At 45.0% G+C, this 144,179-nt stretch overlaps 1 protein-coding gene across 1 annotated transcript; it reads right to left on the reverse strand.

Moving 5' to 3' along the window:
• Positions 1–14,574: 14,574 nt before the first annotated feature.
• Positions 14,575–64,625, reverse strand: GRHL2 (grainyhead like transcription factor 2). The gene is given in 17 exon segments (XM_088533588.1): positions 14,575–15,110; positions 16,392–16,456; positions 21,631–21,716; positions 27,230–27,324; positions 28,276–28,307; positions 30,435–30,571; positions 30,660–30,747; positions 36,476–36,634; positions 45,369–45,463; positions 51,593–51,704; positions 54,048–54,201; positions 56,718–56,770; positions 60,145–60,529; positions 61,739–61,806; positions 64,364–64,524; positions 64,527–64,608; positions 64,611–64,625. Coding segments are annotated over 17 exon segments (1,896 nt in total). The 5' UTR covers positions 64,620–64,625; the 3' UTR covers positions 14,575–14,995.
• Positions 64,626–144,179: the final 79,554 nt, after the last annotated feature.

Genomic DNA, 144,179 nt, shown 5'->3' on the forward strand with positions numbered 1-144,179 from the left:
ATGACTTCTCCTGTATAAAATAACACGGCAAGTTAAACATTTTCAAGAGATCTATTAGAAATGCTCCTGCACACGAAAGACGGCAGGAGGTACGTGCTGTTTCCCATCATCTGTCAATGCTGTAGATCCAGTAAGACTTGCATATGCAAGAGGTAACCTTGATTCATGTGTTATCCAAATACAAAACAAAATAGTACGTCCATCATGTAGACTTAAATTGGTAGAAATGACGCCCCATTTACCCAGTATTCCCAGTAAACCTGCCAGGCTGATCTAGATTCTGGGCCGGATGATGTGAAGTGAGGCCTATGGTTGTGTTATCTTCAGCAGCCTGCGGGGCTGGTTTTACTGGAAACTGGGAATACAACTGCTGCAAAACCAGCATGTATGAGCTTTTATGAACACGTAGGGTTTGAGAGGGACTGAAGAAAGATGGATACCTCAACATTATTGAAACCCTGTGTGTTCACAGTAGTGAGCGTTCCTGAGATGATAAAATCGTGCTCTTCCTCTCACTCTACATAGGCATTTGTGGTATTTTAACCTAACTGCTAAAACCTTCATCCTTCACTGTCCTCTGTTACGTGATCTCCACCTTTTCTAGATACTGCTGCTTAAAACAACAAGCTGTAGGAGCATAACCTCTATAGCTGGAAGAGATCTAAATGCAGAAGCAGTTTGGAGTGCACAAGTGTTCACACCAAGTTGCCGCAGCTTCGTAAATCTTCCCCACCAAGAAATTTTCTGTATATCTTCCTTTAACTCATGGCAGGCATAAAGTAACATGGCTTAGCTTAATTTCCTTTCACCCTAGACTAGGCTAAGTCGCATTACCTTGCATTTAGTGTGGGCTGAAAGCACGCACGGGGACGGATACCACAGCTCAGCTGACTCATGGAAACTTGGTGAACTGTGGTAACTTGATCTCGAGGCCTAATCCGCACACTAAGCTGAGCTGGGAACGTCGCCGTGGCTGTAGGTCTCTGTGTGCATGTGGACAGGGGAACACGGTGACGGTGGCAGGCTCGCTGGGAGCACACGGCTGTGGGGAGGGAACCCCGATGTCAGAACTAGTGCCCCAAGCTGTAAGCAGTCTCCTCTTTGGTTCAGAAGTCCTGTTTTTAATAGCGCTGATGAAGATACAACATCATAGCAATGTAGCATGGGCAGGATGAAGGAGGCATCCTTGATGGTCCTAAGTGTTCCCCTTTTGAGGCCTGCTGTGCTAATGTAGAAGAGGAGGGTCAGGCCAAGACCTCTCACAGAATCTCACCATATCAGCACCTCCTGTTTTCTTTCTAGCGGTGCTTATTTGGTTTTCTGTGGTGAGATGGTCTTGGGCTCAGGAGTTAGGTATCAGGCAACAGGTGCAAGACCAGGTGAGAAGAATGTTTTACAAGTATTTGGGTGCATTCTTTGCTCTGTATCTTACTCAATATGGTCTCATGTAGCAGTCTGAAAGTGGGAGAAGCCAGTTTCCTTGGCATCATGGGGAGGAAATGTGCTTAGAAGCACAAAGAAACTTGGCAAGCATCAGAGAGTCAGGCCAGGCTCAGAGCTGAGCAGCAGTTTTCCATTGACTGAGCACCAGAGAGAGAAGATCAGCAGCAGTGATAAATCAGACCCATGGTGAGACAGAACTATAATAAAAATGGCACCTTTGAAGCAAGCAGCTCTGTGTTCTGTGCATCCAGGGTCAGGCAAAATACGCTTTAAATCCTCACTTTTAGCATGAGTGTGCTGCTAGAAAAGGGCCATATCTTTATCCCTTTTTATGCATAAGCAACAGGGTTGTTCAGTGTGTCCCAGTCAAACAAGTGGGTGCCAGGAGGACCAGATGGCATTTCCAAGGCATAACTTAGGGAAAAATTTTGCCATTAGGGACTTTCCTCCTGGTCATGGTAGACAAGAAGGAAAAATTCTGTAGGACTCTCAAAGCCTCAATGCCTTTTTCATCTGCAAATTGAAAATGTCTGATGTCAAATGAGTATGAGCCACTGGCTACACAGAACTGTATGTTCACTGTTTTACAGCAACCTTTTAAAATAATGGTAGGATGTTAGGTTTGGGAGAAGAGCTGTGCTTCATGCACATGAAGAAAAAAAAAAAAAGCAGCGTTTGTAAGTTGGCATGAAAAGCAGCCATACTGGAGACTGGCACCATTGCAGGGGAGGTCTGGATGTAGTTAGATCACTCTGCCATTCAGAACAGTAGGTGATCTGCAAAGTGAATATTCTGGTCCCTTCCAGAAACCATCTCTGGCTACTTCAGTGTCTCAGTTGGCAGCATCCCTTATTCCAGCTTGACTTTTGCTTCTGCTGGTTCCAAATTATCCATAGTGAAATAGAAGTTGTTCTGGGCCTGGGAATTTTCATAGTATAAGATGTACAAACTTTTCAGATATATTGTGCATGTCTTGAGAAGTGATAGCCAGAAAGAGCAGATGTGAAGGATTTGCGGGGCAAGGGGAGATGCACAGATTTAATTTCCTCTTTGCTCCCACAGGTCACAGTGTTACTCTAACCTGTATAGTCAAGATTAATATATCACTTGTAAAATGCTGACTAATGCACAATAAACAAGGCAAAATTAAAAAGAACTTGGGTTGTAGTGAACAATATGAAAAGGCTAGAGAAATTAAAAACTGGAAGTCACATCACTGCCTTTAGGCAGGTCTGAATTCACAAGGTGAAGGTCTTCTTTATCAATAGTCAGCACAGAGTAGCTCCATGGCACCACTTCCAAATGACCAAATGTCCAAGTGACTTCCTGGGCTGCTTTGCCCACAAGTGTCACCCCAGCAAAGTCACCGTGGGCTATGGCTGGGAACTCTGTGTCCTTCCACAAAGCTTGTTGTTTGATCTCTCTTTAGTCCGCTGAGCTGTTCCCCCTTCCTCAAGCACGCGATGGCCTCCTCTCTGCCGTGTTCACTTGTTGTGTGGTTCAGACGTGTCTTAGATCTTGCCCCCTTGCCCTGATATTATACCAAAGAGGCTCTCACTTTCATGGGGCAGGCACTCAGGGTGTCAACATCAGAGGCTTTGCTACCATCTGCCAGCAGCCACCCCTATGAACGAACAACCAACCCGAGCCCTTGACGTCTGGAGGAGCCAGGCTTGATGCTCTTGTGCGGACCAGCTTCTAACTTGGTTCCCAGCCCTTGCCTCCTGGTGTGTGCCTTGCCAGCCACACTATTTACTATTATTAAGTAATGGTAGTATTAAACATTCCAAGAACATATTAAACCTCTGGAGCAATGTGGTTTTCATTATCATACATGCATTTGTTGATCTACCGCAGCCTGAACCCGACCAGTGTTTGTTTTCCACTCCCGTGGTTTATTCCATGGAGAGCTGATTTCTTCCAGGCAGGAACAGTGTCTTCCTATGCGGCAACATTCAGTGTGCGATGCCCTGGTGCTGCCTGGAGCGTCCAGCTGCTGTGGCCAAGGAGACACCCTGGTGCAGCCGTGCAGGGCTGATGCTCATCCAACCTTTTCCCTAGGAGCACGTGTGAAGGGGTGTCCTGCTTTCCCCTGAGCACGAGGGGTTCAGCAGTGTGCAGGGTTAGCCTCACGTTCCCCCACTGAACTGCCTGGCAATGATTAGCGAACCCACCTGAGAAAATCCTCTTAAAATCTAGGCTTTGTTTCTTCTGTTAATTGACAGCACACAGAGGGAAGATTAATGGATCCTGCACACTTATCGGAGAGAGAACTCGGAGTTCCCTGACACGACAACATTTTTATCTCCTGTCATTAGCTTATTCCTGTTTCCAGGGCAGCCAAACAGTTTTTATTAGTATCTGGAATGAGAAAAAAAAAAAAAAAAAAAAAGAAAGAAAGTTTCAGTCTGATAAAGATCTAAGGAAGCCTACTAAAGACATGATGCTTTGTATTAGTCATCCGAATGCTTTAGAAGATCATGTTTCATTGTTTTTTTTCATTTTTTTTTCTTTCTTTCTTTTCTCCTTGTTCACATTTTGATTGTGTTTCATTTTTGGTTTTGACTCTTCTTAGACTCAGTCCAGGTGGTCTTTTAGCTTATATGCTAGTGAAGTCCCAATGATCCTAAGAATGGATTTGCCTACGCAACTGCTCCAGAGGTGGCCTCACTGTGCCTAGGAAAAATGAAGTGCTTCATTAAGATGGGTATCATATCTGTCTGCACATTTCTTGCAAGGGGAAACTTGCATGACATTTCAATGGGATTATTTCTTCCCTTTGCTCACTTCAACTTCATCCAAGAGGTCTTACATTTGACATTTGTACATTCAGTTCTATTTTGTTCTTGAACTAGAGGTGACTAATATTTGCCTCTTTTGACAGAAGTACTTGGTATTTTTGATTTTAAAATGTTGGCCACTAGCTGATAGATGCAGAAGAAAATAGTTATAGACATGACTGTGTAAGTTCGGACATTACCTTTGATGCTGTAGAGACTAATAAACTGGAATACAGCATGGCCAAAAGCTGAATGGACTCTAAGTACCCAATTCCCCTTGAAGTCCATGATGACCCTACAAAGAGATTATTGTCGTTTGTGTTCCCCTAGGTTGTTTCTGAACTGCAGAGTAGATACCAAATGTAGCTTTTAGCAAGCTACCCAGGCAGACTGAGCGCAGCAGCATGGAGTTCAGCGTATCCTGTGTCTTGGCAAAATTAGATACCTCTCTAGATTAATGCTTTTTAAGCAAACCTACATATCCTAAGATGACTTTTACAACTCAGAAAGGAGAGGAACAAATAATAATTACATGAATTTGGTTTATATAGCTCTTTATGGCTGTCTTGAATTGTTGGTGCCCTGTGTATACTTACCTGTAGCACTTGTGATGTGTTAATTTTTCTCCTCGATTCTGTTGTAAACTCCCATGGCGATGTTCTGAGTGTCCAGCCAGCTGGGCAAAACCCACTGCAAACGACACCTAAGGGTGATTTGCCTTCAGAAAGACTGAGGGCAGCTCTCGGGATATGTCTCCGTGCTGTTGCATGCTTTAGGAATGTGTGGCTGCAGTGTGACGTGTTAAAACCCACCCGAAAATAAAAGCAGACGATCAAGTGAAAGAGGAGATAGCGAATTTGGGGGAGGGTTGTGTATGTGTTTTGTGTTCCTCAGCACGTGCATCATTTCCCCTTCTACCAACTTTGAATTAGGATTTAAATTCTTTGAATTCTTAGTGTCAGAGTAAAGTTTTCTTATGCTGATAAATGTATTTGTATTATGCAACTTATTCCAAAAAAAAAAAATAGAACAGAATATTTTCTCTCAATGACTGTCCTCTCCTCTTGAGAAGCTGTTCTCTTCTGTACATACGATATGCAGAATGTATGGAAGTCTTACCAGCGTTGGTTTGCATTTTTAAGACTGTACTAATTAATGTGTTAATTATTGTGTTTTCGTAGTGGCATCTTTGATGTAAGATGTAAAAACTATTTAAATTTTTCTTTTTGTTATTGCTCAGCTTATAGAGATAGCACAAAGAAATGCATGTTCGCTAGGATCAGCCTTTCTCAAGGACTGTCATAGCTGCACACAGATGCCGTCGTGTGACATAGAGTGTAACAAACACCTGCATTCGCATTTCCGTCGAGGTCAGTTCTGAGCGGAAACTAGTTCTTCCTGGGAAGTCTGTTTTTCTCTCTTTTCCTCTCCCTGACTCAAGCTTTTGGGTGGCACGTTGTGCGCCAGGCCCCACACAGTCGCTGCAGTCGGGGTTGCAGGGGCTCCCCTGGCTCAAGTCATTGGCTCTGCCTCGAGTTCGCGGTGGGAAGAGGGGAAGATGGGGCCAGGGCAGCCCCGCGGCTTCACCCTCAGCCTCACTCACGTGCAAGCTCTGACCCTCGGGCACACCTGGCGGCTTTGTGTTCCAAGAGAGCTTGTGTAAAAGTGACTTCAAAACGAATCAACACAAATTTAAAAGTAATTGCATATTACCAATTAACAGAGAAAGAGTCTGAGCTGCAAGTTCGTGGTGAGAATCTTCTTGAGGGGCTTAATGTAGAGAGAATTTGTGGTCAGCCCATAAAAGTCCTTTGGGAAGCTTAGCTCTACGCTTCCTGTAGGGGTTGGAGAGGGAAGAGCCGTTCGGGTCCAGCCTTTCAGGTAGGCTAGACTTAGTCAAGATGAGGATGTCTCCCAACCCTGTCCTGGGCCAAAAGACAGGACGTGCTGCAGCTTACAATTTTTTTTTTCTTTTCCTTTTTATTTTAAGGAGAAGGCAGTTCAAACTGCACCTAGCAAAATGACTGACTTCCAAAGCATGTTTTACCTTGTTATATAGACACTCACAAAACATCGTTGTGTGATTAAAAAGGCGCATTTGTGATAGTTTTTTCAGTGCCAAAATATATAAGCAGTATTCTTTGAAGGGAAATAAGAATTTTTTTACTGTATTGTTATTACTGTTGAACAAATATTGTTTTTAAATGTTAGATTTTGAAGAATTTTGTATTGTAAATTGTTTTGTGACATGGTGCTTTTTCATACTGGAATTACTGATTGCACCTAAATATGAATTACTTTGTTTTCTTATATGACTATGTAACCTTGAACACCCTTGATGAAGACCAATGTACGGTGGATACCGAAGGTTCAAACAAATTCTCCTACTGACATCCTCTTTAAATGTTCTTTCCTACTAATAAATATTCCGCTGCAGCTAGACCCGTGGCGTGTGTTCACACTGCTGCTTGGAAAACTTTATTTTACCCCGGAGGAGCATTTGCGACCACACTAGAGGTCCCTTCCAACCTTGACCGTCCTGTGATTCTGCGGACATGGCTGGCGCAGCCGCGCTCCGTGGTGCTCAGAGGCTCCGGCAGCATCGCTGCCCGGGACAGCTGCCCATGCTGGGGTGCGGGGATGGTGCCGGGCACTGGGGACCTCCGTGCTTCACCCCTGGGGCAATCCCTGGGGTTTGCCCCCAGATTTGGAGGTAGCGCGTGGGTGATGGTGGCCTCAGGAGGGATGGGAGCAGCTCTTTCCTACACTCTGTCTGTTCCTAAATCTGCTCTGTCCTCGCCTGACTCATCTCGCGACTCGTAATGAGGTGGGCAATAAGCTCCAGCACCGTTTCACATGCGGGGCTGACCCGGCGCGCTCGGCGCCCCACGGGAGAAGGTCTGAGGCGAGTGCCACGGGCACGCAGGGCGCCGGGCAGAGCTGGGCCGGGTAAGCCTCTTTGGAGAGCTTACGGCCGCCCTGAACCGTGAGGCGGCGGGGCCGGCACATGGCAGCGCACAGCCCTGCGCCGCCTGCGCGGCTGCTGAGGTGGGTGCCGAAGGCAGAGCACGGTGCTGCCGGTATGGCCAGGCATCCCTGAGCAGTTTAGGGGGAAAAGCAAGGGAAGGACAGCCCATGACAAGGGAGCTGGTCTTGGAGTGCTGGGAAAGGCCAGCTGAGCTGGCTGGTGGAAGGTTTCCCAGCATGGATGAATCCCTCTCCAGGTTTCGGGTATTTGGGAAGTATCCTGGAGTCTCCACAGGGATTTCCAGCCTGCGTCCTTGGAGGCGGCTGCGTCTCATGCTCCTGTGCATGGTCCTGAGGCTCCTCCCATTCTTACCTGGGTTAAATGTGGATCTGGGATTAGCACTGGGATGCTAAAAGTAGTTTAAATCTCCCTGGAAGGTAAATGAAACCAGTGTCTGTTTCCTCTTAGGATTAGAAAAGAACAACAGCCTATTTATGGAACTGCATCTTAATGTGGACTTGAAACACGCAGGAGCCTGTGCTGGGCACCCTGCAGGCTCCATGCACCTTCAGGCTGGCTTCAACAAAACAGCTCCCAGGTGAAGCTGTCCCTGTGAAGCACGTTTGCTTCCCTCCCTGTTAGGGCCAAAGTGCAGTTGAGCTGTAAGCTGTAAAAAAGGCCAAAGTCAAAGGAGACCTTGGGACCAGCATCTACCTTGGGCAGCGCAAACTGGGAACTGAGAAAGATGATGCAAAATGGCGTTTTTCTCCCCCACCAAGTCCCCTAAATATTCACTGGACTGCTGCATGAGGAGCGTTTTGTTCCGCTCTCATAGGAGAGGGTCAGTTTTCCTTACAGAACCTGTGAGTCGCGCTGCCAAAACTCTGGTCGCACGAGGAGCTGCCCGGCCTTTGCGAGCGCGGAAGGCGCCGCGGGTCCCGGCAGCTGGAGCTCCTCTCCTTGCCTCATGGCCCGGCAGCTGGAGCTCCTCTCCTCGCCTCATGGTCCAGGCCTCGGAGGAGGGGAGAACAGGCCCCTTCCAGCCCCGCAGGTGGCGCAGGCCGCTCGCCGGGACGCGTGGGGAGCGCAGTCCGGCCGGCGCTTCCAAACCCTGCTGTGGTCCGGGCACCATGTGGGCTGCGCTGGAGAGCAGGGTCAGGGCACAGCATATGGTAGGAGGGGAACAGGTTTCCGTGGTTTCCAGGACATCCGGGAAAATCTCCTCTTTTCCTCTTAGTCACTCATTCTCATCAAGCTATGGGGCAGCCAGCTGTCCCACCGTACAATAAACAGGCGGATGACAAGGATCTTTCAAAATGATCGAAGTCACCAAGCACGCAGGGAAGCCCTGTCCCTCAGCCTCTGGCAGCTGCGCGCAGGTGAGTCACAGTTTGGCTCTGATGTGGATGACGCTGGCTGGGAGGAAGCTGCGCTTGTGGAGCCGACCCTCTGCTGCACAAGATATTTCGAGTACACCGGCTTCTTTCCTCATGGCCCTGGCATTTCCCCTGCCTGACACAGCAGGAGAGCTCGAGGGCCGGCTCTCCCCAGGCAGCTTGTCCCGCTCAGGACTTGGCCTTGACAGGGATGATCCTACAGACATGGCTCGGGCAGGCCCTGTTCCCCATCCAGAGGCTGCAATTCCCTGGTAATCGGCACCTTCTGGGTGTTCTTGCCTCTCATGTGCTCGTTTGAAAAGACAAAAACAAATGTTGGAGAATAAAATGAGCAACGAAAGCATTTTCCTGCGAGACACAGTTCAGTGTTTCCAGACTGCTGGCAACGCAGGCCCAGGGCAGCAGATGAGGGCCGAGGATTTCACCAGCATCTCCAGCCTTGCTCCCAGGACACCCCAGCACAACAGGGGTGCTGGGAAAGCTACGCAGCTCCCATTGCTTTTTGCTGGAAATAGGCTGCAAAGGCTGCTACGCACGTGCAATTCGTTATGGCCTCGTGACATGCTGAGGCTCTGCGTGCTCCTCCTGCAGGTCACAGCTGCCTTGCTTGGCTGGCCAAAGGAAGAGCCCAGATGAGCACCGCGGCCTAGACTCCCACTTTTACTTTATCCATTTGAAGTAGATCACCATTCAATTTGGAGAATCAGCCGAGGGGTATCAGAAAGGAGCAAGGGGAGGACAGAGCCTGGGCAGGCTTTAGGCTTGACCAAGGGCAAGTCAGCAGGTCAGGGTCCCTCAGGTCAGGAGTCTCTGCCTCTCTCCACGGGCTCTAGAGAGGCTGCAGTTGGGAGGACAAGGGAGACATTCCGGGAGACAGTGCTTCCCACACTTGCCACCCTTAGCCAGGGAAGATGGGTCTACCCCAAAATCCCCCAGGAGCTCAACTCTTCTCCTGATTACCTCACCCAAAGAGCCAGATCTGGTGGCTCCAGGCACCGGGAGATAGATTCTCTCTCCCTCGCCCGCTTGCTCAGTAAGGTTGACCAGCCTCCACTTCCTCCTCCACTTGAGAGCATCTGCATATGAGTAATTCAGACGAATACGACATCCCCCTTGGCAAGGGCCTTCCCAGTGCTCCCACCAAGGCTGTTCTAGTTTGCAAGGATGATTAAATGTTCAGTGGTGAGGGGAAAAGGCAGAGAAAGAAAGGAAGAAAATGTGTGAACCTTTGGATGAAGCAACTCGGGTAATGAGAGACTAAAATGCTACTGCATGTACTACGGATTAATTTTTCATGCTTTTTATTCATCACAGAAATCCACTGAATTGTACTCTCCATGGTAGGAAACCACTGCCATGGGTTTAAACTCTGGGATAAGCAAAGGGAGAGGGAGGGAAAATGATTAATAAACTCACATCAATTTTGATGATGAAAAACTGGCAGTAACAAATGGATTTCAGGGACCCGCAGTCTCCTGGCACTAAAATGGGCTCCATTTTCTGCCTTTGCTTTCCAAATGCTGCTCCTGGCCTGCGTCCTGTGAGCCCCACTGTGAGCAGTGTCACACTGCAGCTCTGAGGCCATGCACGGCGGCCAGTTTTGCCACCACTACTTAAAAATGTGAAAAAAAAAAGTCAAGTTAATTTTTTCAGTGTCTTCTTCAGTTTTCTTAGTAGCATGAATTTCTCTTTTCTTCTTTTCAAAAAGTTTCCTGGGTTCGGAAATAGGTAATTAATTCACACTTCACAGTCATACACACCACACCATTGGAAATATTATCTCATACATAGGAATATTTATTTCTTTCCTTCTTAAAAATGTACAAAAAATAAAATAACTGTATTTACAGTTTATCAAACCCCTCTCCCAGTTACAACACTATTAAGTTATATGAGCTATTTTCTTAATATAAAAGCACACTATTTATACATAAAGCTTCCTCATTTGCCAGAGAGAGGGCCTGTCACAAACTTTGGCACAAACACTCTTGTTTGCATCTTGTCTCCATTTATAGGAAATGGAAGAGGGTATAAACATTTCATAGGCTTTACATTTTAAAAGTCCTAAGATACTCTCTTCCAGTTCCATAACAGTCAATATACAGCACCTCTGACAGCTGGAGAGTATAGTGTTTACTAATTGTTTGAATTAATTTACAACGTTTAAAAAATCCGTAGCTTGAAAGAGGAAAATATACAGGAAGGATACTTGATCTCTGAATTACGTTGACCAAATATTTCATGAGAAAGGACACATAGAAAAAATAATAATTTTCTTTGTAGTTAATATTCAGTGGTAAAAAAATCTCCACAATTTCTGCATAGGCATTTCATTGTACATGAATAAAACTTCACTGCAAGGATGTACTTTGGGGGGTTATAAGCATCTGACTATATAGAAGAAAACTGTCTGTTGAGATTTTTGATTTCATAATAAAACATCTGATGGACGGACAAACAGCCAAACCTGTGGCAGGAACCAGTATTACTACTCTGTCATTTGCACAACATCTTTTGTCAGAGTCTTTCAAAACGAACGCAGTAGCTACAGACACTGCTCTAGTTCTGCATAAGGAAAGAGCTGAGCAGCAGCCACCCCTCAGGCAGCCTTAGGGAAGATTCACCCCTTCCGTCTTGGAGGAAAGGGAAGGAGAGTTTTGTTCTTTTAAATAAACAACCACAACAATGTCACAAAAAGACAAAAGAAGGCAACACAGACATTTCTGAGCCTTAGCCGAATCTCTCTTCCATTCAACTCACACTATTTGGAAGATAGAGCGTTCATCGATTTTTACCATGAAACAAAAGCAACATGTATATTTTAAACAATATACATACAAATATTTTGTACTACTCGTGGCCTTTGAATCAAGCAAGGTCACCATTTCAGAAGTTTGAGTCACTCCTATTGGCCCTTCCCCATCACTCTGAAATGCTGTTTTTGAGGAGCAAGACCTTACAGGTGGAGCCTGTGCACGTGCAGCTTGTCCCCACCAGCAGCCAAGGCTCAGAGGCTCCCCTGCTCCAAACGGGTGCAGGGAGTTGTGCTCTTCATAATGTTAGATGCTTCTAAGACCATCCTCTGCCTCTGCAGCAGAGGTGATCCTGGCACAGAAGATGGGGCCAAACTCTTCTTGGTGGTGGCCAGTGAGAGGACAAGGGGTAATGGGTACAAATTAAAACACAGCAAGTTCCATCTCCATGTGAGGAAGAACTTCTTTCCTGTGAGGGTGCCAGAGCCCTGGCACAGGCTGCCCAGAGAGGTTGTGGAGTCTCCTTCTCTGGAGATCTTCAAACCTGCCTGGATGCCACCCTGTGCCACGTGCTCTGGGTGTCCCTGCTGGAGCAGGGGGTTGGACTAGATGATCTCTAGAGGTCCCTTCCAACCTCAACCAGTCTGTGATTCTGTGAAATAAAGTTCAGAGAGACCATCCATAACAAGCGCTACTTGTTTTAAAATACTCTTCCCATCAGGGCAAATCCTACTCATCATTCTCAACTCTACAGTCTTGCTGCCTACAGACTGCAAGAACAAATTAAAACAAATACACTTTAGAGAGTGCATTTAGAAAGACTTATCAGTTCAGCTCGGAAGCAACTTCCCTTCCCGGGACACGACCTGACCAACAGCTCCTAAAATGGCGCGAGGTAGATGGCTCCTCAAGCCCAGTGTTCCCTGGAGTGCTGCACGTCTCCCTGATGCTCTTCCACTCCTTCGTGCATGGTGCTGCAGTGGGGCAGGCTGCCCACAGCATCCCGCAGGCACGAGCTCATGGCAGAGTAGCCTGTCCTTGAATAAGAGAAGGATAAAACTATCCTGCGCGTTGGCGCTGGAAGGACCGTGCTGCCCTTCCCTGCGAATCTCAAACGCTACCCAAATGCTCGGACATCTCTTCCTGCAGCACATCCCAACCCAGAGCCGTCCCAGGCACCACCACATTCCAAGGAAGAGAGCTCTGATGACAGGCTTGTTAGGAGCAGAACCAGGGCTTGACTCTGCCTACGTTTACTCACACACTCATCTTGCAGCTCCTGCCAGGACACCAGGACCAACCGAGAGATTCCAGTTGAAATTCTTAGGATCCCAAACACTATTTTCAGCAGAGATACACAAGAACACACACCACTGCTCACAGGCCTTGTCTGTTGGAGCTCTTAATGCCATCTGTCAAAACTGTACTCTACATTTTTTTAAGGAAAAAAAAATCTGGTCTAAGCATAAAGTTTCTTTCCAAGCCTGAGCCAAGTAGAAACAAATTTAATCATGTTGTGTTCCCAGGATGTTTGTTCTTAAGATGGGTGGCAAGGACTTCTTTGCTGGAGTATGTACTTGTGAAAAGAAAATGGAATTGCCACCTCAGTCTGCCCCACAGAGCAGAAAAAGTGTAGACAGCAAAGGAAGAGGGAAGGGGAGACGGAGACAGTGCCCAGACACTCTTGCTTTGCAGACAGACGCATGTGGATTCTGGAAATGTTAGTCCTGACTTGGTTGGCCTAGACCTTTCATAGCGCCTGATCCCATAAAAGCATTACTATGTGAAGTACAGATTTCAATGGGATGATATTGCTAGTGAAATGAAGAAAGTGTGCAATAACTTGCAGCACAATTCATGAAAAAACAGCACCAAATCAGATTGGTCATCTATTACAACTGCTTTTCCTGGGGGTAAATAGCTCCACGCAGCTCACAACACTAGCATGAGCCCTATTACAGCAGGCAGTTTCTTTAAGATGTTAACTAGCCAATGCAAAAGATATCGTGACTACATGGAGAAAAGATTTCAGAAGGAAAAAAATAAAGAAACTTTAAAAGTTGCATGTACAAAAGGACTCACGTTTCTGTCTGCTGCACAGGATCCAAACAGTGCATGTGAGAATGAAACACCTGCAAGTGAAACTCACGGAGTGCAAGTTGAGTGAGGAGCTTTCTAAAATAGCCATAGGAGCTGGAAAGGAGAGCGATGCCAGGTTTGGATGTCGGGGACATTCAGCCTTGAATGCCTTTTTTGATTATGATGAGCCTGAAACTTCCTTTTTTCACAAAATTCATGAGGCAGAGGTGGAAGTTCGACCTGGGATCAGAGCCACCCTTTGTGAAAGAGGTCTATCTCCACACCTCAGCTGTGGGCTGCTCTTAAACTGCACTGGTGAAATAGTTCCAATTCCTATAAACTATTTACGTCAAGCCCGGGTTTCTACCTCATCCACCTGTCCTAGGAATTGAAACAGAATCTTTCACTGGAGATACAAGAGTTTGTTCCCTTAAGAAGAAAAGGAAGAATGTGAAGTCTCATTTCCTATAGGTTAAAGGAAAGCTCTAATGAGCAGGCTGTTGGCAAAAACACTTCTCCCTCCATTGGTTTTAGAAAGACCCATCGTGATAGTCCTTGTGGCCAACAAGGCTGGTAGAAGTCCCTTCTGGACCTCTAGACGTACCAGGCAGCAGATAAACGGGGCCCTGGGAGGTTGCTGACAGCTCAAAGGGGCGCTCAAATATCTACAGCTGGGACTCAGGCACCTCAGATGGATCTCCTTGTGACAGAGCACTCCAGTCCCTGCAGCACGGCTTGCTCCAATATTTCAGTATAAAATTGGGTGGGTAGGGATGGAGTATATGTGTGAAGATGCAATTATCAGCTTCTCAGCACACACTCCTTAACAGATTGCAGAAATCTAATCCTCTAGGAAAGATTCTGTTAAACCCTAAACCCCAAACATACAAAAACACAGTGGCAGTAAATATGCCCACATACAGTAGTTAAAATATATTATTGCATATTATAAACATTATATACAAGGCTAAAATGGTTTCTTTACCATTTACTTACAAATGACATTTTTAACTGAATGCCTTACTTACAAGTCCTCATTGCTACATGCTGAGAACTACCGGAGGTATTTGGCAAGACTATACACTACGGGGAGATATGGATCAGTCTGAGCAAGTGAACTGCCAGTCACCTTCCCCATCCTTAGCACTACACCATTTTTGTTTTTGCTATAGTGGAGAGGACTGCTATTAAAGTGATTTACACCAGATTTCTGAAATTGGACCAGCATGGTGCCTTAACATGTTTTAGAATGAGCTTATCCACGCTAAAGCATGGATTAAAACGCTGCATTTCACATTTGCAGTGGGTCATCTGGTTACAAATCTAGGGACTGGTAACTGCTTGTACACTAGAGAGTAAGGAGCAATAAATAAGGGTCCAGGTTATCATGAATGGCCTTGTGCTTGACAAACCCAAGTCTGTAGTCAATGGGTATGCGTGCGCAGAATGGATAATGTTTTCCAAGCAGTCTTGTAACAGTTTCTCTGATCAACGTCTGTCAAGTTCCTGGAGAATCTTCTGCTTTCCAGTAAGGATGAAATGCTGTGGTTCCTTACAGAAGGGCTCTGCCCAGGGTTAGATCTCAGTCAGCGTGACCTTGAAGCCTTCGACCATGCTCTCCATGTGCAGGATGAACGTGTCCTCATTGGAGTAGTGCTCAATAATGTTGTCATCCATGTTTACCAGAATACTGGTGACAAAGGCAAAAATCAGCATTTTTACATACCAAGGAAGTGAAAGGCAAAGCCACACACTCCACTGCATGTGCCCACTGACTAAAAGCAATGGAAGAAGACTCCAGCACATGTCAGAGCAGAGACAAATTACCAAGACCTGCCCCATTGCCCCTTACAGTCTTTGGCTGAGAGGCCGCTACCTGCTGAAGTAGTTAAGGTAGGAGAAATGTCACATCTGGGACTTCCAGATGCTTCATAAGCTGCACGGCAGCTCCCTGGCAGGCCCAGCAAGCTGCTATTCCCCTGGCCTGGCGCCAGCCTGCCCAGATCCATCTCTGTGCTGCTCGCCAGCCCCACAAGAACCTTATACACGAGCCTCCCTGCCCTCCTCCTGCATGATGCGAGTCATTCATAGGGTGAAGCAGAGTAGTTTATGCCTTGCACACTCATTGCAGGCCTCAGAACTAGCTTATATGTGAGAATACTGACACACCATTTCCCATTCTATTTGCTTCGAGGGAATGTATTTTGTTCACTCTTTACCATAAAGACCTTCTTCCCAAAAGCGTAGCACTTGAAACCACTGACAGAAAGAAGCAGCACTTGAAAAGTTTCACCTTTTTTTCACAAGTTAATAAAATCCCTAGACAAAAATAAAAAAGTAAAAAAAAAAAACAAACAAAAGAAATGCTCTAAGCTAGAGCTGCGTGGCTGAAAATAACTGATTGATTTTAAATGGTATTGCTAGAATATTGTGGTTGTTTAGGAGCACAAAAAAAAAATGGAGAGGGTCACATTTATGGCAAGGTTTATGGCCAGCTATTCTAAAACCGCAGCTGTGATTCCCACATCTAATTTAACTCAGTTAGGACTCGGCAGCAAACTGCCTTGACCTTGCCCATCTCTCAGAGTTGGGCAGTGGTCAATTGCCTCCTGGCCTCGCAGGGAAGCCCTCAGTGAACCCACAATAAAGGCTGGGTCTCTCCCGTGCTACAGCCTGCAATGCTATTTGGCATAAAGTCTGCAAAACTGCTTTTATTCTAATTTATTTTTCAAACATAAATTCTGTCCCTTCACAGTAAGCCTATGAATACTGGTCACATGCAGAATGAAAGTTCATGTTTCCTCCTTTGCCACCTCTTGCTGTCTCCACATACAGTAAGACTTTAAGAGTATGGGCTTTATAAAATCAAGAAAAATGATGCTGTAAGCATGACTGGGATCTCTGGATTCTTCTGAAGGAAGCAGCAATACTCCCTAAATAGTGTTAGTTCCTGCTTAGTTCAATTACTTACCCCTTTTTGCTCTTCTTGTAAAGTTTTGCAATCTTTTCGACCGGCAGCCCATATTTCTCAGAGATCTGAAATCACCAGAATAAGAAAATGACATTAAAACTTAGTAAGGAACGGGATGTAACCACATCTCTCTAAACTTGGAGACTAGTTTTCATAGGGTATGAATCACCAAAAAGAATAAAGCAGAAAATACAAGAAAACCTTTGAAGAAAGACTTATGAGGTGATAAATTATCAAGAACAATAAGTACTTTACTGGGATGTCTTGGCACAGCTTTGCAGCAGTGTGTTATTAACTTGTCTGGATGTCCAGTCTGCAGTAAGAGTGTGTGTTGTTCATGGGGATGGTGTCCTTGAGTCCTCAGTCTGAGCCCAGTTTCTTTTCCATATTTTGTCTCTTCTTTAAAAGAACAGTTCCCATGGCTCTTTTTTTTTAACAGAATTGTCACAAAAGGCAAAATAATTATGAACAAGGGACTTTTTGTCAGTGATCAAAGCTCTGCGGTGCTCTACTGTCAACCAAGGTAAGCTTCCTGCTCTTCCTCAGGGAAATGAAGTTGCAGCTGAATAGCTAACTCTCTTCTGCATTAGACAACTGCAATGCACAATTAAAAAACCACTTAAAGCCTGCCAAACACCAGCCACTGTAAAATCCCTTTTTTTTTTTTTTTGATGTTCAGACTGCCTGTGAGAGAACACGTTTTAGAAAGGTTAACTAGACCAATTCTCATGAAATGAAGAACAAAAAGAAAATAACAGGCAAAACTCAGCACCAAGGACAGATTCAAACAGCCAGTACGCCTAGCAAGACTTCGATCCTGACAGACCCAGCATTCTCCAAGAGACAGAATTCATTAGCTATATATTGCCTATACTTATGTAACTGACATCTTACCTAACATACAATTCTGTACTTAAAAAGCACAGCATAACTTCAGGGTTTTGAAGAATCAATAAAACTTTATTCATTGACAAGTTTCCTCTGACCACAATATATATCTGCGGCAACAAACAGAAAGGAAAGGATATATTTAAGGAGTAACTAACAAGATACACTAGATTTGCCCATTCTTTATGTTTTATGCCTCACAGTGAACAACATGCAGAAAAAGTTCAGTTTTGTGAATAGTATTTGCTACTTCAATTTTACTCACACGAGCACATTTCACTGCCCCCCTCGATAAGGCGCTGGAGGTGCTGATTCTAGTCCTGGTTCCATCTCGTCATCTGTTTTGCGGGAGGTCTAACTGAGGCTGCAGGAGTTCCTCGACACTCCCTTCTGCAGGGAGGACTCTGCTTCACACCTTCATGAACAGATTGGCTTCACCCTGCTCGCCTGGTATCTCACACGCGTGTCCTTGCTACTACCAACCTACAAACCCAGGCTTTCTCCCCGTACGCACCGGTGGAAAAGCTTCCCCGAGGAAGACACCCACCCTACGTACTCAGCAGCCTGTGCACTGTCAGCACACTCACACGGCAGAGAAGCCCAAATCCTTGCTCCAAATAAGCACGCACACGTCCCAGTGTTGGGTAGCCTGACCTAATTCTGGCCACTCTGCTTTTCCACAGACAGGACAGGTTGCCCCACCGGCCATTCATGAACAACTGACCCAGGCCATGCTTGCAACACCAAGAGAGGATCCATGGGGCAGGATCCCTGGCAGAAGCCAGCACCTACCTCTCACTAGATGCCCTTCTGTGGGTACCTTGCCTCTCACTCTTCACTTCATTCCTGGCTTCTCCTTGGCCATATTTCCAAGGCTCACTTCCTCCGATTCCTCATTTTGTGCTACCCATGGAAGGTGGCTCCATGTCTTGAGTCCTCTAGGGCACCTATGGGTCTGGCTCTGTCTCAGGATAAATCTTGACTGTCTTAGAGAAGTTCTCAGAGCAACTTTCACATCATCCTTTTATTTCCTCTCTAGCTTTGTTTAGCACGGTCTAGCGGGTAGAATATCAGATAAGCAATCTGATGTTGAACATGGCTTTGATGTAACCCTAAATTTAACCCTTAATTTAAAGGATAATACAAATGTCTCCCTTTTGTTGCAGTTGAAAAAAAGCCTTCATAAAAGGAGTCAGAAGCAAACCGCAACCTGAAACTGCAGGCAATGCCACAACAGCCCTGTGAACATGAGGGAATGTCCGAGCTCGCTCTCTAGGCTGTTAACTCTGGAGCCTAGTGATACTCTAAAGATTATGTCTAAAGGAGGACATTTTTCCCTGATTCCATGCAAATAAACGAGCAGGAAGAAACCTTCCTGTGCCAAGGCTGTTTCACAGCATTCTGCATATTCCGAATGAAACTTTCCTAGGATATTTCAGATATCTAACAAACGCTCCTAACAATTGTTCCTCAAAGTGATTTGGGACTTTGCGACACCATTTTCTAAGAAAGCCACCAGAGGTAGCGCTGGGAAGGCCCTGCCTGTCACACTGCTTCTGACAGGTGTGGGATTTATATAGCATGTAGGGATTAGTGAGCTTTGGGAAAGACTTCCAACTGACTGCATAAGCACATTTCTCAGGGACCCCATGGATTCAGCCAATTATACTACATGTTGAAGCTGTGGAAGCAAGGCTCAAAGTGGGCATATGGAATAGCCTCCCACTCACAAGGCTCAGAAAACAAGTCCCCAGTGCAAATGTGCTAAGTCCCGCTGTAGAATCTGGGAAAGCAGAGTTAGCATCTGCTAGGACATCTCAATTAACACCCTCCTCTGAAGCAGGTTTCTTTCCCACTCAGAAGGAAAATTGCTACTGCCAACCACTGTATAAAACATCTTCTCACCTGCCCCCAGGGAGACTACAATGCAGGAGGAAAAAAAATCTTTATTTGGAATAATTTCTTTTCTCACCTTCCTTTTCCTCCTTCCAATTTTCTGAGAAGAAACTGTACCCTTCCCTCGGGGTGGCTGACGCAGTGACAGCCTTCAAGATGAAATGAGCCAGGTGCCCCTTTGGGCTGCAGGCCACTGGCATGGCAAGGCTGCCTTGTAGCCCACATCTGATTGCAGAAGCCACCAGAAAGACTTCTCCTGCTGGGGTCTGGGAGATGGAAAAGACAACATCTGGGCTGGCTGAGGTATGTAGGAATATGTTTGCCAATTCCTTTCTATGGAATACTGGTGTGTGGCCCTACCTTCACAGATGGGACACATACATAGAAAGGTAAAAAACTGTGGTCTACAGAGGTCTGCTGAACTCACCTGTTACTTTCTAATTGCAGAAAGACATTGGGAGATGCTTGTATTCCCAACTGAGGCTGCCCTCTACAACTTGAATATATATTTTATTCTGCACAGTACAGAACTGTCATAGCAACTGAGAACCACAGATTTAACTTCAATTTGGGTCAGTCTGAGAGCAGGATTTGGAGCTGTTTGGTCAAAGTTTATGATGTTTTGTGACTGACAATTGTTTCAATATTTTTTTGTTGAGCAAGATTGCTGTCTTAAGGAATAAACATATGACCATTTTTTGAGATTCACTCTATCCTTGAAACCAGAGACCTTCAGATATTTTTCAGAAGAAAAGACATCTAAGAAGAGATCTGATTGTTCTTTCGGAAAGTGAGTGTGCAAAAAGAATAAAATAAACAAAATATCTGAGAAATCAATGTCATATTCACAGAAAATCAGGAGAAAGATAAAGATCAGGAAATGTGATAAACAAAAATGTGGATAATTCGCAAACAGAGAAGCAGGATATGATTCAGGGTCAGGGCTGCCTTTTAGACCTGGGGCTATATGATGTTCTAAACGTGTTTCTGAGATCTTAGCATTGAATTTAGAACTCAGAAGTTTAAAATGTGTACAATTACAAAATTATATGATATGCTGAAAAGAATGTAGACAGAATACTTCAGAGTATGCATTTTGACAGCTTTTTGGCATTGATTTATTCACTACATCCTACCAAAGAGAATTAAGGTTTTCTGAATGTGTTCTTTTCAGTGATCTGGGACATTTCACAACAGATCAGATTTCTCTGGTGCTGAAAACATGCCACTGAGTCAGCAGCTGTGCTGACAGAGGTATGCAGCAACCTCTCCTGTCTGCACCAGCTTTCTTAGGCTTTTGAATTACACAGGGGTTGGAAAACAGGCCAGGAGATACACAAAATACTGAAGGTAAAATATTTGTGTCATAGAGCTATAGAAGGATTATAATATACTTTGAATTTCTCTACAAACACAAAATCAAGTCATGTAATTTTTTTATCATGAATCAGAGTGCAGCCTCTTCAAGTAAAACCTGCCTTCTACTGTTTTACTGTTGTTGTTTAACTTTTTTATGTTCTGCCCTGGCCACAATCAGCAAACGACACTGGCAAAGCACCATTCAGGCATTATTATACTGCAGCTGAATATCCTCAGAGAACAGTGATCTGAACAGGTCCTTAAAACAGCTTCATTAATCGTAAGTCTTTTGCTTTGTGCTATTGACCAAACAATGGTAACTCAATCTTTTCTGCTTTCTAAGTGTTTGCTACATGTAACAAGACATTGTAATATTTTTATGGGAGCATAAATATATTATTTTTAGCACTCAGCTGAGCTCTGTGGAGACATTCTCATCCATCACCCATTTTCTCCTACATACAGCCAAGGCTGGAATTGAGCTCAGCTTCCCACACGTCAGTCTCACATTCGTCCCCCACCGAAGCAGGGAGACACATGACTGGTTCCTCACTGTTCCTGAATCAGCCTTCACATCCTACTAACCCACGGCTCACATAAAGAGGATTAAATCTGAAATATCCACTCATGAGTATAGCTAATGGACAACAAGCAGAAAATCATGTCGCAGAAGCAGGCTTCACTCTGGGAGGAGAGCTCTCTGTCAAAAATAGCAATGGACTCGCTGGTAGGCACTACTGGAGACGATTCAACAGGCTTGGAATCGCTGCTGCAGAAAGAGACATTTCTGAAAACAGAGTCTGATTCTCCCCTGTCTCTGACATTTGTTAATTGCTGCCATTCCTCAAGGCTCAGGTCCCCAAAAAAACAGCTCTGCAAGTCTATTTTATATCAGGAACCTACTGACAGTAGCAGTGGATCCGGAACATGCCAGCATTTCAGACAGAGGCATGCTCTAGAAAACCTTGATAAAATACTCTGAATATATTTAAGAGTAATTTCATCTCTATATTATGTTCTATCTCAATAATATATTGAAAATCACAGAATTTGCTTACAACGGAAGATAAAGAATGCGAGGACAACGGACACTTACCGCTTCCATTAGCCCCTTTACTGTGGGTGATTTCAGCATCAAAGCATCAAACACCTCATCTGTCTCCTTCCTCACATACAAAAGCACTGAAACAGAGAAGAGTCAAACTTGCAGTAGGTTCAATCAACTGAACAGGTGAAACAGCCTCCACTGAGTAGAAAGACAAACATCAATCTATGACAGATAAAATAAATGAAGTGCTGAAAATGGTTTGCACCATTAAAATGAAAAGTAATCTCATGTCATCAGCAATCTAAAAGTGGAAGACACATCACGGTTGCTTTGAAAAACAAAAATTTTCTAGCAGATTTAATTTAATGCAAGTAATCTATATCTTCAGAAATTTAAATCTTCATTTATTGAAATAAGGCCCCCGCTGAAAAATCTTGGGCTTTGCTACTGGGGCTCTATCCCTTATGGCAAAAAAACACAAGATGGTCCTTCCTAAACCTATGTCTTGACTTGCACTTCTCCAGGCTTCATCCAAAAGGTTGGCAAAAGACATTCAGGAAAGGTAGGTCTGGTGTGCCTTTAGTCGAGTCTCTGAGAGAAAAAGCAAGGAAACAAAGCAGTACACTGACATGATCACATGGATGACTTTAAACTGCCCAGCTGGAAAATCAGGCATTTGAAAGGATGAGTCCAAAGTCATCTGGGGCTTTCCAGGGCAGCGATTCAAAACCGGCAGATACTCATTTTATTGCAGTGGCTGCCCCTACTCAGGTGCCTTATTGCAACTGGCATTTCCATGCATCTCCACTTCCCCTCCTCAGACAACCTGTCAGATCTCAGGGGTTTTCAGTCATGTTGTCCTACCTATTCTAGCTGTTCTTCTTTTCTTTGTTACTAAGCTTAAGGCTTGTTCAAGATAAAGGTAGGAAACTCGCTGTTTATGTGGCAGAAGCAAAGCACACAGGTACAAAGGGAAATACCATAATTGTGAAGGTGTTTTATGTGTAATCTCGTATTACTCAGGTAAAACTGCAAGTTAAATAACATGTTCTGAAATCAATTTTTTCCCTAAACAAAGTTTTTTCAAATAGCAGCATTGCATGCCAGGGACAAATACAAATGCACTGTTAAATATTTTGTATTTCTGCGGAACAAACTCCATTGGTAATCATTTCTTTTCTGATAGATGGAAAAATATAACTTTTGAAAGCTCTAACCCTTACAGTTCAGAAGATATCCTCACCATATTAGTCAATTTTACAGCAGTTGACATGGAAATAAACTGTGAGAAATAATGGTATTTTTCATACAGAACCAATTCTATGGGAGCTAATTTTCAATTTAAGACTGCAGTAGCATGAACTCTGAGCCATTTGCAGTGAACTGCAGCTTCTTAGCCTATGTTTCCAAACAACTGAAAAAGGTTTAAAATTTGGCTGGTGAGATCAGTTTCCAGGCTTGGTTTACAAACAAGATTACAGGGGCAATGGTGGGTTTTCTTCCTTCTTTAATTTATAAGTGTTAGCCACAAAACTGCTCCCACAAGAAGGAAGAGCCGGATCCTTTATACCACATTTTGGTATGTATTTGGAACCAGCTTGACAGTGCCCTTTTTAAGGTAACAAGCACAGCAGATGAGATAACTTCAGGTCACAACCTAAATAATTGTCAGTATATGAAAAAAAAAAAAAAGAATGGTTATTAAACTTTTTTTGTTTTGACATGTTTACTTGCATGAGCAAGCACTCGCTCAAGCTGCTAGATTTACCTGGACTAACACTTTTATTAATTCAATAATTCTCTTCTTGTGACTAGAAGGCTGCCCTGGGACTCCCAGCCTTTCAAATATCTGGACCATCTGCCAACCTTAATAATTGCAAACATGTATCTGAAAGAAAGAATAATCACTCAGTCTGAGGTTAAGGTTAGGGACGTTACACAATAAAAATGCTGAGCTTTAAATCTCTCTGTTGTGCTTGGCTTGTCAGAGAACATTATGTTGAACGAAAGATCCATTACAAGGATAATGGGGAACCTGACTCACTCTTACACACACAGAGGGACCGGATTAGCAAACATACGGGGGTAGGTGGATTTTTCTTTCTTTCTTTTTTCTTTTCTTTTTTTTTTTCCCCTGACAGGTGCAAAAACCCTGGCTTTGGCTTTGATTCCCTAGGGCACTTTTCCATAAATGACTTCCATGACAATGGTGGCTTAAGAAGTCCCTGTCTCATTCCTGCCCTCACGCTCTGTTATTCCGGCCTGTCTCTATGAATTTTCCTGGACAGTGAACTGTCTCAAAGAGCAGATGCTGTGAAAAAATAACCCTTTTCTGTGGTGGTTCCTCAGACAGATGAGGAAGCCCCACAGACATGTGTGCAGACACCAGAAGGGATGGCTCAGAGGGGAAGCAGGGCCTGGATGTGGCTCAGCAGTCTGGCCACCGAATGCCACGGCATGGCCACGACTGTGACCATGTGACACAGCCAGTACTCATATGCCCTCTGATCCTGCTGTCCCCATGTTCATGTCATCAGAAGTACAGAAGTACTTTAGAAGTACAGATTGCAGTATCTGGAAAAATATGGCTTGTACCAGGCAGCGAGCTATTTTTTGAGAGTAAAAGTCAGATAAATTCAAATTTGTATAATCTCTATACTCCCTAATTTCATTTCTAAACATTCTTGCCAGCAGTGAAAGCCACTGTGCTTCCTAACGTTCTTTTTATGTCAAAAAGAGTTGCGAGAGATAGGGGTCACAAATTTGTATTTAGTTGCCTATAAAGTAGCCACATTTGCAGAATTGCAGAGTGGCAACTCGCTTTGGCTGAAGTCTGGGGAGATTGGTGCAGCTGAGGAGATGTTTGGAAGCTGGGCTACTAAACTGGGGATTTATATGTGGATCTACATTCACAGATAAGAACAGTGCTGACTATCTCTTCAAAAAGGTTAACTGCTTGGCTCTTGATTAACAAATCTGCCCTGGCAGAAAGCAAACAGATATGTGGCAAAAAAGAAAGCAGAAACATGCTGGAACACTAAGACTTTGGATCAGAAGGCACATCTGGGTCCAGGCACTGCTAGTGCCCGAGCCTGACATCATGAGCCCAACCACTAAACTCTTTGAAAAGTGGCCTCTGGAAGGAGATGTGGCATTCAGACAGGGCTGGTAGGCAGCTCTCCTCTTCTGTATTTGGGGTTTTCACTAATTGCACAGGTAGAAATTGTCCAAAGGTACAGAGCGAATAATGCTCTCCATAGGTTCAGTTCAACTAACCGTATGTCTTATGAAACCTGAATATTTTAGAGTATTTTAATTTGACTTTCCTGAGAGACAAAATTTAGGAGGAAAAAAAGAAAAAAAAGCCATTCTTCAGGCTGAGGCTTACAGTGCTGGAAATCTCCCTGGTCTGTAACACAGATGCTAGGCTCAGAATTAATGGGAAAAGTCAATGAAATCTGAAAGGAAAAGTGATTTGAAAACTACCACCAAAAACTCAAAACAGGAAAAGGCCACAAATCTAACCAAGCAACTAGCTATGCTGCACAGCTGGTACAGCTTAACATACTCTACATTTCTGTGTCGGGCACTTGCATCTCCCTCAGAGCTCAAGGAGATGAAAGACAAATTCAAAAGGATGCAGCAAGCTGTGTGAGAACATGAACTTTGTTTTACTGATGGTTTGCAAACGCCTTCAGATCTGCTCTCTTGAGGGTGGCCCATTAATATTTTCCCTTCCACTGGATGGTATTACAACTAGATCCAAGAGGCAGAGGTAAAACTGCACAAGGCAACACCACGCACCACTTCAGTTCTTCATATCTTTGCGTTACCTTCCCTTTAATATATGTTTTCATACACCAGATATGTTCTGTATTACGTATTATACCAATGCCCATCTGTATCAGCCCTCTTCAGTTATAAATTTTGCGCTACCAAACAATTTGGGCAGAAAAAAAAAAGGCTTTTAGCATGGCTCAGCCTGGTAAAAATGGCAGAACATTTCATTATCTGTCTGGTGACTTCTGTGGCAAAGATGGTCAAACAGGTAGCTTCAGTTGAGCCACTTCCATTGGGACAATCCCAGCTGTGGGGCTCCTGACGGCAGGAAGTTCAGCAGGGCAAAGGCCAGGCTGGAAGGGCCTTGGCTGCCTGCCAGCACAGTCCACGCTGCGAGAAGCACTGAACAGGAAGGGGATGTAAAAGCATCCTCCAGCTTCCCTGATTCCATCCATGCCTCTGCTGGATTTAATTACTTAACATAGTCTTGTCACTAGTCGAAAAACACTTTTTCTTTCCAATCTTCCCCCTTGAAATGGTTGCGATTCCTGGATGATATTAAAACAGTTTATCAGAGTAAAGGAGAGGAATAATCAAAGCAAACTGATCTCTCCCTGCAAGCAGCTCTCCATGCTTCTAGCTGGGAAAGTGCAGGAAAAGGTTCTTTACACAGCTGTTGTGGCTGTCTCCTTCTGGCAGATGGAGGCCACGCTGATCAGGTGAATTTGGCCAGGGTTCTGGGACAACCACAATCTATGGCCAATGCTGGCTTTAAGTAATTAATTGAAGATTAAATTAAAAGATAATGCCAACATTTATTTCATGGAGATATATGCCTCCATGCTTGGTACCTTGCATGGTTCATGGGCACCATTCTAATCAACAAAGAAACTCTGCAAGTGCAGGGTAATGGGAAGTTGTTCCTAAGGAGGCTTAAGAGTGGCCTAGCTGAGAACAGTTGAGTTCACCTCTGTGGTTCGTTGCTTTGCTGTCTCACAAGGTGATGAGTCACCCTCAAAATGTCTCCCAGACTGAGTTATATAAGCTGTTCATGCCCCTGGAGTCTCCATTGAACTTACATGACAGAACTGCAGAGACTGAAGAAATGACAAATACTCTCCAGAGTGTCTAGCAGAAGTAGTGCAAGAAGTGATCACCTAAATGTCACTGCTCCTGTGCTGCATGGGTGGGATGTGACTGTATGCAACACAGAGAGGGGACCAAACCACCATACGCTCATCCTTACCCTGACTGCAAAGTTGGATACTTTACCTAAATCATAGCTTGATTGCTATTCCAGTTAACCTGCATTGTAGCAGACTGGTAAACAGCAGCTCACCTAATACAGAACATGAAACGTGAGTGTGGTAATGTCACTTAGGGCAGTAACAAACAGCTAAGGGAAACAAATGCTTAAACACTTCAGTTAGGTCTGCTGGAGGACATCTGACCATGCCTTAACTTTCTCATTGGGCAGGAAAGTTGTGAGATGTTATTCAGATTCATCTCACTCTGTAGTCTGCACTTGTCTGTGCTCAGTCTCTGTATTTGACCCTCAAATACAACCTCTTTGTATTTGTATTTTCTATCTTTTCTATATTTTATACAAACTTGTTTATTCATCCCTTCTTGAGAGAGTATACAACCTGTTTTCTCTTTATTGGCTGCTTTAAAATTATTACTAGCATTTGGTAAAATGTTTTCTTTCATACTAACAGGTATTATGCCAATAATTCTGGCATCGACGTCTTACTCCACAGTTGCACTAGTATCAAGCAACCAACTTGGTTTGAGCCAACCTACCCTTCGCTGATTGAGGGCATGAATCCCCGAGCTTTATTTTTAACTCTTGAGAACTGACTCTTACCTCTTTTCAGACCTTCTTCTTTCATCTGCTTCAAAGGCGATGGGCCAAACTCCTCCTCCACAGGCCGGAACATCCTTTTGACGAGGACACTGCTACTAGAAAACACACCACACAAACCATGTCAGGGCAAAGCTGCCTCCTGACAAGACAGGAGACATCTGCCATAGATATGGCTTACTTTGTACTCTGGCAAACAGGCCACCAGCTACTCAAGTAACAACAGACCCAAAACTGCAAGGATTTCTCTCTTCATGCTTATCTGAACTCTCCAAGCCTCTCGAATTGCCCAGACTGACCGATAGGGACAGGTGACAGGAAAACCCACTCCTAAGCTGCATATGAGTTGGAAAACTCAAAGGCCCGTAACTCCTTAAATGTTTATGGAAGAAGAAGGAAAAGAAGTAAGAGCTAAGGAAGGAGGTAAACCCACATTTCAGCATGGATTCACCTTCACCATCCTGGGTCACCCTGGGACAAGGAGACAGCCTCAGGATTTCTGAAACAGCCAAGACCTTGCAAGCCTGCGAGCTCAGAAGGGGCAGCAAAGGGGATCAAGACCAGCAGGCCACCGGGACACGCAGTGCCAGGGAGCTGCTGTCCCCAGGCTGCTGCCACCGCAGCCCCTCGGCACCCGGAGCAGGTCATAGACACATATATACATATATACACAGTATATGCACATGTGCGGCTGAGCAGCTGCCAAATTTCAGTGCTTTATGGAAGAGTTCCTGGACAGATTGCTTTTGAACTGATTTTCCAAAGTTTATATAAAAGTTGTTTTATTATCAAATACACTGTCCTCCCCCTATATTGAACTGTTTTACTTGAAAATGTACAAATAAAAGGAGATTATAAAAAGCCAGTTCACATGCAGGAAAAAAAAATAACATAAAAGAAACTTCTACCAGTTCTACATGCTATGCAGCTACATAGAAGAATATGAAGGGAGAGGGAGAAAGGAATCTAGTTTGTTTCGGGGTTTTGAGTCTGTTTTCTAAGGCTTTGGACTGCTAACTGTAAAATTTGCTCAACAATAAACGTCTTACCCTTCTCTCTCATCATCTGTATTGTAGTAAACCTAGAAAAATAGAAAAAAAAAATTATTCCCAGAGCTCAGACACCTGCTGCAGGGTAACTTCAAAAGGGAGAAAAGACAACAACAGATTTGCATCATCTATTCATCTATTAAAAACCCCTTTCCTTCTATAAAACAAAACATCCATATTTCTAATGGTGATCTGGAGAAAGTGCAGCTTAGAAAAACTGCTGTTGAATATTGCCTAATGGAAACACCTCACAGCATTGTGACACACTGTCCTCTCTGGCTTATAGCATTTTTTCAATTATTTCACAATCCTGTAAATCAGATCACTTTTCACCTAAATTACCTTTAATATGACTTAAGCCACAACACTCACCAGCTTTTATATGTATTCAATGCTGTCTGAAAAACCTAATTAAACCAGAAAGGCCAATATTAACTACAAACCTAATGGAAATCTCATCACTAATAGTACAGATGATATATATCTATTTTGCACATGCTGTGGATAGCTAGATGTAAGAAGTTCAGGACCTTGTTCAGTGTAAATCAGCATAATTCACATTCACTGAGACCAAATTTACAACAGCAGAAAATGTGGCTAATCTTTGCAGCAGAGGTACAAAACCACAGTCCATGTGGAAAGCTTTACAAAACAGTCTGACAAATTCCCCACAGTATGCCATGCACATGGACAAATATCCAGACTCATGCTGGCATAATTCAGATCAAAATTCAGTGAATTTGGTATTCCCTGGGACCTCAATGCCTAGCCAGAGAGGCCTTTAAACTCTGAACCCCTCATACGAGGAAAATAGTTCAGAGGTGTATTTGCAAATCTGAACTCACAATTCCAAGTCCAGGTGCTGAAAGTAGCTGCAGAGCACTGGCATAATAAACCATTTTTCCACTCAGAAATATCAAACACAACTGAAAAGTTCAGGGTAACACAAATGTTGATATTGCAGCCTACACAGAATTAGACGTCAGGACTGAACATGGCCTAAGAGCTAAGAGCAAACCAGTTATTTTCCAGTTAGTTTAGAAAATTATTAACAGGATTCCATGCACTACGATATGCCTCCATCTTCTTCTGTTTTGAGACAAATCCACATTCTGATTTGAAAGTCATGAGGACAGAAGGTACCTAGCACTGCCATGTGAGTGGGAGTCTTTCCATTTTTGGAGAGTAAGTCAGTGACAGCTGGGACTGCAACGTCTGCAGTCTTTCTGCTTTGCTCTACCACAATGCTTTAAAATAATGGCAATTCAAACTTAGTATCACTTAGTCTTCATTACTTTTATATTTTATAGAAGATGCATATAAAATTTGATCATCGAGAACCTGTCTTTATAAACACACACACAAATATCTCAACTCTACTCTCTGAATGCATAATAAATAGCAAGTTCATATAAAAAAAAAGGCAGAACTGATGCTAAATTCAGGTCTGCAGTTTCCCCCTAAGCAATAAAGTAGGTCTTCAAAGTCAAGTCAGCAACGACTTTGTCACTGGTAATAATGACTCCATGACTTCAGCAGCGTGTCACTACTGACCGTTAGAAGTAGCATGGTACATTTTTATTTCCTCTACTACATTTTGGAGTCCAAATATATTCTTCTAATGAATTATCAGATCTATAGGTGGTGCCTACAGAAACATGTGGTAGTGTTTACATTTATAATGAGCTGGACCTCATTATACATTTAAGACTGGTCCTTGTTTTCAACCATCACAGGGAGGGGGGACCTCTTCTACCACAAGGTGGCACTTTATTTCATCAAGTCAACTAGTATTTTCAAAGAAAAAAGATTTTCTGTCAGGCACAAATCCATCTCCTACTTCAAAAATATTGATTATTTTTTCCATTCTTTCTTCTTAGCAGAATAATGACAAAACCAAAACAAAACATAAAGCAGTCCATTATTAATGAACTATAAATGTCTTTTTCATGCCCAGAACTAGGAAAAGCATTTGTTTATTAGGTCTTTGCTAAGTGTTTTTGTGCACTCTATGCCGGCCTAGTCAAGAGCCACTTTTACCAAAACTGACAGCTGAAATAGTCACCAGGGACAGTGCTTTCTTTCTGTAAAACATGACTCAAAACCTGCACCCGAGCTGCAGGTGGATACCTGCTCATCTCATTATTCTTATTTCCTACCTGTCCAGTTCTTTGCAGGTTTCCAAAATGAACATCTGGAATGAAAAGAACGGGCTGGGAATCCAGATCAGTCATCGTTTTGAAGAAGGTGATATCGCTCTTTTTTTGCAGAGGGAGAGCACTCAGCTTCCCTTCAGCTGTTGGGAAGACCACAGAGTTATTCAGTTATGACACAAGGCATATTAAGCAGACTTAGGCCAGACGAGAAGGGCTTGTCTTACTCACAGTTACTACACGGGGCCTGAGATGCCTGGCCTTTGCCTTTCTTCCTGTTCTGCTTCCTCTCTTCATCACGGATTTTCCTTTCTGCTCCCTGATGCAAAAAAAAATACAAGGCAGAGGTATTACCCTAGGGGGAACCCACGTGAGCATCAGCCCCTGCAGGGCCTGGAATTGCAGCGCCTGGCACGCTGGAAATGCCAAAACCTGGGCGAGCCCAATATCCTGAAACTCGCCACGGAAGCCTGGGCATGCGGGAGGCCGGCCAGCTGCGGGTGCCAGGGCTGCTGAGCCACACGGATCCGCCGGCACCCATGGAGCCGGCTGACAGCCCGGCAGGACACGGGAGCCGCCACACGGGCGGCTGGCGGCAGCGCCGGAGCCAGCGCTCCCCACGTTACGTGCTGGGAGAGGGCCCTGCAGCTCTGCTCTCGCCTTAGATCAAGCCCACGCTAAGCGTTTCCTAAACTCGCCTCCACCCACCTGCCTTGGGGTGGGCCTGCCCCGTAGCAGCCAGCTTTGAGAAGGCCTTTGAGATCTTCCAATGCCAGAAGGCTACATGAACTTGCCAATAACACAAGGGCTCCTACAGCATTTCAAACAGGCAGAAGTCCTCAAGAAACTTGAAAGCAATGGAGCACTGCCCGATGAGACCCCAAGAACTCCTGGGAAGTTGCAGGCTTCTGTTATGTAAATATATGTCCAACAAGTTTAGAAAATAAAACTCGTTACTGACATAAAAAGCAGCAACACCTCCTTTGAAGTTCTAATTTACTTTTTAAATACGAATATAATCACGTTGTGAAGACTATTAAAGATCCCTATGCTCACAGCCAGACAGCATGTAAGAACTAAAGATTTTTTTCCAACTTAAATTTAGAAGCTTCTTTAAAAGAAAATGGGGAGGAGGGAAGCAAAGTCAGAAATATCCATTCATGACCGCAAAGCTCATCTATGAGCCAATGCTCTGAGACTGAAAAAAATACAAGGAAAGATGGACTCCTGGTTGTTATCTATCAATGGATTTCCAGAGGTTGAAACAGGTGGAGGAAAAAACATCCCTTTAAAGAGATGTCTGCTAGGAACAAGGCGTCTAGCAGGAACACTGGCTTCACAAGCCAGGTCACACTGGTCTCAACCTCAGAAGTTGCCCAAGTTCCGGGAGATCCAGTTATGTCCTTAGGTGCCAAAACTGGCACTTCTATGGGCACATCGCTATTTTTGAAGGCCTCCTGTTCTTTGACAGAAGAGGAAGAGCTTTGCCTCACCGCTCTGCCACGAGGAAGGCGTGCGCCTGGGAGCACTGTGCTGCACAGCAGCGTCCTTGCCTTGCCGGGCAGCCCTGCCTTTCTGTTTTGCAGCTCCGATGACGCTCAGGTAGACGGGTGAACGTGCAGAGGATTTTTCCACACAGCCAGGAGCGTGAGTTTCCCCTCAGGAAAGTAAGAGCTGAGAGGGACTGGGCCTTCTGTACGTGACAGAAGGCATGTTTTGCTGCCTTCCTTTGATAATCTCTGTAACCAGGAACCTGGGAAGGTGCCACAGCGTTGTCTCCTTGAACCGAGTTCACCAAGTCACCGGGGATGCAGGCAACCCCTGAGCACGAAGCCGCCCCCGGCGCCACAGGGACCTGTGGCAGCGTGAGGCGCCCGCGCCCTCGCGCCGCCGAGCTGCCCCCGCGGCTCCGCCACCCGCCGTCCAGGAGCAAAACCCAGGCTGGGAACTTCAGCTGATCCAAGACATGCTCGTTCTGCAAGGCTGTAATTCACCTGGGGCCACGTCCTACAAGCCGGGAAGCAGTTCAGCTCCAGCCCAGCCGCGTCTCACCCCAGTAAGGACTACCATGGCTATAAGGCCCACGCGAATGCGTTTTTCTAGATCAAGCTCAATGTATTTTTTTCCATAGGAACTTAAGGAAAAATTTCTTAACAGTGAGGGTGACAGGGCACTGGAACAGGCTGCCCAGAGAGGTTGTGGAGTCTCCTTCTCTGGAGATCTTCAAAACCCGCTTGGACGCAGTCCTGTGCCCCGTGCTCTAGGTGTCCCTGCGTATGCAGGGGGGTTGGATTAGATGATCTCTAGAGGTCCCTTCCAACCCTAAGCATTCTATGATTCTATGATTCTATGATTCTATTTCACATTTGATAAGACAGGCCTACAGACTACAGCTTTCTTCTCTCTAGAGCTGAAGACTGGTTGGCGATTAAATATGCTCCGCATCCCATAATATTTTTTAGTTTTCACTATTACTATGCATATTGAAGACTAGAGGCCAGGAATGGCATATACTCAAAACAACAAGCAGTTTTCCCTGAGTAAAGAAAACAGGATTAATTTGGAAGAACAATGTCATGGTATTTGCCAAGTCAAATGCTGCTGCTTCTTTTCAGCAAAGCTAATCACATAGAGAAAATGAAATGTCTCCAAGTTGCTAGTTCTTCCCTACCCTGTGTTTAAAGTATTTTGCAACATATAAATATAAATAGCCCTGGTAGCAAGTTTCCCTGACAACCCACATAAGGAATAAAAATAATATTCCCTTATGATAAAACAGCACAAGTGATCCACACATGATAAAAAGACTACAAGGGCAGAGAGAATTAGCACTGAGAAAACAAGATGAGCACCACAACAGTTGATCTGAAGACTGCCCACTGGAAAAGAAACACGGACCAAAGATTGGAGAATGAATCAGGAGCAAACTAGCAATTACAACCTTTGCAGCCTTTATATCCATTCACTTATGTTGCATAAAGCACATGTTTGATCTGAGTCTGGGTTGCTCTCTAACTAATATGCAAAAGAATAGTAAATTTAAGTAACTGCCTGAACAGATACTGACAAAACTGCTAAATGCAGATTTAGTTCTTCAAGGATGCTCTTTCATAGCAGTTATGCTGTGTTTCAGCCAAAGGACATTAATCGGGTGCTTTTCTTAAAAATTAGACACATGTACCTGTAATTTAACCAAGTTATTATATAAACACTACTACTAGCCCTAAAGAGGCACCATCACCATAGAAAGACCATTTATAATGATAATATAGATACTATCATTAGTAGTAGATAGCATAATGCTAGATATATCAGATACAGAAACATCTTTTCTTTCATGTTTCAAACTTAGATAAGCATCTAAGATTAAAACAAATCAGGCACTTTCCCCATGAATTTCTCTTTACATCTGTTGGACTGAGGCACAACGATGCAATGTATACTTTGAAAATGTGCAAAAATCATTTGATGTTTGTTCTTTTTTAAAACGGTCCATAATACTTTTCTAGTTAAGTGTGACAAACAGTAGGGCAAGAACACGAGGGCTTTTACCACATGGGCAGTAAGTCCTATCTTGGTCACTAGAGGGCAAATAACGGACTTGGAAGAGAAACTGAGCCAGGGACCCTCCTTTTAGCACCTCGTCGACCAGTGACCGCCTGTTATTTTTGGGGGGCAAAGGATAAGGATACGTGCCCAGCAGCTCTCTCTCTCGGTGCACTGTGAATTTTTCCAGCTGTTTCGGGAGGTGGGATAGAGCATCCCGAGCAGCGAGGCCTCGCAGTAAATCACGAGCCGGGGCCGCTGCGCGCACGGGACGGCTCCGTGCAGGCAGGAACGTAGCCACGCAGCTTGGTTCGCACCTGAGCTTGCATCTCCAAACATTTAATCACACACTAAAGCATTGTGACTACCTGAGTCAGTAGAGAGGCACACAGCTGAGCAGAGCTTTGGGCCTCGGGCTCCTTCAACAGTGCCAACCGGCACAAACTGCCATGTGAACTGACCAAGATAATTGTCATTCATTTTCAGCACTGCACCAAGTCAGAAAGCCCTGTGTGCACGTGTGTATACATCTGTATTATACAGATACATATCCCTTTACCAATCCCCTTGAGTCCTCCAGTTCCCACTTTCAGTGTAGTTTTGATGTTCTTAACACTTTATCCTTGTGATCTTTTTCTCTTACTACGAGACAGTTTTGATTAAAAGTCTCAACACTCATTTCGTGCTTCCTGTTCAGCGAATCTGAAATACCAATTAAGTCAATAGAGGCAATGAACATGTATTAGTCAAAATCTCTGGCAGTTGCGTCTTATGGCCATCCTGGATGAGTTTGTGCTCTGAATTTATTTCCCTTTTTTAAAAAGATGATTCAGAATTTTCTAACTGCTTTTCCGTAACAGGTAAGTGAAAACATCTTGTTACTTGATACCAATTAAATAACCAGAGCTTCAAATCTCTGTAAATATTTGACATTGAAAGTTACAATTAAAAACATAACATTTTGGTTGCAGGAAGACCTCACCGCATACATTCATATTCCTTATTTTCAAAACTTTTTCTCCAGTAATATAACTGATTAGCCCTCAAGATCCTGTCAAGACAGCAATAAGGGAATTAACTGAAAAAGGGGAAGGAGCAGCAGCAAGAGAGCTGGAACAGATGAACTCTTACCCTTTCTTTAGAAGTTAATGCTATGTATTGCCTGGGGCACGGCCTTTTGCTTTTCTATTCTCATCTGTAAGATGGGAAAACTAATTTGGATAACTTTCATAGTCACTTAAACACACACAGGCTCCCGAATTCTTGAACCTTGACTAGAATCTCAGCATCTACTGCTGCTTTCTGCTTCAGAAAATCTTTCCCAGAGGGATTAAGTTCATTGGCTGTCAGTTGTAAAGTATAAGTGAAAAGTGGTCTCACTTAAGAATCATCACTGAGATAAAATTTTTGAGCAATTGTTTCTACTTGGTGGTACTTACAGCTAGTCATGACATTGTCAAACTCACTTAAGCTGTGATCTGTTCTGAAACTGAAGAATACTGCCAAAGAAGAAGCTGAAGAATACCAGTTTCCACAAAGTGGGGTAGCCCACTGTGAAAGGACCAAAAAGATGAAAGTTTGCAAAAGAAGGAGCAGTAAAAAAGAAAATGTTGCTGAACCACAAAATGTGGAGGATGAAGGAAGGAGGGAAGGAGGGAAGGAAGGAAGGAGGGAAGGAAGGGAGGGAGGGAGGGAGGAAGGGAGGGAGGGAGGGAGGGAGGGAGGAAGGAAGGAAGGAAGGAAAGGAGGAGGGAGGAAGGGAGGGAGGAAGGGAGGGAGGAAGGGAGGAAGGGAGGAAGGGAGGAAGGGAGGAAGGGAGGAAGGGAGGAAGGGAGGAAGGGAGGAAGGAAGGAAGGAAGGAAGGAAGGAAGGAAGGAAGGAAGGAAGGAAGGAAGGAAGGAAGGAAGGAAGGAAGGAAGGAAGGAAGGAAGGAAGGAAGGAAGGAAGGAAGGAAGGAAGGAAGGAAGGAAGGAAGGAAGGAAGGAAGGAAGGAAGGAAGGAAGGAAGGAAGGAAGGAAGGAAGGAAGGAAGGAAGGAAGGAAGGAAGGAAGGAAGGAAGGAAGGAAGGAAGGAAGGAAGGAAGGAAGGAAGGAAGGAAGGAAGGAAGGAAGGAAGGAAAGAAAAAGCTTCTTCAAAGCTTACATATTCCCTATCCTGTTGCTAGAACCATAGGGACAGATCACCAGACAAGCCACCTGCATGACCCTATGGTCAGCACTGACCTCCCAGAGACCTTTACATTATGACGATTTCCTATACCTGTATCACGCTGCCCTTATGCAGCCCTAGTATTGCAGTTAAACTGAAGAATGAGGGTCCAAATAGTGAAATAATTTGGTGATAACTTGTTTGATTTATAATATAGCTCATCCAAATTTTACCATGAAGGATTATTCTTTGGGAGAGGAAACAACTTTTAACTAGGTCTAAAATACAGCAATACTAATAAATTGTCTAACAATGTCCTTCCTCTCTCCACTGTAATTCTGCTATCCACTTACCTTGTCACAAAAAACTTTGATCTGGCAGTAGGCTCGGTGGATGGGTTTATTGCTGCGGTTGTTGTAGCTGTAGGTATCTATCTGAATCATCAAAGGAAGCCCCTTGACTCCTTTCTGCGAGGAGAAATCAGTGCTCAGGCAATTCACCGTGATGAAAATCTGTGTACCAGAAAGATTGCTTTAAATACATGGTGCAAATAAACTAATAAATTTCTGTAAACACATGGTACTTAATGGGAAACATAAAAGGCAAATACAAAAAAAATGGCATCATGTTGGGACAAGAAGGTAGACTTCTAGTGTGTATCAATGCTAACACTTAAGTTTGGATCAGGAGTTTGGGTTTGAAGTGAATCACTTGCTGGACTCAACTTGCTGTACTTTGATGTGCACCACAGAGCTGCTTCAGAGAGCCCAAGCTGGTTTCTTTTAGGAAGAGTCAGACCAGAAGACGTGTCCTGGGCGAACACCTCGTGGTCCAGCTGTTAATGCTTGCTCAGTCTCTGGGAACTGACTAGCAATGATCTGAGGTAAAATGTGTCTCATATGGATGTCAAGTCTTTAACTGTGACAGTTCCATCCTACAAACCTGCTCTGTATACTCGTATTAATTGTGAACACAGCCAAAGCAAGCAACTTTGCACTGTCCTTTCTAGCCATCCTTTTCTCTGGCTTGTTCTTCTGCCATCTCATAATTTAAATTCAGTATGGCCAAACAAAACTCCTATCCTTTTTTTTTATAAACACTTTTTCTTTGATTATACAGAAAAGTATTTCAGCTCCACAATAGGAGTTTTTGCTTCCTCTTAGTTACGTTACTTTTAAATCTTACTGATTTTTTTTTCAGTATAGTCTTTTTTAAGATATGGCCTTTCCATCCCCATAGCTAGGAAACTCGAGAAGGGTCTTTACCCTTCTCTACCTCTTTCTCAAAAATCCCCTTCACCATGTGGCCTCCTATATCCTGGCAATGACCAGGCTCCTGGCATGCTGCAACCGCTGCCTGTCTTCTACTCAGAAACTGGTCTCGTGGTTTCCCTCTACACCCCCTTGGGTCCACTGATAGCCACTAGCTACCTCATGCCTTCTAACTACCATACCAGTGTGGGACACAGACCAGCAAGTCAACCAAGGATCATTTCAGTGCAAAGAAAGCTGTTACATGATCTGAAATATCATTCATATCTTCCCAATCAGCACATTGTCCTGGAAATTTGAGGGACGAAAAAGTGTATTAAAAATCCAATTGCTCTTCCCATGAACAACATGTGTTAATACATGCTCCAGATAATAATGAGTGCTAATTACATATTAACCTGATCATACTTTTTAGTTTCCCTCAGATTTTAAAAAAACAAAACACACACAACATCCCAAATATGGGATGAAAATATGTACAAAACAGGTAATATCTAAGAATAGATAGATAGAAATAGAGAATACCTATGAAAAAGGAAATACTACCATGACACGTGTCCTGAACCATAGCAAAAAGTGAAACATCCTGCAGGAGAAACAACACAGGTAGAAAAAAAGAGCTTCATGGGACCTCTCGTGAACCTGCTCCCCAGCAGGACCCGGGGGGCTGGTGAAGCCCTCGCGAGCGGAGGAGACACCAGAGGCCCTGGGAGGACCCAAGAAGATGGAGGCTGAAGGAAGCCCTCCCCCTGCAAACCACAGTGGGGAAAAACACAGCAGGACTGAACAGAGTGCTGATACCCCTCGGGGGAAGGACAGCACGGAATAAAGACGGGATGCCGCACCGGCGGCGGAGGGATACTTTAATGGCAGACCTTAACATTACAGTCAGGGGTTGTTTTATGATGGAGCCAGAGCAGCTTGTTTGCCTGACTGAGCTAATGGCACCTCCGCATTTCTGCTTCTGATTGTATCGCAGAGCTGCATTTACAAATGAAATAGTTGAACTTTAACTGAGGAGAGAGGAGGGAGGCAGGGAAGGGCCCTAGGTGAAACTCTGATTTTGAAGCTGATAGTGTTATTTCTGTTTCAAATTACAGCTTGGTCTCTTCCAGATCCAAAGGTAAGCGTAGGTACGGGTGCATATGCCTTTGAAATACGATGGCCTGCATTTTCATTTGCCTTAAGTCTCCTTTACAGTGTCAATGCTTTAATGTACGTATGAACACAGAGCAATGGAATGAGGTCTGAAGCAGAGCAGAACCTGTATTTTTGCCCATACTTCAGCACAGGGATCTTCTGAACTGTATTGTAAAAATGTGAGTGGGGATGGGAAGACTTTGTGTCCACGCAACAGCTTGTACATCTATCATGTTTGCTGCACAAGCACATGGAAAGTTAAAAAAAAGGCACTGTCCATCTTAATCGAGGACATAGGCTGTGGGTCGTCTCTTCCACTGCTTCCAGAAACCTGGAGTGCAGCAAGAGCAACAGACTTTATCCTTTTAAGAGTCCCAATGCAGCAACAACAGATTATTCAGTATGAATAATAGATTGATGCTGTAAGATTCAATATCCTAATCCTGACACTGTAATACATCAGGATCCCTCTGAGGAGCAATGACTGTACGTTCATGTGCAAGAAGTGTGCTGTAATTTCTGTCACATCATTTCTGCTATGAGGATAGACAGATTTACTTGAGCTAAAACACATCATTTATTTTGGAAGATTTTTTTGACTCCACTTTTATTAGCTTTTCTTTAAAGCACAAAACTGATTTTTGGATAAAATGAATGAATAAATAAATTTAAAACAAACCTGGCTGTGAGCACAGAGGGAGAAGGAAGAGGACACAGGTTGTGTCCCCTGAGCTGATTTTAGGGAGCATTTCTTTGCATTACTGACGAATTTTACCAGCCACAGCACAGTGGCACATCAGGCCCCCGGGGCGAACCGGAGGCAGGGAGCCCTGGGCCACGTCCTGCTCTGCTGAGGAGGGCAATGACTCCACTTGCCCCTTCGCCCCGTGCAGCTGCCGCTTCCCCTCCTTGGTGACTGCACCCACGAGCGAGGCCGGGGACAAGCAATGCCCAGGGGCCACGGAAACACAGAGTCCTGCTCTATCCCTCTTGGAAAACAACCAGGCTTAAGAGCTCTCTTGCTCTGGTCTCTTGTGCGGTGGTTTATGGCTAGAAAAATACAGGCAAAAATGGCAGCAGAGGAAGAAATCTCTGCTGCTTTTCCTAGGGCCCTGTCTACACTTGACTTAAGAGTTATTTTCACGGATGTGACTATGGCAGTACATGAATTCACATACCATCTTTTTTCCTGTGCAAACTGGATTTTAGCAATGTTTTGCTATCAGGAACAAGTATGGGTTGTCGTTATATTTTTTTTTAAATGTCAGCATATCTTAGATTAGAGCAATTAATACAGAGTTCCACCCATGTAGTCTCCAGCTCAGGCATGCCACTGGCAATGAAAAACTAATTTGGAGAAACATTTGATGCCTGAAAGAAAGTTTCTAAAGTGGCCTAATGTAACGACGACTCTTCTGTTTGTTAATAGGGAATGTCTAGAAAAAGCTTGCTCTTTCGGGGGAGGCTTCTCCTCCACAGTGTGGCTGTTATTAAGTGAATTACTGACTGTTTGTTAAACACTGCAGCGTAATTAGTGATGTACAAGACACAAACACAGCCACCTGCCTTAAGAGAAGGCAAGGCTCAGAAATGCATTTCCCCTTTTATCATTGAATCCAGCCAACACGACTCCTGCTGTGGTCTCTCAGCTTCTGCACTTTAAAGGTCTGCAGTTACGAAACCTCTAAATATAAGCCTTTTATTACTATTTACATTTCTGGCTCTCATCGTCTCAGAAAAAGCCAAGGGCAGAAGGGAGGGAAGAGTGGGTTGTATCACAAAATTAGAAACTTCAAGTAATTTCTCGAACACAGGCAAAATACAGAATCCATGTCTAGGGGACTGGTCTTTACAAAATCCTGGAAGTCCTCAGCTTTAAAAAGGTTCATCCCTCCATACTGTAACAACTAAGAGTTAAATGACTTGTCTCTTTAATGAATAACACCAATCCCATCATTCCTGGAATACATAAAAAGTGTGGGTTTATAGTTTCTCCTGCCAGCCGTTACCTTATAAATCCCATACAAAGGTAAGACCTTTGTTTTATTTCAATACAAATGTCTCCAGCAAATGTTTACACTGCTCTTTTGAAGCTTCCTCAACCCACACCACACCCCGGCGACTACATAAAAATGCCATTTGCCTTGAGTCCCAGATGCAAACTTACTGAACCATTTGTATACACACTGAAATTTCAACATTATTTGCTATCACAAGTTAACTCTTCTTTAATATAAATATGTACGCTTGCATATGTGCTCATGGTGCATGATATGCATGCACATATATATACACAGATATGGTTTGTTAAAGCTGGCTCTGAGTTTATTACTATATAATTTCTGGCACTAACTCCTCAAAATAAAGTCTCCTTACCTACAATCATTAAATTCTGAGAGTGTAAAAAATAATAACTTCCTTCTGAATGAAATGAAAGTCAATGAAATTTAGGAAGGAAATGGATAATTAAGAACATCATAAATCTTACACTAGTCAAAACTTGTACTAAATATCCCTACCAAACTTAAAAAAATAATAAAAAACATACAAAAGAAGGATTTTGACAATACAAATCACTGCTAGAGTCTATGGTTTCATCAACTCAGTTTTACAATTGTGCCCATTGGAATCATGGCTCTTTTTGGCCCACAGTGCATAAGACCCTAATCCAGCAAATCACTCACTCACTGAAAACAGAGCTTACTGCTCTGTGGGCTATGCCAGAACTCATTAAATAACTGGAAATGTTCCCAGAGGCCTCAGCAAGCTCTGGATTAAAGATGTGTGTTTCAGTTAAACACACAAGGACAGTGACTGCACGCAGGTATGTGCAACTAAAGCACCGCGCGCAACGGCTCTACACACCAAAACATATGGGCCAGCACCTGGGTGAACTACACACCTCCAAGAGGTCTGTTCACTGCCACTCCGAGTTGCACGTCTTTGTAGAAATCAGTATCTTTTGATACCACTGCGAAGTATTTTTTGTGCGCTTTAAGGTTATATTGTCTTTTACTGACTGCTCACAGAGGTTGCATCATTGTATGAACTTACTTTCAAAATGACATTTTTTCCAGAGGTAACATCATCTCAACCATTTTGAGGTAGCAAAGCATTAATCAGAGTGAAGACCTACCTAAAAGAGGTGGTACAATTTATCAAAAAAGAGACATTTGTTTGACCAAGAGTGCTCTGGTTCTTAATTATCTTTCTCACAAATCTAATTCTGTCAGCAACAAGACTGCAAACAGGCAGATGGATATGTCTACCAAAGAGGAAGCTGTTCAAAAGCCTCCACAAGAATTTTGTCAGCCTGCCAGACACTGCAAAAGAGATCTTCTGCAGATCAACAGCAAGGTGGTTTTAGCGTATCACCTTTTACATATCATAAAAAACTTTTAAAAGATGGCTGAAAAGTCAGCCAGTGTTATGTGTTATTTTCTCACCTTCCTTTAAAGAATTCCTTTAAAAATACAAAAAATTATATTCAGGTTTAACCACAGGCAAACCAGAAAGTCACCTTGCTTATAGATCATGTATATTTATATATAGGAGTAAATGGGGGAGTGAAGGGATAGTGGACCATATGAAAAGTGTTCTTCACTTCCTACTGATGCTTCCTTGCTGCAGAGTGATTTTGTCTCAAAGGAAACAATAAGGAAGAGTTCAGTGGGGGTTTAGACCATTTCCCTTCCCTTCCCTGTATTGCAACCATAAATCGATGGGAAACTCTAGCAAATGACCCCAGGAGAAAAGGTTGCAGAAAAAGGTAGAGTGGTGCAGGGCCCAACTCTGCTCTCCTGGAGAGCCCTGGAGGGGACTGCTGTCGCTCCAGATACAGCAGAGAAAATTCTTAACAGGGCTGACTGTTACTCAGACTTTGGATTCCTCTGGTCCAACAGAAGCAAGAGGGAGATTATCCCATCGTCTGAGGGTCCCTCTTCCCTTCTGGGCTCCTGTTTGGTCACAGAGCGGTCAGAAAAGACCAGAGCCTTGAAGGTAGAGCCAGGTCCCGGCTCTCCTTGGGCTCCCCTTGTGACAACGGGAGGTCTCCGCGTGTCTCCTACGGGTTCCCACTCCTTTCCCGTCCTGTCCCAAAGAGACGCTGCTGTCTCACAAATCCCTAGCAGGCTCCCTTTGGTACGGGACAGCTTCGCGCTCTCACGTGGGCTCTTACCCCTCCATCCCAAAGGGCTTCCAGAAAGGAGTGTGGGAAGAGGAATCTGGCTTTAAAAAGCTGCCCTCCACGTGGAGATCAAAGTGAGAAGTCTGATGCTTTAGACACTTCTCACTAGATGCAGGATTTACTCTCCCAGGACAGACAGGGATATTCTCTTAGGTGATTTCCTTGTCTTCTTTTTCACTTTTAAGGATTGCTTCCCTGTGCAGTTTCAAAGATTGGTCTGGATTTTTTTTTCTTCCTCCGAGACCAGTGGAGGGCTTTGCCATGTAACATCATAGAGGCCCTGGAAAGAACTGCTCTGTGCCGCTTTTGTCTGACTCAGAAGAGAAAGGTCTTTGTGCTGGTGAGGTTAGTTTTCATCTTGAAATTGTGGAGAAAAGGGAAAACAACACTGAGCAGAAACAATGGAGCCAGTTTAAGGATCACCGTTCAAAAAGCTTAAGAAAGGAGAGTCTGTAATTAGGTCTTGAAATTCTTTAGCTCTCTTGGATGAGGTAATTGCTGGGGAAAAAACAGTGTTCAGTGACGTGACTCTGAATATGCAGCTTTCAGACACCGCAGGGGGATCCTATGGGAATTCCCAGTGTGAGCCTGACTGGTTATTTTACTCAACTTTGCAACAAGAGCCAGCATGTATGTACATGCACACACGTGCAGGGCAGGAAAAATGCCTTAGTGATGGTGATAACCTCAAAAACACACATTGTACTTATTTTTTAGTGCCCAGTAACAAGAAATGCTATGAACCTCCTTACCATTATTGATACTGATTTTCAGTTCGAATTTCTAAAAGATTAGACGTTTAATAGTTATTCCTGATAGTAAATTAAGCATTAAACAATATTATTTTAATGACTGCTTCCTGCAGAAATGCAAGTTGCTCTCTCAAATGTCACTCCTCCCAACTTTTTACTTGAGAAACAGTAATATAGCCATCAATTTACTATATATATTTCCCACATACTATTTATATTCCCAATGATTATAGTGAGAGTTGTATTCTTAATGTTTTGACCCTCAGGGAGGCAAGAGTGTGAACAGTGCAATATTAGAAAGGAATAAAACAGCAGTGGGAAACACCTGGTATTAGCACAGGAGACTTTTTTGCTCCTCCATCAATATGCTGTGTTGCTCAGTCTGGCTTGCAGCTGCAAATCAAGTGTGCTCAAGAACTGCTGGCCCCAGCAATGGTGATGGGTAACCACTGCTGGGAGGGAGATGGGGCTGCTGTGCTCTAGACCTGGTTGTGCCTCAACCCAGAGGCTTGTGAGGAGGGTCCCTCATGCTGGACATCCCAAACGAATCGTGTATTGGCTTGTGCAATGACCACATGCACACGGGGGTCATCTGTTGTGATGGCAGAGGACAATATAGTGCCTTATTTTTAAATAAGAGTCACATAAGAGCCACATCCTCATTTCAGGGGAACATTTAGGCTGGGGTGAGTAAACATGAGTTTTACATGAATAAATATAGCATTAATAGCAACTGGATCCAGCAGCTGACCAAGGTCCACCTTTGGAAAGAGCTGGATAGTTTTGGAAATATTATCTTTTCTTCACATAGTGCTCTGTTCTTTTAAAACGTGCATGAGCTATGAAAATCCCTGTTACTAAAGCCTTCAGCATCTTCAGTGAAGAAGCACGTCAGGATAGTGAGCTCAGTGCAGTCTCTCACAAGGAGAGTCTCCCACTGCTCTCTTAGAAATCCAGTGGGCACCTGTGCATGAAACTGCACATTTGAGAGACACTTTGTATTACCTGAGTGCTGGGTGTTTTGTATTCAGTATGAAGACTGCACTGCTTACTATGTGTGGATCCCTGAGAACACTGCATTATCCCTACCCATCGCACAGCCCATCTCCCTTGCTGCTTGCTTGCTGAGGATTGCCTGCAGCTTTTCGTTTCTGTTCCACCAGTCCGTGCAGCTAAAACATTCTGCTACCCTTTGGATGCCCTTATTGACAAGATACTTGAAAACCAGCAGTCTGCTGTCCTCGTTTCTAGGTTCACTGTAGCTGTCACATTCTCGCTTCTAAAACTCCATGTTTGAGGGTATTTGACCATTTTGAAAAAAAAAAAGAAGAAAACTCCAAAAATAAGCTAATTTCTAACTGCCAGGCCAGTCTGTGTTACCATATGAAAAATAGTGGCATAAATACCGGGGACAGTATAGTCTAGCTTACAGAATATTGATTATTGGTGATGTTAATAGTGTAGAAAGAAAGATGATAACCTGCTGAAAGGAAACATTCACCTTGTGTCCTACACTGACCTTGCAAGTACAATAAAACCCTCTCACTGATTTTCAGGCTGGGCACATTTTAAATGGAAAATCACTGAGAGGCCACAGACACGGACCTGTGCTCTGACAGCCCTGCAGGTTTTCCTCAGGACTGCGTCCCCTTTTATTTGACAGGGCTACGTGTGTGAACACAGCCTCATCCTGACAGTTGTTACCTACCATCTTGCCTTTTATGGATGACCACAGTCCTTGGAGCCAGGGGCAGACCAACATTTGCCTGGCTTGGAGGGGAACAGGATTTCTCACCTGCACTTATCTTTCTTATGTTGGTTACAGAGCAGAGAGGAGGGGAACGGTGTCTGAGGGAGGATTTTATAAACAAGCACAATCTGCACAGCTTTTCCTCACCTTTGCTTCTTCATTGACATCCCAAGTAAAGGACACGGCATTGAAAGCAATTTCTTCAATATTCCCAATGGTGTTAAAACTCTCCTTGTAATCAGCTGTAATAAATAACAAACAGAAAAAAATCATGAAGAGGGATTCTCTTTTATAGCTCACAGTACAAAAGTGGAATTGCCCTTTGCTTTTTCAAATGGCTTTTCTAATACGTTGTTTATGTATTGTTATTACTGCATCTATTTGCAAGGAGGTAATATGCTGCAGCTTGAGTGCAACTTCATTAGCTAATGTCCTTGCAAAATACTCCTTACGCTCAAAAAGGAATCAGTATGGCTATGGAGGGAATGAGTGGGTGCATTCATTAGCTTGGCAGTAAAAAGGAATAACTGAAACTGGAAAAATAACTAAGGCTATTGAAATGTTTAAAAGAAACGTCTAGCATTTGAGGTAGAGAAATGACATTATGGTAAAGCCTAAAGATTTCTAATAGGATAAGATACAGCTATTACCCCTATCATCAAAGGAAATTTTTTATCTTTTTTAAGAATTACAGCACCAGATGCTGGATCCCTGTCAAATACCCACAGAACACGTTTCTTCAAAGTGTAAGTGACACTAAAATAGGAAACAAAACATAGAGATATTTAAATTGTCTGAACACATAACCTGCACCCTTTTCTCATTTATTTCAAAAGGGCCTTTGATATTATCGAATAACTGGTATGCCAAAAAGGAGAAGAAACCAGGAGGAAGCCTGAATTTCAAAGACGACAGAAAAAAAGTAAGAGGAGAAAAGCACATCAGGAAGAAAACTTCCAGGTCTCCCTTATGATCAGAAAGCAAAGTGGGATAAGCCTCCTTTTTACTCCCTTTGCAAGCCAGTTTCTTGCACTTTCTTCTCTATGATGACAGACTAAGCGAGAGATCAACTCAGTATGGAGGTGATACCTAACTGACTAAGGGAACTTTCAGATTCTTCAAGAAAATACACTAAATCTTTCACGTATCTATACACTTGCTTAGAAGCCCTTGAGGGCTATAATTGGTCTCAGCAGCAGAGAGCTCAGATTATGCAACGCAACAATCTTGGTATTTTTAACTTTTGCCCAAATCTGTACTTCAGAATCATGCTGATATTTAGCTTTGTATGCAGTTGTAGAAAGCAGGTGGTTTTGTATTCTATAAATGAGACACCCAAATTAATGTGGCATTCCTTTCTCTCCCTGGTTACCTTTTCAAAAATAATGTCTCTAAAAATAACATTTTTTTTCAAAAGTATTTATAACAAAATTCTTGTTGCAAAGATGATGATTTAACATAAAAGAGCCACAAGCAATTAGTACATTTTTCTCTCATCTGACAGGCAGGGATGCTGGGATTTTACCAGACAAGTAAAACTGTGCACTTGGGATATCTGAAAGGACTTTGGACACTGCAAGGAACCCCTGTTCTGACCACAGGCTTAAGCATAGCAAAGATATTCTGTGATGCAGCAACTCAACACGGTGTCTGAGAGGACTGGCAGGTTTTTATTCCCTTCATGAACTCAGATCCCCTTTCTACCTGAAGTCATTGGCTTTACTGTCTAAATTCAGCGTAGGAATGCAAATGAGAGGAATTAGAAGACACTAAGTAATTCAGTATGCATGTGCACACATCCACCCACCTCTTAAATTTATGATTCACCCAAGAAGTGCCTCATGGAACTGCCTGCTGCATATGGGCGTGCTGTGTAGGTGCTCTTTGGAAAGACACGAACAAGATGTCTTGCAAACTCATATTTTCTTCTCAGAAAAGGCTGTCAGAAGGCAGCATCTCACCAACCCTGTCCTGACCCCAGCACACGGCCCCGCGTCCTTCACTGCTGCACGCAAAGCTCATGAACTGCCTACGTGACGGGTGCTCAGAAGCAGAACTGCATTCCACTCCTGCTCATTTACAAGGATTTTTGAAAGATCCTCACTAGATTAAGAAAGCATTTACATCCAAGGATATTTGGAAAGTGTTAGTGTGTCTATGATTTCTCCTCTCCTGCTGCTGTGAGTCACCAGAAATAGAAAACTGGGGCTCTTCAATACCGCAGAGAACAGCTTTGCAGGAAGTCCTTTCTCACTGGGTAAGCTGCACATTAGACAGGGACAGATCTCAACATTAAACACTAATCATTTGCATTTATTATAAGCCACTGTGATAGTTTTTGTATTGAATATATAAATAATACAGCCTATGCGGGATAAAATATGGGGAAAACTCTGGAGCTCAGATAATCCCAATCTAAAGGTTTTTACTTGTACATCACTCCTGTACATCTTTGCTGGAAGCTCTTCCAGTATTGATCAAATTAGGGCACTGATCCTGAGCAAACAAGTACATATTTACTGCAGTCTACTATTGTATTCTTTATGCTGAATTACTTTAAAAGAGGAAACCCAATTCCACCGCACAGTGCTGTGCAAAAGTCAGAAATATTTCTCACTCCTGTTGCTAGAAAGTGCAGAAGTGCCTCCTTTCTACCAAAATCCATAGCTGTTCAAAGCTTAAATTCTGGAAAACACTTTTCTTTCTTGCTTAGTAAGTGCCAAATCCTCAAGTCTACTCCCTCAAGCACCTGGCACCTGCTTACATTTAAGTACCTGCTTATACTATTAAAAACCCAGTTCTGCAACTTCTCCAAACTCAGCAGACTCATATGCTCAGTTCTGATTTGCAGCTGATGGCCAGGACTAACCAAAAATCAAAACCACATAAAATAAAAGTTTAAAAATGGTTAGTATAACCGCTTATCAGTAGAGAGAAGCTGGCAGCATAGTAGGTTTCACTCTGGAAGCTACCACCAGTGCATATTAGCTGCCGTAAAGGAAAAAAAAAAAGTGCCTTTGTCACCTTTGGTTATAGTGCAAGTCACACTCCAGATTAAAAGTTAATTTATACACACTTAAAAAGAATTCACACATTTAAAATGTTACAAACATTTAAATTAACATAATACTAATGATTGTAAGCGTGTCTATGGAACATGTTAAATATATTTATGGCAAGTCATATATAGAGACTTTAAAAGGAACTGAATAAAAGATTAACCCTTTACATATGCTTCATGATGCATTTTTTAATTTGAAATGTGGGCCCTTATATGCTACACACCGTAGTACTGCAGGCACCCAGTGCAAGAAATACTCAAAATCCCTGATCCAAGGTGTCTCTTCAGCAAGATAAGGAAAATGACAGGTCAAATCCAGGTGAGAAGACATAAAGAGAGAAACAGCCACTGTAGTAGGAGGAGATTACAAAACACAAGCCAACACACTGCCTAAGTCCTGCCACACTAACAATGATACTTTGTAACTACAGATCTTTATATTCAGCCCCCAACACTATATACTGGAAATGACAGAAAATAATACCTATTAACTTCAGGGAACAAAGGTTATTTTGCTATAGCTTTAATCTTCAATGATCACAAATGATCCCCAAAGCTGGGACTCAAACCCTCATTAGAGCCCCAGTCACTAAACGCAGCGTTTCATTTACTTTCATGAGTCCTATCTCTTATTTTGTGGGTCAGTGATCACAGGGAACAGGCTTTAGCAGGGAGGCACAGGGACTCCCACCACTGCCACTGCTCCAGACACGACTGCTGCTCAGGACTGGGGACAATCTGGGGGGGACAAGGGCAGGAATTTCCTTCGGCTACACAGAGAACTGATATGATGGCATTTCCAAGTCACGGGCATAAAGAGAATCTCCTGTTTTTTGCTCTTTTGAAAAAGCGAAGTATGACTTTGGGGAGGAGAGGGGGTATTTTACATATTTATGCATGCTGGCAGTATTTATTAAGCAGCCAGTGGTTCCAAGCAAGGGGCCACAGCTCCAGAAAGGGCCACAGACCAGTAAGTCACAAGCCTAACACACACAGATTTGTCTACAGAAATGTGGCTTATACCTGGGAGTGGGACCCAGAGTATCAAATAGAAGAGGGGCTAACAGAAGACAGAGACTGCCTGAAGATGGGCAGAACCTGGTACCCAGAACCCAGAACCTGAGCAAGCCCCTCACACTGAGGCTTACAACTGTAAGTGGCTCTCCAGGGAGCATCCCAGCACTTGTCAGTCGCACTCACACATAACTCTCCGATCACTTATATAGGACTGGGTGCTAAAACAGCATCCCTCTACAGGAGCCCTTCAAGGATCTAGGGTGAAATTTTTTAACATAAAAGGAAATCTTTGTAGAACTAAAGAATAATTCAGGTTGGAAAGGACCACTGATGTCATCTGGCTCAAGCCCTGTCTGAACCCCACTCAAAGCAGAACCAAATTCTGAATTGGGTGAAGCTGATCAGATCCCATGAGAAAAAAATGTAAAGTTTTGCTTAATAGATCATGATGCTTATATGGTAAATTCTAGTTAGGAACTGTTCTGTCCTAAAACGGAAAGCAAAACTGACAGCACAGGAGCCAAACGTCCGCAATTGTGAAGTGCCATATAAAAGGAAAAGTGCTTCAAACCACTGCATTTGCCTGGAGCTAAGGCCACATTTCAACAGTTCACAAGAAAATACTACATAGTAACGCTTAGGTCCCCCGAAAACGCTGAGGGGAACTGTGTTCTTACAGCTTTTACATCTGACAGGGGATGATTTTTATCATTACATCCCCATTACGCACGAACATACCACAAAAATTGGAGCAGATTCATCTCATCTCAGTCCTTCTCGAATTAGTGAAAACATAAAAGGCATTCGTTTTAACACAGGTAAACACAGAGCTCATGCACAGCATTTGTTTCGCAGAGCTCTATTTTACAGCATATCTATCGCAGGCTGGTCCACTTGGCTAGGAGGACTGAGAAGCGTCAGGGACACGGCGAGCGAAATCCCGCTGCGGCACTCGGAGGGTGTTGGCACTGCAGTGGATCCTGCTTCTCAGCACATACCTGCGAAGGTATTGCAAGCTTGTACAGACTAGCACAGAACCAGGCAGGCTTCAGGAATAGCTGGGACATGACATACTTGCTCTTCTCATGTGTCATGATCGGAGTCATTTGCTCTGGGGGGGGGAGGTTTTACTGCCTCAAGTACTCCAAAAGAGGGGAAAAAAAAAAAAAAAGAAAAAAAGAGTTGAGGAAACATTTCAGCCAGAAATGACCAGGCCAGAACTACGACGATCGGACAAGAGGCAGAGAGGAGCTTCAGGAAAAGCTGCCCTGTATCTTTGACCAAATACACTTGACTCTAAATAATTCCAGCCCCACTGGAGGCTGCAGCGTTTGAAAGTCAAGAGGCACTAGGCGAGCAGGACCACTTAGGGCCTGCTCTCAGGGCTGGAGATGTTTGATCGCCCCTCAAGTCCTGCAGGGTTTTCCTCAGCCCTCTCTCCGAGGCGCTCGGCTCTCCCCTTCCCCACTCTACTCCCTCTTGTTCCTGCTAGTCAATGGTTTGGTCCCCTCGGGCAGTCAAAACTCAACAGACTTGGCCTGCTTTGGTCTAGCCGACTCCTTTGACTGGAATCCACTGCAGATGGCTGCGCTGCCGCGTGTGTAAACTGCATGTGGGAGGGGAGAAGCGCTTCAAGTCTAGACACTCCCACAGACCTCGACTTTGGGCTCCGTGGCAGTAGGTACGTTCTTCCTCTGCTGAAAGCTTCCCAAGCATGCGGATGGGGCAGCTGTGGCTGAAATGGGCTTGTAAATACCTTAGATGGGATGAACGGTAAACAGTGCTCTCAGGGTAGCGCATCAGAGTTCAGAGCTTCTCCCTTACGTCTGTGAGAGACCACGGTCAGAAACGGGGCTGTGAGCGGCCCCGGTGCGTACGCGCCGCCCCCGCAGGGATGCAGCGTGGGGACAGCTCGGGGACCGCAGGGACACGGCAGCGCCGAGGCCTCTGCGGCAACAGCCTCCCAGCCCAGCAGATCACCTAACACAACTGCTGTACTGCTGGCACCAGATCAAAGAAGAGCTTGAAAAACACGAACAAGCGCCCCGGCCACTCCTGAGGAGGCGCTGACATGGACGCCGCAAGCTGGAACGGCGCTAGATACGTTCACTGCGCTGCCTCCCGAGCCGCTCTCCTGAGGCAGCAGCACAGGCCCTGCTGCTTCGCAGCCCCCTAGGGACCACAAACCTTGAAGCTACTGCCAGAGAATCCCCCCATGTCTCTGGGCAAGGTCCGGGAGACTCCCAGCGTCGGTAAATTCATCTGCAACCTCCCGAGATCCTCTTCTACTTACCAATGTCGAGGACCCTCTGCTTGGCTGTGTGCTGACGAGAGTGCCAGTACTTCCAGTATTTCAGCTGTTCCTCCCGGTTTTTATCTTCACTGAAAACAACCATGACCACACTCTAAGAAAATCAGCAGAAGTGGCATTAATTAATACGCATTCAAGATGCAAAAACACAGAAATAAAAACCCCCATATGCTCTAATATCTCTCTAATGCTGATCCAATCACCCTACTCCCACTGTGCTTATATTGTAAAATATCACTGATCTTTATTCCCGTCCAATACTGCAGTGCACTTAAAATTTCAGAATAGAAAAAATACAGTTTTAAAATAATGTGAGGCTTAGGATTGTGTTCTTGGTAGTCCAGATAAAATATAATCATGTTCTTAGACTTAAGAAGTCTAGTTTAGGTAAAAAGTTATAATTTCCAAGTCAGGGGATCCCCAATTCCCGCTCTGACCAGACACTCCTTGTGCCTCTGGAAGATCACATTAAACTGTAAGAGCATGTGTTCAGGCTTGCCACATTTCCAAAGCCTAGCTTAGTAGTGGATGAGTTACTGGTGACAATGCTGTGGAGAAATCAGGACTTGGGAGGTATTGTCTTGCCACTGGGAGTGAAAAATGGAGGAGTGGATTATATGGATAACATACGTGCAAATGTATCCCAACAAAAATTTAGTAACTTTGCTCCAGTCATAAAAAAACCTCAATTTTATTCAATAATGTAATTTAAAATTCAATTAAAACAGGAGTGGTAACAAGGTTAATACTTTATCTTCTTTCACAAATAGACAATTTCAGCTCTCTTAGTCCAAATACCCTTCTTATGAGCAGGACACTTGCATATACATATTTAAAGACAAACTCAGTGTCAATATTTACTGAAGTTTCCCTGAGCTCTTCAATTCAAGTGCTGAATTCCCATTGCTAAAATTGATTTAAAGGAAACAGACTGAAACTTTATTGTACACCTTCAGACGAGTAATAAAAGGTTTTTTTAAAAAGAGCCATTCTCTAAGTTAGCGAAATAAAAAACACAAAGCAATAAAAGAAGCTCATACTGGAAAGAAAAAAGAAATCACGGAGAACAAAATGCACTTTTTCATCTTCTTTTGTTCTAATTCTTCCCTTCAACATGAGTCATGGAGCTCATAAAAATTACTATAGAGCAGTTTCATAAGCAGAGGAACTAGTGATTGATTCATGACCCACCTACACCACAGTAACCCTGCATGTGCTCTGTGACCTCCTCCTCTCTACCCTATAAGCTGAATGTCATCACCACGTCTTCTACGTCCTCTAACTACTGTTTGGGTAATGGAGGTGCATGCAAAGGATGGGTCTCGAGTCACGCACGTGCACACGGGCAGGCCGGCAGGCACGCGCTGGCTGGCCAGCTTGGAAGGATAATCACAAGTGGCAATTCAGGCTGCAGCTTCTTCCTCAAGAACAGCATTGATCTGGGTCCTTTTCTCCTATGAGCCATTTAAAAGGAACTTGCAGGGCCTTAGTATCTTTGGCACAAGCTGAAAGAGGAGGAGGAAGGCATGGGTGGCTGGTGGAGGGGGAGAGATTTTTCAGCAGTCGTTTATCAGCTTTGGCTCAACTCAATAGTCAGTCTCATGTCCTTAGGAAACCAGGCTGCAAAGGAACTGCTATTCACATTTATAAATCATAGTTTCTCTTCTAGGAAGAGTCTCTCCAAATCTCACAGCCATTTGAAATGTACAGGCTGTCGACTGTCTCCCAGCTCGTGGTCGCTTTCACTGGGTCCTGTGACCAAAGGCACAACATTTTTAAGGTACTTCATTTATTTGTGTGGAAACACTTTTGCAGCCTCATACATATGCAGCCCTTTCAGCCTCAAGGTGAAAGCTGCAGGGCAGCAACTCTGAGGCTCGTTGTTCTCTCCAAGGTCACTGGGTTTGGATTTGCTTACTCAAAAATATTACCAGGGAAATCAGGCCTATTCACCAGTCAGATGTTACTGGACACCCAGTTCTAGTTTTCACAAGATGCTTTAAGTGAATTTCAAGCAAAAGTGTGTACTTTTATAATAGAAATATTGTAAATTTTATGTCACAGACTCTCAAAGAATGGCTTCAACTCCTAACAACTTCAGCACCAGAAAGACTAAACTAGGTTTTATCTGAAAGGCACTGGACAGCATCTGCTTAAATGAATGACAGAGTTAAACAGACTTACGAGATTTAGCAGTTCTCTGATATTTTTTCACCAGAGCAATGGGAAGTTCACCAATGTCAAGCATAATACATGTGTATTTAACGTTTGCCAAATCCTGAACTAAGGCAACTATGTATATAACTGACCAGCTCATAAGATTGGACATGGAAAAAACGGACCAGAACACATCTGAAATCACCAACCCAAATAACCAACCCAAACTACATTTATCTGAAGAGCTCCACTCCTGTCTAGGAAAGAAGTTGGACTATACCCTGACTTTGCTGATCGGATGCCGGAAGCATTTGTTGTCCCCCGTCTCGCTCAGGGTGATGGCGTAGAACTGTCCCTTGTTTAAATAGGTCATGGGCCCTTCCCCTTGCTTTTGACGCAGAGATTTGGTAGCTTCTAGCGTATACTGAAAAGTGCTGTTGAAAAGACAGGGAGAGAAACACCAGCAAAATCAGTGTCACTTTCTTTTTCTTTTTGTCCCTGTTCATTATATATTTCACACATTATTTAAGCATGGAATGAACCAATACAAAGTTAATAATAAATTCCAAGAGAACGTCCCACTTCAAGTATTAAAAAGTACAATCTCTTTTTTTGCAAACATATGCCTAGCTGGACTGGAAGGCTCTTCAATCAAAGGCTACATCTTTGCTTTCTCTGACAGTAACCATGAAGTACAAGGCTATATAACCACAGTGAAAGGAACAAATGCTAAGAGGGAACACAGCATATTTTGCAGTATTACAAGGAAATCAGCTACCTCCACTGATATTTAAACTCAGAAGTGCCTCAGAAAGAGAAGTTCAGAAAGAACAGAATAAAAAAGATGCATATGGAGAATGGAAAGTCCAGCTGCTACTTTCAGCACAGGGCAGAGAAGGGACAGAAGGTTGATGTAAAGACAATATGCAATCATTTTTTGTTGAGTATTCTTTTCAAAATTATTCACACAGCACAAAATACCTACATTTAATTGGATTCTACAATCAAACAACTTCCCTTAGGGAAAGAAGAAAAAAAAAAAAAGGACAAAAACTAGAGAAAAAGAGACAGTTTTGCTTTTGTGGCACAGGGATTTTAGAAAGGACCCTGCTTCAGAGGAGAACCTTTCATCAGCTCTGAGACACCGAAAACTTGAAGCGCTGAATGCAGTGCTCCCAGCCACCTCTCTCTGTATCCAGCTTCAACAGTTTCTCAGTAAAAACTATGCCTGAAGCTTTCACATTCTCTTAAATGAAAGACAACGTTTGCCTTGCAGAATAAATGTTCTCTTCAAAATAGATTTGGTCACCACAAGAAGTTTAGTGCAAGGAGTCACAGGTTGTCCACAAAAATCAGGGATGGGGGGAAGCATTTTCACAAAGGTCCTAATCCAACAATATATTTAAACAGAGCTAGATTAGCACCAAAAGGATGGCTGTGCTTGTCTAAGTGCATCCTTAACTTCCTCGTTAAAGCAAATACTCCAGGATCCACAACAGGGGCACATCCTCTGATTTAGCCTGGCGTGAAGGCAGCGCAGGATGAATCTAAGTCAGACACATGGTGTCCAAACAGAGCTGCCTGGGTCTGCAGCTCCTTGGTCTTCTGTGTCTTCTGTTTCACAAAGCTTTTAAAAATGTAAATCCCAGGCACACCACACCTGGTCAATTATGCAATCTTTGTGTTGTACCACAAGGAAAATTTCTTCTTGATCCCAGCTGGCAATCAGATTATGCTCTGAAGTGGGAGGACTACCATTAACCTTGTAAACTTACTGCAATCATCACTCAAACAATTCTAACCCTGTTCTGAATCTCACCATGGGTCTTAGCTAAAGCCCTCCGCAGTCATAAAGGGAACTTACACCAGGCCTTCAATTACTTTCATATTCTCTGCTTGTTTTTTTAATCTGAAGATTACATTTCTGAGCACCTCCTTCCAGGTAACTCCCTAAAAAGAAGCATTTTGCTTTTCTGAGTGTGCGTGTGGAGGTTATAGTCTAAAGCTGACTTGTGTAATAGCATGAAAGATTTTAACTTCGGAGAATTGTTACTGAGGACAGCACTCCAGGATTTATATACCTCCAGCATAGCAGGTGAGAACTCTTTGCTCAAGATCAGCTTCGTCTGTGCTCTCTGTATAATGACTCAGTTCTGAGCCCACTGAAGTTAATGATTGCTTCAATATTAATCAGAGAAAAGATCAAGCTATAGGAAACCTCCACTACAAGGAAAGTCATATGTCTACTCCAGGAAAAGATCATGGAGCTTTTTCCTGTTTCTAAAACGAGGGCAATCTCTCAGATATAAACAGAACTATTCACGGGCATAAAATCAAGCACCGGTTTAAAGAATTTCATTGATTACAATCTTTATAAAGTGGCTATGTTCAAATATGCCCATTTTATGCATGCATTTTTCTTTGCTTAGCAATGTTTGCAATAGATACTTTATATAAATTATTCATATATAAAAATAAAGTTAGAGAACAAACAGGAGAAAAAGACAGAGGCTTTCCCAGAAAAAGCTACTAGCATAAGGAAACATATGGAATACTAAGAAGAACTAAGCAATTCCATAAAGCTGGTGGAAACGGTTCACCATCCTATGCATCCTTCCAACCTGAAAGGTGAGGAAGATCTTCCATGGCCTGGCTGTCAAAGCCGTGCCCTGTACCCAGGGGATTTCTCTTAGCACTTTAATTCCTGCATTATACCAGGAGCTCCATGCAGAGGAGTTACAACTTTAAATCCTGCTGGAGGAAGACAGCAGGTATAAAGATACTAAAAAATACATTCCAGTCAGATTCAAAAGCTGACACACACGGGTGCTGAGAGCACTGCAAGGGCCCCAGGCCATGAAAGGCAGGGTGGGAAACGGACACAGGGAGGCTCCCCTTGATATATTCTTTATGTGATGCCAGCCAACGTATTTCAAAGGTTTTGCCATACCTGGTTTGTTCGTAAATATATTCTTCAGCCCCAACTGACACACTGCGATACTTCTGAAAAATAAAAACGCCGATTAAATATAATTTTATACACCAAAAATGCAAATGACCAATACAAGTAAAATTACATTTATTTAGAGATCCCTCAGAAGAAACCATCAGCCATTGAAAACTCAAAGTCATTCTGAACTGAGGTGGACTCTACATGATCATCAAACTGGATTTCATAGAGACAATTTATGTTAAGCGTTTCCATTTTTTCATAACCTAGCTGGTGATCACAGGAACGTAACAGAAAAACCTCTTCTGCCTTCCTGAACTCCTTGTCTACACATTTATATATTTTAAAACAAGCCTATAGAAACATAACCCATTTCGAAGAGAAGCATCTCTTTTCAAAAGAAATTGTAGGGTTTTTTAGAGAATTTGTACCATTTTCTTTTGTTTTGCTTTTGTTTGAACATATTTACATGGCTGGCTGTCCTGAAAGCCCCCACACGAATGCTGGGAACAATTTTGGTTATTACCTTGCTTCTTTGGAACAGGTGTGGGGATGCAGGCTAAAAAAATACTTTATCTGCAGCAGAAGATTCTGCTCATGTGAAACATGCACTCTACAAACTAAAAGCAAATCTACAGCCACTTTACAAGAGTACAGCACACTTACCAAAACAGAACTACACCGAGAGCTGCAGCTCTGAAAAACAAGGTCTTTTTGCATAGCCTAGGCAAGAATTTTCGTTCTGGCTTCCCAAGCAAACAAGCCTGTTTGTGCCCTGCTCCGTTACGTCTTGCTTCTCCTCTTGGCTTGCCTTCTACTTGCAACTCGTTTTTGCTGAAGCTGCTCTGATTCACTGTCAGATCATTACACTTAATCTCCAGGATTTCCATTGTGATAACTGCTCAGCAATAATGAGCTCTTTTGTTTCCACAAGCATCAAGTTAGGTAATTTGTAAAACGGTTTTTAATTTTACCTTATGCACAACTGTGCCACAACCCATTCAGATACTAGTGAAGTGCAAAGGTAGTGTGTACCTGAAGATCAAAAGTCAATGGTCCATGTGCACTAAAACAGATCTAAATACTGTAAGAAATCTGACATCTGGGGCACATTACAGTAAAAATGCTTTCACATTAACATTTAAGTCACATTTTACATACAGGCTGTAAGTAACATTTGCAAAAACATGCAAGTGATCTACCCATCCTTAAAATTTTTGACTTACATTTTGAAGAACTAATAAATTAATCATAGCTATAAAAAGAATACGAATGATGAGAAGTATATTTAAATAGATGGCTAAAATGGTATCAGAAGAACACAGCAAGTTATAGACAGAGGCACCCATTGCCCCAGGGAGCTATAAAATTCTTTGGTCAGCAATTCTTTGGTATTCAATAAATCTTTTGAATTAATTTATAAGTACGCAGTCAATCATGTGTTTAAAATTGAGCAAGTATTGGAGCAAAATCATTTTTACTCTGAGAAAATGACGTTTTTACCAGATGAATAGGAAAACTAACAAGACCTAGTATTTTCTTACTCGAAACATGACTTCAGCACAAACTTCTCCTCTTCTGGCATGTTTTGACGTTCTGCTCTGGACTGGCCTGTAGCAGCCAGTGCCTAGAGTAGCGTGAGGAGGGGACAGGCTCGTCCCCAAGGGGGACATGGGGAAAAGAGCAAGTGATGGGGGCACTTCCCAGCACAGCTTCCATCAGTGGGTGCCTGGGCCCTTCCCTCGTCCCTGCATCTCAGGCGTGGGACGACTCCGGGCTGGAAGGCCACTCACAGCAGCACTCGGTGCATGTAATTTTTAAGCAGCTCAAGGTGGGTTAAAGGCACTTGTTTCATCCCTCTCTGCAGTGAAGAGGTGAGCAGGGAGGGAGAAGGAAAGAGCACTACAGGGCAATTCATTCCCTCTACATTGGGCAAACAGATTGGTGCTGCCTCGTGGCCTCTGCATGGATGGCAGAGACAGCCTAGCTGGCAAGTGGTAGACTTTGGTTTTAAGCATATTGCAAAAAAAAAAAAAAAGGACTAATAATTAATATATATATATATACGCACAAACATGATACCATAGATTTTGGGATGCAAGGCCAGTTTACAGATGTAATTTCCCTTTCACTCCCAAGTCTCACACCTTTGCACATGTGCCAGCAGTTCGTAGGGAGCAGACTGCTGGTTTGGGTGCCTTTCAGCCCCCTATCCCATAAAAGACCAATGCTCCGGAATCACCCTGCACAGCACCCCGGGAATGCCAGCTGTGCGTTATCACTGCACTCCCACAAAGGGTCCTTTATCAGCAGCAATGAAATAATGTGATTTGATCATGCAGAGTCGTGTTTCCAGAATGGGCTCTAGTGATTTTTCAATAGCAAGCTGGATTTCTTCATTAATCATTCATTCAGTTGACCTAAATGTGTGCTTCCATATCTTAATATGGATTTCACCTCCAGATGTCCTGATGTACAATACTTGTTTAGAGACAATTTACATTTTTATAAAAAATACACAAAAGCAGACACTAAGTTTCTCCTATGTTTTATCAGAGTAAAAGCTTTAAGTGTTTTTTTTTTATTGTACTTGTGTATAATTAATAATTTCATGGAGGAGGAGGAGAAAATCCAAAGAGTAATTTACCATATAATATCTCTAATCATTTGCAGATGCACTATCAGCATTAAATGATTTTACCTTTTTATAGTTCTGGCTTGTTTGCATTATTCTGCAGCAACCAAAAGCAGCCAGAGGGTACCTGCAGCATTTTAAGGCTGAGTTTATAATTACTTGCCTCAGCATAATAGTGCAAAATAGCTACAAGGCAGCTCCTTCTCTCTCCTCTCCTCCTCATTCCCCAGCATACATATGCATCTGACTCTTTCCCTGCTTGTTAACCTTTCCATTCCCATCCAGCCACCTAATTCTACTAGTTTTTCTCACTTGCCCCCACTGATGAGCAGTTTAGCACAACGAACAGCTTCTGATAAATTATTTAGGTTTATCTAGCAGCAGAGGCCCACCCTGCTAACATGCACTTTCAGGAAAACTTTCAATTTCAGAAAATTTTTGAGAATTTCCCAGATGCAAGATGGCTGTTAATTCTTCTGAAGACAGACCTTAACAACCGATTTTCTCTCAGAATGGCAACTATTCTCTGCTTATTCTCTTCTTATTCAATATGTCTCACTCTCCCAGTTTCCAGGGAACACAACTTGGGACCTGCCTTCTGAAACATCTCATGATGCTCCTCTACAATCAGAGGGCACAAGGAAAGAGAAGCACGTGGCAAGGAGCAGAGATCAATTTGCTGAACTGGCATTACGAATCTCCTTGCGATTCTTGCAGATGCCTCAAATCTACTTGTCCTGTTTGCAGCTTTCTATAGAGTTCTTAAAGGCTAATTGGAGGTGCAAAACTCACCTCCGTTCCTCCGTCTTTGAAGGTGTCACTGTAGGTACTGTCCGGAGTGCTGCGCTGGTCCTCTTTGAGATAATTTGTGTGGGGTGCAATGTTGGACACTTCGTACGGTTCAAAGATAACCCCCCGGTGCTCCTCATTTTCTCCCCTTGCATAGTGTGCTTGTGGGGTCATAAAAACAGGGGTGAACTCCTCCGCTTTGACCACAGTCACTCCAGTCCCTGTGATGGGCGTTGAGCTCCCAGATACATTTGCGTTGTATTCCCTTTTGGATGACTCCAAAGGATCTTGGTTTAAGGAAAGGTTAACAGGAACTGTCTTCAGGACTTGCACACGGTTCTCACCCCCACTCAAATTACTCTGAGCTTCCGTGGTATTAAGACAATTTCTGTGAGACAAAAACAAAACATGTTATGAGCTGCCCTGATAGAGCAAATCTCTTCCTTACATAACTCGATGTTCTTAGATGGCAGGGAAGGAGGTCGGTGCATTTACAACCGTGATAAGCCATTGCCATAACAAGTAGTACTTGAACAACTAATAGGCAAAAAAACATTTAGAGGTGAGTAGAAAGGTCTGGAAGTCTTTAACAGCTAGGAAAGGACAATGCATTTGATTTGACCTACAATAGATATGATGTAGTATGACAAAATTCTGAGTATCCACAGTAATTTTTGCTTTGTCTTCTTATTTGGATGCAAAGTTAGTTCACCAGTGCCTTCAGGCACAAAATAAGCATAAAGAGTAGTATGAAGTATGGATTACTGACTGTAGAACAATCCCCAGGTGAAACAGAGAGGGGGAACGTCAACAGTAAAATTCCTGTGGTGTGCAGGCTCCTCCGGGCAGTTGAGGGGCCACCACTGTTTGCTACTAGCCAGGTACTTCTGCAAGAAGGTACCAAGGAATCCCCCTGCATCCGAGCGGATCAGGAATTACAGTGGCTGCGAGGGCACTTCCAGCAGAGCCCCCACGTCTCTACCTGGGGCTGCTGCTGCTGCAAAGGAGCTGCTTGTTCACAGTAGTGTGCTGATATAAAATTGTCCACTCAGAAAACTCTTAGTAGGTATAACATTCTGCTTTGTTTTCAGCCCAGGAAATCTGCCCAGCATTACAGTTCCTTTCAGCCTGCTGAGTAGGGCTGAAATTTGAGAACAGAAAAACATTTTGAGGGAATGAGTTTACTTTATCTGCTTCTAGAAAATATGTTAAATAAAATTGTTCAAAACAGGTTACTGAGGACAAACTACCCTTTTTTTTGCTGTAGAAAAATAAAACTGAAATAAATAGCCAATAGCCTATTAGCCTATAACCTAATTTTACTATTATCAGCAGCTGCAAAGAACAAAACAAACACAGACAAACCATGAAACTCTGGCCTAACCTTTTGCTTTCATGCAAATATCACATTTAATAATCCTGTTTAACTTTTTAATAAATTAAAAAGGAGTAAAGTTTGAGTTTTCCTCCCAATACAGTCTTTCTTCTTTTATCTTTATAAAGAAAACCATAAGCCCTGAGGCTATCATAGTTCCTTTAGTTCACAACTGATCAACATTGTTACTATTTGGGTGTATGATTTTGAATAATACTGTACCTTTTATCTTGGTCTTCTTGATTATCACTCACTTTGTTAACAGACAACAGCCTTTTATCTCTGGGAACCTGAGAACAACACAAGGCATAGTCAGGTAAATGCAACTGTCAGATATTTGCAACTTCAGATTGGTCTTGTGTAACAACTGGAATATGTATCTAAATCTGTGTTGCCTGATTCACAGCTGCTTTTCTTTGGGAGATTGATCAGAACACAAAGGTAATTTGCAAAGAGAAAAATGTGGAGACTTTTTTTAGCTCTCAGGTGCACAAAATTCCAGAGCAAAGCACTCTGTTTTTGGACATCAAGCTATGTCAAAATCCAAGCTTATATTCACAAACTCACGCACACTTTCACTGAATAATAAAAGATGTGAATGAAAGCATGTTACTGCTTTGATGAATGTTGCATGGAGACCATTCTAGCTCAGAGAGAATGAGAGTTTCCAGTTAAACCACAAGATTTTACTGAGAAAGTCCTCCACACAGGCAACACCAGAGAACACTGACTTCCGCTTTGCTGGGAGCATTAACAACCATGAAAAGTAAAGACTGAGTCAGAGCTTGCCCCTCAATTGGCTCAAAATTCACAATAAAAGTGACTTGAGCTGTTTTCCCAGGTTGCTGTTCCCCGACACTGGCATAGATAGGAAATCACCAAGCACAAAGTTGCTGCCCTGTGGTTTTCTGTGATTTTTTTTCTTCCTTTTTTGATGAACCAGCAGTTTGCGAACTAACACTCCTAATCTGTTTTTCACAAAATAAGCTATATCCACTCCATCACAGCAGTTAAAGGACAGGATTGCAGAGCAAGGATAGACCTAGAATGGGCTAAAATTGTGCCTATTATCTCTAAGTGCTTTAAAGAAAGATCAGGAAACATCTCAACTTGGAGAAAAAGCAATACCACAACGCACTTTAATAGACAAGGTTAACACCAGCTGTTTCTGCAAGACAGCAGCAGAATCCAGCCAGAGCCCTTCCTTCTAGCAGGGCCTTCCTCCCTCCCTCCCTATTAAGTGTTCTGCTAGTTAACAAAGCTCCTTCCTATATTTTCCAAGCGAAATCCAAGCCACTGTTCATACCTGTTGATTTCCTTGTTAAGATCACATATATACCCTTGAAGGAAAGCCAGTGTTTAGGTAAATATCATTATATGAAAGAGAGAGAAGGGGAAAAAAAAAAAAGAGTTAAGGTCAAACAATTCCCATTGACTGGGAAAAGTACTTAAGAAAATTACCCAGCATGTCAGAACAAATAAGCCAGGCAATAAATCTGGGCAATTTGAGAGTCTTGGAGTCCTGTACACTGGAAGTCCTCTTTTACACTGACACAGTACAACACCAAGACTCAGGTTAGGTTTAACTTCCATTTTGAGCAAATCAGCAAGACTCATCCTTTTCTGCCATGTCAGGCCAGAAATAGCTATTTCTGAGCGCGTTGCAACTGTCTGAAACAAAGAACAGGACACGTCCCGTGGAGCACAGTTCCGAGGAGGAAACGAACTGTTCTCTGTTCTTCAAAAATCAGAGATTAATGAACTGCTACATGTAGTGCAAAGGTATTACTACGATAGAAACCAACACTAGATTCTCTTAGACATCCTGCATTTTTGAAGCCACATAACTTCATAGCTCTGTCAAGAACAGGATCTTTCTTCTTTCTCTTTAGGAAAAGCCTCTATCTACTGATAACAATACACAACTGCACGAACTGTCTCTTGAAATATAGTCGGTAAAAAAAAACAATATTTAACTGTAGGCAAAATGCCATTTACTGCAACAGTTGAGTGAAATAAACAACTTTATATTCACTACTTGATAGGCAACACCATTTCTTGTTTGCAGTGTATAAAAAAGTCAGCCTGGGTTTCAGAGCGGAATGACTGCATTACAGAGATACAGCCTATAGTGTTCTCTGTTCTCAGCAGAAATCTCAGATATATCCTACTTAAATACTACAAAATACATTAAAAAGAAGCTGCTCTCAAAATTGTGCATAAAGCCCTGGGCTTAGAACCTGATATAAACGCAAACTGTATGTCAATGCTTCCCCTATAAACCAAATTAGACTTCTAACTATGTGTCCAGCTCCAGTTCTGTTCCCCACCTTTCTACCTAGACTGCACGCTGCCAGTGCAAGGGCTAGATCCCAACTTATAGCTTACATACAGCCTATTGCAAATAAAAATAATATAGGAAACTGATAGATGGGATAAGTCCGTGAAAGAGCAAACTAACACATGTGCATAATGAAACAGGAAAGCAGACATTTACAGATGAACAAGGCATCCTCTTTCCCATTTTTAAATAATATTGCAAGAATAAGAGCACAAAAAATAAGGAGGGGGATTCTTCATGCAAGGCTCTTAGAAGGGAAGAGGCTGTGTTGAAAAAGAAATCATGGTGGCCAATTTAATATGAAAATTCTGATTTTGTTACTTTCTCTCCAGAGCTAAACACATCAAAATAGCCTCCAATGGGCTTTCTTAAGGGGAAGGCAGGCTTCACACAAGTGTCACAGGGAATGCGGGAGGCCGTGACTTCTGCCTTTCAACATGGGCTTTCCAGGCCTCTTAAGAGCAGGTCCCTATTAAGTGAGGAGGAATAATGATGGAGTTACCTACTTTATAATAGTCATACAACAGGCCAAGAGCAGCAGCACTGTCCTCGTCACCATTTATGCTCATCATAGCCTTGGTAGCTGCAGTTAAGGGATTCTCCAGATACGATTTCCAGGCTTCATCTTCGCTGGTGTAGGCTCGTCTGGTGTTGAATGAAGTGTCATTGGCACTAAGGCCACGAGTCGCTTGTTACTGCAGAGACAGGAACAATAAAATGGTGACTCAGAAGGGATTATCTCATTTGTAATTCACAAGGCATGCTAAAGAACACCATATAGCTGAATGACAGCGATATATCAAGCAAGTATCTCTATTAAACTTGCTATTACAAGTACTTAGGTAGATATTAGAAAAATTTACTGGCTATCATCAGTACTTAACCATTTTTTTAAATGTGTGCATACCTTGCAGCAATAATTCACACATATTTTTCTGTTGTTATACTAATAATTATGACTACTAGAAATAATATTTATAAATTGGAAATAATACGTAAAATAATATTGGAAATAATATATCATATCAATCACGTAGTTACAGACTCAGGGCAAACAGAGGGCAGACTCTTGAGAAATTGGGATTTGCAGCACAGCAGCTTCCTCCAGCCTCAGAGAGGTGGAAACTGCCAGCACCTCATGGCATCAGGCAAGGAGCTGCTATGGCTGAAATTGCCAGTATAATGGGGAAATGGACACAAAGACTAAAGGACCTGGTTTTTAATACCTCAGTAAATTAAGGGATAAAAAACTATTCCGAAGGAAAAAAAAAAAAAAAAAAAGTAGCATCCCTACAATCCAAGTTAGTAGAGAAACAGATTGCCAGGGAAAAAGCAGTTGAGAGAGAGGCGTTTTTTACATGTTGCAAAAGCACTGTCAGGTTTTGGGTCAAGTTACAAGGATCATGCTGATGCTTTTAATATGTTACAGCTTAAAAACTGATCCATTTTAAGAAAACTACAAAGAAGGTAGAGTTACCTTGGACTTAAAGTACTGACATAACTGGCCAGACTAGCATAACTTTCATATAACTCTTTTGCTCTTTCTGAAGGGAAAAAAAAAGTCTCTCCTTTTTGTTCTTTCCCCCAACTACAGTGGTCCCATGTTCCAGGCCTCCAAGAGCAAATTTCAGAGGCAGCAGCAGGAGGCTGGGCTCGTTCAGGCAGTGCACACCAGAGCCTCGTATCCCGTCTGAGAATTCCCACTCCTCCTGGAAGGAGTCTCGCCCGCAGCCTTCGGGCGATGGAGCCGGCAGGCCCCGGGGCGCCCGCGGCTCCGCTGCCGCGCGGGCTGCAAAGCGCATTTTGTGTCGGGGAAGGAGGAGGTGGCGGTGCAGATTATCATCTCTATGGTACATAGCCCTGTTTACGAGTTATTTATTTAATGGAAAGCAAAATAATCTGCCTGGTACATGGAGCAGAGTTTTATGAACTCTGGGGGGGAGTGGGGGAAGAGGATTTATTAGCTTCATATCACGAAATACACACAATGATTACAGATCGGATTTTTCCCTTTCTTCTAAATTATTTGGATTTTTAGGAGCCTCTGTTGATTTCCAAACACCTTATTTTCTCCGTGGCCTTTTGTTGCCCCTTCCTGAGATTTCTGCCCTCGTGCTGGCCACGCGTGTATCTGCAGTGCTGCAGGTCTCCCCTGGCCACACGGGGAACGCGACGTGCGGGGACCCCGGGCCGCTCTCGTCCTCCTGTGCTAGTGCCCGCATTGGAGCAGCCTCTCGTGTCCGTGTCATCATCATAGCAGATTTACAAGCGCCACGGGACAGCTGCAAGCTGCCCTTTAAAAACACCTTTTAAACAGTCACACGGCACTCGCCCTGCAGAAACAGTGGCAAAGAGTCGATCTCTAACCTGGTGGAGACAATCTGAGAGCAGTGAGAGGAAAGGGCCGTTCCTGAGAGGTGCCGTAAATGAAGGCACCTGTTTGGGGAAGAGCTAATGCGAGGGGGACGGATGCCCTAAGCCACCTCTGAGAGAGCAAGCGGCCGGAAAGTGGGAGCTGCAGAGACCCAGAGACTCCCCAGCACCTCCCCACAACCCATTTTCTTTAAAAGCCAAGTCTTTGCATTTAAAAACTAAGTATTCTTCTTCTCTGGCTCCAGAGATAGCCTGCGACATAATCACCTGACACCCTCCCGGAGGTGTTTGCTCTGCAAACAGGCTGAAACAAAAGCGGTCAGAAAAGTAAAAAACTTCCTCTTCGCCCCCATGCCTGCAATCAGCTCTGTGGGAGGTTAATGGTCAGCCCTAATTATCATGATTTAACATAGTCAATCATTTCAAAGATTATATCCAAAGCAGTCAGCCAAAACAACCCTTCTTGCTCAAAGAAAACTGCTCCTTTAATTAAGGTCGTAGGGATGGGAAGGAGGGTTTCCCTTGAGAAAGGGGGCTTGGGTGGACACATGCCGGCCCCCTGCTCCTTTGCTGGGACCTCCCAACCTCCTGGCCGGTTCCTGCGGAATGTGGCGGGGAGCAGCCGGAGATCTGAAGTCCCCCACAGCTCCAGGGGCTGCTATAACGGAGCCCACGCTCCTTCCTGCCCCGGGAGACCCTTCCCGAGGTCCAAGCACAAAAGGTGCTAATTCCCTTTCAAGGCATCAGTTAAGTTCCTAATGATTGCCAAATGCACTTCAAATTCACCTATGAAACTGTTCAGTTTATCAGTTTTATGTTAAAGACTGGTAGGTACTTAGGTGTCTTAAAAGCTGGATTTCCCCAGCACTTGAGCATTTGTGTTAAGACTAAGCTTCAGCTGACCTTTAGTTTTGCAAAATCTTTTCTCCCCAGCAGTTTAGTACGAGTTGTCTTGTTTGTACCAGCCTTGCATGATTTATGGTCTTTGCTCTTAAGAGAGGAAATAGGTAAGATTTACACATTGATACCAGGTATGGTGATTTGGCACTGGTACAATGATACTTCTGAGCTTATTCTAAGATGAAAGTTCTGAAATTTTATAAAAGTAGATATTATAAGACTAGTGTACAAACAAAGATGTCCAAAACTCTGGTGCTCAGTTTGCCTTTTGAGTTACTGCAATACAACAACACAAGGACAGCTGTATTGCACAGGACTCACAAGGATGGCTATGTTGTACTCACTTTACCATCCTAGAGTCAATCAGTAATGGAACGAGGTGTTGGCATTTCAAGACCTTCTTCAGATTTGAGATAATGAACTTTCATCAACCACCACTTGGGGCTATGAAATCCCACAACAGGCACATTCTCATGTGACTTGATACAATTTACAAATTAACTTTTATATAGTCTTAAATATCCATTAATACATTCACAGGCAATGGCGAAGGGAGGCAGCTTTGTGGTTGGAGCTTTCTTGTTATTCGGGAAGATTCCCAGAACCTCCTCCCACCCGTCCATGTCCTTCAGCCAAGGCTGTGCCCACGAGCCCTCCGTTGGACGTGCAGAGCTCGTGCAGGCTGCAGCTCATGGCTCAACCTGCCCTGAACCCAAAGAGAGGGCTGCAACCCAAGTACAACCCACTGATCTAAGAGGAGGACCACGCGCACCCAAAACGAGAACTCCATCCATCCTGGCATGGATCAAACCTGTGGTTTGATGCATCTATCTCTCCTTGCCTACTAATAACTGCTGGGGCAAGGCAAGTACCACAAATGTGCTGATATGTGAAAATATCCTTAACACACATAATATAGCTGGGAAACTGCAGTTATCCTACCCTCCTCCATCACCTGCTCGGCATAACACGCTACACCATTTAGTGCACACCACTGTTGCAAAGCACCCACATATATCAACATAACTGGAGAGGGCAACACGGGCTCCTGCTGGTTTAGCTCCTACACCAGCACATCAGGACCACGGGACACTTTTATCATAAACTCCTCTCTTGCTGGGTGACACGAAGGTGCCCAGGTGACACAAGGCACCTGTCTCCAACCTGGAAACCCAAGGCAAGACACAGATTTTCAGGTGAGATACTGGCAAAAGAGGCTACCTTTATAACACCATGTAGACATGCACCATGCCACATTCTGTGGCCTCATCCCTTAGCCACACAGACCCAGGATCTGGATGAAGTGTGCTGTGATCTACAGTGCTATGGAGAGAAAACCTGCCTGTTTAGGTGTTCCTGCAGCGCAAAATAACGGGGAATTTTAAAATGCCTGTATTTCACTTGGTACCACATCAGTTCAGAAACACTCCCTGCCACAAGTAAGAGTTGGGAAACATTTCCTGTTCAAATTTGACATCAGAGAGCAGAGCATTGTCACTTATAAACAAGTGGATCAATAGCTCTACAACCCTTTAGCAACAGTTTAGTTTCCACTCAGACAATTCCCTGGGCACCTATACGGCTACTATAAAACAGATTTAAAACAAATATTCCTAACATATGCATTAAAACCAATGTTGTACATGTGAACTCACAGGTACAAATTAAACTACTATGACCATTTAAAAAGCAGCTAAAGGACAGATCCCCTAGAAGCTGGAAAAGCTTAACAAAATTTAGATTCTAGATCTTCACTGTCTGTCTGTGCTCATGATACAAAGAACAGCAACCCAAAAAGCTGGCCTTAGTTCTCCCAGTGCTTGAACACATCCTGGATTAATGATTCTAAGGTTAGCCCGAGCCTACCCTCAGCACACTGCCTTGCCTAAACACCAAAATAAAATAAAAAATAAGGTTGTCTCACAGCAGGTTTTCATTTATTTAGGTTTTGTTTTTTTTTAAAAAAAGGAAAGTTTAGACTCCTCCAGATTTATTTTCCAATTTAAAAGTCAGTAAAAATCTTTGTTTCACTTAGGCAGTAGTGTTCAGTTTAAGCCACAAAAGAGCATAAATATTTAACAAACAGGTAAATAACGGCTCTTGTGTCTTGCTATTTTATCTTCCATAGCCCAGAATTCCACCTTCCCCAAGAGCACAAATACATCTCCAAGATGCACTTGGCCTCAGCCACAGAAGCAGCTTGGAAGTAAAGAGAAATCGAAGCAGTTGGACCACCAAGAAACTAGAAGATAAGACGCCCTTTGGCCCAACCAGCAACTCAAACGAGGGGAAAAACTCCCATTACAGAAGTAATTTTGTCTACTAATGAATATAGGCTTGGGACTCTTGCAGTTTTGGGGCAATTATTCTTTTTGAGTGCAAGGACAAATACGAACAAGATCAGGCCTGTTAAATGATTAAAATAAATGATTTCACAAAACAGTCTGAGACGAAGTAAATTATATTGTGAGCAGAAACACTCCTATAGTAAAACAGACCGGCTAGGCAATTAGATGCCTACTACAAGTTTTATTTGGTTTTATTCAGAAGCAAAATAATTTAAACATGCAATAATGATTCAAAAGATTAAAATAAATAGGTGATTCATTAACCTTGACCAAAAAAAAAAAAAAAAGTATGTCAAAGTGGAGTTACAAGAAAGGTTAAATACCCACAGTAAATGCCTGCTGAGGACTATCTCAAGTAGTCAATTACTCCTCTTGAGAGAAGCTTTATAAACCTATGCTCTTAGAGACTACTTTGGTTGACTTTAATTAAACTAATTCCTAAGAGACTATCATTCCTATTAGTATACTGAGTCGCCTACTCTTTTTCACACTTTTACTAAGCAGAGAATAGTCCCCCAAAAGGCAGGGTTTAACATATTTGTAAAACAAAAACAAACAAAGAGCAACACCATGACACCTCCTTAAAAATATTTATATTAAAAAGAGATATTTTGGAGCTCGCAAGTGGCCTGAGAAGGCTGCAGGGGTGAAGGGCACGGGCAGCAGCGGAGCTGCACGGACGAGGCCGTGCTCCGCTTCGCTTTGCACACAGGGTTGTTTTAGCTGACTCAAAGCAGCCAGCGGGAGGCTTTAAAGTTAGAAGCAGGTCATGGCAAAGCTCCCTGAACCCGCTGCAGTTTAACCTGACCCTTAACCCGCGGCCCTTGCTCATTCTCTGCTCGCAGGAAAGTTAATGGGGATGTAACAGTCTCTGCGCTGATAGCAAAGATTGCTGCTCTTTTCAAAGCATAAAAACTCTTCCACGCTCAGAAGGGAAACACGGCCTCAACGGCCGAGCAATCCTGAGGGCCAAGATTTCCCACAATATTGAATAAATAAATAAATAATCACCAAATACCAAAAATACACACAACAGCCAAAACACATGAAAATAGAAGACGCCATTGCCTTCCACGGCTATAAAAATGAATAATCTGCGGAATCTATGGATACATAAAATCTTTAACACTAGGCTGCTAATCCCCAGTTAGAGGTATGTCATAGCATTCAAACTCTACGCATACAATATAGTTTAATTAAATATTTAATAAGTAACAATTACTTTCTTTATGAAGTTGGTACAATTTAAAAGGAGAGTATGACAGTGTCCCAGGATGTTAGCACATATGAATTATTTAACTACTTTCTTTTAATTGACAACTATTGTTCTAATCACCGATTCAAAAACTGCTGAAGATTTATCCCACGATGAATTGCTAGAGCAGGATTTGAACATGCAGGTGGGATAGGGGGGTACGTGTACACACACATAAACAGCAGCTCTGCTGGCTGCTTTATAATCCCAGGAGAAAATACTATATTGAGGGAAATACCAATGGTCTGCAGGGAATTGGCGTTTCTGAAAAGACAACACATGTCAACTGCTGTAATATCATTTCCCCTTCACGTGTCCTCGCCAAAACAAGAAAGTCGTCTCTGCTGATCTCTGCTGTAGTTATGTGATCACTACAATCAATGAGTGGCCTGGGAAAACCGCCTCTCTCCTCTTCTGCTTTGATCTTTGGCCTGCGCTCAGGCTCCAACTTTAGAGAGGCAGCAGAGTTACAGAAAGATGTGATTGTCCCGTTCCCTTAATTCCTCCCAGGGAAGCTTGTGGGAGAATTCTGGGGGAATATCCAAGAGAGCAAGTCTGATATTCGAAAAGAACAAGCACTGAACATCACTAGTTACTCTGTTTTTCCAAGCATTCCTGGATGAGTAACATACTGGAAAATCCAGCCCAGTGGATGCCCTAAACTGAACGTTCAGTAGTGTTAAAATAATAATAATAATAATGAACTGCATAGTGTGTGGCCTAGTTACTACTGAACATCAGCTGATGGGAAACATATTTAGCCTTCAAAGAAAGGATTAAGTAAAATTCAGAAAATCACACTGCAAGTACTTCTGATGTTATATTACTGGATGCTTGATTTAAATATTATGGAGGCAGCAACTGCATTTACAACATGAGGGAAAGATAGGAACCAGGGTGAAATTACTCTGCAAGAGCTCAAGAAAGACTTCAGCCACGGACCAAGCAGCAAGCTGGATGTGAACGTGCCTACACTGCCAGAGGGGAGCAGGTCTGAACCCATTCCCACCTCCAGACTTGCTCTCCACTCACTCATTCACTGCCAAGCACAGGCTCGGGAGCGGGCCAGGCTGCCCCCAAACCCTCCTCCCTGCGGTCAGCCCGAGCGCACAGGGCAGCTCCAGCTCCTCCCGGCAGCGCGGGAGCCTCGGCAGGACGGCTCACGGCCCGCGGGCGCCTAGCGCAGCCCCTGGGGTGGCACCTCTGAAACCCTGCCGAGTGCCATGGGCACCACGGCCAGGAAGTCCTGAGCTTCGCTAGTGCACTGCAGCCACCAGTCTGGAGTTCCTCAGGTGGCGCAGAAGTCACTTCTGCTCGTACAGCAAGAGCACAACTTTTCAGTCTACAAACACCAAAGGGAACCCTGCATTCCTGACACCCTCTGACGAGTGGGACTCCCTCCTCCCTGCCCTATGCCTCCTGCCAACTACCACGTCCCCAAGGTCCCCTTGTGACAGCTCTGGAATCAGATGCTAAAAGGAGCAGCTGCACTCCATCTGAACTGCAGTATTTCAGAACAGCCATTAAAGAAAATCCCACAGGGACACCTTTTTCTTTCTGCAGAACCTCTAGATTAAGCAGTTCTGCCCCCTAGCCATTGGCTTGCACCCCCTCTACTGCACCAGGATACTGCAGGATAGCGTGATGAGCCCAGGCTTATGAAAAATATCCACTAAAAAGAACCTCCATGAGGACCAGCCTATTCGCAGCCCTAAACTCCTCTGACCCAGTTCCCCAAGAGCACAAACAGCTCTGTTGACACAACCTGGGGGGGAGGAATGGAGGCAGGAACAAGTGGTCACAGCCTGCTGGAGTCGGTGCTACACCTGAAAAATGCATGTGAAATCATGCCTTATCTCCTCTGACTGATAGCTCTCTGCGGAAGAAAGCAGGTAAGACCTATCTTAAGCACAAGGACTCAAGACAGGGAGATACGCACAGTATCTTAGGGATAATCTCCCCTTCCAAGCTCCTCAGATTCTTTAGCATTTCCCCCGAGCAACCACCTTCCTCCCTTAACGGGGAGGGTGCAGGTAGCGCTCAGAGCCCGCTCCTCCTTCCTAGGCAGGACACTGTGTTCCGGGCAGCCCCGCGGTGCACAGGGACACACGGCCGTTCCGCCGCACTGGGAAAATCCCACGGCGAGATGAGCCGGGGTGACGGCCTCCTGCTCGCAGCACCCCACTGCTGCCACCTCCTTGCCACCAGCAGAGAACTCCCCTCGCGTGAACCCCACCAAAACGTGTCCAGTGATACTGACAAACTAACTGACCTCCACATAATGAGCTTCCCTACCCGGTTTCGCCCCGAGGGGAGATTTGTTTTTAAGTAAAGAAAAGGCCATGTGGGGGAGAATAATGTACTACTCTCTGGATTAGGCTTTAATTGAATATAATTAGAACCTAAAAGAGAAAAGAAAAGAAAAGAAAAGAAAAGAAAAGAAAAGAAAAGAAAAGAAAAGAAAAGAAAAGAAAAGAAAAGAAAAGAAAAGAAAAGAAAAGAAAAGAAAAGAAAAGAAGAAACCTTCCCAGGCAAATCACCCCCCCAGTCTGATTTTCTCACTCCACCTGGCCATCTTTCCTGAAAACAAATGTATTTGTCACTTCAGGTCACATTGTCTACGGAGGCCAGGGGGTTTCTTTACTTTTGATTTCCTATTCAAACTGCAGGCTACTGCCTATCACTTTTCCAAGCACTTCCGAAGAGGAGCAGCTCAGGACATACCTGCAGCGGGCTTTTGCAGTGGGGTATATGCTCCACAGGGCTCCGTGTGAGCCTCACAGCAGTAACATCAGCAGGGCAGCACAGAGCAGAGCAGGGAACAAAGAGCATTAATCCATTCCCGCCACACTGACACCATTGGAAAGGACGGATGGTTCCATAACGTGCCAGGCCCACGAGAGGAGCGCCGCAGCTTGTGGCCTTGCACACAAGCTGGGCTTCCACTGTGCTCTTTTCTGCCTCGGAGGTGCACAGAGTCGCTCTTTTTGCCCCACATTTCCCTCTTGTTTCCTTTAGGAGCATTTGGCCCACTGCAGCCTAGTTTCCTACTCTTTGATGAAAATACTGGCAACTCCAGCGGGCCGGGAGCGTAACTTAAAAGCCTCGCTCAGCTCCTCGCTGCCCACGGCTCCTGGACGCGGTTCTCAGCCCCAAACCCTTCGCAGCTCATCGAGGTCCCCTCCTAACTCCGCAGTTGCTGCCCGCGGTCCCCCCTGCGGCTCCGTCCTCACTTGCCCGGCCCGCACGGGGATCGTTCGCGGTTCTTATCCAGCCCCTTCGGGCAGCAGCTCCCACTGCCGCTTTGTTCCCGACGCCTGCGGCCATCAGCGCCGCTTGCCCTCGGGGGCTGCCCCCGCACGTCTGACAAAGCCGGGGCCGAGCTCTGGCATCCCTCCCCTCCGCGCTGTCCCTGCCGGGGCAGCCGGCCCCGCTGTTTGCCGGACACCCGCCTGCCTTCGGCCCCCGACGGGCAGCCCGTCCGCAGGCCGCGGCCTCCGCGTGCCCGCGGCGGGAAGGCCCGAGCGCGGCGCGGGGCCTGCGCCGAGCGGGGAGGAGGCGGCGCGAGGCGGCCATTCCCTCGCACGCAGCACGACGGGGGCGAGCGCGACGCGCGCGTCGCCCCGGGGCCGCGGCCCTCACGGCCGCGAGGCGGGAGAATCGCCCGCCTCGGCCGCGCCGCCAGGCCCAGGCCCAGGCCCAGAGCCGCCGCCTCCCTCGGCGCGCCCGGCGGGCGAAGGGCGGCCCGGCCGCCCCCGCGGAGGAGCCGCTGGGGCCGAGCGAGGCGGCTGCGGGCGCCGCGGAGGTTACTCGTTAACCCCGCGGATCGCGGCGGGCCGGGGAACGCGGCGGCGGCGCGGGCAGGTGCCCGGAGGCGGCGGGGCGAGGCGAGGCGGGAAGATGGCCGTGCCCGGTGCCGTGCGGAGGCTCTTTGTTGCGCTCGCACAAAAGCCGAGGGGCAGCGTCCGACGGGGCCTTCGGCGAGCGGGAGCCGCCGTCGCTGCTGCTGCCGGTGCGCGACGAGCAGCGGCCCCCGTCAGGAAAGAGCCCCTCGACGTGAGGGGGAAAAACAGAACAAATCTGAGGAAAAAAAATCAACTAAAAGGGAAATTGGGAAGGAAAGTAATAGGAAGGAAGCCGCCCCAGATGCGAAGCGAAGTTGGGAGGGGGGCGCTGGGCTGCAGCTTTGTCCTCGGGAGCTCTGGGAGCTGCTCTGCCTGTTCGCTCGGGTGTCTTTTTATCGACGGAGAAACCCAATCCCTGCAGGTCCGCATCCACCACCGGAGAGGGGAGAGGAGGGAGGAAAAAAAAAAAAAAAGAAAAAAAAAAAAAAAAAAAAAAAACACAACAAACCAGTCGGGCCGATCAGCCCGGAGCAGCGGGAGCAGCAGCACGCCTGTGATCACTTACTTGTCCGTCTCTTGTGACATGTTTGATCCAATGAACTCGCTCCCCTTTTTTCGCGGCGCCTCAGTCCCGCTGGTGAAACTGGACTTTCAAGTCTGTGCAGGTGGAGGTGTGTGTGCGTGTGCGCGCGTGCGACGGAACCAGAGCTACTGGTAATTCCGCTTTCCCCGTCCCCCCTGCTCGCGTCTGCTCGGGCCCGCGCTGCCGCACGCGGCCAGGTAGGACAGGTAGGGCCGCCTCCCCGTCGCATGTGGGGGCCGCGCGGAGCGGAGCGGCCGGCCCGGGCGCGCAGGTAACTTCCCGAGCGGCGCCGGATTCTTTCACTAAAGGAGCCGCGGCGGAGGGACGAGCCGCGCGCTGATTGGGCGCGGCGCGCGCCCAGGTGCGCTGCCATTGGAAGAGGCGCGCACAGGTAAGGCCGGGGCTGCCGCCGCCGCGCCAGGTAACGCGCCGACGAGCCGGGCCGAGCCGAGCCGAACCGAGCCGGGCCGAACTGAGCCGAGCCGGGCCGGGGAGCAGCCCGCGCCGAGGGGCGAGCCCCGCCGCGCCGTCGAGCAGCCGCTTCCCCCCGCCGTGGCGGTTGAGCGGCCGCAGGAGCGCGGAGGAAGGAGGCGGCCGCCCGGGGAGGGCGGGAGAGCCGCGGCCGTCGCGGGGCGCTTTGGTGCTGGTGGAAGTTGGACTGCTAAAGGCAGTTACTGCCCTTATGTATTTATTTACTTATTTGATTTCGTTTATTTATTGACCTTACCGCTCGAGGGGGGCCGGAGCGGGCTGGACGCTGTGGAGGGGCAGCGTGGCGTCCGTGAAGGCGGTTCATGGCAGAGGGGTGAAGCGGCGCCCAGAGCCGGGGCGGGCTGGGAGGTCGCCAGGCTGGAGGCAGCGGCCGCGGGCTCTGGAGCGGGTAAAGGACGGGGACGCTACGCGGTCACGCTCCCACCCTGTCACGATTCAACCCTGCTGCGTGCTGGACCTGAAGACCCCAGCGCTGTTAGGAGGGGAGAAGCAGGTTATGTGTCTGTCGGAGAAGAGGGAGCAGAGGGGATCATAGAACCGCCGTGTTTGGAAAAGACCTTCAAGATCACCAAGTCCAACCGTAGGGACGTCCCTCGTCTCTCACCCGCCTGCCCTCAGCCCCTTGCAGACGCCTGGACCAGACCCCACACGCTCTTCCTGCCACCCTTTCCTTAACCACAGACCTTCCCGGGGCATCCTCCTGCCCTAGCAGTCGAGCTCCAGCACTGCTCATAATCCCTTTGCAGATGGTGGTTTTTATGGCAACGCTCTATTGTGTTCTTGGGGCCCAATTCTCATCTTTCACTGCATGTTTGAAACCAAACTTGGCTCTGTAAAGTCTCCGTTGTTATACTAATATCAAAGTTAATTTGGGATCACAATCAGATATAAATACCTGTAACTGAGTTTCAGGCCATACCTGTCTTCATAGTAACTAAACAAATTAAGACAATTCACCATAAATCAGTTTTAATTCATTTTCTAAGCCTACCCCATGAAAGGTTTCCATCATTTTTAACCAATGAGAATTAGAAAAACATTTCAGCTAGATTATTGGAGCTTCATTTGAGCATAACATTTAGTTAGTTCTCCATTCACTAGTCATAGGAAAGCAACACTGTACAGAATTGCTGTGTAGTCTTAAAATAAGTAGAGTCTCATGGACACATTGGTACTGTGTTTTTTTTAAGAAGCAATGGTAGAATGTTGTAACAGTTTAAGTTAATGAACTTGTTATTTGCAGTAGTGCTAAGATTTCTTTCCAAATATGTGTGTTATGCTGAAAGTTATATACATAACTGAAAGTTATGTATATAACTGAACCCAAAAGTTATATACATGACATTAACCCAAATTTGAATATCCCTTTTTAAAATATTTTTAATTATGAGAAACAATCAAATATGTCTCTTTCTTTTTACTACATGAGATGTATAGGATGGAACAGAGGAGCATCGCTGATGAGCACTTTTGAAAATGCCACCTTCACCAAGGCAGAAGTGTGGTGATTTGGTGTGTGCCTTTTTTTAACAGGAAAAAAAAAAAAAGTCCCAACATCTGATGCCATTTGCAGTCCTGGATCAGACCCAAACTGTAACTCAAACTAAAGTGGAGTTTTTTGTTCCAGTACTGGGTCAAATACAAAACTGTCTTTAGCAGCCTGTTCTCAGGAGAGATTCTCTTAGAATAAAATCGCCAGGAGACTGAATTACTGCTCAGCAATGGAGAATGTGAGGAATATAAGTGGAAAATGCAGTAATGAACTCTACTGACTTGAAGTTTTTGGAGATGATAACTGTTACTTATTTGGGGCTTAACTGAGATGAATATGCCCTGAAAAGTATTTTAACTGAGCAGGTAGGCGGGCAGGCAAAGTGCTCATAGTTTTCCAGATGAGCCTTTTGCTTCAGACTGCAAACTGAAATCAAATTGAAAGTGTTGGCATTGCCCTCTAGCTGAGCAGGTCAAACAAGCCCAACCTATTCCATCCTGATGTACATTCTCCGTGATCTACAAGATCATTATAAAATAATTGATTAGACACTGAAGAAACAGTCAATGTTATTTATAACCGGACCTCACCTCCTGTAGAATGTAGACTGTACAAAGCAAAAATAAAACGGTCAAGTAACACACTAGTGAAACTCAAAAACTTGTCTTTGCAGCTTACAGGGACAATTTGCATCTATTTTTTTTCCCATATTTTTTTCCCCAGTAAACCACTACTACTCGTACTGTGTTTGCTTGTTTGTTTGCACAGTCCCTCTCGGTTTTCTGTGGCATTGTTGCTGTAAGAATTCGGTGTGGAATTCAGCTGTCTAAATCTTTACCTCATGTTTACATTATTTGCTCCATAGCAGCTAGTATCAGTGTTGTTTGGACTTGCCAGCACTGAGCAAAGAAAATAGAGTGTACAAATAAGGTTTAAGTAGGCTTGCTAATTGCAGTAAGTGCCTAAAATGACTTTCAGAAAACTATTAAAAGAAGTCTATAGGATAAAAGATGTTAAAGATGTATTTATGCCAAAACAATGCAGAAAAGCAGTTCAGTGAGAGAGCAGCTGTTTGAAAACAGCCGTTCTCGGGAGGCACGGATTGCCACATATTTTTGTTTTTATATTTCCGTCTCATTGATGGCTGTTGATATCAAACTCTTGCAGTAAGTTCAAAGACATCCGCCTACCTACTAATTTTGTGATAGGTAACATTTAATGTTAATCTTCCCCATAGGCCTTTCTTTGTAGTAATCTTCTGTAGAAAACTGTATTTATTGGAATTTGGGCAGACCTCGATCCTTTGTTGACTTAAGTGATGCTGTCGTGTACACCAGCATGAGCTTAACAGAGACTTCAGTGCAACTCTCCTAATACCCCAAGTGGATCATTTCTATGCTCTAATAAATTACTCTACACCATTCACTTTTAGCTCTATCAAAGTAACTGAAATGCTAATAAGTTTACTTTTAATATTTCACAATAAAACCATAAAAATGCTATCTGAATAAAAGATGTTGCCATTAATACAACTACTTGTGGATTTCTGACCTGCTACCTGAAAACCACAACTTGTGCTCCCCAAGCAGGTCCACCAGGGTCTCTTTAGCCCCCTCAAGCTCTCAGATGCCACCAGATCACTTAGGACAGTGGCAGTTGAGCAGGTAGAGGAGGAGGATGGAGTATCAACACTTCCTGGCCACTGGGCAGGGTGTGGGGCTTAGCATAGCCCGTTCTGCTGGAAACGCTGATTTGCATTTCTTTTGGATTCATCCAAGCAGTATGGAAACATATAAGGAAAAAACGAGGTCCTTGATTTGTTTTCATTTTGTTCATTCTGAATATGGAAATGGTGTTTCTGAGGGATGGCTGAGTATCCTCAGGAATATCCTGCGTATCTGCAGCTCCAGCCTTAGGCAGCAGCAGCGTGAGTCATTCCCAGCGGTGAAACTAGCTCGGATCACCAAAATCCTCTCTGGATTGAGACACCGGGACAGCTAAAGTGGTGGTTGTGTCTGACGATAGACTGGAATATTAAGTTAACAGTTGATTAGCAGACATTAGACTACCAATCTATTTCATAGCGATTACTCACAGTTTTGGAATTGGTTCAGTGGAATTTAATATGCAAGGATAACTTTTCTGTAGTTGCTTTGATCTCTGTGATAGCATTTTTTAGTGATTCACTCAAGAATTTTGAAACATGGGGAAAATATAGTTAGGTCACCTAATGACTGTAATTTTATTTTAGTAAAACTGTAGTCTGAAATGGAATAAAAAAGCATCTCTGAAAGACAATTTAATGGGATGTGGGATGAGGAACTCTGGAAATACCTCAAATTAAAATTCTGTGGTGTCATTGATGTCACTGCGGGGCAGAGCTGGAGCACCTAAACAACCCGACCTGTGGGAAGACAGTTTCACCTGCACCTTTCTGCAGCCTTGCTGCTTATAAGTCAGCTCCTGAACCATCGTGATTTACAGTGCATCATTTTAAAGCAATCTGAAATAGATTTTCCACATGTTGAGCACATCCCCGAGAGCTTCAGATCTGTTTGCACGTTATAAAGCTGTTGAGAATAAAACAAAAGTCCACAGATCTAAAATACTGCATCAAAATAATAAGCATTCCCAAACCAATGACCAGTGTGTCTCTTTTTTTGCTCTAGCAATTTGCCCTAAAACGGGAGCGAATGTTCCAGCACGCAGAAGGTGAAGGCTGGTGTATAAACAATTGCTTGTTTACTTTTCCCACACTCGGCAACCAGAGTAAGTGCAGCCCAAAGAATCCCTAGAAACACTTTCCAGACAGGGCAGCAGGAACTGGGAAACAAAGCTTGGGACATTTGGCTTAAAATCAGTGCAATTATTCCTTAAAATAGGTCAATACTGTAATCAACTAGGAATGTACTTAAGGAATCCCAGCAAAGGGAAAAGGCTCTTTTCAGGATCTGTTGGGAGAGAGGGGTGGCATTGATAGCCCCTGGGCTCTTGCTCTGCTATCCTTTTCGCTGCCCTCAGGAGCAAGCAAATGTTATTTTACGTGAAGGGCATAAGATAAAGAGAATTGTCTGGTGGCACAAAGGGAACCAGTGTTGGAGCCAGGAGTTCTCTGCTGTGCCTTGTTCTATTGAAAGGTCACCAGACCGTGTGTCTCTGTGTTTCTGTCTAAGCTTTGTCAGCTCTGGGTTTGCAGAGAGGTGTCGTGGTGTCACTTTCTGCTATTTGTGGTTGTTCTCTTTTGATGTAGAGGAATCTTTTGGAAGGAAACGCTCCAGCTGATTTTCTTCCCTGGATATGTAACAGAAAGGTAGCACATAACACCAGTCTTTCTGGGCCTCGCAGGATCAGAGCTTGCTGGCATAACCTTGCCCTTTCTAATTGCCTGGGTTTGGTTCTTTAGTGCTCTGGAGCCTCAAGAACATTTAGTCCATGGCTAGGGGAAGACCCCAGCCCTAGATCCCCTGCAGCTACTTCGTCAGCCTCTCCTATCTGGTTCATCATCTCAGCAATACTGTGTTTATACAATGCACATACCCTGCATGCACCTACAAGCCTTCTTTATCTCTCCTCATATTCAGACTCTGCCATGAAAGTAGATGTAGCTGTTCCTCTCCCACCGGAAAGATTTCCTGACACTCAGGGAGCCCTAGTAACTGCTCCACCTCCTGCCTCCGCATCCCGGGAGCAGCAGGCACGGAGATGGGGCTCACGATGCAGCCGCTCATCACCCTGGCTCTGAGCTCCTTTGCACTTTGCTTTTCTTTTGCAGTATCAGTGTGACCTCTGTGCGTGACTACACTGCCTAATCCAATACTGTTTCTTTATTATTATTTTTACTTTTTTAATGCAGATTGGAATTACTGAGTATTATCTGTTACTCTCTGGCTGTGGCATATGCCACCTTATAAAGCTGCCTTTGTTTCCAAGTCCCTTGTTTAAGGAACATCCGTGTTTTCTCAATATATTCAGGATGCTAAAACGTCTTTAACGTGTCATGCCTTGGACTCTGTGTGTAAATAAGAGTTGTGCTGCAGAAGGCAAATGACACATTTATTACATCTATGCCTTTCCTTAAATCCTTGATTTTCTTCTTTTTTTCTTTTTCTTTCTTCTTCTCTTTCTTTTTCTTCTTCTTTTTCTTCTTCTTTTTCTCTTTTTCTTTTTCTTTTTCTTTTTCTTTTTCTTTTTCTTTTTCTTTTTCTTTTTCTTTTTCTTTTTCTTTTTTTCTTTTTCTTTTTCTTTTTCTTCTTCTTTTTCTTTTTCTTTTTCTTCTTCTTTTTCTTCTTTTTCTTCTTTTTCTTCTTTTTCTTCCTTCTTCTCTTTCTTTTTCTTTTTCTTTTTCTTTTTCTCTCTTTCTTTTTCTTTTTCTTTTTTTTTTCTAGGTGCACAGTAATCTTAGCTTCTCCACAAGCATTCTGTATTGAAGAATTGTGTACTGAAGGCTCAAGCCCTAGCGATACTATTTGCTTGTCTTTATTTGACTTGAAAACAGTACCTGGAGATGACTGTTTGTTTATATGGAGTGTTTGGGTGTGAGGGGCAAAGCAGGCAGATTTACATTTACATTTCTTTGCTGCTTTTTTCTCTAACTCCCACACATAAGCAGTAGCCCTGCAGGGAAGGGTGGGAGCGAGATGTGTATGTTGTTCTTTATTTCATCATAAACTTTGCTCTGAGTGCTAAGACTTCTCAGGAGAAGGCAAACTATGGTTTACTATCACTGGGAATATATTCTGCTAATTTATACCGAGATGCCTTGGCAGGGAGGCAAAAGGACAGTGTATATAATAGGACAGTGCGTAATAGGACAGTGTAATTCCAGAGTGAACTAGGTACAGGAGGAAACTCAGGAAAGCTGCCTAAGAGGGAGGCCAGACTGACATCTCCAGTCTCCTAGCTTGAAGGCAAAGACATTACTTGATGCCATGGTAAAGTTACTGAAGCTCCAGCACCCAAGTTACCAACTGCCAAAGACAGTTCCTGACCTGGGCAGCTTTCGAGGCAGGTCACAAGGCACATGCTGGGAGGTAGGTGCATCACCTCTCCATTTTATACGTGAGGCTTTCAAGCAACAGACTTGCCAAAGGTTATGTGGGTAATCAGAGCGGAGCCAGGAATTTATCACCCCTTGCCCAAATCTCAGGCCGGTGCCAGAAACAGACAGGTAGAGCCTGACTCCTGGAAAGTATTCCTGCATTCCCAGTGAAACCAGTGAGTTCCCTGGTTCAGAATATGTTTATCTTTAAACTGCACAGACAGGGATGACATGTTTTGACAAACTAGTGCCAGCACGTTGAGTGCATTGCAGTTTCTCAGCCACTGGAACACCATCATGCCTATCTGCTTGCTAAACCTGCCACCAAGCAGAACCCCTCAGCCCTACTGGGGACTCCCAGGCAACCCCTGGAAGAAAGCAAGACATCTTTCTCAGCTGAGCTTTGTCTTTTTTGTTGGTTTTTTTTTTTTTTTTTTTTTTTTGCTTAAATCACTAGCAAAAAAAATGTAGGTAGAGTTTATAGGGGAAAAATAATTTTAAGTAAATTGCACTCACAAAATAGACAAGCTGCATTTGAAATGTAGGATTTAAACACAAATGTTTTCATACTGTTTTATGAAAGTCAGTCAGTTCAGCCTTTGTGCAGCGCAGGTTGAATGTAAGTGCTGCAATAACTCTAAGGTGACATCACTGTTTAGACAAGACAACTAGGGATGCAGGATCATACTTGGTTTCAAATTCATGTCTTACCTTGGCCATAGTAGAGTCCATCCCCAGGAAGATTTTATAACCCTTGGTAAAATCTTTCTAAGTTTATTTCTCTCCAGTACTAAATGAACATGCTAGCACTGAGCCTGGCACCACAATACAGTAGAGTAGGAAGTAATCTCGTAGTGGAGATTTCCAAGGTATCCCCCAGGTTGTAAGGATGAGCGTGCAGCAACTTGGGTGAAAAACAGTACACAAGAGAAAAGAGGATGGTCCTGGCACCCTTGTTCTCCTGTGATCTCACCTGTAAGGTGAGCAGTGAGAATGTGTTGTATAACTCCATGCTTTGGCCCTCTTTCTTATGGCAAAATTGAATAATGCTTTATTATTATTATTATTATTATTATTATTATTATTATTATTATTATTAGCAGATGAAAGCATTGAAGTCACCACTGGTTGACATAAGGCAGCAGAAGAGCAATTGGCTGCCAGAAAGGTTTTTCTCTCCTTATCCTGGGTCATGCATTTCTGCTGTCTCGTGTCACAGCAGCACCCATCTCCCTGATTTTTTTTTTTTAAATAAGGTTAGTTTATAGGCTCTGAAGCTCCATTACCAACCTTGCTGCAGACAGGAAAAGGAAGGGGACAGGAATACATAGTCAGAGATGTTGAACAGGCCCACCTCTTTTGACAGCAGCTTATTTATAGCTTGAGTTAAAGTAATTATGAAAGCGCACAACTGGTAGTCTCTTCTGTTCAGGGTGAATAAAAGCCTTCCTTCCAGGTGATAACAATTAATTATATCCTTTGTATGGCCAAGTTCTTCTCCTGGAGTCACACATGTGGCCAGCTCACATGGTGTCTCTTGGCATTAGAGACAAATGGCATCACCAGCTGCTTCTTGAACATTTCAGCCTCCTGTTGTGGTGAATTTCTGCAAGTACAAGACAAACTCACAGCATCAATATCACTGTGTAGACCCAGTGAAACTCTTTAGCTTTACTGTTCATTGACCTGTATGGATGAGCAGCGCTATCTGATCAGCTAGTTTATAGAATAGATTACTATTCTCTGTGGTGCAGGTGATATGACCATCTTGTCCAAAAAAGTATTACGTATGGAAGGAGTTGTGCCTAGTTCTTACAGACAGTACAAATGCAGAACATCAATCACTCAGTTGCCCTTTGCAGGGCATCTTTCTTGTAGGTTTTGGAGGTGATTTTGCAGTTGGCTAGTGCTCAAATTGTATTAGTTCCCAACAGCCCAGGGGCTAGATTAGATACTTTGGCCCTCCAAACCAAGCCTAGCAAGATGACATCGAGGAGCAAAACATTCCTTTGGGTTTTTTGGGTTCCAGAGCTTCCAAAAGAGCAGAGAGAGAGAGGGAAAAGGAAACCAAAGAGATCTGAAAATCTCCAGTGTAAACAAAGCCAATTAAACACACATCAATTACCTCAGTGTAAACAACTAATCAAAGTATAATGGGCAGAACCTTTGGAGCCGAGGAGGGTGCTTTGAAGTGCCTGGGCAGCCTTTGTTCAGAGATTGCTTATTAATGCAGAGAGCTGCACCGCACAGTGCTGGCTCTTTGAGTAGCGCTTAGTGGCAATGACGGAGCTGTGGAGACTGGGACTTGGAGGTCCCCAATACCATGAAATTCCAAGAGCAATGGGGCAGTAGCCCGGGGCAACCTGGCTCGAGGCCTGCCTGTATCAGCCAACGCTTGTGAATGACGGCAGTGTGAAGAGAAGGCTTTTTGATACGTGTGTGTAGCCACTGAATTTGTGTCCAGGAAATTGCCTGACCCACGCGTTGCTTACTGGTCATCACGTTCCCAAGAAGCTTGCAGTTTCTTTTCACTTTAGGCCTCTAAATCCCAGTGCAGTTCTCTCCTTAGAGATACACCACTTATTCAGAAGTGGCCAACAGAGTCCACTGAGCATCTTTACTTCTTTTTTTTTTTTTTTTTTTTTTTCCTGGGGGGTTGGGGGGACAGGGGGAGTATAGTCAGGCCCTATAAACCCTTTAGGGCTGAGTTCAGTCTGTTGCCTGCACGTAAATTCTGCTACCTACACAATCCTGCAGGCTGCCTCAGCTTCCCTAGCCTCAGTCTGCCATAGAAGAGGGACTGAACAGAAGGATTTCTTTGCACGTTCTTCTCCTCATGCCACATGCTTGCTCGTCTTGTAAGATTTCTGAACATTTGATGTATAGAGCTCCTGTTTGCCTGCGATCAACGCTACGCTCAGTAGTGCTGCAAGAGGTTGCTTCTGTAGACCCGATACACCTATGCAATAAGAGCAGACATTTAAACCTTAGCTGCAAAAGTGAGTGCCAGTTTTGTAGAGGTACGTGCTTGATTTCTGACTTATTCTGAAAAGGAATACAAGTCATACCCAGGTTAACATAAATGTGTCTCACTCTCAGCTGGGAGGAGAATTAGGTCAGTTCAGGCTAACGGCTGCCGAATAACAGACATGCAGATACTCTTAAATTGGCTTAATTTATGTCAGCCAGCCCTGACAATTGGAAGAAAAGATAAATATACACAAAGTTTTCAAAGCTTGAGGTGTTATGATGCTAATTGAAGAGTCACCAAAGGAATCCTTCCTGATGGGTGGGAATCCCAGTGCATGGGATTAGCGGCTAATTAGTGGCCGAGAGCTGCAGCGGCCTCTCCCAGCAATCTCACGCTGAGAACAGGCACCTCAACCCATGCAGGCAGCTCTTGCCCTTGATAGGTGCAATAGAGCCACTATTGTGGGCAGCAGATGTGTGATGATAGGAAGATAGAAGAAGTGTCTGCGCTGTAGTGGGCACAGAAGCAATGCCAGAGATACCGCTGTCTGGGTGACTTGCTGTGCCCAGAGTCACAGCAAATAGACAGGCATTTGAGAACCGAGTCCTTTCTTTTTAACAAAGGCACGAATCTTGTTTCTGTGTTTTTTTTTCCCCTTAATCTGGCCTCTTCTATGCCATGTTTGCAGCAGATGACAGAGCACGAGCAGGAGGCCTGCGCTTCAAACCTCATTTTAGATTCTGGAGTGCAATGCATGCAGGCTCCCACCCTCTGCCTTGTATCCTGTTTTAAGAATTGTGACATTTAAAAAATAGAGATTTTATCTGTCTGTCAGTATTTCCTTTTCAAGCCTTTCTCTGGCATCTGAATGAGGCGTAAAAATCAGAGATTAGGAAAAAATATCTGAGAGATTGGCATTTCTGAAAGGTGAGACTCGGGATTAAAAAAAAAAAGAAATTGTAATTGTTGCCACTGATGCATCAGTGATGCTGCTAGGTTTTTTTGTTTCTTTGTTTTTTATTTAGGTACATGTCTATTTTTCTGAATTATTTTGTATTCATTTGGAAGAATCCCTTGTATATTTTTTTATTTAAGAAAGCTGTTCTGTAAGTCTAAAGAGTTGCATTTTTTTCTTTTCCCCACATTTGCATTTCTAAATCTGAAGCAAGTGTAAACACAGCCTTAAGGTGAAACTGTTGAGCACCCACTTGGATTAAATTAAGTCTGTATTAAACCTTACAAAAGCATAGAGTAGCAACACCAGGCTGGTTCACTTCTGAACATTATAGAAACTAAACAGCTTTCTTCCCATGTTACTTGTTCTCTATTTGAGTAATTTTGCTTGTCAGATGTGGGATAATGTGAGAAGCCCATGTTTGCAGTCAGTGACTACAACTACTTGAGTTTGCAGTTGTAAAATTGGCTTTTCCAGTGATCATTTGATTGGCACTTCAAGCACAGTTTCCTCAACCCTCTTCTCCATCTGCTGAACATAGCTAGTTCATCCATGATCTCCCCAGTAAGAGCTAATTAAATCACAGAATCACAGAATGGCTGGGAAGGGACCTCTAGAGATCATCCAGTCCAACCCCCTGCTCCAGCAGGGACACCCAGAGCACGTGGCACAGGGTGGCATCCAGGCGGGTTTGAAGATCTCCAGAGAAGGAGACTCCACAGCCTCTCTGGGCAGCCTGTGCCAGGGCTCTGTCACCCTCACAGGAAAGAAGTTCTTCCTCACATGGGGATGGAACTGCCTGTGTTTTAATCTATACCCATTACTCTTTGTCCTGTCACTGGCCACCACCGAGAAGAGTTTGGCCCCATTCTCTTTACATTCTCCCCTCAGGTATTCATACATATTAGTGAGATCCCCTTTCAATCTTCTCTTCTCCAGGTTAAACAGGCCCAGCTCCCTCAGTCTTTCCTCATAAGAGAGATGGTCCAGTCCCTTAATCATCTTTGTTGCTCTCCACTGGACCCTCTCTAGAAGCTCCACATCCCTCTTGTCCTGGGGAGCCCAGAACTGCCCCCAATACTCCAGGTGCGGCCTCACCAGAGCTGAGCAGAGGGGCAGGATCCCCTTCCTCGACCTGCTGGCAACGCTTCTCCTCATGCAGGCCGGGAGCCCATTGGCCTTCTTGGCCACGAGGGCACATTGCTGCCTCATGGTTAACCTGTTGTCAACCAGGACTCCCAAATCCCTCTCCGTGGAGCTGCTTTCCAGCAGGTCAATCCTTAATCTGTCCTGGTTCCTGGGTTTATTCCTCCCCAGGTGCAGGACTCTGCTTTTGTCCTTGTTGAACCTCATGAGGTTCCTCTCTGCCCAACTCTCCAACCTGCCTAGGTCTCTCTGAATGGCAGCGCAGTCCTCAGGGATGTCAGCCACTCCAACCAGTTTGGTGTCATCCGCAAACTTGCTGAGGGTGACTCTGTGCCCACGTCCAAGTCATTGATGAACAAGTTGAACTGATCCCTGGGGGACTCCACTGGCCACAGGCCTCCAACCAGACTCAAGCCCATTTATCACGATCCTCTGAGCTTTGCCATCCAGCTAGTTCTCAATCCACTCTCTGTCCACTCATCCAAATGACACTTCCTGAGCTTCCCCATGAGGATGTTACAGGAAACTGTATCGAAAGCCTTGCTGCAGTCAAGGTAGACAACATCCACTGCTCTCCCCTCAGCCAGCCAGCCAGTCCTCCCATCATAGAAGGTTGCCGGGTTGGTCAAACAAAAGTTCCCCTTGGTGAATCCATGCTGACTACTCCTGATCACCTTCTTTTCCTTGACATGCCTGGAGATGGTCTCTAGGATGAGCTGCTCCATAGCCTTTCCAGGGACAGCAGTGAGGCTGACTGGCCTGTAGTTTCCCAGGTCCTCCCTCTGGCCCTTTTTGAAGACTGGAGTGACGTTGGCTTTCTGCCAGTCCTCTGACTTCATGTAACAGTAATGTCACTCTGACAGCATGATATGGGGAGAGGTAAGGTTGTAGGCAGTGCTTATTCAATTCTACTCAATTACTTCTATAGCTATGAAAGAGAAACCTCAAAGTTTGAGCCAGTCTAGCCCCTCACCTCAGAAATTCCATAGAGAGAAGAGACATGACAGCCCCAGCCAGTCAGTTGTGCTGTTGATAAGAGCAGTAATCTTATCATGAAGGCAGATCATTCTGACTAGCTTGCAGGACAGCCCTGAGAACCCAAGTGGTCTAGGAATCTTAACAGCCTATAAGGAGAAACAGATTCCTGCAACCTTGCTCATGGTTCAATAAATGTTTGTCAAAACAGGAATGTTTCCATGAGAAATCCTGGAAAAATCAGCATTTTCTGGCCAAGTTATTTCTAACTGGTCTAGGCGGGATTTTGTAGTAGAGCTGAAGGAAAGGTGGAGAGGAGGCTACTGCCGTCTTTGCAGTCCGTGCAGTGGAATATCTTCTCGTTGCTCCATCAGACCAGCTGCTGCATCACTGAGATGGGGGCTCTGTGTGTGGGAGGCCAGAAGGGAATTGTGAGGAGCCCTGAGTTGCAGGAGGGGAAGGCAGCACAGAGGAGAGGGCAGTGAGTGGGAAATGCAAGAAGATGCTGCTTCTGATGGCAGCAGGAGCAGGGAAGCAGCTAAAGATCTGCCAGAACATCGCCATTCCTCTCGGATCTTTCAGCCTGCATCTTTTCTTCGTTAAGGAGACCTCTGGTGATCGCTATTAATTCTGGTCTCAAAGACCAGAATCTAACTTGCAGCTCTGCAAAGAGGTCTGGATCAGTGCTGAGACCCTGCCAGCCCTGCTGTGGAAGACGGAATTGCCTTCAGCAGAAGACATAGGATCAGCACACTAACCTTCAAATGTCTTTCCTTCGTCACCAAGGACCAGGCAGTGAAAGAGATTCTCCCCCTGGCACAAGGACGCTTCTTTTGCATTAGTTCCTCCTATAAAGAAACTCATGCACCTGCTCCTCCATCTACCACTTGCATTTCTCAGCAGACTGAGGGACAGGCAGGTCTGGTAAAGCCTGGATGCCCCTTTGGAGAAAGTAATTTTGTTCATCCTTTCTCAGGATATCCTTTCTCTGGCAATGTTTTCTTTACAGTAAAGAGAAGAAAAAGAAGGAACTATAAAGAAGGGATAGAGAACAGTTTATAATTCCCTTAGGAATCTGCACATGGCACATTGGATCTTCAGGAGCCCAATGCTACACTCAGCCCCATGAAATCTGATAGTTCAGCTGTAAATCCCAGGATCTCTCCACATTTCTAAGCCCAGATCTTCTAAGCTCACCATTGAGAGAAGGTGACTGGACTGAGCTGGAGCTGTGCAAGCAAATTTGGTCTGATGTAAGCTAAAATAAAAATCCTAAAAATCAGCCTGAAGCACTAGCCTGTTCCAGAGCAAAGTGCCAAACATCGATCTGGAGCCTCTGCTAAGTTTTTTGTTTATTTGTTTGTTTGTTTTAAGAATTTAAGAATTTAAGAAAAAGTTAAACACTTTTTCAAATAAAGTATAGAACTTCTTTTCCTTTTCAAATACTCTAATAACTGCAAAATCAAGTTCGCTTATGGTCTAAGACCACATGTGAGAATTCTTTAGAAGTTTGGTTTACCTGGGATAAGGCTGAGGTGAGACGCAATCAAGCTTACCATGGAGGCTATCTGCAACCTTTGTGGAGAAAGATTACCATCTTGCTGGGGAGCTCATGTTTCTGTTATTATCAATAACAATCTGGTTTATACCATTTGCTCCCCCCTCTCTGTTTGCTAGATAGTCTTTGACAGCTGGAGGACTTCACTCGAGATGAAACCATGATAAGACTGACTATTGCTATTTAATCAAAGTGTCATCGGATCATATCATGCATCGTAAGAACGTAGGTATCATCATCCTCATCCCAGAGCACTTGCAGTCTAAGCTAGAGACTTATGAAGATGTCAGGCCATAGTAATACCAGGACATCTGTGCTGTTTTTAATATTTTGATTTACAATTGTGTTTTTGACATGAAACCCGGTTTTATTTTAGTGCTTTTTGATGTAGAAACATATGAATTTTTACAGAAGTAACATTAAGAGCAGACTTGCCTTCTTATGTGCATTTATGCAGAGGGATGTCCTATCTTTGAAATTAGCCAGGAAGGGGCTTCACGAAGGAGCAATTTGGTCGGAGCTGGATTCCCTTTTCAGACAGTGCCCGTAAGTTCTCCGCGTTGGTGAACGGCCGTATCGCAGCGCTGCCCGTGCCTGTGTGCACAGACCCTCCCGCTACCCACAGGCCGATCCTGTTACACTCTGCAGAGCGAGTCTGAACTGGATGAAATGAACAGGAAATGCCAGTTCCAGCCCTTCCAAACGCCTCAGGGCTACTTTGTACACTAACCTTTTCAGCCTCGGGAGGTTTTACCTCACCATCAAGAGCTTTTGGATCAGTGTTGCACTGCCGAGAACCGGGGAAGCCACCTCACCGGTGGGATTTTGGAGACATTAGCTACTCTGGGTTTAATGGTCTGCCTGCTCTGCTCTCCTGTTTTGGTAATTCTCTGCTCTCCTGCAGGTACTAACATGCACAGGAAGGCTTCATCTCAGTAAACAATAGCCAAACACGCTACTTTTGGGTCCGTCCGTCAAAGATACCATCGTACTTTTAAAACAGCCCTGGTGAAAATCATCGTCGGGGCTGCAAAAGGTCAAAGGTTTGCCGGTTTAGGATTTCGTGGGAATACGCGCTTGTTTGGACTTGGCCCAAGAGCCTCGCTTACCTGTTTGACAGGTAACAATTAGGGAGCAATCGCTCGGCGGGCTGGAATGCGGCCGCAGCGCTGGGTTACGTGGTGGGCAGGTGTGGGTGCAGCGCCCAGATAGGTATGTGCATGCACGGCATTCCTGGGAATCAGCTTTCCCTTAAAGATGCAGCCATGGCTGCGGGGCACAAAAGGGCTGGGCTCGAAGACAGTAAGCTCTGTGCGAGGAGGAGGAGGAAAGGAAAGAGCAGAAAAGGCGAACGGGCTGCAGGAAGACTGTGAGAAGCTGCTGCGCCTCTTCTTTCTTGACCGGGGAGAGGAGTTTTGCTTCTTTCCCTGAGAATCTCAGAACGGGAGAATTTGGTGCACTTGCAAAGCTGCAGGAGCTGATCAGAAGGGGGGCAAGCGTGATCTATGGCTCAGGAGACTGCTGAAGGTCTCTAAGGATTTCACTGTGGATTGCTCCTGGGTGGCGGAGGGTGACAAGTGCTGCCAGAGCAGCAGTTAAACCTGCTGCTGAGCTCATTGGCATGGCTTGAATGTCCAAAAAGGGAACCATATATCAATTGGTTTAGCAGTGTTATAAACAGCTTATGTGCAGTTACCCTCAACTCTGCTACAATCCAAATGCTCATGAGTTTATATATATATATAAAAGTTTTTTTTTTTAAAGTTACATCTGTGTCAAACAGCCCCATTTCCAGCTCTTACCAGCAGTCTGGGATGTTTCCTGCATGAGCCCCTCCAGACAGTCAAGTCCCTAGAGGGAAATCTGTGGTGTAAATTATATAGACAGGAACTTAGCAGGTGTTTTAAAAATGTTTGATATTTCTTCATCACAGCAGGCAATCCTTCTGTTCTAGCCCCAGAAAGATTTGCTCATTCTTCTCATATTTTGTTCCCATTCATGAACAGGCTTTTGTGTTTGTGTGCTTCATACTCGACAATTGAACTCTTGTGTTACTTTGAACAAGACGCATCCTCTTTCCTGCTCTCTGTATTTTTATCTGTGGGGCTGAATAGTGAGTCCCATCTTGTACTTCATGAAAGATGAAGATGATAAGTACTGCTAGTTATATGTATATGTGTTATTATATTTATTTTTTATTTACATTACAGAGTAATTTATTTGAACATTATTTAATGAAAGTTACAAAGCATTTTTTTACTATTTTTGACAAAAATAATGTCTTTATAATTTGCTTCCCTGGCAAAAGAAATGTATCCTTGATCTACTAGTTGTTGTCGGTTGAGGAAGAAGAAATCCAAGTATAATTAGAGACCGTTTCCCTTGACCTTAAAGTACCCAGCATCACTGATCCATTAAGCATTACTTGTATACTCCTACGCACTATGAACTTCATTAAGAGGTAGTGTCTTGCTCAATAGTATATGGGCCAATAGATGGTCATTAAGGGTGATTATTCGTGAACACAACAGTGAGGTTTTGCGTTTGTTCGCACAAATTCCTCACAAACTGCAAGCAAGGCACAGAGACATTTCTGTTTGTGCACACTGGACCAAAACTAAGCAAATCTATCCAAAGCTACACAAAAGCTATCTCCAAAACTACCTGAAACTACCTCCAACAGTGCTGCCATCCTCTGGCCACAGTATCACCCGCTGTTCACCACACCAGGTCCCTTGCAAGCCATAGGGGCCTGCTGAGCGGTGTCCCATGTCCGTCACCCACAGGCTAGCAGAGACGTGGGTGCAGCAGCGGTCCCGGCCTTGCTACGGCATCCTCCCCGCTCCGCTCCTGGCTCCGCGCTTCCCTCTCCACATAACCAGACCCGCTCAGGGCAAGCGGGGACAAGGAGCAACCTGCAGAAAGGGAGCCACTGTGTCAAACTGCCCAAGTTCTTGTCACATCAAATGCCCCAAGCACCTGTCATGAGTTGCAGCAGAGGCTTCCCTGGTGCAGAGCCACCTCCAGGAGCCCCAGGCCCATCGGGACGAAGCAAGCAAGGCTTTTGTGCTCTTCTGCTCTTTTACTTCAAAACCTTCTCCCACCTATAACGAGAGACTCCTTAAACTGGAGCTATGATGCTTGTCTTTGAGTTTCAGAGTTCTCAGTCAACATTTTCTTTTGTCAATATATCTGGTAACTGTTTGAAACCCTTTATGATTTTGAGCTCGCCTCCTCTTTGTGGCATTATGTAGGTGTGATACCCACAAGTTACTTAAAATAGTATTTTGTTCGTTATAAACCAGGGGTCTGATTGTGGCACTTGGTGCCTATAAGTAGTGCGAAACAGAGAACAAGCTGTTCTTTTTCTGCCCCATTCACTGTTTTACGAGCCTTTCCATCCTGAAGGGTCCTGCTCATGTTGGTGTGTCCCTCTGTGATTGCTGTTTCACTCTGTCTGTGATTGACATTTCTGATTGCCTCCCTTTGGGCATGGGATGACAGTGTACAGAACTGTACACAGTGTTCAAGACATGGGGTACCCCAGCGAGGCACAGTGGCATAACAGAGTGCTTTCTGGTTGGTTGCCACTCTGTTCCTCACCGTTCCTGACATTCCTTTGACCCTGCCAAGCCTGGGAGCAACGCTTTAATCAGACCTTGTGGTCATGAAAATGCTTCATAAAAATGCCACATAAGCACAAATATGTCAAAGTAAAATGAATCATAGAATCATTACGGTTGGAAAAGACCTTCAAGATCGTCGAGTCCAACTGTAAACCCTTCGACACCATGCCTGTTAAGCCATGTCCCTAAGCACCTCATCTACTCATTTCTTGAGCACTGACAGAGACGGTGACCCCACCACTTCCCTGGGCAGCCTGCTCCAATGCTTGACTACTCTTTCCATTTAGAAATTCTTCCTAATATCTAACCTGAATCTCCCCTGGTGCAACTTGTGGCCATTTCCTCTTTTTCTGTCTGTAGTTATTCTGGAGAAGAGATTGACCCCCCTCCTCACAACAACCTCCTTTCAGGTAATTGTAGAGAGCTATAAGGTCTCCCTTGAGTCTCCTCTTCTCCTAGCTCCCTCAGCTGCTCCTTGAGAGGTCTGTGCTGTTCACCAGCTTCTTTGCCCTCCTTTGGACACATTCCAGCACCTCAATGTGCTCCTTGTAGTGAAAGGCCTCAAACTGAACACAGCATTCGAGGTGCAGCCTCACCAGTGTGGAGCATAGGGGGACGATCACTTCCCTGGCCCTGCTGGCTACACTGTTCCTGATACAAGTCGGGAGGCCACTGGCCTTCTTGGCCACCTGGGCACACTGCTGGCTCATGTTCAGTTGGCTTTGATCAAAATTCCCAGATCCTTTTCTGCCACACAGCTCTCTAACCACTCTGCCCCAAGCCTGTAGCACTGCATGGAGTTGTTGTGACCGAAGTGCAGGATCTGGCACTTGGCTTTGTTGAACCTCATACAGTTGGTGTCTGCCCATCAATCCAACCTGTCCAGATCCCTCTGTAGAGCCTTCCTACCCTCAAGCAGATGAACTCTTCCTCCCAGCTTGGTGTCATCTGCAAATTTGCTGAGGGTGCACTCAATCCTGTCATCTAGATCGTCGATAAAGATATTAAAGAGGACAGACCCCAACAGTGACCCTTGGGGAACACTGCTTGTGACCGGTCAACAGCTGTATTTAAGTCCATACACCACCACTCTCTGGGCTCGGTCATCCAGCCAGGTCTTCACTCAGCAAAGAGTGCATCTGTCCAAGCCATGAGCTGCCAACTTCTCCAGGAGAAGGCAGTGGGAAACTGTGTCAAAGGCCTTACTGAAGTCTAAGCAGACCATGTCCACCTCACCCACTAGGCAGGTCACCTGGTCATAGAAGGAGATCAGGTTGGTGAGGCAGGACCTGCCTTCCATAAACTCATGTTGGCTGGGCCTGATCCCCTGGTTGTCGCACACACGCTGTGTGATTGCCCTCAAGATGATCTGCTCCATAATTTTTCTTGATATCAAGGTCAGGCTGACAGGCCTGTAGTTCCTCAGATCTTCCATCTGATCCTTCTTCTAGATGTGTGTCACATTGGCCAGTCTCCTGTCATGCGGGAGCTCCCCTCTTGACCAGGACTGCTGATAGATGAAGAACAGCTTTCCTCCCTCCTGCATACCTTCTGTCTACCTTTCGATTTAGTCTCTATGTAGGCTTGATCACCTTTCCATTTAAAGTGAGTTGAAAGAGTTCTCTTACGTCCAGCAAGAGATGGGGATGCCTGTTCACATCTCTTTTTGCTGTGAAGGGGAGCTAAATGAAAAGAGGAGCCACAGTTGTAGTGAATGGCATGCTCAACTGGTATTTGTGAATGGGAAATTCCTCACTTGTAAGCAGACCAGACTCATTACAGCAGAAGAGAGATGAAGCGGAGCACCAGTGGCACCCCTGTGACAGAGCTTTGCTTCACCTTTCATTTTCTTAAATACTTTCTGTGAACACAAGTAATTCAGTCTTTCAGTTTGGTTACTGCTGCTTTCTTCTATATCGGCACTTCAGCCAGAACAGTTGTAAACGTTTAAGAGTGTGGTCAGGTAGCATGATTCAGGAACAAATGCGAAATGAAGAATTTGGAAAGACTGGAAGAATCACCAAGGTACTAAATTCTTTTCACATGGACACCTCAAGCGTTGAAGCTATGCAGAGGATGGTTTCAAAGGCAACCTTCTGGCTTCAGCTGTGCAGCTTAAATATAGCACTTGGAAGCATGCACTGTTTTGGAGTGGCTTCATGCCATCATGGAAGGAAGCTTACACTGAATGGCCCATTGCATATTGAAAGGCGGGATGACTCCAGCTGCTATTAAAGTTCTCAACAGGTTACAATGGTGAATATACAGACTCTAGGAGAATATGGCCCTGTTTTCATTAGTAGCTACCAATAAGGTAGATAAAGTGGATCATAAATGGCATATGAAATAGTCTTTTTATATTTTTTTTCCCTAGCAAAGCACATTCTAGGAGAGCAAGGTAAAAGAAGGACCAGCTCAAAGGAATTCACCACAGGTTATTCCCAGGCAGCACTATGCTATGTAAGGAGGAGTTAAAAAAAAAAACACAACCTCATTCTCTGTTAAGTGTTTGTGAAGCTTTTGTCACCAGAGTACTGAGTCACTAGATACACACAGGTCTCCTCTGTGATTCATAACTGAAGCCAGAGTGTCCTTCGCTGCTTGTGGTGGTTCCCTCTGCTCTTCCAGTGTGTGAGAACTGAACGGAGCACTGCTGGACACTCATGGTCCTTTGCATCCTCCCAGCACATTGCAACTATCCGCAGCATATCTACAGCTTCATGAACTTTCCTGTGTAGGTGAAAGAGGAGTTTGTTATGTGGATCATGTGCTGTGATCACAAGTCTGCCTAGTATCACCTGCTGCTCCCAGTTTAAGGATGCCCAAAATATCCCACATTGTAAGATCTTGAGTTCAGCTGCACATCATCAAACTTGATCTGTTTGGGCAGAATTTTCTGGAGTCATTATCCACCTCAGGTGTAGGTATTCAAAAAACTGTAGCAAGAATGATTCTGCTGTTTCCCATACTAAGGACAGAGAAAAATACAATATTTTATCCATCATAAAAATATTGTTTCATATTTATGAACAGCTCTACCATTCTTATACGTTAGAGAAAGATGTTGAAGGTTAACCTAGCAATAGGAGAGGCAGCAAGAGAGAAAATACCTTTTTCAGGAATCTCTTGAAAATCCCTGCAGATGTCACAATTCATGTAGGCTCCATAACAACATTCTTAATTTTAGTAGCTAAATATCACTGTTCTAGGATTCAAGGAAGGGAAGACAGAATCTGGAGGCCAGGAGGGTGCAATAGAAAGGCAATGCCTGGAAACCAGAGTGTCAGGAGGACTTGGACAGCATGGGTGAGACCCATGGGGAGGGGACCTTCATGGCACAGGAGTGACAGCAGGACAGGCTGAAAACAGGTACCGAGGTATAAGGAGGCAGAACTGTTTGAGAGACAAGAACTGAGAAATAATAGATCTACAGGGAAAATCCGTGGGGCTGACTTGAGAGCAAGGGCTGCTGAAGGCTGAGTCCTGCTGGAGCCCGAGTGACCCAGCTTGGGCAAGACCAATGACCACGGCCTCTGCATCAGCCACCACAACTGCTTCCTTCTCCTGGTGTGGTATTGCCCAGAGAGCTCAAACTCACTGAAGGGAAAGACGTCACCAGGAATTTTGTCACTGCAAGAAACTCACTTCCCAGATGTAAGCACATCAATTATAATGGTAGAACTAGACACTTTGGTGTGACAACAACAGTCTGTGCGGGCTAGGGACTTTCTGCTTAGGCGAGGAAGTAACTAGCAGGTTGATAATGTGTTTGAAAGGCAATGATCAGACTGGCATAAGTTTGCTCATGAAGTATCACCAGGGTTAATTCCAAACGGGAGACTTAATTATTACTGATTTGGTACAAAAATTTGAGCGTGTTAATATGCAGATAACTCAAAGGTTATTCCACTTATCTTCAGCATAAAAGATAAGTGGAATATGATATGAAAGGAATTAGATACAAACCTTTATTAGTACTGTATTAGCACAAGGTCTGCGATCTCTTCAAATGGAAATGACAGAAAAGAGGTCTGCTGGTTTTCCAGCATTGCAGTGAGTGAAGCACTGCAGTGCTGCCACAAAAAGTCGCTTCCAGGGACATGACAGAAGTGCTGAAGCCATTGTGCAAGGTGAGAGCCCATGGAAATGCCCTGCCTGGTTCAGCCAAACTTGAGGGAAGCAGAACTGGGCCCTTGCAATAACCAAGAGTTTGGAAAGTCTCTGTTAAGAAGGTAACCGAAAACTTCTGCAGAAAGCAAAAGCTACAAGGAGGTATAAATATGTCGAGGAAGTAACTACCAGGAAGCAGTTAGAATAATTTAAATTAAAGGGTAGTGTTGGCGCAAGGACAATAGGCTTTACAATGGTTTTATCATACTTAAGATGGTCAAGAAAGGATGGCACTTAACCAGGTGAGAAGGGAGTTTCTGGAACAGATACCCCAAGAGGACCCATGGGATCGAGGGCCCAGGCAGTCTGGGTACAGTTTGGCTCGGGGGCTGCCAGGATTGCCCCCCAAGCTGAGCTAGGGCCTGGGGGGCAGGGGAGCCCCCAGAGCAGCTTGAGCAGCTTCCTCATCTTGAGCCCTCAAGAGCAGGACACCTGGGGAGCATCATATGGGGTCTCTGGCAGCACTAGCTATTTCGTTCCAAAGAATAAGGTGGCTCATACATAGGCCTAATTATGAACTAATATTGGTCATGGAAAAAAAAAAAAGACGAAGAGAAAAAGGAAGTTATCTGTATTTAAGAACACTGACATGCTGACACCACTGGTAAGGTCCTGGCATACAGAACTTTGCTCACACAAGGCTGGCTGGGACAAAGGAAGCAGCGTGTTGTTTAACCACAGCCCAGCTAGTGATGGCAAGTCTTTGTGGAAAAGAAACCACAGTCATCATCTGCGAGTAGACTCTTTCCCTGCCAGCTATAATGAATTAAAGAAAGATCGACGAGAGGAAGCATCCCTTGGATAATCACTGACCTTGCATAGTCTCTCCTTGAGGTGGGGAAAGATCAATATGAAGTGATAAAGACCAATATGAAGCAATAATGCCTTCAAGGGGAATCTTTTGTGATGGGGCATAAAAAAAGTTATTCCAAGTGACACACATGATTTGTTAAGTCTTTTTGATTCTATGAAACCTGCGAACAATCATTAATCCCCACACCCAAGCAAACACACAGGCAGGTTCTTATGCAACTCCACCCTCTGTGGCTGCTTTTTGCCAACTTCCGCAATGACTTAATTTAATTTAAACAAAATCCCAGAACGGACACGCACTTCAGCGTAACCTCAGCCTGAGCTTCCTTTTAAAGCAACAGGGTCCTGGCTTATCTTTAAAGCAACAGGCGTGCTCATCAGCATCACACACTGTCAAAGGGAAGCCAATGAGACCTACCTTATTTCAAAAGCTGTGTTGGTCAGGAGAATGCGGCCTCAGACTGCCGTTGTTGCTTTTCCTAAGAATAAAGAGAAGGTGTTTGTGGATTAACACTCTTTGGTGTCTCCCATCTTCCCTCCCCCCATGTGCACTAAACACATCATACGCACAGACACAAACACAATTTTTATGTTCCACAGGAGTAATATTCATTGCCATTCAGTCTAAACAGATTCCATATTGATTTTTTTATTATGCCTTTGTTAAACATAGTGATAATGCTTTTTTTTTTTTTTTTTTACTAAGCATAGTGATAATGCTTTCATAAATTTCCCCTATGTCCATAAGCCCTGCATACAACACTGTATGAGGATTTTAAGCCCAGATCACAAACATCACAGATTAATATCTGTGCCTTCCAAATCATCAACACGGAAAGGCCACTTCACAAGCACTTCCACTCCTAGTAACTGCCACCATCACCTTTGCAATCCTAATGCACTGTGTCCCCCCTGGGCTCTCCCAGGCTTCCTCACTGTGACTCCTCGAGTGGCTGCCACGAGGCTGTGGAGACACTGCCCTGGGGACTGCGTTTGGCTGAGCCAGGCCAGCCCCGAGCGGGATGAACAGGCCCTGCTTGAACAACACAGGGAGAGAGGCCTCCTCCTCCCAGGAGACTCCGTTGGTTCTCAGAAAGAATTAGTAAAGTCATTTCCCTCCCTTTATCTCAGTTTTTGACTTTATAAAGAAAGGAAAATTATTATCATTTGCTACATAAAAAGACATACCTGGAAGTTTAATACCGCGATGTCTCTGAGAACAAATACCACACGATATTGAGTCTCAGAAGTATGATTTTTTTTCTAAAGAAAAGATTGTATCCTTGCTACAAAGAAAAAATAAATTATGCATTTTTTAAATGACATCACCACTCTACTCTTGGAATATTTTATTAAAATGCAACTTATAATTATGTAGCAAATATGAAGTTGAAAGAGTTAAAAATATAAGAATAATTCAAGCTAAATAGAAAGAGGTAATGGTGAAGCTCATCCAAGAAATAGAAGTGCGAGTCTGGCCTATTCTTAAGCTCCTGAAACTGTGATTGCTAAAGAATCAGAGCACAGCTGAACTTGGTCTGTCAGTGGGAGAATTCCTGTCCAGAAATCAGTCTGAGTGTCCCATCCCACCCCATCCCAGCCGTAACACTGGGAGAGGAGCAATAGAGCAGCCTGGCCTAAAGGAAGGTGGATTTTTCTGCAATTAGTGGCCTGATAGTGTCTCTGTCAGGAGAGAGGAGTGAACTCAACGCTTTACTGTTGGAGCCAACAAAATAATAATAAAAAAAATCACCAAGTGCTCTGGGTAATATTCAGCACTTCTGTCAACACTATCCAAATTACCAGAGTACTCACCATGGGGTAAACCTTGGGAAATCATGTCAAGTGTTTAGTAATCAGTGATCTCATAGGTTTTCTTATTTGAGCAGTGCGGGATGAAAGTCTCCTTAGCAGACAGCTGACATGATCCAGCCTGTTTCCCTCAATGGCTAGAATAAGTCATGGCAGACATTTAAATAAAATTGCCCTCCAAATACACAACTATCTTTGGAACCACAGCATGGGATGGGATGACAAGGTGGTCCCTATGGGTAGCCATCACAGGTTACGAGTGATATTTGAGATCCAATATATTCCTCTGGGTTTGGGAAACGATGTAATTTGTTCCTGGTGCATCTCATTGCACTCATTTTGAGAAGGCCAAGACATCAGATTTTGGAGAAAAAATGATTTTGCACAGGTTATCCCACCAAGGACAGCGCAAGCTTAGTGACTTAGAAGAGGAAAATCCACCTATGTTTCTTAACAGTGCTACAGAGCCTTGTTCTCCAAGTCCTTCTGAGCCTGCTTCTCTGCCACACATCAAGCCCCAACATATATGCCAAGATAGGAATTGCAAAAGACAGTTATATGAGCGGCCGGCGTTATTCGGAGCTAAACCAGGAGCCACTGATGTCACCAAGCACCCCACAAAACAGGCAGTACAGGATTATCCGGTTCAATCTCCGCTCCAAAACCAATAGGAACGTGATGCTCACCTGGCTAATGTTGCTCTAGTCCATGTCTGGACTCTGCTCCACTCCGCTCACTCCACTCAACTATCCTGCTGACAAATAAAATACTCAGAAGGTCGCTTCCAGAATATTTAATTTCTTTTAAAATGTGATTTCCTCTAACTTTTTCCCCCTAAACCACAAGCTGGAGTTGTTTTTAAAAGAATGCTTTTATTTAAGTGTAAATAATTTCCTATTAGCACAACTTCCCTTCATGATCTAATGATTCAAAAATGCATAGTGAAATGTTGAATCTTTTTCAGAGAGATTTTTCAAATAATTTAGAACTAAATTTGTTTAGGTCTTTTTTTTCTTTTTGTCCCATGAGTATAGGCAGAACATCAAGACACCCCGAAAAAACTCATAATCCTATGATTGTGTAAAACAAACAAACAATTAACATTACACTTCACACTTACTTACAAGTGCACAGAAGCAATTTAAAAGCTGTAAAATTTATCACCAGTCTCTTTTAATCTCACCCTGTGCAAAACACGGGTACTAGTCATTGCTTTTATTGCCTGCACTGAAAGGACTGAGTGCGTTCGAGCCTGTTAGGTGAGTCGGGCCACATCCTCGGATGGTGCAAATGAAACCTCAGCCGCTACTCGAGCACCTCTGTGGTCACAGGAGGTTTTCTGGAGCCCTTACGCAAGCTGTGCCGCCCCGGGGAGCTGTTACATCAGGCACAGCCTTCGTTAGCTCCAGCAGCTCCATCTCCTGCCATGGGGACAGGGCTCCCCTCCCCGTGACCACGGTGAGGGGCTGGGGGTGCTGGAGGAAAGGACTGGGCTGGTCCTCGTCCATAGGCTGAGCTGATGTCCCGGCACCGTGAGGAGTTGGCCCAGGCCATTCTCTTGAAGCCTCTTGGTCCAATCTCATCCAATTTCCATTCCCTTCAATGCTATAGTGTCTCTTTTATCGTCGTGAAAATAGTAACTCTAAAGGGACGTAGCCCGCAGCAAAGAAGGATTTTTAGAGGATCTGAGGATACTAATGTCTGGAGTGTATTTCTTCCCACCGGGAAGGGGAGGAAGAGCTAGAGTTTTTGGCAACAGTTGTGTTAGCACAATGCTTTAAGATGACTAAATAGCTCAAGGTAAAAGGGTGGTGAAGTTTTGATTTGATTTGCTGTCAACTAAGAAAATACTCTTATCACATTCTTCTCCCGCAGTCATGGAAAGAGCCTGCATCTGAGCTTCCAGAAGTGCCCAGCATCGCTCCCACTCCACATTCACATGAAATGGGAGTGTTGGAGGCGACGCTTCAGCCACCCTGCTCTCTGCCTGAGCCGGACGAGAGGCACTTGGACACAACCTGCAGGTGGATCCTTATCTCCTGAGCAGCAACACAAGTCATAAACACTGCTCTGTGGGGTGTTGTAAAAGGCACCTCTGCTCTTTCTCACAGCTTTCAAGGTTTCATTCTCATTATGGGTAGCTCTACCAGTGCCATCCTCAGTGTAGAAGTTTTAGGCTTTTACCCGTCAGCATCACAGCGCTCAGAGCTGCAACCTAGCACCTTTCCCCTGTACTCAATGCTACTCTTACATGGGGCTGAGACCCCACCTCATGCTGAGATTTTTGCTTTATCTGTCTGTACTCACCTGCAAAGCTCCAGTGACTCCGACTTCTGCCTGCAGCAAGTTCAGGAGGCTTGTCCTCAGTTTTCTCTTGAACAACAGTGCCCGAGGTGACAGTTCTTGCTGTGCATGTGCCACAGTCATAAATCCTAATCAGAGTCAAGGTAGAATCTGCCTTTGCCTTTGCTCCAGGAGCCTCATTTTCCTGTGTTTCCAGTACGAGCTCTGTCACTTAGCCTGCATCTTAGGTGCATGCTGCAAGCATGATGCTTTTTTTTTTTATTTGCTGCTGACTCTTATCTTGGGTTTTACAATCCTAAAATGATATCCATGTGTCCTCTTTTTTTATCTTGTTTTCACACATCTTGTTTTCTTGTTTTCACAATCCACTGATTCTGGTGGTACAGAGCTTGAGGGGCTTTTGTGTTTAATTTGGTTTGGAAGGTGCTGCCATAACCCTGGGCTTTGCTCCCCCGTCCTTTTGTCCAGGGCACGAGAGGCTTCTTCACCCACCGTCTCTTCCAAGTTGTGTCTGATTTTCAAATAATGCATTAGCAGTTAGCGGTATCCTGGGAGGGCTGGAGTTTCTCTGCAAAGCTCCTTTGGCAAGAAGACAGGAGCTTGTGATTACAGCCAATTAATGCAATCCTCCCAGCAATAAAAAACATGTAACTTTTTTCACCTCTGGACTCTGAAGCAAGAAAGATGTTTTTGGCCGTGGCACCTTGGGTGAATTGGATGAGCGTCAGCTACTGAACTGCTGTGGGATACATACCCATCCCTTCTGCTGTTAACGCAGCCTGATAGACTACGGGATCATGACATGTTTTTATGTCAAAATAATATATAATTATCAATTATATACTGATGATATAATGATATAATAATCAAAATAATATGGCTGCCTGCATATATATATATAGGGTACATGCATATATCCAAAGCTTGCCAGGATATTAAGACTTTAAACATATTTTAGGCATCTGGAAGCAAGGCAAGGTCTTACAATCTGCTTCCAAAACAGCTTCTGGTGAGCGGAGCATGGGATCGCTGCGGGTTCCCGTAATGCCACGGGGCGAGAGCGATCTTTGGACACAAGCTGGTGGATGTGACAGGCTGTGACCGCCTGTTCATCCCTCCGAGCGTGCTGGACACTCCGCACAGGAAAGCGCAGAGCTCCTGCTCTGAGCCACGGATGCACCTTCCTAGGAAGCGCCTCGGTAGCACACCGTTGGTCAGAGCTTTGCTGGTAAATATTTTTGCATTGCTTCATGCCCCAAATAATTGCTTAAGCCCCCCTCCCTCCGCCCCTCAAAGGCATTTTAACTTCTGCCCCATCCTGCTTGCCAATTTTCCTCAGGCCTCATTATGCAAAGCGGAATTTCGCATGCTGCAGCACGGTGCTCCCAAGCACCTCTTCCCTCTTTGGGAACTCGCTCCCGTTTTCCAGTGCTCTGCTCGCAGAGGAGTTGCTCGGGCCATGCTGCGCTCCTGCCAGACCAGGCTTGTCCTGCCAGCAGCCTGGGCTGCACATGGGGTTGCAGAATAACCATCAAACCAGCATGTTGTGGGGTCTTGCTTGCCCTGCCCAGGTGCTGCTGTCTTGCTCAGGTGCTCGGAAGAGCTGAGGCTGTCACCAAAATATGTCTCAGGAAGGACATTTTTTTTCCCAGTTGGATCAGCAGGGACTATCACTTTCCATGTCCACACCACCACTTCCAGCTGAACGTTTGCAGCTACTGCGCTCTCTGCTATTGCAAAATGTGGAATCACGGTGGGCCTCCTGATCTCCTGCAGCACCGTCTCGTTTTTCCTTCTACTCTTTTGAACCAAAGGCTTGAACTTTGTCACACGGTGTCAGAGGACAGACAGACATGAGGCTGCTCTGCTTGGGGACAGAGAGCTCTCACCGAGCTCCTGGGTCGCAGAGGAGACCCGGGCTTGTTTCATTCACTGTGTTGGGAATGACTCTGCCTGTGGTAGCCCTGGCCATCCTCACCTTCCTCAGATCCCACAGGTCCCACTGAGACAGGACTCCACTTCCCATAGTAACACCACCTAATCTGTAGGTTGCCTGACACTCCTGAGTGTCAGTCATTCTTCTTGGTTGCTGATAATCTTTGTCAAACTTGGTTTTAAGCAGAGATTGTCCTCCTGAGTATTGCAGCCAGTATTAATGAAAATGCTTAGCCATTTCCAGGAATGAAGAGGAACACATGAGAAAAACACTTCCCCCAGGTTAAGAATGCACAATTTTAGCATCTGACCTTGGCACGAGATGTGTCAGGGAAGTGTCTTTTCCTCCCCCTGTGAAAATCTACCAATACCCGGCCAGTTTATAAACCTTCTAACAAGCAGTCCCCATGTACTCAATGAGCTTGATTTCCTATGGTTTTCCATGTTGTTATTGACAGGTTTGGTGTCCAGGAATGAGTTCCCCTCAGCTGAGGGTATTTTGTTTGTTTGTTTGTTTTTTGGTTGGTTGCTTTTTTATTTTTTGAGGCAGGAACATTTTGAAAACCCCTAACCACTTTCTTCCATGATTTGGGAATTTACTGCGTGTCTTCCCTCTCCCTCCTCCCTTAGTTTTGGAGATTCACTCATCTCTGTGGGTACTTCTGCACTAGTGTCATGAGCATCATAGGCAAGCCCCAAGGAAAAGGAATCCTGAATTCAGAGCAGGGTCCTGTGGAAGCAAATGCATGCAAGTGCAAATAAGGAAATAAAGGAAATTAAAGAAATAAGGAAGTGTATAAGGACTACATATAAGTATATATGTCAAATAAGTAAAAACATCAGATAAAGAGAATTATTTTTTCTGCCATGACGATTACAGTAACCTGTAACAGGAGGAGATGACTTAGTCTCCAGTAGCTGCCTGCCTGCCATAGGGGCCCAGCTCCAGATTCCCAGGTTTCTTTGTGCCAGGGCAATGAAAACGGCTGGCAGGAGCAAGCAGAAAAGCAGAGGCTGGTGAAACCTTTTCAAGGAGCTCCCGATTGCTTCGGACTCACAAGTGCTGTGCTGGCAACGCTCAGTGAGCTGCACGTGAGCTTGTGAGACACCTGCAAGGGTTGCCACCGTGTCCACGTGCTTTCGTGGAGCACGGGAGGCAGCCAGCGGTGGAGCAAACCTCTTTGAGATACTTTTCCTGATCGATATAATACCAATTTCAGCATGTTGAAATAATCACGAAGGGCAAATTAGTACGAAGGGAAAAGGTCCAGAAGTGTGGATGGAAAATGAAATATCTCCTTTTTTCCCATAGCACAGGGAGAAGCTGGGGGTAGGTGGGCAGGCCAAGGGACAGGCAGAGGCAGAGCCCGAGCTCACACTGTCCAGGTGCCACCTCCTCTTGCCAGGCAGGTAAAGTCAGGGAGCTGCAGCAGAGCATGGCTTGGGGCTGGACACTGCTGCTGAGCACGTGGAAATGGTGTGAAGAATGAAGAAAAGGTACATATGAAGAAAAGGGCATATGATGTCACCATTGACAGGAGGGATTGAAGCCACATGAAAAGGGACAGCCTGGAGGACACCAGACTGTCATCAACTGGTAGATCTCCAAGCCCCAAGACCAACGAACACCAGGAAACATTTACACAAATCAAGAAATCTCATTAAAATATTTCTAACTTCATACTGTGAGAGTTGTAAGGCCCCAGTACTGCCTGCCATAACAACAACAAGTATCCAAAGCTGCCTGTGATGGATTAAACCCAGAGCTGATCTGAACACAGACTATTGAGGAACAGGGCCAAACACTTTTGGATTTCCTCTCAGTCAACTTCTAATTGCAGACAGTCTAGTAGTCATCAGCAGACGAGGTCTGCAATGCGGATAAAGCAACAGTTTAAGCAAGTTATCATTAAAAAAAGGGAAAAAACAACCAGAAACATTATTTTTTTTCTCAAAAATGAGTCAAAGTTTCTCATTATACAGGTAATGTGCAATAGTGATAGTTTTTGGTTGTTGTTGTTTTTTGGGGTTGGGTTTTTTTTTCTGTTTCAGAAATACAATTGTAGCTGTTCATACTCCAAAGAGGGTATTTCTCATATGTAGCAAGACACACAAGGAACAACTTTTAGCCTGAGCCAGACTACTCATGGAGCCAGGTCTTCGTGCTTGGTCTGTGTTTAGTTATTGCTGCCTTAATTCAGAGACGGGAGTGCAGGAAGCTCGTGCAGGCAGTCCTTACTAATGTGCTTTCACATTTAGAAGGCAGTGGAGCAAAACTACACTTAAGTCACAGCTGAACACACTTGATGAGGGAGACACTGATGTATTTGACTATTTATAGATCAGCCTGGATCATCTGAAAGAGCACAAACATCAAAAAAGAAAGGAGGAAAGAGCAGGCATTTTCCTTCATAAGAATGTTAAATAGTAATCAGAAAAGAAAATGAGAAGGGCCAAGAAAATATTAAATACATAGTTTGCATCTCTGGCTAGAAGAGAACAGATCATTCCTTAAGCAAGATTCTGATTACTGGGAGCAGATGATGAGGAATTAAGAAACCAGGAGATAAGATCAGAAATAGTTAATAAAAAGCTTGGAATCCTTAAAACTGTTACAAGAAGAAAGCCCGCATGCAGGAATGCTGAAGGAAATGGGAAAAGAAATTAGAGACGCTTTAGCAAGCCTTTTCAGAAGTTCAAGAGAAATCCCTTAGGACTGGAAAACGTAGCAAAATGCAAGTGCTGGGGAAAAGCAGCCTAAGGGGGGAATTAAAGCTACATCTAGTCAGCCTGAAATCCATTGCTGGAAAGTCTTAAGGCTCTTTAAAAGATCCATTTGGAGAAATGCTTAGAAAAACACAGTCTACATGGGCAACTCCACAAAGTTGCCTGAATTACTGAGATTGTTCCTGACAGAGCAAAACAAAGTAGTATTGCATCTTTAGAATTTCTAAAACTATATCTGGTTTTACAACCATTTTTAAAAAGAGAAAATGAGAGAGATACCTGAGTCAGTTAAAAAAAGAGATGTCCTATGGGCCACTTCCAGCTTTGATTCCTGGGCAAATCACATGGCGAATCCAAGTGTTATCATGACAGTTTTGTAAAGCAGTTACAGGTTATGTTAAAAATCACAAGGCTGCATATGACATTACAAACATCCACATCCAGCCCTATGTCACATGCCAAATCATTAAGCTGTTTGATTTAGTTATACATGGGAAAAAAAAAAAGATCCATGGTCTTTGCCCGGAAGACAACAGGGTAACACTAAACAGGTGATAAAAGATTGCAAGAGTAATACAGCTGCAATATCATAAAAAAATACTGAAACGATACCCTTGCATTGCTTTAAGTAATGCAAGTTCTCATAATAGAAGCACAAAAATGAAGACAAAACACAGAAATGAAAAATCTGATTGCAAAAATATTTTAAAACAATTTTAATATTGGTTAAACATTTAACTAGATGACATTATTTTGGCATTTTTGTCTAGGCTCCCCGACCAGGATCAGTTCTCAGGAAGTGTCACAAACTGAATGCAGCCTTAATTTCTTACTGCTTTATTTTCTCTGCTTTGTATAACAGGCTTTCTATTTAGTTTTAAGTCTTTTAAAATGAAGTGCCATGGCTTACATTTTTGATGCTACTCTTGTGCCTTGTAACTTCTCCTGCCTGCGCAAACATTTCAGAAGTAGCTAATTTGAGAGAAAAAGGTGGTGGGGCTGAGGGGTGGCTCTGCCGTGCGGCACAAAAGATACTGGCTGATGTGAGGACAGGGGAGCAATTTGCTCCCTCAGCCTGTGAGCACTGGGGCTGGGCAAAGCCCATGGAAGAGCTGCAGGGCTGGAGGAATCTGCAAGGGATTTCACTGCGCTGCTGCAACAGAGGTTGTCCGGAGGTCTGTGCTAGGAAAGAGCTTGCATAAAAAATATTAAGTGTCCTAGAAACAGCTAAAACTCAAACGTTACTGGAGAAGTTTTTGAAATACCGGGGAGAAGAAGGAGACAGCAACAATAAATGTCTGGGTCTTAAAAACGGGCAGCCTGTGAATCAGCCTGTGTGGGGCCAGGCAACGTAAGCAAGACCGGACCGCTGCCGCATCGGGAGCTTGTGTGGGGCAGCCAAGGCGCTTTGCACGAGTGCAGAGACACTGCAAGAAATGGGAACCCTCATAAAACGCTCCTCCTCGAGTCCTGAAGCCAGAGGTGAAAAATTACGGGCAGCTGCGATAACAGGAACAAGTAACTGCAGTGTTTAAGGAGCTGCATAGATTGCTTTTCAGGATAAGAACCACCATTAAGAACTGCATACTAGTAAGTTGGCTGCTGGAGGGCTGAAGGAAAACAGAATGACCACCAGTACCAGTGTCTGTATGGGCATCATCTGTGATGAGGCCCGCATATCCAGGAAGGATTGTTTTTTCAAGAGAAAATGAAAAAAAAAATCAGACCGCAAATTCTTTCAAATCATGCAATGTGTGCAGGGGTAGCACTGCATCTTGTTAGTGGCATTTCATACTCAAGGATATAAAATAGTAAACAAAACACTTCTGCACGAACATCCCCTTATATTACTCTCTCTGTGTGGAAACTAAATTGCTTTGGAGCTCAGTGAGGACACATCTGCAATGACCTTTCACCACTGATCGGGGAAGGCCAGGGACGTAGCTCCTGAGGCACTTAGCAGACACATACTGATGTAACTCTTCATTTTCCTACCACTCCATCATGGACTCCAACAGAAAGCAAAGAGCAGAACTCAAGCACAGGCACTTTGGTTGGTGTTCATGCTGTGTCGAAACAGAAAGCAAAGAGCAGAACTGAAGCACAAGCACTTTGGTTGGTGTTCATGCTGTGTTGAGTACTGAGGGAAGGCTTTATAGTGAAGACATAGCTGTAAAAAGACTGAAACTGTAGTAGGTCCTGGTCTCTGTGTTGTGGTGGTGAGAATCCAGGCAAGTTTCCCATCTCCAGACAAGCACCAAGGAGAAGTGGTCTCTGCGATGTGGCCATTCCAAGGTGTAATCCGGCTGTTTCCCTGAAGGGCCCCACCAGAAGTGGCCAACACTGCAGCCAAACTGCTCTCCACAGGGCAAGTTACCTGAGCTGCGCCGTGCGGGCCTCTGTCACGTCAGGCTTCCTGTTGTCACCGTGAGAACCCACAGGAACATCTGGTTGGTCACGGGTGAGCGTGGACTGGATTATCACACAAACCGCTTGGAAATCCTACTCCCAGACTGCGCAACCATCTCAGGCAAGCAGGTGATTTTCTTTACGGAAGCAGGTAAAAGCACTAGGCAGATTGATCACAGAAAATAAAGGTGCCTTATACCAGAAGAGCTTATTTATCCTCTCATGTAAAAAGGTTGTGTCAGAATAATCAACTGTGTACAGGTAATTATGTCCATGAGATGGAAGACTTTTCTGCATGACTCCATAATTATTTTCTACCTTTTCTTTCTGTAATCGAGAAAACTGCTTTCTGATGCCTTGCATGGCTTTCTCCTTCACTGGATTTGGGTTTCTTAGCTAAGAAGCTCTTTATAGCTCTTATATAAAGAAGCTCTCTGTTCTCTTAGGAAGCACAGTTTATAAAATCTGAAGTTTATAAAATCTGAAGCCAAAGGGGAAGCTTCAAGTAAAATAATTTCATGCAAGAAAGCTGTTTGGGATAAGATCATCCCATTCATGTGAAAGACACCCCCTGATTCTTGGCACAGCTCTTCAGAAAGCCTTCCTAAGGCCAATCGTGAGCCATTTCTGGTGAACTCTGGAGAACACACAGGCTCCATTGGAGGGTGGTCTTCAGAAATACCATCATCTTATCCAAGAGTCAAATGCTATCACACTGGGAGAAGCCAGGTGTAGGAAATCAGGGTTAGGCCAATAGATGACAATAAAGGCATGGGCCCTCAATTGCATTTGTGTGTATTTATTTTTTTCATAAATTGACATGTCCTAGGTCTGGCAAAATAACAGAGGACTTATAAGGTACTTGCAGTTCCAGAAGAACACACTGAAATAATTTCAGGAGGTCTGATGTGGGGGCATTCTGCAGAGATAGATGCTGCATGTTTATTGCTTTCTGTCTAAAACGGGAGTGATTAAAAACCTGGATGAGAACGTGAGACACAAATGCTGACCCTAATTTTGCAGTTCAGCCCCAAAGGGCATCTGGAAATGATTCCCTGAGAGAAACAAGTCGCTGGGGTATGGAGATCTTCCACCCTCCAGCTACCATAGTGCCTTGTTGGAGGGAGAAGTGGGCACTGCTCCCCTTGTCCCTGCTCTCCGGGCGAGGGAACCGCTGGCACTCAGCAGCACTTCTGCTGGGCAGCGGCACCTCTGTGCTGGAGCACAACCCGTGTCCCTGCTTGTGCAGGCAGCCACTGCCACCACACGGCCCACAGCCCTCGGACCATTTGGAGGTCCAGCTATCAACGCGGCAGGACCTTTGTGGTATTCAACCGCAGTCATAACGCAAAGGATTTCGCAGGCAGAAGAAGCTGGTCACTGTGCAGGTAGCTCAGGACTGGCTCTGCCAGCAGACAAGAAGCACCTCAGAGTCTCTCTGCTATTCCTGAAAAGCACGAGCTGCTCCTCAGAGTAACTCCCTTCCCTTCCAATCCTGACCCCAGTTCCTTCCCTTTGAGGCAGGGGAAGCGCTGAGTCTGCCCCCGAAGTTGCGACAAGCAGGGCCAGCAAGTGGCAACGCAGATGCCCTTTTCTCTCTGAGCTCATGGTGGTGCCTCGGCGTGTTGGAAGGATCCAGGTCTTCTAGATCCTCAGCCAGTTGGGGCTTTACACAGCAAAACCACAACCTTCTACTCCAAACACAGCAATTTTCAAGCAGATCATGGGGCCTTTAACTTCAGAAGCAGTACAAGATATACGTGTTAATTTGTGGTTAAGGCCTATTTATCTGGAATGGCTCTGGAAGGTGGCTTGGTCTTTCCCGTAGCATAACAGCTAGAACTGCCAAAAGTAAAAGGCATTAAAAGTTAATAAAAAAGTCTGAAACACGCTCATTAAAATACTTGGAAAACTTCACAGTTTGGCTTGTACTGTAGAGAGAATATGTGAGTGCCTGACTGGGCTTGTCTGCCTCCCTAGCAGGCTGTCTTGACTTAATGCTTTAAAAAAAATCACCTGGCGCCTGATGCAGTGTTAAAAAGCCCCTACCATGTCAGATACTAATATAATTTTCCCTGGACATGCATCTGAAGCAAAGGAATGCGCGTGTGCAAGTCCCCAGCTCAGACAGGGAAATACTGATTGTTGAGCAGATCAGCGGATACAGATGATATTTTATTTAACTTGGAGCCCTGTGTTCCAGGGGCTGATAACCTCCAGCCCACTCTGGTTTGTCTGACCTCCGGAGAGCTGGATACTGCAGCTATTGCTCCCAGACCTGGCTCTTCGGATACCACAATATCGAGCGGCCTGGCCATATCTGGAGCCATTTCAAGGGAAATCCAGCCCTGTATTTGACCTCATTCTCCTATTTACTCACCACACTAATTAGGTCAGGTGGAGAGAAGGCCAACAAGACAGGTAAGATGGACTATTTGCATAGCTGCAAGCGGCTTCTATCTGATGGAGTGGAGTGGATTGAACCATAGGTGGGTTGTGGGTCAAGAGGTTGTTTGAGTTTCACATTCGTGGGTGCCCTCTCCACAGCCGGTGTTTTCCTTGCCGCTCTGCAGCACTCTGCACTGGCGGCTGGGTCATGAATTAAAAGCTTCAGTCTCGAGCTGTGCAGGCAGGTGGAGGATCAGGACCTATGTGGTTATGCATTTATAGCGGCAGCTGGAGAACAAACCCTACAGTGGTTCAGTGAACGCTAAACCTTCAGCATCTCCAGCAATATGGTCTGCCTGAAAGCAGGATCTTTGGTGGATGTGGAGTATCTGATCTATCATCAGCTGTAGCCTTCCCTGATCTAATATTTAGTTCTAGGGTAAAAATTAAAAGATTTGTGAAGTACCAGTTTGGGATTCTTGCCTAATCCCTGTTCCTCCCACCACACACTTCCCCCAGGGTGCAGAGGCTTTGGCTAATATTCCACTCTTACTATCACATTCGAGATTACCCTGCAGAATCCTGGTTCATTCAAAGTGGAATGGCTAGCTTGGGAGCAGGATATGTTACTGCATTTTGCACATCTCTGTGGTTTGCAGCTGAAGAAGTATGTGCTAAGCAGTTCTTCGAAATGTATAAAGCAGAAATATTTAATCAATAACTGTAATGAAGTGCCTCCTTTTTATTTATTTCAACTGCATCTCCGGCGTTGTCCTTCCCAGCACAATCAGAGCGCGCTCCTTTCGCCCCCTAGCACTTGTCTTGCAAGTTCCCTGGTGGTCTATTGCCTTCTTTTCCCCAAATGAGCTCCCAAACTCAGGTACAACACATTAAATCTTATGCCTGTTTTATGCTAGGATTTTTTTTTTTTAACTGAAGCAAGTTAGTACTTTTCTTTTGCCTAGGCCTTATTATGGACAGGTCTCTGATTACACAGCACTTCTTCAGCACTGGATTGATCCCACAGATGTTTCCTTTGGGAGCGTGTCGTAGAAAAGAGAGCTACACATCCCCTAGCCTGCAATATGCTAAAGCAGGGCTGCGAGAATCAAAACCTCTGTGCCTCTTCTTAGCTTCCCTAGATGGGATGCCCAAAGCACAATCCTACCTGTAAATGCTACCTGAGTCCTCATGATCCAGGAAGCACAGGAGCCTCAGATAGGACCTGCTCCCATGGACTTTGTAAGATGGAGCGATCCCCGGCAAAACGAAGAGCAGTGCATGGCTTCTCCACATCCCTTTGCTCTGTCTCCTTCCCTTATGGATCATACTTCTTTTCTTGGAAGAAGACAACATCATGGGAAGCTCCCTGGAAGACTTCTTGGTTTTGCAAGGACATTGCTTGAAGGGATGGAGAGGAGCCCACGCAGTGGACGGCATGCACATGCTTTCCCCCTACAACTCCTCTATTATCAGTAAAGAACAAAGAAATAGCAGATGTGTATCTGATGTGTTTACAGGAAAGCTGCAGTATTTACTGATGCTTTTAAGGTCATATTTTGCCACAGTCAAGCTCCAAAAAATGTAGAGAATATCTGGTAGTTAGTTAGCTAAACACATTTTTCTGCCTTCAGATTGGGTAAGACAGATATTCAGAGTAAACTTTATCTGGGGACTGGTTCAAGGAATTGGCAAGAGAGTCCAAAATCCACTGACTCAAGGTCATTCGTCCACTCAAGGAGTTCAGGTTGGCTGAGCAGTGACCGTAAATCACTAGATCTGACACCAATTTGGTGGCCCTATGCAAAGGGCATGGGAGCCTGCACGCAGCGGGAGCCCGTGTGGGAGCCTGTCCCGGTGCTGCGGGAAGAGCGTCGCACAGAGGCGGCAACTGCCTACGTCTATCAAGAACTGCAGTTTCAATTTGATATGGAGAGGTAATTTTCCCTCTAATCACTGGGAGTGATACCTGAAGCATGTATATACCTAGGAGTGTGGCCAAATCTGTTGTTACAGCTCATTTTGATGGAGCTATAAATCCAATAAAGCAGTCTTGAAATATAGTTAGGACACACACCAGGAACTCCTGCCATCAGAGAGTCCTATGGGGGGGAAATAACATTATGGCATTTTCTCCTGGCATCCTAGTAACTTTTCGGGAGCTGCCTGAGTACAATCCCTAGTTTCCAAACATTTCCCATTGACCCAATGAGACAGCAAATTTTTGCAGATAGGAAACTGAGAGGCAACAAAACTGAATTGTCTAAGGTTTCATTTGCCATCTATCACTCAAGACAAAAGGATAATAACTTTGGTCTCTTGAATCTGAGATTAATGTCTTATTCACAGAAAGACCCTTACTAGCATGTCAACTCCAAAACTCAGCAGTTCAGCTGTCTTGTGGAGAGGTCAAGAAATTACATGTATGATCAAGTTGCTCCCACAATCAGCTCTGAAACATGTTTGGTCCTGGTTGCTGTGACAGGCAGCATGGATCATTCTGATCCAATACAGCAATTGCTACAGCACTTAAAGCCCTTGGGAAAATTTAGGAAAAGAAAAAGGCAGTACCTTCTAGCCCTTGAGAAGAGGAAGTGTAAAGTCACTATGCACTGTTGTATCACCTGTTACGGCTCAAGACTGCCCACAACATAAAACCTATGATGTTTCTTGAGCTAGAGCAAAGCTTACCAGGAGCTACTAATATAAAAATAGAAACCTCCTGCAAATAAAATGATTGCAGTGCATGGCCTAAGACATTTGAGAGAGACTGATTTTAAGGACTGCCTGCAGTCTGCCTAAGAGTTTTGTGGAGGCAGCCTGAAGTCTCCAGCAGCAAAGAAGGGAGATAAATGGATGTTTATTAAGCTGAGCTTCTGGGGAAATGAGGTTTAATACGTGCTGGAAGGAACTGGGCATTGAAATTACCAAACTCTGCTCTAGTGAACTTAAATTATAAAGGCCTTAGATATGTACTGCTGCCCTGCACAGCCCCTGCCCATGGGGAGGGTGTCGGGCAAAAAATGTTTCTTTTCAGATCTCTTCTTTCTTCACTTGGCTTCTTTCTGTTATCTTCAGCAAAATCTCAGAGGAAGGAGACACAGATATACTGAGGGCAGCAAAGCTCCTCTAGCTGGAAATGCCTTTTCCCCACTGAGACACTCCATAAAGCATTGGAAAAATAACGAAGCTGTGTGAACAACAGCCTTGAGCCGTGTCCGGTGTGGGCACGTTGCCGCCTGGGCCGGAGGGCTGTTCCTGCAGGGCACGGAGGGGTTTTGCTGCACGAGCGCCCGCGCGCACCGGGACGCGCTGCAAGGGCTGCTCCGCGCGTGCCGTCGAGAGGCTCCCTTGCAGCCCTGCCACAGCCCATCTCTTGGGGCTGACATTTTTTCTGTGCTGCCTCAGACTGGCAAATTTGCTTATTTAGTTTTTAGATTTTCAGCCAAAAAAAATCAAGGGTTACCACGAAAGACAGTAAGAAGGGGAAAAATACAATTTTATCTTAATTTTTCCAAATTTTCATAAATCTTTTTAGGTTACCTGTGACTTTTCTGCTTTCTTCTTTCTCCTTCTCACCAATACCAAACTCTGGAGACTCCAATACTTTACCAAAGACAGGGAACATGTATTTCACTAGCTTTTCTTTTTTTTTTTTTTTCAAAAAACACTAAACGCTAAAACACTTCGAACACTAAAGCTAACATCTCAGCTCAAACACTTCAAGCCTTATATTTGACCAGGGATAAGTAACCAAGAACAACATTCATAAAGAGAAATTTCAGGCATTTCTAGACATTCCTCACAGAACAATTCGTGACCAATACAAGGCCCACTTGCTTTAGCTACAGGGTTGTATAGATTTAATCTACTGCAGTGGTTTATTTCATAGAGTTGAGTTTTTGTAGGTTAAGTAGGTCTGAAAAGCAGTGAACAAGCTCTATTATATCTGAAGCCAGCTCCCCAAGGTTAATGTCTTTGGTTGCATTTCATCTTTCTGCAAGGCATGGTGAGGGCCACCATACAGCTGTGGCTGGCTGGCAGTTTACAAGAAGGCAGAGTATTCTTGTCTGTATGGAAAGGTTTGGGGAAATCAATATCCACAAGGATCTTAACCTTATGTAGGTTTTGTGTCCATCACTGTGGTTATGTTGATATCACTAAAGCTACCAGCAATGGGAACAGTTATAAATAGGTTCCTTAATAAAATAGTGGAACACTTCTTTTGTTGCCAGTGTAATCATGTTTCACAGGAAATGTAGCTTTGAAAGGTTTGCTGGAGAGATAAGCCTTGCTAATACCTGCAAGGATATAGCCAAGCAGGCACATATACCTTCTATACCAACTGTATTTGGGTCCATGATGCCAGTTTCACAGCAGACCTTCCACAGTGGGCAGCACTGATAGGAACTTAAGATAAGGTATCCAACATGACTCTTCTCAGCAAGTTTCCAGTGTTGTGCATGCCTGGGGCTAATAAAAATCTCCCGAGGAACAGAGCAGTGACTGTAGCCCCCCTGGGTACTCGCAGAGGAACACAGCAGCCCACTTGCAGCAAGGGGTCTGACAGCAGGGCAGTCTGCTTCAGCCCAAGTCTTCCTGCAGCAGAAAAACCTGCCTCGTGACGCTGCTTCCCACTTCTGTCTGCCCCAGCCCTGCAGCTCTGCTTTGCCAAAACACAGTGCGTTGACCTAAATTTGAGAAGCATCCCCAGTCATGTCTAGTTTTGCAGCGCATGGAAGGACATCAATGTGCATGCAAATATATGCAAGAAATGGCATTGACTGAAGTCCCAATAGGATTTATGATTAAATGGCATGTGGCTCCTTCACTGACATTAAATCAAGAGATGCATCATTTCCTCCTTGCAGTTGTGTCAGTCCCAGGGACATGTGTGCTTCAAGAGGGGAAGAATATTTCTCAGATTTACTAGAGGACAGCTGGAAGTTGGGCTTGCTTGAAATCTCACAGCTTTTTTACTGGAAAAAAAATAGTTCACAAAGAACTCTGAGGGCAGAAAGAGACCTCTGGCCTGATACCTGTCCTCAGTTATCACAGGTAAGCACATAGTACAAACTCTCATTAACCAATCAAGTTCAATTTAAAACGTTAGCTGTGCTTTTCCCATGCTTCTACTAGAAAGCAGCCCTATAGGACTCCACACCTGCTAAGCTGCAGCCTTCATTTATCTGTGGCCAGGTTTGTCCTTTACCCTTGGCCTTACCTTACTTCTGTCTAGGCTGCTAAATGCACAGATGCTTTGACAGGCAACACCTGCATCCTCCCCCACTCTTCCTGCTAGCTGAAACAAACCAAATGCTTTTGAATCTCCTCTTATAGCACAGGCTCCTCCTTCCCCTGTGTGTTTGCCTGGCCCTTCTCTGCAGTTGTTCCGCCTTGACTGAATCCTTTGCGAATGCAGGTGGAAACCAGGTGACTGTCAAAAGAGCCATGTACAGGGCATTAAGCCTGCCCTCTCTCTGCTGTGTAGTGTTATATTTTATACATGCTGGAGCTGTTTCCCATGTATTGGTGGCTCATAGTCATGCTGTGACTGACTAATGCAGCATGATCTAGCTTGTATATCAGGTCCAGCCCAGCACATTACCATTCAGCCAGTTGTCTTTCCCCACAAGAGCCAGGAAATGGCTGTTTGGGTAGTAAATGGTGCCCCAATCCTGAACATCTTCCCCTTTACACCAACTGGCTTATGGCCCAGAGCAGCTGCTTCATCCCTGTGCATGGGAGAAGGAATTGGAAAAAGGCAATACCTTCTCACAGTGCCAGGCTAGAGCTTTTGCCTTGTCCTAGAGAGAGAAGGAGCATTCAGGAGAAGCTGGAGCTCCTGCTACATCCAGCTGTTATGTCACAACCTACACTGTGACTGTTATTAAAATTATTTTTATTATATATCTCTCTATATTATAATAATTATATATTACATATATGTTTTAATATATATTTATTATTTTGTTCATCATGAACACCCTTGCAAGAGCACAGACTGCCCCAAGGCCATTCCTCTACCCCATGACAGGCTGTGGTTGCTGACGCTGGACTGCACTGGACTAATGCATGCATGGATCTTTTCGCCCTCTCCAGCTCCCATTTTCAGATGAAAATCATCTAGCTTACAGCCAAGCTTCTGTATATAAGTTCTCAAATGAAAGCCTGTGTTTCAAATTACTACATTTCACCTCATTTCACTTACTCCCCATCACTGCCCATTGCTCAAACCAGCCAGTCCTTTACTGCATCTCCCACACAGCATTACTGATAATGCCTCCCAGCATCGTGTCATAAGCTAACATCATTGGCATGTTTTGACTTCTTGTGTCACAGATGGGAATTAATTAAATAAAGTCAATTCCAAGTCTAGTCCTGGAGGAATTCCAGAGCTTCCAGCATATTCACTCTTACTCAGTCATAACCCATTGTGATCTTCATGTTCGTCTGTGCATCCCATACATTCATGTATCATCTTCTCCAGCCTCAGAAATAACTTCCTGGTGTTATTTTAACTCCTTAAGACAAATGGCATTTCCCTTTTCTGAAACGGTCAGTTACATGAGAAGGGCACTGTGGCAAACTAGCATGATCCACTTTCAGCCAGTCTACATTGTATTTCATCCCATGCTCAGATATTTCCCGTCTCTTTCCTTCAGCATGTTTGCTATGTCCAGCTGATCAGCATCTCTCTCCTGTGTGAGCAGGTGAGAGTTGGTGCTCGCCCATGCTTGATTCCCCTCTGCCCTGCTCTGTATCTGTGATACTGCAGCTGCTGAAGTCCATACAGTCACCCTAAAGCAGAAGGGAAAAAACAAGGGGTCAACCCATGAGTTCTCCCATGGAGCTCTGCTCATAGAAGACTAAGCTTCTGTCCTGAGAGGACCTTTTGCCTCCTGAAATTCGGAGCCCTAAGGGCTACGTCAAATGTCTTAGAGATGAAACACTAGCAATTACTAAGACAATTAAAAGGATTATCTTTCCTCATACTCCATAAACCATTCAGTAACTGGGCTAAGAGGACATGAACTCCTAGGTTTAAGAGGCCTACATTAAGTGAACAACAAAAATTTAATGATTTTCTTCATACTGTTTGGCCACTGACTGAGAGAAGATACCACTGTAGTTGAAGCATTGCTCTTCTCCATCAGGGCTATGGCTGTATCTTCAAGATAACCCCATGGCCCATATCTGCTGGGGAGGCACGCTGTTCCTGGAGCTGTGATGGGGGTGTGGACACCTCCACAGTTCACCTTCCACATACTGCATTGGGAAGGGAAAAGAGTGGGGCAAGTTCTTGTGCAAGCTTCAGGCCAAGCAAGAGTGCGCCTGTATGGCGTGAGCGCTGTGTCCTGTGAGGAAAGGGGCTCCATATCCACTTGTTGATGCCCTAAACAAAAGATGTTGCCTATGGATCAGCTCACGCGGGTAGATGAACAGCAGACACGAAGCCGTGCTGACGGTTCGGCAAGCCGCCGCGGAGCAGCACGCTGGTGAACACGCACCGGGCGGACGCACAGCAGCAGAGCCCCAGCAGAGCCTCCTCCGCCGCCCCCCGGCACGTTTGGGCACAAGCAGAGCCATGAGGCAGGCGCTGGTGGCTGGCCCTCCACCAGCTTCACCAGGGGCCCAGGAGCCCGGGGCTGGGTGTTTCGGCAGGCGGTGCCACCCCAACGGGCAAGCGCGGCCTCCTCCCGCACGCCCCACACGCGGCGCAGTGGTGTGGGGAGCGGCGACCGTCGGACCCACGTCTCCTCACTGCCCAACAGCACCCTGCTGTCAGGGAGCCTCTCGCTCTGGTCTTACTGGCAGGGCTCTGCTGTTGGCCCCAAAGCCTGTCCTGGCTCCCAGCAGCCCCAGGGGGGTTTAGGAGATGGAGTAGAAGCTGCAGAAGGGAGGAAGAGGAGAGGTCTTAGGACTCAGTGTGGGATCTTTTCTCCAGCGGACGCAGATCCACCAGCAGGTAATGTCTCATCTACTTCAGGAATCTTGGTGCCCTGTATCAGCTACAGATTTTTGTGAGCTAAAGATTGTTTCTTACAAAAAAACCCTAAACCTTCAGAGTCTGTTGCTCTGAACCCAACTTTGCCCTTCTGAAACTGTGAGGGAGGTAGGAAAAACCGTTACAGGAATATAATGAGTTCCCCACTCCAAAACTCCACTGTAATTCAGAAAGATGCTGCCCTACTACCTGCATATTCTGCGCACTGCGGTGCCCTACCCCAGGGGCACACTCAAAGTGACTGGAAAGGGGAGTTAAAGTGTGATTTGCCTTTCAAAACTAATCCACAAGTATTTATCTTGGCACTGTTTTCTAAACTGACAGGACTTGCCATTAGTGCAAATCCTTCCCATGTTCACTTAAGATGAACAATAACACAAATAAATAAAAAAGAAAAACACTTCTAACAATCTTTTTAGGAGCCTGAATTTAACAACTGTCTATCACAAGTCATTACAAAACCTTTGAGCATTTTTATAGTGGGTAATCTATAAAGCTTTTATTAAGACAACCTAAAACATTTTGAGAGGAGAATATTTTCATTCTTCACTGCAAAATTAAAGTTCTGGCTCCCTTGGGATGAAATGGAAAAGGAATATAAAAATGTGTTTGCCCAAATCCTCGTTTCTCCATCTCTCTCTCTTTCTTAGAGCTGATACTCATAGTTTTCTCCTCAAATAATGACAACACTAATGAGGCAGAGCATGCAGATTTCAAATAAGCCAGGACGATAATACTAGGAGAGCTCTTTGTATAATAAAACAGTTGGCTCTGGGTTCCCTTAACATTTCACTTTATACACCCACACGGCAAACCATCTCAATTTACCAGCTTCTAAATGAAACAGCCAAGCAAGAGTCCTGCAACTGTTGACATTCTGACTTTTAGAAAAAGAACAGGAAAATGTATTTATCTCTGTAAAGATTCTTCTAAAATGTCTTGAGAGCTCCCTCACTTTATTTCCATTTGTTCTAGCCCCTTAGCAATCATGACTTAGCTACTTCATGTAATTTATGACTCCTAGCTTTTAGATTTTTTTGCAAAAAGATCCTGCCCCAGCAGTGCAGAGTACGAAGAAGAGCCCTGTTTTCCTCGACAAGCTGAGTGGCTTGGCATTTCAGAGAAAAAGGGCTAACTAACCAGCTAGCCGCAGGCTGCGAGTGAACTTGTCAAGAGAAAGCATGAGAATAAAGTTCTTACAAATCATATGTATATGTGTGAGCTTGGATAGACTGAAAAAAAAAAAGATGGAAGACAGTGTGGAGTGTCCAAATTCTCCATCCAACTGCCTCCAGCTTTGCCTGTGCAAGCTGCCAAGCTGCATTCCTGTATAGGAAAGCATTACCTGCCCAGATCCTAGCTGGGTACTTCCCAAGAAGGCTGGTATCCCATGATGGCCACCCGGCACAGCCTTCATTTCAGTAATGATCCCCTATGTTGACCGCAGCCCCTGAGGGCTTACTTACAGATTAAACTTTCAGAGACCATATCCTCAGCTGGTCTAAATTGTCAGAATGTTAAGTCAGAATGTCAATTGAAAACCTAATTCCTTGTTGCTGTAAATTAATTTCTTTTTTTTTTTTCTGTACACTTTGCTGGATTAACTAGCACCCTTCTGTCTGACAGTCTTTTTTTTTTTTTTTTTTTGGTCCTCCCATGACAACTTCAGCCATAGAAAGCAAAGGAAACCTGCAAACAGCTCCTCCTCACCGAGAACTTGTTAGGACGTCAAAGCAGGACTGGGCTGCAAATCCAAGAAACTGTTAATGGGACATTTTCACCTGTGCATGGGCATGTGAAGCAAACAGCCTCTCGGTGCCAGCATCTGCTCTGGAAACTTGGAAGAAGTGGAAGGTACCATGTGCAGTGACCTGGGCAAAGGATTATTTAGGTTCATCTGATGAGCAATGATGGCCTAAAGACTCAACAGCACTTTGAAGCTGTGGGCCCCTATATCTTCTGCACAGAAGTTCAATAACCATTCCCCATTCTTGTGCATGCTGTAGATTAATTGTTGCTCCAACTATCACACATCTGTTTTTCAGCTCTCTCCAAACTACCTTGTCTTTAAATGTGGCAATATGTTCCTGAGGGATTCATTTAGCAATTTATCAGGTACAAAATATCCACAAGGAAAGACTGGGATTTATGAAAGATCATTTCTTCAAGCAAAACTCATGAAACTGAACAGAGAGTTCTCCAGGGACAGTGTTTCTGTGCAGAAGAAAATAATTGCGACCTCATTCATTCTTTGGGTTTTTTTCCCTTAGGTTTAGCTGGAATTTGCCCACCCATGTCAACACAGTCAGCAGCCGAAGTGTCCTGACCACCCTGCACCCTTGCACTAACAGCCCCGCCAATGAAAAACAGAATCTAATATGCTGATTGCACTCAAGCTAGAGAAATATAGACTAAAAAAGTCCTTTCCATTAGAACCACTAATCGTATGCTTATTAATTTACTCTCAATTCACCAAATCACCCTCCAGTAACTCTTAGCCTAATCTAATCTTGCTTGCCTTTTAACGTTCAATTAAAAAGACAAATACCACACTAAGCATAATAAATCAAGCACCTTGCAGCAGCACCAACACATAAACAACTTCAAGCATGAATGGCAAATAACACCTGTCAGAAGATCTCAAGAAGATGATGTTATCTGTCATTTCTGTTGGAGCTTCGCTATAACTTAAATCAGGATAAAGGCTATATGGACTTGGGCATTTTCCCAACGTACGCAAAAGTCGTAACTGAAAGATTTTACAGTGAAGCTTTTCTGGAGCATCTACAGGGCAACAGTGTTATGTGTCCTCCACTGCAGTAAGTGCTTAGTAGAGACATTTCAGTGCGACTGCTATACTTGGGGATGCTTGGGGATTGTCCTCATCACGTAACACAGAGTGTGAATGTCTTGGTTGATGCTAATACAATAATTGCAGCCCCTTTATCACTATTTCTCCTCATTCTAGTAAATTCATCTCTCTCCATGCAATTCTTCCCCAGTGGAGAACGCATGAACTCCTCTTCAGCCCTTCTATGAAATGTCCTAGAACACTATGCTTAGTTTATCCTACTAAACTAAACAGGTTGAAGGCACAAGCACAACTGATGCACAACCATCCACACTGCAGCACTGTTGACATGGTTTAACAACGTCGTCGTTTCAGTGTATGCCATGCAGCACTGGTCTACTCCGTGCCCAGACAGGGGTTAGAGGTTAGCACTAGACACCCTGCACGAGGGTGTCCTCCTTCGGGAGATCAGAGGCTTAGCTATATGGACACACGCAGAACTTAAATCTAGCAGTGCCTTGGCAGCCCTCTGCCCCGGGCAGGATCCCGCCTGCTACACACTCTTTTGGAGAAGGAACCTATGGCACAAGCTGTGGACGGGGCAAGACCTTTAGATAGGCTAAATCTGAACTGATTGCCTCCAGCTCAGAAGGCTGCTTTGGCAGCAGAGAAGAATCTCTTGGCTAGCAAGAAAGAGTAGGCTTTTATTAACAGGTGACAATGGCCTGGAAATGATGTAGACACCTGCCTGCCTTCGCACTGTTTCTTGAAAAACCATCACTGCTAGTGAGGTTCAGGCTACTGCTCTCTCAGGACCAGCACCTGGATGTTGTGTGAGCATGTACATGCATGCGTGAGCATGTGGAAGAAGGCCTATAAAGTCTGGAAATATCATAACCCCTAAAGATTCATTAATTTATCTAGCAATTATATGAAATCTAGACCCTGAATTAAAACTAAATTAAACTAGCTCTAGACCACCTCAGGAAATACAGCTGGCAGCTGTCTTCATGGGGTGCTACCAGAGCACACAAGGGCTTCCTATGCATCAAGGGGTCAGCTGGAAGCGGTGTGGTCATGGGCAAGCACAGCTTGAACTGTGAGGAATCACAACAGCGCAGAGGAGACTTGGGTGTCTCCATCAAGTAGGGCCTTCTCCACTATAAACTATATATATTTTTGGCACAGATAATTCATATTCCTCTAGTCTCACACAGCTAAAGGCCTGGACAGAACCACCTCTATTTATTACTTAAAAAGCAGTGCACTCATCTCTTGGTGTTACAGAAACAACAAATGCCACCCCAGCAGCCTACAAAAACTTCAATGCACAACCAGTGTGGAAGGATCCTGTTCCTGCTGTGTGACATTAATACAGCTGCAGAAATCCTGATCTGCACCATGACATTCATGAGTAGACTGAACTGCAGGACGGAGGCCTCAAGAGCAGCCAGGGAAGCCATCTCAACACCCATCATAGTGTGTAGGTGTGTATGCCCAGGGCCACCCCTGCCCCACAGCAGGCTCCCCATAAGCTCAGGCGCAGGAATGGGGCATCTCCAGACATGGAGTAGCACTCTCATGCTCTAAGTAAGGATTGCAAGGACAGCCTGAGCTCCTGCTCCTCTCCTGCTCTTCAGTTGTCATCCTGAGGTTCAGAGTTTCCTCCTAAAGGAAGGAAACTCCTGGCTGAGCAGTGCTCCGCTGCTTCCCCCACAGCAGCCAAGGCAGGAGGCAGAGGTGACCATCACCTCCTCTCACATGCTAGTTCAGTGACTGCAGCACCTACCCCCAACACAGGAGATCACCTGCCAATTCCCCCTCCTTGGCACGACCACAAGCCAGGCCATCTTCCATCCACCTATATATAGGCTCAGGCTTTCCCTCTTGCTTTCGGGATCTGCCTTCTTCTCTGAGGCCACCTCTCCTTTTGCTGCTCCCTATCCTGGTGGTCAGAGAACATAAATGGAAATGAAAACTGTAGGTTTGAACGACCTCAGGCTGAGGAGAGCACTGGATCCAGGCTGTCCCCACTGCCAAGTAAGTGTGTCAACCACGGTGCTGATTCCAAGAGGCAAGCAGAAGTGTCACCATTACGGGTCACATTCTTAAGATGCTTTAAAAGCTGCAGTGCTTTCTGTTGAACTCAGTGCTGGCCATATGGAAAAAATGTGCTGAAGTTGGATTTTAGGAGTCTTCATGCTAGAGGTCTAGATGGTGAGGGAGTTTACAGGTGCTTACTTTCTCAGCCCTTTCCCTTAATTTCCTGCATGCCTATGGGACTAGGGAATATATAGGAAATACAGGAATTTTAGGCTTAGATTAGGCTGGAAAGGAGGCATTTAGATTGTTTTCTGAGTTTAAGGCACCTATATTTCACTACAATCCACTTTAAAGCACTCTGAATCTCACCACAAGTTACTAGTAAAACAGATAGCCAAGAGCTTAATTTATGTCACAATAAGAATGGAAACTTAGCAGTAAAATGCCTCGGTTTATTGGAATAGGAATTAGAAATGGAATTAAATGGAATTTTAAATGAACCCAAGCTAAACAAGAGAAGATAAATATTGTAATTCTTCCAGTGTGCTTCAGATCATATACTTCATGACTGGTTTTAAACTTTGGAGCTTAGCTGCTAAAGAGGAAAGTAACCATTGCCCCAGGACAGCTCAGCAAATCCCCTTTTCAAAAGTGGATCATGTAACAACATAATGTATTCCCGGTACAATTTTGCAGCTTTCATTCCCAAGTTTATTTTGCTTACTGCATGTTTCCAGAATGGGGAAGACTCAGGAAACCATACGAAAAGCCTCCATGCATGTGAAGGAGCAACACTGCTCCATGTCGGTGTCCAGGCATACCCCGGAGTCCTGCGGCCTGTTCCGTGTTGTGTGGCTCAGGGGACTGGATCTTTTAAGGGAGCTCCCTAGATCACGGCTCAAAACATACTATGAGCCTGGGAAAAGCACTTAGTCTTTCCCTGGCTAGGTCTGCACCATAAATTAAACCCTGCCAGCGGATGTTCTGGGGCACTGCAATTCAATCCTCTATAAACTGTTGACATAATCCTTGGCATGAGTTTCACTGAAGCCAGCTGGCAGGGTCCCAAGTAATTCCCAGCACAGCTCGGGAGTTAGCACAATCGGGGGCCATTCCCAACAAGCACATAGGAAGCAGCCACTCTGCTTTGGGGGGAAACACTGTGAACATGGCCCATCCAGCCAGCCAGCTTCTGTGCCCAGCAGGGAGGAGTCACGTTGTGTTTACTAGTACAGATACAAGCAATGCCCCCAAAATGGGGATAATTTCCTCCACAAAGCACTTTGTGATCCACATGTGCAACGGCCGCTAGAATTCCTGCAGACACATAACTGGAATGCCTGTAAGACCATCGGAAACCACATGTAAGTAGAGGTGTCTTTCCCATCTCAGAGTAGCATACAGGGAACAGCTGCCAGAAAGCACATCCTATAGGAAGCCCGTGCTCATACCTGCCAGTAATGCTTGCCAGGAGAAGCAAACAAAGGAAAAGCAGCAGCGTGACCCACAGAAGCAGGTTTTCAAGTTTTCTCCTCTTTGTAAGCACATGAGAGAAGATGCTCACGCACTGCATCCCCTGCCCCACGAGGAGCCGTGGTGGCCCTCTCCCCCTCCAGAGAGCCTTTGCTTTAGGGGGTGTTTTCCACCCCACCTGAGGATCTTGCCATGGCCGTAGCAGCCAGGCTACCAGTGCTCGTGTGATGGACATTAGTCCGTGCCCTTTCAGCTGGGCTCAAAATACAGGTCCATTTGCATCCATCAGATTTGAACCCTCCGTGCAATGTAGCCACTTCCAGAAATGGATGTTGGAGCCTTGTATTGGCACATATGGGCATTACTTAGCAGTCTCCATGGTCAAGGGACACTTTTCAGCCAATTAGGAGACAAAAATAACCGCAGACACGGAGAGTCTTCTGTTTGTGCCTTCTGAAGGAGCAGTCTCTTCCAGCAGTCTCTTCCATCACATTCCCATACTCCACATGCCAAACAGAATACTCTTAATGACAATTTATGCAGCTTTAAAAACACACACTCCGAAGAAACATCCATATTGTTTACTATTGTAGGCAAATGTTCTGTACAGCACGATACTGATACATTCTGGGTCAACAAGCAATCCTATTTTACGAGTGGGTAGTTTCTGAGATTTTGGTTCACAGCAGCTTATGCATAATTTCCTCCAGAGCTGTTGTCCCACACCTCCATGCAGGCTCTGCGTGCAGGTGGATTTCAGCCCATAGCTACAGCTGTTTTGTATGCAATATTTTCTGCCTTAAAAAAATCAAAACAATAGCAAATAGAAGTGGCGATAATCATTATTCTCTTATAATATTCTGGAAGAAAGCAATCTCTGATGAAGGGAGAGATTCAGCTATGTTTTCACCCTGGAAACAGCTGCTGAAGTGTTCATTCCTGCCTATTTACCTGTTTTACAGAAGACAGGAGTTTGCAAGAGGCTTCCACCCTGGAATCACGGCCTCTGCACCAATGATCCTGTGGTTTTCACCATCCACCCTTCTCATCCCTTGCAAATGTACTCACACTAGAGGACCAACCTTCATCCAAGCATTACTGCTGCAAGGAAGATGGAATGGCTCAGCTTGTAGAAAACTGATGAGCTGGCTGTAGCAGTAATTACTACGCTACCACATCTCTCTCTTCTGATGACAGTATAGAAGTAATTAATGTCCCTAGAATATAGCAGTTTGGGCACTAGCTTTGTATATATTTAAAAAAGGATGTTTGATTGTTCTCAGTAATTATGAAATACAGCATTAGCTACTCAGCTACACTTTTAAAGCATTCTTTAGGCCAAATGCAAGTCCTGCAAACTTGTCCAGCTCCTAAGCCCTGCTCAGTATTCCCAAAACTGTGACTTTTTAAAACCTTTACAGATAGCTGCCCTTTTTAGGGGAGCAGGAATACTCTGCAGTTTAGTTAAAAAGCACTTTGGTTGCATCCACCTCACATGTTCACACAACTCCAGCCTCCTTCACCTCTCAAATGCAATTCTTTGTGACTGTGATGGCACCTGAATCTGCATCCCTGACTCCACAGTTTCCACGGCCAGATCACTGCGCATTGAACACAGGGCCAGTTGACACTGAATCACTTCTGCAGCGATCCATTCTTCGGATTTCCAGCAAAGTAACTCCCACTTCACACTATTCAGGCCCTCTTTTGTTCCCCTGCGTTAATCCTGCATCCAGCCATGGGTTCATCTGAGTCCCGAACCACTGTAGGCAGGAACGATGCCACTTGGTAACATTCACCAGAGAGTTAGCGCCTGCAGGTTGAAGCTATGAGTCAAGAAAAGCAATTATGGAAAGTAATTTATGCACAGAGCAAGAAAAGCGAGTAGCACTATGCAAAAGCAAGTATTCCTCTGAAGAGGATATTCAGAGGAAAGCCTGTGTGGTGAGGACAACTAGATCATTTAAATAGATATAGGCACAGAAGGGAGAGAATGTAAGTATATGGCTAAAAAAAGAGCTCAGTTTCTATTCTTATGAAATCATGAGAAACAAGAGTGCTTTTTTTTTTTTTTCCACAAACAAAAGAGTGTCCCCTTAGTTCACCAAGCCCCGCTGTGACTGCTCCCAAAAGCCTGGGGCAGTGGGAGACTGAGACAGGCACAAAAGCCACTTGCAGAAGGTGAGGAGGAAAGATGAGCAGATCTCTTGACTCCTGGCTCCTCTTGGAGTCTCCAGCCCAGGCAGTCCCAGGAGATGGCAGGTGGCTGAGACACAGGATCCATGCCAAAGAGGTAGCCCAAGGCCTGTGCGCTCCCTCCAGGCTACACGGGGGAAAAGGGTTTCTCCATCCTCTGTTCCAAGGAGCCTTCACATAACCCCGGAGCCGCCCACGAAGCGCTCGCGCTTTACAGGCCGCGCGCGGCCGCAGCCTGACCGCGGGGCTCGCCGCCAGCAGGGCCCGCCATGTCGCCGAGCGACCAGCCCCCGCCTTCAAGCTTCGCCCGGGTATTTTTAGCAGCAGCGACTCCCGACCGGCGTGTGCGTGACCCGCATTGCAGCCCGGCGGCCGCCTCCTTCCCTCCCCCTTCCCCGCGGCGCCCCCCGCCGCCGGGCCCGGCGGCCACCGCTCGGGGCCGGCGCGCGGGGCAAGGCCGCCATCTCGTGGCTGCCAGCGCCGCACGTCGCCCCGCCGCCGCCGCGGGGAAAATGGCTCCCGCCGCCGCCGCTCTCGGCCCGCGCCCTACGGGAGCAGCGCTCGCCACAGGCAGCCCCTGGGGAGCGCCCTGAGCGGGGACTCACCGGGCACTGGGAAAAATAGTTAAACCCCAGAACGAAGGGGAAGGAGAGGTGACTGTGAAGCACAAAAAGGTGCTTTGTTTGGTATCGGCCGCCAGGCGGTGGCTAGTGCTGTGTTTCAGAGGTAGGGCCGTGGAGGCTGCCTGGTGTTTGCCCTTCACTCCAGACAAGAAATTGGCAGGCTCTCAGGAATAACTGCCTTCCTGGAGGAAAAAAAAAAAATGGTAATTTAGTCAGGGGCTTGAATTCAAAAAGGTGAGAGGGAATGCCAACAAAAATAAAGGAAGATCTACCATTCGGTGAGGATTTTCAGCATCCCTGTGGATTTCATAACTGTCACACACATTCTTTTTTTATTTCAGATCTTGCTGAAAGAGTGTGCGGCAACGTCTGCCACCATGGTTTCCTCTAGAAATATCCTGAATTTAATTTATTTGAAATTTCTTGTGCCACTTGTCTGCCTCAGACCAAACTTCATTGTGACGTTTTCCAAAAAAAAGAGTTCAGCTGGGGCCAGAGATAGCTGATCAGGTGGTAAAACACTTGTTCTTACCCATGTGAATATCGCATGCAGGCTTTTCATGCACATTTGCAGGCTCACATCAAGATGTACAACCAGAGCAGAGTGTCTCCAAGTGTTGAGGTATGAGCCCAGTCTATTAAAACATGAAAATCTAGTCGGTAATGCTCAGTAGGGAATTGCTGGAATTTCGCTGAAATGTGCAATTATTGGCAGCATCAGCAGCCTGGGTGAAAGTAACAGGGTGAGGAAGGAGCAATAGGGCAGATGGCTCAGAGAGGTTTAGGCTGAGAGAGGAGGTGCAGCTCTGGCAAAGCAACCTGTGGGATGGAAACTGCACCTAAATCCGCATGGAGATGAAACTGTGTCCAGATCTGTGCCGTTTCTCTCATGGACCTGGAGAATGCCACGAAGTCCCCAGATCACTCCAGGTGATCCAGCTGGAGCGATTCAGTTTGCAGAGGGGGTGGCAGCTTCCTGTCCCAGCCCTGTCAGCTCGAGGGGAGAGGCAGGTATCGTTCCGGGTATGTGCCAGGCCCACTCATGACACGTACAGGTGTAAATACGAAGCCAGGTAGTGGGTTTGGGTTCCATTTGCTCTTTTATAACCTGAGCCTGGTTCTGCTCCCACCTCCCCGTGCAGCGGTGTCACCTGCAGCTCAGTGTTTCGCAGGCAGCCTCTGTTTTGGCTGTTTCTGACCAGGGTGGGACTTGCATTTTGCAGCCTGAACCATGCTCTGTTGCACTGCAGTTTCCAAGGGCAGAGAGAGGATGCCCAGGAGATGCTGCCCAGCAGACCTATTAGCATTGCTGTGCTTTAAATCACTCTGACAACAGCAGGAGGGTTCAGTTCTTGTCCGGCGTTGTCCAGAAGTCCCTCCTGCCCTTTAGCTTAGCACATATGTGTCATGCTCCCTGGCATGAATCCTTAGGGAGCAATGCCCCCAATGAGAGACAACGACTAGGAGAGTTGGCCAGCATGGAGCCTGCTTCAAGGACAGTACCACGGGACACCTTGTTAACAGTAATACAGGATGGCTTGTTAGGAGATAACCAACCTCAAGGACGGCAGTGCAGGTGGTCTATCAGCAAACAAGGAGCAAAAACAACTGTCCGGCTGCTACGTGACCAAGAAGCTGACTGGGTAGTTTTAGTACAAGCCTTTGGATTATTGATTTCTTTAGTAACTGTGTTTCGCATGCTTGTAGACAAATAAGGTATTGGATCCGGTGTAGTACAGTATATAAGTTTTATCTCATGCTCAGTAAAATGTCTTTCGTGCATTACCGTGGAGTCCGCTCCTTTGCAAGTTGCAACAAATGGTGCCCGACGTGGGGCTCGACGACTAGCGGCCGAATCGGTGGCATCGCCCTGCTGAACTCCGGGATTCGCTCTGAAAGGAAGCGTAAGGATCAAGCTGAAAGGAAGCTGATTTTGTGTGCACACTAAAGGCCTCTTGAAAGGAAAGAGGTAAGGAGCTGGGGACTATGGGGTCACACCTAACGAAGGAACAGAAGGACATTTTAGAAGCTTTTCTCAAAATCCTGAAACAGCAAGGAAAAGATTTAGGTGAAGAAGACTTGAAAAAGGTTCTTGCATGGGCTTCTAAAAATGATCCTTCGATAAATCGTAAGAATGTTTTTGATCCGAAGAGGTGGGACCAAATTGGGGTTCTACTCTGGGACAGTGCCATGCGCAGTGATAAGGCTGCTGCTTGCCTGTTGCCACAATGGCGAGTTGTGTTTGAAACGTTAAAATCTCACAGTGGGTCATGGTCAAGCATGAACGATGGGGCTGGGTCCTCTGACATCCCTTCCGCACCTTCATTGCCTCGGTCATCTGTTGATGGGCATCAGAAAAGGGAATCTGCTGCGAAAGGTTTTGTGGTGCTGCCACCTGATGATTCGGACGATGATCCTTTGGACCCAGGGCTTATTGACCCTGAAAAGGAGCCAGGTTTATACCCCCTGGATCCACATGATAAATGGGCTTCAGTAAAATGAGGAGCGGAACAGACGGGGTTTGTCGGGATGCTGGAAGGCTTCCCAGTTACCTGTGCGCTGGATCAGAATCCGCGCTGGGAGGGTTTGTCGTATAATCTTATTAAGGACGTGCGGCGCTCAGTGACGGATCATGGCCTTGGCGCTCCGTATACCACCCACCTTATAGAATCAATTTGCGACTCATCTGTATTTACTCTCCATGACTTTAAAACTTTGTTCTGCCTGATTATGACTGATAGGCAGTATACGATGTGGGAGCTGGAAATGAGACAGCTTGCGCGAGCGCAGGAGGAGGGAACCCAGCAGCTGCCGAAAAGAAACCCTTTACGGGCTGTTACTGTGGACACGCTAATGGGGAAGGGAGATCCCAGTGCTCTAGCAGCACAAGCAGGAATTCCCGCTGAGGGCCTGCAGCAAGTTAAGGCACTGGCTCTCCACGCTCTTAAGGCCGTCCCGGAGGCTGGTAAACAACAGCATTTTGTAAGTATCAGAGAAGATGCAAATGAGCCATATATGAAGTTTTTGGATCAGCTTAATGAGGCTCTGGAGAAGCAAATTGACAGTGAACAAGTCCGAAAATACATTTTCAAACAATTGGCAATTGAAAATGCTAATCCTAGCTATCAGAAGGTCTTACAGCCTCTGAAAGATCCCACCATCGATAATATGTTACAAGCATGTATAAATGTCGGTACCAAACAGTATGAGTATTCACTCATGGCAGAAACATTTGTGGCAATGGCAGTGAAAAACCCATGTTTTGCTTGTGGCCAATTTGGGCATATTTGTAAATACTGTCCAAAAATGCAAGCGAAAAAACAACGACGACCCAGAGCCTGTCCGCGCTGGCACAAAGGACGACACTACGCTCATCAGTGTCCATCAAAATTTGATAAAGACGGTCGACCATTGGCCCCTTGGGGAAACCTCACGCAGAAAGCGGCGAGGGGTTGCGCCGCTCGTGCGCTGGGGTGGACCTGGCACCGCAACAGAAGTGCTAATTACTGATACATCAGTTGTGCTAATTCCTGCTGGGGTCCGTGGGCCCCTCGGGCAAGGAGTGGCAACATTGTTAATCGGAAAATCCTCAACAACCAAACAAGGTCTATTTGTGCTGCCCAGAGTTATGGATGCAGATTTTGAAGGAGAAATTAAGATAATGGTGTGGACTCCGATGCCACCGTGTACGGTGCCAGCAGGAAGCTGAATAGCACAATCAGTGTACTTTCTACCACAGACACCAAATGCTGCCAACACTAAATGCGGCACAGGCTCTTTTGGGTCCACAGGGCAGCCAGAGATTTTCTGGGCTCAACAGATAACTATGAATCGCCTGCAGATACCCTGTTTGTTACAGGCAGGAATGATAAAATTGCATGAATTTACCTGACCATTCGGAATCCATCCATAAGAGCATCAAAAATTTACAAGGAGTGCAGAAGTTACGTCAAGACGATGGTTTCAGTATTTTTGGAAATCTTTCGGGGAATTTAGGATTAACTGCGTGGATTAAGGGAATATTGCAGATAGGTTTGATATGTTTGATAATCTTTGTTTGTCTTTTAATTTGTATCCCATGCTTGTTAAAAACAATTCAACATTTAATAGACCATGCCTTGAAACAAGCCTTCTTTATAAATAAAGAAAGGGGGGTTTCAGGAGCAGATTCAAACGCGCCAGTGGATCAAGATTGGCCTTGGGAAAAGAACACTGTTCTGCTTGTTGGACTCAAGCCATGGGAGTGAACAGCTTTTGCTTAGCCATGTTAATGCATGTTGCAATGCTTCGAATCATTGTACTAACTGTATTTTGTTTATTGTTAGTGTGAATTGTTAGTATTGCTTCTTATTGTGTGTTCAATAACTGATTGATTGAACATTTAACCAAATTATGGCTGCTCCCTTAGAATAGCTATAGCAATGCAGTAATTAAATAAAAAAAGGGGGAGATGTGGAGGCCTGCTTCAAGGACAGCAGCTCCGGACACCTTGTTAACAGTAATACAGGATGGCTTGTTAGGAGATAACCAACCTCAAGGACGGCAGTGCAGGTGGTCTATCAGCAAACAAGGAGCAAAAACAACTGTCCGGCTGCTACGTGACCAAGAAGCTGATTGAGTAGTTTTAATACAAGCCTTTGGATTATAGGTTTCTTCAGTAACTGTGTTTCGCATGCTTGTAGACAAATAAGGTATTGGATCCGGTGTAGTACGGTATATAAGTTTTATCTCATGCTCAATGAAATGTCTTTGGTGTGTTACCGTGGACTCCGCTCCTTTGCACGTGGCAGCAGGACAGGAGGTAGCGGTGTTCAGCCTCCTGCGGAGCGGCCTGTCCGCGCTGGCCGCTTTCCCTGCGCTGTGCCAGCCTGCGGCTGCTGTGCAGGCTGCCTGGATTCCCTGCCCCTGCTACCCTCGGGATCGCAATGACAGGAGCCAGGGGAAGGAAAGGCCAATGCTAGAGCAGGCCGAGTGAGGGGGTGACCAGAGCTGCACAGCTTAGCGCTGCTCAGTGCCTGCGCCTCGGAGCGCGGTGTGCAGGGCATGGTCCTGCCTGCTGACAGCTCGGCAGGGCTCCTTCCTCCTTGGCTTGGGACACTGATATTCTCCATGTGCCTGAGCAGGGCAGGTAACTTTGCAGGATACAGGATGTCAGACGTTCACAAGCCTAAGATGTGCGCTACGAACCTCCTGCTTGGTGCTGCTAAGTAAACCATGCATCTGCCAAATAAAAAAGTGCAATCGATGCAAAATTGGCCTTTATATTCACCTTGCAACATACTCTGCACTGAGACCTCTGTGCCCTGTACTCCAGAATATTACATTTTTTTTGAGGGGGTAGCCCAAAGGAACTGCATGCTTTCACCCACCGCAAGCACCGAGCAGCTAAAACTTTCCTCAAAGGGATCAGTCTGTCTCACGACTTTTCTCTCATGACCAGAAAGAAACGAGATACCTGCAAGGATTTTCCCTTTTCAGCAGCGAAGGCCGCTGCAGCCCGCGCTGCAGGGGCCGAGGAGCCTCCTTCCTCCGCACTCGCGTCCACTCCGCCTGCTGGAGGTGCCTCCTGCCGGAGCTGCCGCCGTGTCCTTGCTTGTGGCCCGTCTCCGTTGAAGCTCCCGGCATTTGCAGCCTCGCCGCGCGGTTTCCGTATGGCGGCGCAGCAGGCAGCGCTCTGGGGCTCGCAGACGCTCTGCGGGTAGCCGGCACCGCGCTGCTTTTCGCAGCCCGCTCGTGCGCTGCCATCTCTGGCAAGAGGCGCAAGAGTCTCGCTGTTGCATTCAGTCAGCTTTCCTTACCACTCCACACCTTCAGTTCTGAGACTCCTGACTAAATTTATGTTGAAGAAATCCTTTCCTTCCATTCCTTGTTATATGCATTCAGTTATGGTTTTTTGTTTTGTTTTTTAACATATACATACATATACATATATATGTTTTTATACACATATATACATAATTTTTAACAGTGAGGGTGACAGAGCCCTGGAACAGGCTGCCCAGAGAGGTTGTGGAGTCTCCTTCTCTGGAGATCTTCAAAACCCGCTTGGACGCAGTCCTGTGCCACGTGCTCTAGGTGACCCTGCATGTGCAGGGGGGTTGGACTAGATGATCTCTAGAGGTCCCTTCCAACCCTAAGCATTCTATGATTCTATGATTCTATGATAATGCAGTGGATTTGTAGTTCACAGGAGACATATGTGTAACAGACGAAATTGCTGTACCTCCAGCAGGGAAACATCTGTCTGGAAGGTCAGGGAAGTGGGGGAATGCCAGGGTAACACACATGAGCTGCTCTTGGTCAGTGGAAATCTTACAGCTTTGGGAAGTAAATAAATAGTGTGTTTGGGGGAACTGCTTTGTGTGGACAGATAAGAAAAAGAAAGTTTGTGTGAAGCTAGAGAGGGACAAACTGAAAATGGTAGCAGAGGTCTGGCAAACCTCTGGAGTGGGTCTTTTACAAGGGCCAGCAAGGTGGAGCGTGGACACAGCGGATGGTGGACACCTTGCTTTGGCTTCTGAGGCTGGTTATACCGTGGTAAGGAGGTGCCTTTTCGGCCTGCAGGGACAGATCTCAAGCCCTGAAACACCAGTTCTCAGTGAGCTGCAGGTTTTCTTTTCTATATAGACATAAGGCGCATGGAAACACGTTTTGGGAGAACGGATTAAGTTGGGAAGGTAGCCCAAATATGCATCATGGGCCATGGAACGAAGAGCTGAATAATCCTGTATCTAGAACAAACTGACAGCTGAGAAAATGCTGTCAGTTGACCAGTTCCCTTTCAAGCAAATTCATATAATCATGTTTCCATGGAGTCCTCATGACAAATCAGTTACAAAGTGTGGCAAGAGCTCCGGAAAGCTTCTCACTGCTCCTGCTCAATAGCACGAAACTCACTGGGAGCGCCCAGGGCTGCAGCCTGAGACTGGCTAGAGAACAAGGAGACACTGCTGCTCCGGGAGGTCTCCCCCGTTGGCCACCCCGGCAGACTAAGGCCTTCTCCTCAGCTTTTGCTTCCAGTGAGATCCAGGAACACGCAGGTTTCAGCCAAGACTCTCTGCAGGGAAAGCTGCGGAGGTTTCAGCTGTCAGTAGGCACTGATTTCTGCACCGATTCTCTCCTGGACCCACAGGATATAATTTTGAGCCAGCTGCACCTTCTCCTGCATTCCAGCACCTGGCACATTTACCTTTCTGCTCTCTCTTTGAGACACAGTTTATAGAAAAATAAGCAATTTCTCATTCATCCTTTTACACAAAATAAATCAATAACTAGAGCTCCACTGTTAGGCATTGCTGTGCAGTGCCCAGGAAGCTCACTTGGCAATAGGGAGGACACCTCAGTTTTCCACCCGATGGACTCATTTCTCCTTCTGTTCTCACCTTTGAGTCATCTTCTCTGTGTTTGTCCCATAGCCATGGCAAAGGGATTCTGCTCCCCAGGTTTATCCTAAGGGGCTTCTGATCCAATAACATCCGTGAATAACCCCATGCAAGCCCTCAAGTGTAGCTGGGGACAGAGGAGCACATTCCCAAGGAGCCCGCAGGCTGTGCGATAGATAGTTTATAGCCCCAAATGACAGGATGAACCAAGCTGTTTGGAGTGGTATCATGCTTATGTATTTCCAGGCTGGAGATCTGTGCATTTGTTCCAGTCTCTGATTTGCTGGTTTGGCAGAGTTTCTCTTACTGAAAAAATTTCAGACCAGTTGACAGACTAAAGCGAAATGAGGTTAAAGCAGTCCAGAAATCGTAACTGGAAGTAAATGTTGTCAGCCCTGAAATAAACATTGATTTTGAGCATTGCTCTTTAATAAAAGCAAAGCATTGAATTTGACTCCGCTTTCCAAAAGGACAGCGAGCAAGAATCAAAACTTCATGTAATTCAGACTAGAGAGGAATGTGCATAGAGAGGAGCCAGGTACTGGGCAGTGCTCAGCTTATATCCCAGTACCATGGAAGCAAGTCTTCGAGTGGGGCCTCAGGATACTGCTGTAGCGTAAATCAGAGGCAATTTACAACCCATCTCCCTCATAAGTGATAAACAAGCTGTGGAAGCAGTTCTTATATCTCAAATCATAGCAACAGCTAAATAACAGACAGTAGAGATTCTTTTTTCTTCTCTCTCCAAGTATGTGCTCTTTCCAAGTATGTGCTTCTACATTTTGAAAAAATATAAAACTTGTATATGCATTTGCCAGCTATGCATGTGACTAAGCTTCACAATGCAAAGCATCTCATCACATTGGATACTGCATTTACATTACACTATTACTAGAGCTATACGGTTGTAAAATATTAACTTTACAAATAACCTGTTTTCTTTCATGTCCTGGGTGGATATTTGATGAAAAACATCTCTATTACCTAGTTTACAAACATGACAAATTAGTGTATAGGTATTTCCCATGACTGAGTTATTATCCCATGAACAGGAACCATGTGAACTTTCTTATATTGAAATAACAAGCCATATGTACCTATTTCACTTTTATGCCCCCTAAATGAGGTGGGCTCTTCTGATGAGCTGTAGTATGTAGCTCACCACTGTAAATCTCTCCTACCCACTGAGACTCTCCCTAGTCCCGCTATTGTTTCAATGTGGGTGCTCTCAGAAACACCCTCTTGCTGTTCAGTGCCTTGATGGAGCACATTTGACTGAGGAACAAACCCACCATGGCTGTGGCCTGCACACTGTTGACAAGAGGTCAGCAGTGACAGTGCATTTGGTCCTGTCACGGTCCCTTTTTAGGTGTCTCCAGATCCCCATAGAGCATGGGGCACTAAGCCATCAGCTGGGCAAAGAGAGCCCAGGAGAGCACACAGCAGGTCAGGCCAGCGAGCTGTAAGGGAAGCTGCCGGGTGGCGTTCCTCAGCGCCCGGCCGTGTAGAGCTGCCCCCGGCCGCGTTGCTCCCTCTGGAGCGCGGCCGTGTAGAGCTGCCCCCGGCCGCGTTGCTCCCTCTGGAGCGCGGCCGTGTAGAGCTGCCCCCGGCCGCGTTGCTCCCTCTCGAGCGTGGCCGTGTAGAGCTGCCCCCGGCCGCGTTGTTCCCTCTCAAACGTGGCCGTGTAGAGCTGCCCCCGGCCGCGTTGCTCCCTCTGGAGCGTGGCCGTGTAGAGCTGCCCCCGGCCGCGTTGCTCCCTCTGGAGCGTGGCCGTGTAGAGCTGCCCCCGGCCGCGTTGCTCCCTCTGGAGCGCGGCCGTGTAGAGCTGCCCCCGGCCGCGTTGCTCCCTCTGGAGCGCGGCCGTGTAGAGCTGCCCCCGGCCGCGTTGCTCCCTCTGGAGCGTGGCCGTGTAGAGCTGCCCCCGGCCGCGTTGCTCCCTCTGGAGCGTGGCCGTGTAGAGCTGCCCCCGGCCGCGTTGCTCCCTCTCGAGCGCGGCCGTGTAAAGCTGCCCCCGGCCGCATTGCTCCCTCTGGAGCGTGGCCGTGTAGAGCTGCCCCCGGCCACGTTGCTCCCTCTGGAGCGTGGCCGTGTAGAGCTGCCCCCGGCTGTGTTGCTGCCTCTCGAGCACGGCCGTGTAGAGCTGCCCCCAGCCGCGTTGCTCCCTCTGGAGCGCGGCCGTGTAGAGCTGCCCCCCCGGCCGCATTGATCACTCTTGAGTGCAGCCGTGTAGAGCTGCCCCCGGCCGCGTTGCTCCCTCTCGAGTGCAGCCACACGGGTGCTCAGCGGGCAGAGCTGCCCCTGCACCGCAGGTGCTGGAGCCACTGCCCCGGGATGGGAAGCTCTGAGTTAACTTCAATGTTCTGCAAAGCACCTAATGCCTTTCTAGTCAATGCATGGGTAAGGACCAGCTAGTCTGGATATGCAAGACTTCACAAGACACACATTTGACACAGCCAAAGGTTAGTAAAGCTAAGGTGCAAGTTTAGAATCCCAATAAGTCTTAGAACAGTGCATTAGTTGAGGTTTTCCACAGAGTTAGCAACAGGCCTGTTGCCTTATTTGACATAGAACCTACACTTGAGAAAAGGAGGAAGCCCTTACACCTTGTAACGATGCCTGAAAGCACCTGATTTGGAAACACTGCTATCTCATGAGTAGTAACCCTAGACATTAGATCAATACGGAGCACAAGTGCAGAATGCTCCTTTCTAGCAGAGACTCAGACTCAGTGAGTATGGGCATTTAACCTGCTGTGGGCTTCTAGGAACCCCTTACAGCGCCATTAGTAGTGGGTAAGGCCCAGTCTGACAATCCAGTACCTTTGCTTGGCATCCAACAGACAGTAATATCAGTCGAAAAGAGCAGGTAGGTAGCTCTGTTCAGCTCCCAGCAAGCAAAAAGCACTCTGCAAACACAGGATGCTGTCGAAGCCAAAGGGAGTTTTGCTGCTGACTTTGCTAGGCACAAAAGCAGACCCTTAACACGAAAGACTCTATAGTGAAAAGAGCCATAGTCCTCCCACTCACCCCTCTTCTAAATCCACAGCTGTGTGGGAGCTCCTGCCTCTTATCCTGCCCTAAGCTGAAGGCTTTAAACAGATTTTACACTTATTCCCTGGCATTAGTGCTTCCTTGGACACTTCACCAGTAGCTTTCCCAGGATTTAATGTGCTGTCTTCAGCCTCTAGCCAGCAGGGCTCCTCAGTTCTGCCTTGAAGTCCAACAATATGAAAGATGTGCATATTTGTAAAATGTTAAGGTGCTTTAGCTAAGTGAACAAGTGAGCAGAAAAAAAAAAAAGAAGTCCGGTATGTAGCACTGTCCCCTTCTGATCATGTTTCTCTACAGAGGGAACCTTGTAGTAGCTTTTGTAAAGTCATCCAGTCCCAAAGCTGAAGGATCGCTTGCTTTGCCAGTGTTGCTAGACAAGAAGATGAGGCTGGGAGAGCTGGCAGGGAATAACTACAAGTGAAATAGGAGACAAATTCAGAACATTTAGTGTGGTCAGATTGAGGAAAAGAAATAAGATCATCTACACTGAGAGTTTTTAAGAACTGACACATGAAACTGCTGTTCCAGGATCAGGGATTTTTTAAATCTCTAAAGCTAGGAGGGCTCCCATCTGACAGCAGAACAGTAGGCACTGCACCTAGGCCCATTAAAAAGACAAAGATTATCTTGGCAGTCAGAGACTCATCGGTCTCTTCAGTCGTGGGCAATCTTTAGAACAAATGTTGAAGGACAGAATAATTAAAACATGAGGGTGAGTAGAAAATGATATAAGAGAACATGATTATGACAAATTCAGCTGGTATCTCTTGTTGATTTTCCAGGAATATCCATCTACCTGGACTCCAAGCTGCACAGTAACGCTGACACACCGATTTTCTGAATGATGCTGGTTTGACCACCTGCCCTAGACAGGACAAAATACCACTAGAACTGGACATCCATGTGGAAAAGGAGCCAACATAGGTTAGCTTGAGGGAAGCATGGAGTGTGAAGGATTTTTTGTTTGTTTGTTTGTTTGTTTTTTGAATTCCTCAAGGTCATGGGCTTGATCCTCCTAAAGATTTTAATTTATTACCACGGTACACTCTAATGAAGTCTGAAGGTGTTGTCAGTGAGGAAGAGGAATCATGAAAGCGCTGTCTGTCCCTGGTTACTAGAGCAGTGGAAATAAGGTGGCATTTCCCAGGACAGAGTGCAAGTCATGCGGGGATGGCGGGAGCTGTTTGGGTGTTCAATGCCAGAACCAAGCCAGTTATCAAGTCTTCTTTATCACTAACAGGGGGAGACAAGCATCCTGGAGGCAGTTCAATCTGCCCTCTTCAGACAGCTCCCCGGCGTGAGTCACCCGTGGGACGTGTCTCTGCGCTCCTGCTGAAGAGCCAGCGGGGACACCTACTATTTCGGCAGCTCAAGTGACACAAGGTTAGTCCTGACCTTAAGGCCATCCGCTCCCAGAGCCTATAGTTCTGGGAGGACTGCAGAGGGGAAGGAAAGAGGGTACCTGCTGATCCGATCATCACTGTGATGGGCTGGTTGTGAAAAAAAAGTAAGTAGGAATTGTATGTAGCAAAAGAAAAAAAGGCTTTCTAAAACAGAGAAGTACTGATGTATACCCAGACATGTATACCCAGAACTCTGATTTGGGCAACTCAGGGGACCTACGCCCAGGAAGGAGGGACTCAAAACTGCACTAGGTGCTGAGAAAGCTACAGAAGTATTTGAGAGAATGAAGATTACATTTTACTGACAATGGACAAAAGAACTGGGGTTGTTTAGCCCTCTCAAAATGAAGGCTAAGGGAGACTCTACTGTCCTCTTAAAGGTATCCAAGCAAAGGAAGAACTTCTTAATTTCTTAACATGATACTGGTAAAGAAACATAAGCTCATTAAGAATATATTTAGACTGCAACCATGAAACTCCCCAATTGTCATATCATTTTTGGTGGATATTGGTCAGCAAACATGTTCAAAATGTTTCTTGATAATCGTGTAATCCAAGGCTTTTCTGGTTTGGAAATTTTCAGAGTTGAACATCATAATATAGAGTACTAAAGAAACAAGATTTCTTCACTATTGATAAGAGCCTATCCTCTGCATTTCTGGTTCAAGCTTCAGTCTTGAACACACTCCAGAATGTTCTCAATATTGTTCATCAAAGTAGTTTTAATTGTAAAGGTTGTTTTGTAATATTGCATCAAAAACTGCTAAACTGGCAGCCTTGCCTGAGAAATACTTACCAGTGGTTGGCTCCCAAGAGCTCCTGTGGATAAGAGGCAGGATGTCAGGGGAGTTTTGGTGTTTGGGCTACACAAATAGAAAGGTGACAGACATTGGAAATGCTGTCTAGGGAAAAAGTGATATTTTTCTGTGACAACATAAATGTAAGGATAAACTTCAATTCAGTTTAGATTCTTCTTTACCCGAACAGCCTGGGGATGCTTTACAAATAAGCATGTGTTGAAAGCTGAATGAGTGAATGATGCTTCTTGACTGGTTGCAAACATGCCAACTTGTGGCTGTCATTAGAAATCAGCCCCACATCATTACAGCCTGGCTTCGGTGTGCGAGAGCTACTTCATACTGTGCTGGCATTTTTACAACATTCTCAGATGGAAATTTGTAAGTGCAAATGAAGTGTAGGGAAGAACAGAAGCATACTGAAGATTTGGGGCCTTAACTGCAACTGAGTCCTTTGCAGGTGCATTTAAAGGTGTTATTTTCAAGGGTAAAATTACAGATTTAAGCAAAGGTAACGCCTAAACTAATTATTAGTTAAAAGCAAACATTTAAACAAATGGGAACTGTGAATTCAAAGTGGTTGCCATAGCTTATGTCCTCCCAGCAATACAGGACAGTGTTTAGGGAAAGACAAGGATTTTAAAAGATAAACATGAAGGGGATGGAGCCAGACTCTTCTCGTGGTACTCACTGGCAGGACAAAAGGAAATGGGCATAAATGGAAATATAGGAAATTCCACTTACACATAAGAAATAAACATTTTACTGTGAAGGCAGTCAAACACTGGAACTGGTTGCACAGAGAGGCTGTGGAGTGTCCATCCTTGGGAACACTCCAATTTGACTGGACACAACCCTAAGCAACCTGCTCCAGCTGACCTTGCTTTTAGCAGGAAGACCAAGATGCTCCCAGAGATCCTCAGCCTCTGTTCCATGATTCTGTGAAGGGTAATCGAAGTCCTAGATGAGCCAAGTTTTGCTGCAGAGGCAGAGAAGACCAGTGGCAAAGAGAATATAGTGCTACCCTCAGTCCTATAAAAAGGAAACAAAAGTCAAACGTCCAGGGAACAGAGCAAAGGTGTTAGGTGTCTTCAGAAAGCTGAATCCTGCCTGTGTCTGCTGAGGGATTATCCACTGGCAGAAGGTGTTGGGTGGATACCCAATTCTCACCGTCCTGACACCTGGCCCAAAGCACTTCCTCTCTGGTAGGACTGTTTTCACCCAGCTTTACAGGTGCTGAAGGTAGTAACAGGGTTTTAGGAACAGCAACCATCCTACTCAGTGATTACCTCTGAGCATAACTAAGCTGCATTAAAAATATAGAAAATGTGGCAAAAAAAAAAGTGTTAGGGACTTCTTTCACTAAATTTTCTTTTGTTTTAGATCTTAAACTGCAGATTAACTTGCCTTTAAATTAGCATGTTTACCTTCAAGGATAGCAGTAGAACCTCTTGCATTCCTCAGTTCCCACCCCTGCCCTTACAGTAACTCCTTCACTGACTGGGAGAGTGAAAGAGTAATTAGGCCTTTAAGGGAAAATGAACAGATTTTTTTTTCTTGAATTCTGGTTGAAGACTGCTTTTCTGTAACTGAAAACTCTTACTTGAGGGCCAGATTGCTCCGAAAGGAAGGTTGAGCTGGACAGGGCCCAGCAGAATGAGGCAACCCACCGCTGGACTAAGGACCATGTTGATGGAGGCAGGTGTGTCTTGTCTCCTGAGGGATGAAAGCCTGCAGGTCAGCTCATGTGAAAGAAGCATCGAAATGCTACCAGATCACAACTATGGATCTGTCTGTATGAGGAGGAGAGGACTGAACACAGTCGTGGAGCACAAAGCCTGATAAAGGCTTGGTCCTCAGCTTTTAAGTATTATAGAATCCCAGAACCACAGACTGGTTGAGGTTGAAAGAGACCTCTAGAGATCATCTAGTCCAACCCCCTGCTCCAGCAGGGACACCCAGAGCACGTGGCACAGGGTGGCATCCAGGCAGGTTTGAAGATCTCCAGAGAAAGAGCCTCCACAGCCTCTCTGGGCAGCCTGTCCAAGGGCTCTGTCACCCTCACAGGAAAGAAGTTCTTCCTCACATGGAGGTGGATCTTCCTGTGTTTCGGCTTGTACCCGTTATCCCTCATCCTGTCACCGGCCACCACAGAGAAGAGTCTGGCCCCATCCTCCCTACAATCACCCCTCAGGTACTTGAACAGTATTGTCCTCAATGGATTTGTCTTTAACTCCAGCTGCTTCTTGGGGTGTAGACTGGTGGGACGGGGACAGAGCTTGGCCTCTAGGCCCTAACAGAGAGCCAAAGTGGAGATCATAGATGCTTTTACAGCCTCTCTGCTTTGTCGTTTTCTCCACAGAAATATAAAAGAACATTCTGCCTGTTACACTCCTGGATGATTCACAGGTTTCAGATACACTTCCCCACCACACGCAGCC

This window comes from Tinamus guttatus, unplaced genomic scaffold (genome assembly GCF_059628265.1).
Source record: "Tinamus guttatus ecotype Peru unplaced genomic scaffold, ASM5962826v1 Tinamus_guttatus_pri_ptg000510l, whole genome shotgun sequence".
NCBI classification, from domain to species: Eukaryota; Metazoa; Chordata; class Aves; order Tinamiformes; family Tinamidae; genus Tinamus; species Tinamus guttatus.